This window comes from Bidens hawaiensis, unplaced genomic scaffold (assembly GCF_021521415.1).
Source record: "Bidens hawaiensis isolate Kalapana, Puna unplaced genomic scaffold, B.hawaiensis_p1.1 tig00010467_1, whole genome shotgun sequence".
Taxonomy (NCBI): Eukaryota; Viridiplantae; Streptophyta; class Magnoliopsida; order Asterales; family Asteraceae; genus Bidens; species Bidens hawaiensis.
In genome coordinates, this window is record NW_027491799.1 from 549,827 (window position 1) to 663,979 (window position 114,153).

Sequence of the window (114,153 nt, forward strand, 5' to 3'; positions counted from 1 at the left end):
ACACCGACCATAAAAGCCTTCAGCACATTTTTGATCAAAAGGAACTTAACATGAGACAACGCCGATGGAACGAACTCATCAGCGATTACGATTGTGAGATCCGATATCACCCTGGAAAGGCTAATGTGGTAGCCGATGCGCTCAGCCGCAAACCCAGTCAACTCAACTGTATTTTGCCGCGCACGCAGCTTCGCTTCGCGCCGATCCAAAACGATCTTGAATCGCGCATTCGCGACGTGCAGCGCGCATCGATCAGCAAAGGCAACCTACGCGCCGAGTTAGCGTGTGGTGCAGAAGCGCATCTAGTCCCTAACCTGAATGGAATTCTCTGTTATCTCAATCGCATCTGGATTCCCAATGATGAGAACCTTCGCTCTGTCATACTAAGTGAAGCACACAAAACTCGGTATTCCGTTCATCCTGGTGCTGACAAAATGTACAAAGATTTGCGCCTTTCTTATTGGTGGCCTGGTATGAAAAAGGATATTGCTGTGTTCGTAGCTAAATGCCTAACTTGTTCTAAGGTAAAAGCTGAACATCAACGCCCATCTGGTTTACTCGAACAACCAGAAATTCCTACGTGGAAATGGGAAAGTATAGCAAAGGACTTTATCACCAAGTTACCCTTGACCGCAAGCAAGCATGATAGCATTTGGGTAATAGTGGATCGATTGACCAAGTCTGCCCACTTTCTGCCCATTCGTGAAACCTACTGTGTTGAACAACTTGCGCATCTATATGTCAGGGAAATTGTCTGCCGTCATGGTACTCCCTTGAGCATCATATCCGATCGCGATGGCCGTTTTATATCTCGCTTTTGGAAATCTCTCCAAACTGCGTTAGGAACTCGTTTGGACATGAGTACTGCATATCATCCTCAGACTGACGGACAGTCTGAGCGAACCATCCAAACCCTTGAGGATATGCTTCGATCTTGTGTTCTTGATTTTGGGGGTAATTGGGATTCACACCTACCTCTGATCGAGTTCTCTTATAATAACAGCTATCATTCCAGCATCGGTATGGCCCCATTTGAAGCACTTTACGGTCGAAAGTGCCGCTCGCCGATTTGTTGGAACGAAGTGGGTGAAGTTCAAATCACAGGACCCGAACTAGTTCAAGAGACAACCGATAAAATCGCCAAGATCCGTGATCATCTGCTGACTGCCAGAAGCCGACAGAAGAGTTACGCAGATCGCAGGCGGAAGCCTCTCGAATTTCTAGTTGGTGATCTTGTTCTCCTCAAAGTGTCGCCCTGGAAGGGTGTTGTCCGCTTTGGGAAGAAAGGTAAGCTTGCACCTCGTTATGTTGGTCCGTTCAAGATTCTTGCGAGGGTGGGAAAAGTTGCCTACAAACTGGACCTGCCGCCCGCGCTCAGCAATGTGCATCCAACTTTCCATGTATCCAATCTCAAGAAATGTTTAGCTGACGAGAACCTCCACATACCACTTGATGAAGTTCAAGTTGACGAGTCTATGCATTTCGTTGAGAAGCCTGTTGAGATTATGGATCGCGAGGTAAAGCAAACCAAGCGCAGTCGCATCCCTATTGTCAAGGTTCGTTGGCAGTCCAAGCGCGGAGCCGAGTTCACTTGGGAAAGGGAAGATCAGATGAAGATCAAGTACCCGCACCTTTTCTCTGCGCAACCTACTTCGAGATAAATTTCGGGACGAAATTTCTTAAAGTAGGGGAGACTGTGACATCTGCCCAATCCGACCCGACCCAGGTACCCGTTTTCGAAACCGATTCTTTTTATGATTTAAAATTTGATTATTAATCTTTGTAAATTTAACATTAAATAAATCATATATATATATAATTCTATATTACTTACTAATAATAATATTTCCTTTCCGCCGTCTCGCCCTTTCTCTCTTGTCGCCATCTCGCCCTTTTTCTCTCTTGTCGCCGTCCCGCCCCTCTGCCTAACCCTTACGCCTTGAACCCCTTTTTCTCTTAACTCTTTGCTTGTCCTTTGGTTCTTCCCGCCTAAGGATGTCTGCGTAGCTCCACGCGCCAGACTCCTTACAAGGAAGCCTGCGCGAAGACCAACTGTTCCTGCGATACGCGAGGCGAACTGTTCCCGAAGCGCGCTAAGAATGGTAGTTCTTCCCGCGGCGCGCTAAGGATTATAGTTCTTCCCGCGGCGCGCTAAGAATTGTAGTTCTTCCCGCGACGCGCTAAGGATTGTAGTTCTTCCCGCGGCGCGCTAAGGATTTGTAGTTCTTCCCGCGACGCGCTAAGGATTGTTCTCTGTCTGCCTTCGCCCTTGCGCTGCGCTCGAGTCTTCTCGCGCTAGACCTTAAGTCTTTTCTTCAGTTTGTCAGCCTGTATGCTTTTGAAATATCTTATCTTTGGTATGAGCACTGTAGGTCAGTTCCGACATCTGTCCGAAAAGCCACTTTCGGCGCAGCATGCGCACCAATCCTATTGGTTGACAGAAAAAGTGACTGACATAATCTTTTGAAATCTTCTTTTGCATGTCTTGAACAGTGCTTTATCTGACACCTCCCATGCTTTGATCTGTAACCTGTCAGCTTTTCCCCATCCCCTGCAGCTGCCGGCATATCTTTTGATATCTTTTGCTTTTGGATTCTTGTGCTTTTTAATATCTTTTGCTTGATTTGATAAGATCTTTTCCCCTTTCAAGGGATTGTGTTCCCTTGGGTTTTCCTATAAATTAAGCTAATTTCTTGTTTATTAACACTACACACACTACAACACTCCCCAAATCTCTCTCCCTTTTGCTCTCTGCCGTAGTTCCTCAGCAGCGCCTCCAACTCCTCTGTTCTGCCCAGATCTCGGTAATTATAAATATATATATATTTAGTTTTAATTTGTTTAACTAACAAAAATCGATACTTACTGCACATATTCGAGTCATAAAAACCAATCGTTAAACCAATAACCTCTTATTTATAAGTTAACTTTCGCTTGTTTAAAAGTTGGTTCTTGCATTATCTTTCAACACACCTTTTTCAGGTGAGTAATCTCGTACTTAATCCCCTTTTATTTTTAATGCTTTGGGATGTTCATGTGTTTGTACAACTTGAGTCTTAAACTTGTTTATGAAATTTATGCGCAAAACCCCATGTGTTATGGACGTTTACTTGGCTGTTTATTTGTATGTGTGAATCATTAACCGCTTTGTTCGGCCTATTCCGAAGTTTTCATGGATCCATTAGATGAACACGGGAGACCTATCGTTTACGGTTTTCTTGTTTTGTTTACACATGCACGTATGATTATTCGTTTTTGTGCTCGATTGGGAGCACGGATTGAACTATGAGCTATGATCTATTTAGGCTTGATCACAATCTGATTACACCCTATGTTAAACCCCAGTTAAGCACATGTTGCGCGCAGTGTTTGTTATTATCTATTTATATCTATTAAACTTGATTTCTCACCGACACGCAAGTGTTGACGTTTTATTTTAACACATGTTCAGGTTTGCTGTAGCTGCTTTTGGGAATCTCAAGGACACGTAGGATGTTTTCTTTTTCTTTGGACCTAGATTAAAATGTAACAAGACAAATTATGTTATTTGATTATTTTGAGTTATGATATGATTTATGTTACTTTACGATTTGTGTTCTGCGCTGTGCGCAATGAAAATGTATTTATTAAATATAGACACCCAAATAGTGTCACGAGTAATGAAACAATACGTGGCGCCCCGATGTATAATCCGCCATCGGTCGGGGTGCGACACAGATCTTGTCTATTTTGTCCATACCTTGGCAGGTATAGTACAAAAGATCTTCCAGAAGCGTACAGACTGGCTCATTTAGGCGGGAGTATTCCCGCCTTGCTCATTCCTTCTAGTGACACTGAATTATTGAGAGTTAGTGCCTTGTGCGTGTAGCCTTGCTATTAGTGCGGGTAGCCTTCCCTGATGGCTTGTATCCGCAACTGCGGAACAGGCGGGGTACTTCACCATTGGGAGGCTTTTCCTGCGGGAACAGCTGGCGTACTGCGCGTAAGGTCTTCATCTCTGAGCATGGTTGGTCCTGCGGAACCAGTTGGTCCTTGCGCAGACGTCCCTCTTCAAGGTGAGTCTTGCGGGTCCAACTGGGCTCTGCTGGGACCTACCTCTTCAGAATTGATTTATCGTTTTCTGGTTTCGGTTTTGCCATTTAAGCTTGAAATATTTGGTTCGGAAAAAAAGAGCTCAAAATAACAAATTTGGGTTTTAATTTATTTGTTAATTAATAACCGATTGATTATTATATAAATATTAAGTTCTAATAAATTACCTCAAATAAAAAATTAAAATCTATAAGTTTGGTTCGGTTTTTCCAGTTTTCATTACATTCTAAAAACCAAACAATAAGCTCGGTTTTCACAACAATATAGAACCAAACCGTCGGTTTTATTTTGGTTCGGTTTTTTTCAGTTTTTATTACATGCAGAACCAAAACAGAACCATATATTCGATTTTTACAAATACATAAAACCAAACAAAACCGTGGGTTTTTGTTTTGGTTTGGTTTTTCCGGTTTTGGATAGGTTTTTTCGGTTTCATGTACGCCCCTTAGTAGTTGATTAACTTTTAGGTAATAGATACAAACTGAAAGTAGTAACAAACTACCTAATGATGATCACAAATTAACAACTGCAAGAAGAGATAAAGATCTTGATATACACATCGAAACACAACAATTTGAACTTAATTCTACTAATTATTCTACAATTTATCAGTTCCTTTTAATCTAATTTCCATAGTGAACAAAATGAAACAGGCTGCCCTTTCCACCATAACTCTACAGACCCATAATCTTCAACCTTCATTTCCCAGTGACTATCATACTTCTTCAACAACGCGCGCGCTTGATCCACTACATCGTCTGCAAACGCGTGTTCTACAAACCCGACACTCGTCATTCTCTCCGCCCATATTCCCTTCTTTTCGTTCATTTCGCACGGGTTGATCAACGCCTTTGCAGCTTCGCCTTCTATTAACGTTCTTTCGTCCGTTTCTTTCCCTTTAAACGCCACACTTGTCGAGTCCAAGAAACTCCATAAGTAGTCTAGACTTTGTGAAAAACTTGAATCAAAGTTGTTGCATTTGTTGCAGCTGCAGTCCATGTTGTTATCGGTTAAGATCACGCCTTTTGGGTTCATGTTTCGCATGATTTTCAAGAACTCGGTCCTGTTGTCGGGTGTTGTGTGATTGAGGCTGTGAAGTCTAAACTGACCACATATGATTAGTGTTTCATCTGGGGGTGAATTGATTACATGTGAGTTTAGATTTTGTAAAGGGCAGTTGTCGAGTCGGTTGAGTTGTAAGTTCACATGACGTCTTTAGCGAAACGAAGGATGTTTGAGGTGAAGTCGTAATCGGGTGGACAGTTTGCAAAGGGGATGTGATGGTTATCGTGTGTTGGTGGGACTAAAGTGAGTCGCACCAACGGTGGTGGGACCCCTGGTCTGTGGCCCAGTGATTCCAGAAGCGTGGGCCACTGGAACCCATGTGAGACCCCGATATCTAGAATGTGAAGAGTCCTGCACGAACCGTAATCGTGCTCTGACAACACTTGGAGTATAGCGTTGTTGGCAATATTGTTAGGGACGGTGAACCAAGGATTGATGTCGTTAAAGTTGATTAAAGATCGTTTGAAGAAAGTAGGTGATGACGTGGCGAAAGTGGTGGTGGGGCCCACCGCCTTTGCAGGATGGTTGGTGGTGGTGGAGATATGGCGGTGGAGGGCTTCCATTCCATGAGCCGCTAGGCGGTAGTTGGCGTCCCCAGTTGGGGACGCCAATTCTTGGAGAACAAAGGGAAGGTGTTGGACATGCGTCTCGTTTCCCACAGCAATAGCCGTAGCACATGGGTTTAGCAACTGCTCGGCCCATCGTCCGTCTTTGTTGTAACCGACATTATTGTTATCCTTTGACGATTTTCCACTCCCCTTCTTGTTCGCACTTGGTTTTTTGACCAATGTTTGATCCTCGGGTGCTTTCCGTTTCTTTGACAGATCAGCCAGCTGTTGTGGCTGATCCCGCAAAACAACTGGAACAGTAGTTGTACTGTAGACAGTGTTGCTGTCTACAGAGTCAGAACTTGAAATAATATAATCATCAATGGGGTCCAGGTCCAGACCCACCACGGATCATCAATGAGATCCGTGGAACAATACAAATCATCTAGGATCAATGGTAAATGTGTTTAGAGGACAAGAAGGTAAGAACAAAGAGGCTTGCTTAATCATTGGACTTCAAAGTTGAAAGTAAAAGTGTATTTTTGTGTGTGGGTGTGATTAGTGAATGGTTTAGAATATATAGAAAGAGGTGGTTGATGTCTTCTTTAGGTACTTTTAATCTGGCTTCTTATAATTAGTAATTAACTAATGTTTAATTAATCTAAACGACAAAAGTGGTAGTAGTTAATATGATTTAAATTTGTAACCAGGACGGCAGTTTTGTTTCTTTACTTGTTCTTGTACTATAAATTATCACAACTGGAGGCACTTAAAACAAATGACTGGATGAGATTGCGTCATCATGTTTCTGCTTGGTGGATTTTAATTTTTAAATTAAATAAATAAAAGATTGGTTTAACATCATAGTTGACATTTTGTTCTTATAAATAACCCAATCCCAGCTATCTGGAGGTCATTAATGGAAATGAAAATTTATAATTTATATTTATATTTATAATTATAAAAAGGAAAGATGCCAGAAAATTTATAATTTAATCTAGAATATTCCATTTCATATACTTCATGTTACATATTTAATAGATGAGCATATTATTTTCTTTGTTAAACTTTAATTTGTCTAGTCAACGAACAAATAAGTGACATTGTAATGAAAATTATTGGCATCCAATGTACTCTAGTTATTTAAATAATGATAGTAAATGATTAACACGGTTTTGGTAGTTCCCATCGTTAAAGAATGATCGAGGCGCTCTCATGTAAGGGGGTCTGGTTCTGGTAGCTCGGGAACACCAATGTGGATCTCTTGGGTTGGGTCTTCGGTAGGCAGAATGGGTATGGGAAGCCAAATGGAAATGGAGGATGATGGATGATTGTGTTCTCGGCTTACGCCCCTAATACATCTGGTAGTTTTGAAAGTAAAGGGTGAAGCGTGTTTTTCTCTTTGGGTTCTCGGTTAACTCCCCTAGCACCCTTAGAAATGAACGGGCTACGTAGAAACACTATAGAAGCATAAAAATGTTTTATTTATAATTAAGTATTACTATAGCACTGATTAATATTTAAAATCTCACTATAAAAAGGTTTAAAGTTACATGTAATGAGCGGCACATAAGGTTTCCTTAAATTACTATTTAATTACACATCCCATTTTTTATGTTGTGATGGAGAAACCGTCCATCCTATATATTTTAATTCTTGTGAAAAGGTGATTTTCGTCGATTTTGAGATATGTAATTAATAATAATGTGGCTGTGTTTTGTTAATAGAGGTTTATAACAGGCTAAGAAATGTTCAAACTAGAGTTAACGTGAGTTTAATAATGTTGCTCAAAGTGACGTGTTCGAAATGAAACTAGTATACGGAATTAGGCGGGACGTTATTCCAAATGGATGTGTAACCTTGGAAATCTCAATCGATTAGGAGTAAAGTGTTGCTACGATGTAGCCAACCAGAGCTTCTATACCTGCTAAGAATCAAAGAAAACATGACCGGTTAGTCTCACCGTAGAAAGGGGTCTCTTACTATCAACCTCCAGCGTGAAAATCAGTGATATGATACGATGATAAAGTTGTAGGAGTGTAAGGAGAAAAGAGAGTGAAATCGGAATGAGAATACCTTCGGTAAGATGCCCCTTTTACATGCAGTCGGAATCTTCCCTGGGGAAAGCTAAGCTTCTTAATGTGAAATGTCAGCTCTTCTTTCAGCTTATGCAGGCTGGGTTTATGCCATTTCCGTATAAACCTTGCTCAGCTTTTATTTGTCTTCTTGTTACTTTTACTTTATGGCAGAGACTAGCTTTTCGTCAACCATGACTTTTTATGACGATACTGTAGCAAGAGCTTCCTAGTTAACTTAGGAACCTTGCTGAGCAAGTGTCGAGCTTCCCATCTGGCAGCATATGTTTGCTGCTTTCTTATTCCTAAGCTTTCCTGGCTTGTAAGCTTATATTTGTTGTTCTTAAGCTTCTTTAGCTTGTAAGCGGGTAGGGGTACCCACGTCATCATAAAGATTTTACAAACGTCTAAAATTTGTTACACTATTTTTTTTTCCTTCTGGAAGTGGCTTAGAAAAATCGATTTCAACTTACCTGATCTGGCTACAACGGAGTTGAGGCTCTTCTATAGCCGTAACATCTATCTTCCCGCTCTTCTGTAGTTGGGACTCTTTTATGGCCGGGACATATATTATCTTGATCTTCTGTAGCTAGGGGTTCTTCCATAGCTATGGGCTAGGACATGCCTTTTTTTTACTAGGACATGTCTTTCTTTACTATTCAGTTTTGCATGTTATTCTGTATCGACTCAAAATGAGTCTTGTTTGACGAATGAGCCGATGTGTCAAGATGTTATTGATTAATTTTTGGATATGACTATTTTTTAGGGGGAAAAGTCTTTTGACTATTTTGTAAAACTTTTTCGTCAAAATAACTATTTTAGTTATTTTTAGTTGATGTTAACTATTTTTATGGATGTTTTGTCAAAATTCTTAGCAAACCCCAAGATTAAACGTGAATACTTCGTTTAAAGCTATCCGAATCTTATTCAGTACAAACGACCATGAGTTAATCCTGGATGTGTCATAAAACTTCAAGAACTCATGTACTTATATCAACAATGCCTAAAAATTAAAGAAATCAAATTCCAAAAAAATCATAGGCATAACATCATATACCTTTCAAAATCTCAATATGCTAAGACCAAATACATAACAAAATGTTGAGAAATTTAATGTGAGCTCTTTCTTCCCTTTAAAGACTTTAGCCCCTCAAGTTTTGCCAACAATAAAACCTCTAGTCCAACCACAAATTTATTCACATAACTAATATTCCAAGTTGAATATTTGACATAAACTTACATCTTAAGTAAAACTCTTTAATTAACACATTTCAGTCACTTTTACAAATCACCCCCCCCCCCAAAGAAAATAATAATAATAAAGTCACCATGTCACACTAAACAAAGATTATAGTATTTTAATACCATGTTTATGTTAATCCACAGTAGAAATTTGGCAAAAAAAAATTTAAACTATAATCAAAACAATAACAGTACAACAAACTTGTGAACATGTTAAAGTCCTCAAGTCCAAAACAAACACAGAATGTCGTTAATCATTAAAAAGTTAATGACAACATAAACAAACAAAAAAAAACTGATAGATCAACACAAAGAATGATGTGCAAATAAAATGCAATCAACAAACTTAGCCAGTTCCACCAAGAACAGCCTTGAGCTTCTTCACAGTAGCATCATCAAGGAAAGTGGTCGCCTCCACCAATTTCGACGGTAGATCGTTTGCAAACAATGCAAAATCGAGAATTTGTAGGCCAGGCGTCGGGCTACTAAAGCTAGCAAATGCAACCGCAGTAATTCCACCAGCATTCACTTGAAAATGCAACAACCCTTGTGGGAACACCATAATGTCACCCTTCTTTAAGGTCTTCACATAAACGGTGTTAGCCGAGGAGACAAATCCAGCGGTAATAAACCCTTGTGTCACCAACAAAAGCTCAGAACCACTGGGGTGTGTGTGGAATGGGACCACACCACCTGCGGCTAGGTCCAATCGGGCAATGGAGAGCCCGAGTCCATTAAGACCGGGTAGCTGAGAAGAGAATGCTGGAGTGACGGCTGCTTTGATGATGTTGGAAGTGTTTCCAGCACCCCTCAAGATTGTTGACACAAAGTCATCCACAGTGACTATGGCAACAGGCTTGCAGGTGTAGCCTGATGGGGTGTCAGGACCTTTCAGGTCCGCGACACAGAAGTCTTGGACCGCGGCATGAACCGAGAGGGTGAAGAGAGAGCACACAATCAAGAGAATGTGAAACATTTTCATGATGTTGGGAGTTATGGTTGATGAGTGTTGTGGGAGTTTGAGTTATGGCTAAGGTTGGTTTATGTAAGGTGGGAGCTTGAAAAGGTGATCCATGCAAATTAACTACAACCGTTGGATTAGATTGTCTAAAAGCCAAAAGGCAAGCTGGTTTGGTAGTGACATCCATGTTCCAATAAAGACAATAGAACAAATCATACCTTTTATAAAGCAAATTTTATAGTAATTGCCTCAGATTTTTCAATGATTGGTAACTCATTACTTTTTTTTTTTACCATGGATTGTGATTGTGATTTTTCTAGGAAATTAGTCCCATGCAAACATCTACGTATCTTAAAAGGGCTGTCTGATAGTCTTTTAACAGTAATACTACCAAACTCTTTAAGCTTTACCTTTTATATAAGTTTAATTGGTTTCAAGTCACTAGGTAACATATTATATATGGAGATAGTGAGAATTAACTCATTAAGAACTCAAAATCGCATTAAAAGTTAGAGGTCTACATATATTATAGTTTAAAAATTATGAAAGCAAAATTAGGAAGAAAAGAAAATGCTTAATTGCTTGCGCGCCTTGTCCGTACGAACCAAATTGACGAATCATGCGTGTCTCGCTTTTGGAACCCGACCTGCACCAGCCACAAACCTGGTGTCTACTGATAGAAATTGAATCGTTAAACAATAATATGAACACAAAACAATATGGAAACGATTTCTTTATTAATCTAAATGAGTTTGTGATGATTTTACAAATGACCGGGGAGGGGTACTTATACCCTCCGGTGACGGTTATTTCCGGCGACGATTACTCCGGCAAGGGGCACGGCAGTTCACTAAACGATATGTCGTATCTGTTCTACTTTTTGTATTTACATTCTTTACACAAACTATCACCTAATTACAATTATGGCACTAAACTATACTAACGATATTTCTAATAGAGTTATTGAGTTAACTAAACTCTAATAAACTTAACGGGATCGATGATTAACTAACATCTACTTATCATAGTCTCATTGTTTATTTGCCCATTTCCGGTCTCCAAGCAGGTTTGTTGGTCTAGACCAACAGACCAAGCGCTTCTCCGAGCAATCAAGAGTTTTTTTATTTATTGAATTTGTTTTATACTTTTAAAAATATTTTTACTTTTTGGTTTGATGTTATTACTGATCTCTTTTCTGCAAGATTAGTGATTTTGTGCAATCATTTTTTCCTGTGATAGTTTATTGTTTTATTGCAGTAATGTTTATTATTTATCAAAACAGTGTTTATATTTTTGTTTTGGCAAAAACATTAGAGGCAAAAACATTAGATTATCATCTGTTAGATGTTATCAAATATATATTTTTTAAACACTGTTGGGTGTTACAAAATTTTACTTGTTAGGGAATATGGAAAGAGTTTTAAAAGATACTTATCTTTATTTTTGCATTTTTAATTTTTAAAGGTCAATATTTTAAGAGAAAAAAGAAGGTGCAACTCACAAATATCAAGAAGCTCAGACGGTCCAACGAAAAGAAATGACTACAAAAACGACAAACGTTATTAAACAACCTACAACGGGATGTTCATCTTTAAAATTTTATTAACGCTCTTCATATCTAATAATATTATATACTACCTTAATTTTTGTGACCTGGCCTGGCTGAACCTGATAAAGTTATAAACCGAGTCTATAGACAACCACATACGAATACATGATGACAGCAGTAAAAAACCTTTATGGTTTTGCCACTGATTGACATGCATTTTTTTACGAGGCACAGCTAGCATTAAACCTAAAACCAGAAAACATTTTCCCCTAAAACCAGAGAACATTTTCCCCTAGACTAATCTAACAAGATTAATAACTCAATGTGGAATTTGGTAATGTTGACAATTTGTTTATCAAGTTGTGAGATAACAGGATGCATGACTGAATACTGAATAGTATTTGAGAAGATAATGAATGGATGGATACAGATTTCCTCATCTACTTAAATATCTTCAAAATATCTGTGGCCAGAACTCTCTTCTAGCCAATATGATAATACTTTTTTAAACATTATATATTTTCTTTTGTATTGAGTTAAATCATAAATGCTGATCAACTTAAGAAAATCAAATTATATTCTAATCGGGTAGAAACGAAAATTTTCGTAAGTGTTTTCATAAGTTATAGCTAAACATTTTTTGTTTACAAAATTAGTTGATTTAAAAGTAAACGCACATATAAAAAACTCTTTTTGTTCTAGGGGTTCAACTGAACCCGCTAGACCATATGTAGCTTGACCCGTTTATTCAAGGCATCCCTTTTAACAATTCATAGGGATCGCACATACTGGCAGGGACAGATCCAGTTAGTATCAAGGGGTAGCCTCGCTACCTCTCAATTTTTCGCAGGTAGTGCAATTTTTTTTATTTTTTTGTCGGTTTTATATTTCGCTACCATTAAAAAAATATAGCGTTACCCCTATTTGTTTAAAACCCAACCAAATTAAAAGGTAAAACCAATCAAAGCCCAAAGTTTAAAGCCAAACCAGAATAAGCCATTGTTTGTTGTTCCCTGGTGCTTATGCTTGGACGCTTGGTTCAGGCCGGGTATCAGCATTAACAAAACAAATTTCATCCGGCCACTTTTCACCCCACATTGGTGCAAATTTTTTTATTTTTTTGTCGGTTTTTGTATTTCGCTACCATTGGACTTCCACATTGCGGTTTAGTAGCCAACGGTCGGTGTCCCCTCGGACCCTCTTTCACAGTTCGACTTCTACTTGTTCAATTTAGATATTCATCTACTTTAATCTAAAATTATAATTGTTATTTTATTTATATAAATTGTTGATTTGGAATTGTTTATGGGCAATTGCATATTTGAATGATTGATTATGGTTTGTTGGATATTTAAATAATGTAAATTGGAATTGATTAGGGATTTAGAGTTTATATTCAAATAGGAATTGATTGGGGATTTGTGGTTTAAGTTTTGTTTCTTCTAAAATTAAGGAACTTGGAAGACGAAACGGTAAAGTGTTATTAGCAATCTTTTCAAACGAAAACTCCAAGAAAGTGATGATATCGATCCAATACCAAGTTTAAAAAAAATGATTATAAAAAATACGGTAAAATACAATTAATTTTTTTATATGAAACACGGTTAAAAAAATTTCATTTACATTGTATGAAATACGACAAAAAACTTTTTGAACGTTACCCCTGAGATTTACGTCTAAATCCGCCACTGCATACTGTGGTCCTTGAGTGCACATGGGTTAAATCATAAATATTGGTTATATTAGGAACATCAAATTAAAATGCTTATAGGGGTAGAGCCTCAAAGTTTCTTAAGCATTTTCATAACAAAACTTATTAATGTTTGTTTACAAAACTAGTTGACTTATAACTATAAGCGCGTATATAAAACGTTTATTCGGTCTACGGGTTCATCCGTGCCCGATGGAGCATATGTAGCTCGATCCAGACAGTTGATAGGGCTAGTGCTGTGGTCCTTGAGTGCACATGGCAATGGAGTTAAGAAAGTCCATAGATGATAAGAAGACATAGTGAGACAGCTAATAACTGGTGAGAGACTTTATGAGTTTATTCTAGTGTTGTTTTCTAGCACAATTTTAATTGCAAATAGTTGTTCATTTATGTATGGTCATACATAGTTTCCCTCTGGGTAAGGTGCTTTCTGATAGGCTGAGCAAAGCCAAAAGGGGCCCACTTTACGTTTTTCCAAACTGGTGTTTTTTGATATATCAAATTAGAAATTTTTAATAAAAAATCATATATAATTTTCTCTTTAAAATTCGGTTTTAATCGCTCAACCAAAGATAATTTAAAAGTTCAACTAAAAAACATATAAATTGTGGGCGGTTGGAGTGTCGATGGACACTCCAAACCCTACTGAGTCACGTGTTTATCTTCCTTAAAAGATTATTAACTTAGACTTAAGTTGATAAGCTCTTAAGCGGGTGTAATTGAGCCGGAAACACAAACTAATACAAATAGTGTTGTGATTCGACTAGAGTTATTCTTATTTCATGAAAACAATAGGACAAATGTGACAAAGATGGTTAATATTTTATATATTATAAACATATTAAAGTGATAATAGTTTGTCTAAGCTTGATCTAAATGATGGGTAGGACAAATCCATTACGTGTAAATCAACTTAATATAATCATAATCTTTTTTAATGAAATTGTAGGCATGCGTATGGGTTTTCTACAAATATTAATAAAAATAATAGGTTTAACAAATAGTAGATCTTTAATGTTTTTATACTTGGTGTTTATAACGGCTAATTCACTCCCTCTTTTAAACTACACCGATGTCTATTATGGGATTAAAACTCACTAACTATTTAAGGAGAAATACTTTAACTACAAACTTTAATACTGCTAGGCTGCAAGTGCAAATCATTTGATTACGCTAATTAATTATGCGCCTGCTTTCTGTATACACGCTCCTACTATAAATGATTCTGCAAATCATTTGATACATTTGATTCCACTTTAAAATCATTTATAGTTTGAGTATTAGGGTATTATACCTTAAATCCGAAATCATTGCATTTATTAGAAAAAAAAACTATGAACTCCTGTAGGTTATCCGAATTAATATTTTTCTCTCATGTTCTCTCTTCTTTCATTTTAATGGCCCAATAATTTTATTCTCTCGTTTCTTTCGCATTTATATACAAAACAATGCCACGTTAAATTTTAATCCATTTTAAATAAAATAAATTATGAAAATCAGATAAGTAATCATCACCATTTTCTTTTAACTATAATGCATAATAGTATAAGATCGGTGCAATTTTACACACGCATATAGTGCGTGTTTGGTGTTTTTAAATAATTGGTGTAATTTTACATATATGTTTTCACAGTATAATAATTAATCAAAAATGCATTTGGTTATTATAGGAGCTTCTATTTGATCAGAAAAAGAAAAATATGGTTGTGGTGATAGTGTGAATTGGAATCAAATGTGATAACTTATGAATTATGGTGTGACAGAAAAAATTAAAAATAAAAAAATCAAGTTACTTGCATAAAATTATTGTTTTAGCAAAACCTAAAACGTGATAGCGGTTACTTCAAGAAATTGTAGGTTTATAAAGATTTGAATAAACACATATGTTTTCATGTTACACCTGTATATTATATAAAACTTCCAAAGTTGATAAGAGCTTATGCTGAGCTCTATAGGTTCCGGTAAATTTGTCACATTTCGAGAGCATTTTGTATATTCCCACTCAAGTTCAAACTCGATATATCGCACTAAAACAAGTTTAAGCTTAATAAAAATTTAAATTGTTTGCGACTTTTACTTACTCATTTTAGTACTATTTAAAAAAAAAACAATTGAGGCATTTGACCCTAAAACATCGGTTTGAAACTAAGAAAAAAACATAACGACGTTAAGTATTTTTTAATGGAGGACCAGTGAGACAAAAATAGTTAAAAGGTAGGACCATTGCTAGTGATTTTAAAAGGTGAGATTATTATCGGCCAACACACAAAAGGTAGGATTATTTATTTCCAATTTTCCTAAAAATAAAAACACAAAATAAAGTGCAATATTAGTATTATTGAACTTTGATATGTGTTTTAAATTCTCTTCTAGAGAACTTTCGCACCGAAAGGGCATTCTGGTGATAGGGTGTTTTCTCTTCGTTTAAAAGGTAGAAAGTTAAATGCTGCAAAATGGTATATGCTTATGGTTAATACGAAAATTAGAATTAGAATTAATTCTAAACAAAACAACTTTCTATTAATTGGATTTGAGTGGGCAATTAGAAAAATTTTTGGATTTAAATGGACATTTAGTGGCCACGTTACCAAAGTCCACAAGGCCCAATAGTTACCTCAAAGTGAGCCCGATTAGTCATGGGCCGGTTGACGGTCAACTTTCAACGCTCAACCAACTTTATGAGTGGAAAATATCCTGAAAATTAAAACGCAATGATTAACAAGACAGCCAACCGGTTCATCTATTTAATCAGTCGGACCGTCCAAACAACTTTCGGCTAAAAAATAACGGTGGAATTGAAAAAACTTTTAAATAAAAAAAAAAAATTCCATAGTAAACCGGTTCAACCGGTCTGATTCTCTGGTCAGACCAGTGAACTGCTTCGAACCGTCCGGTTGTTTAAAAAGCGAGCGAACTACATAGAACCGGTTCGGTCATGTGACTAAATCCTGGTTCAACCGGCCGAACCGGTCTGGTCCACTGCTAAAACAGTACATAAATAAAATAAAATAAAATATTATATAAATATAAAAAATTACGTAAACTAAATGGTTGATTTATTCGGACTATAATCGTCGTTTGACTAGTTTGAATCCTCATTGTGTTCATATGGATTAAATATGTTTTGTAATCTGACTCGTAATGCGCTTGACCGCATTCAAGAGCCGTATTGGAGGGTTGCCCAGTTCGACAACCGGATCATTGTCCATTTCGTCAACTAATGTGTTGCCCGCCTTGACAACCGGACGGTATTCGGTTCATCTTGTGGAGTTGGTTTCATAATCGAAAAAATGTTACCACATTAGTTATTAGGGTTGTTTGTGGCCATTTTTTAAAAAGGGAATGAAAGGGTAAAATGATTGGATATCCTTCGGCTAAGCAAGGTAGAAGTAGAAGGGTTGGGAATCGACTTAATGTCACACCCCGACCATGACGGAAACGTCGGGGTGCAACCGATTGTTCATCGCACATGACACTATTAAGTGACAATATTTAATCAACTCATTTAAATTCATAAAAACACAAAGAGTCACATAACTTGTTCATATAATAACTGAATTCAAATCATAGTAAATAATATATTGTTCGTTTTGCTAATATCCTAATAGTTTCGATAACGTTTTTTCTTCAAGTCCTCGAGTCAACCTAAAGTCAAACCTGTAACATTGCATAAATAGATTTTGTCAACACAAAGATTGGTGAGCAATTTCATAGTTTTTGAACAATAGATATATAATATGAAATTCCACAACTTGTATACAAAACAATAAATAATAGCAACAATTTAGATAAATGAAAATCGTTAATAAGAATACATTAACGACACCTTTCTATAAGGGGATACCAAATATACTCGGATTTTGTATGAAATCGTTAATAATAATACATTAACGACACCTTTCTATAAGGGGATGCCAGATATACTCGGATTTATGAATCAACCATCCAAAAGCGGTAAACACATTAGCACTTAAGCATATAAGCATATAACACCAAATCGAGCATTTATTTAAGTAAAGTATACAATAAAGTTTGTGGCTTAAGACTCAAGTATAAATCATTTGGATTTGAATAAGTTTGCAATGTTACCCCCAAAATATAAAAGAGTGAAAACGGGGGATGAAAGTACTCATGTTCAAGTAATAAACTTGAAAGATTTGATGATTTGGAGATCAACTGGAATGATGAGTTTAACGAACGAAGCCTAAAGGAGAAGAAGTCTTGTATTATAAAAGTTGTCTTGGAAGTCTTTAAACGAAAATAAATGATAAGAAATGTAAACAATTTATAAGTTTAAGGTTTAAAATGTAAATATTTAAGAAATTATAATAATAGTCCTTTAAAAATGTAAGTTTGCTCGAAACCGGGTTAAAGTATCTAGCCCTTAATTTTACTCAACCTATGTTAAGTAATAAGGCGGGTAAAAATGCAAGAAAGCAAGTCCCTTTATAATATAGATACTAAAACGGGTTTTAACGAGTGTTCGTGTAGTCGGTTCGGGTCTTGGTGACTTGACCAAACCCAAAGTCAACTTTCCCAAAATAATAAATGTATGAGATAACTAAATAAATCTTAAAGAGACTTAACCAAGTATGTAGTTCTTATTGTTTTAGAACTAACAACGACCGTTAAGCGAGTGTTCGGTTTAGTCGGTCCAAACTTTGTTATAGGATCAAGTTGGATTCAACATTCCGAGTACTTTGTGAAAATAATTAAAATCAGTTATAAAGTATTTTTAAAGAAGTATATAAGCTTTAATGGTTAAAAACACGCTTGTGTGTCTTAAGCGAGTAAACTTGGTTTCGTTCGGTTTGGTTCGGTTTTTATCTTGGAATAAGGCCAAGAATGGTTACCACATGTCCAAACATCATAGAACTTGTAAAATAATTTATAAATAATAATACCAAAGTCTTACATACAAAAAGCCAACAACAAAGTCTTTAAACGAAAGTTCGGATCTTGTTTCGGGATAAGACCGAGGTTAGATTCTACAAACCCATAACCATGGAACTAATTAAAATGGTTTTTAGAAACTCAAATCTTACATAAAACATGTTTATACAACTATTTAAACAAACTAGTAAACAAGAGTTCGGCTTTCGGTTTGGAGCTATTTACGGAATAACCGAGGCTAGTCTCTACAAACCCATAACCATGGAACTCAAAATGTAAAATAGGACTAAGATAAGCAGAAGTTAAACAAGTATAACAAGTTTGATGGTTAGATGCGGAAAATATATATAATCAAGGACTACTACGAGTCCTCCATGTAGCTTTGTCTTATGGGCCGGACACTTAACCGACCGAGACCGGAGAAATGCCCACCGAAGGTACAAAGGGTGCTATTATATATATGTTGTATAACAATCTTCAAGTATAAATAAGTGTTAATAAGTTGATTATAATGTAAGACTATGGTCAGTTTGACTTTGGAAAGTCAAACTGCCAAAAAAATATGAAGAACACCTTTGAATGCTTGAGAATTGGAAGAGAAAGAGATGAATGAGCAAGGATTAATGAAGGGGATAGGGGTGTATATATAGGGTGGGTTGAAAGGGTCAAGCATGGGGTGTGATATCAAGGTTTGCATGCAAGAGGGGTCAAGACAAGTCACAAAACAACAACAACAAAAAAAGACGGGGCTGGTCTGCTGCTGATCTGCTGTTGGTCAGCACGTCAGTTCGCGTCCGGAAGTTCGTTTTTGATGTATCTTGAGCGTTTTAAGTCCGTTTTCGAACCCGTAAAATGGGTTTTTCAAATTAGACAAGCGGGAATGTTTTAGTAACATAAAATCCAATATTTTATATATTTGAAATGTTCGGAATATAAATCGGGTCGGTTTACAACGTAAAAACAAATACAAAATAAATACAATTTGACCCGAAATCGAGAGATCTCACACTTAACATGTATCTTGGCCTTTTGGCAGGCTAAATTAGTTTGTAAGCCGAGGTGGATCTATTAGGTAGTGACGTGGACTTGTAAATTAATTATTCACCGTGAAACTTGACATGTTTCGCATCCCCAACATAAGGAATTTCATGGCTTTCAGTGTCATGGGCGCTGGCTGTCTGGCCAAGTATGTAGCCTGCTTTGCCAACAAGTCTAAAATACGCTGCTCTGACTTGCTAATTTCTAAAACGTCAGAATTTAGTAATATCATATCTAAATCGGTAAAAAAAATAAATCAACTTTGTCTTCCTCGGTGTTCCTCTTTTTTTTTCCTCCCTTATTTTTCACATACGCATCCTGTTTATTTGTATTTATAAGTTATATTTATTTATTTATTTTGTTGTTGTGGATTAAAGTACAAAACTGATCACTCAAATGAGAGGTTGGCAATTTAGTGGGACCAAATTGTAAAAACATGAGTGATTGTTACTTTTGAGAGCTACTTTCACCGACATCATGACCCCATTGGTCAATCCGATGACCTTTGTATTGTTCGGAAAATTAAGGTAGTTAACATGATCATAGGGTCAATATCTAACTATCTTCCTTTAGCCACTGCCGACTAGTAGTTAGGAGCGACAAATTCGTTGTCAAAAACATGAGTCAAGCATACTTATAAATTGAGTATGGCGACGGGTGTCATCGTCAGTGGCTAACAGGTAGATGGTGATGAAAAACATTGGTTGTGGTTGCTCGCCCATTTGACCTATTTTAGGTTAGCAAGTGTTAAAAAAGTGATCTATTTAGGCTCGTTGTTCAGCTTGAGTAAATCCCAACTAACACGTTGTCTACCCAAATGAACCCATATGCAAATGTTATGAGTCAAGCATATTAGTTTTAAATATTATTGCCGTATGTAATACTATTTAAGAGAGAAAAGTGAGCCAACGCACTCGGGCACTAATAAAACTTGTGATTAATCTTATCATCATCACCATCATTTCACCTAATCTATAAATAAAACATAATTTCAACCTAACAATTTGGTGTCATACTCTTGTTTGCACTTTAATGAGAAAACCAAATGTCTTATCACCAAATACTTGCTAGTGGTAACAATAGTAAGATGAGCATTGTTACAAATTGTCCTTCAAATATAGATGCTTCCAAGAGGTGACAGCAACAGCAATAAAAGGGTGTCTGAGGTTGTTTATTAAAAATGAATAAGTTGTTAGTGATTTCTTATAAAAATGATTATTTGTTATTTACCTTTTTCATGCTTTAATACCTATGTATCAGTTTTTAGTTGAGAACGGATAGACACGTCTATCTATTGCTAGTCTCATTAGTCTATACATCTTTTTTTGGTATAACAGTACATAAGACGGTTATTTTCTTGCATAACAACCTTGTTTTCTCTCTCATATTATATTCGCTAGCACCACGTACAAGTGTTCATGCGGTTCCATAGTTCTCTACTTAAAACTGGTTCTATATTTAACTTGCCCATATCACCATATGTGTGTAATCAGCAAGCAGACAAAACATATGCAATCATTCACGTATTGCATATAAATGATACCTATGTCACTTGCTCACCAAGAAACACATACAATCAATGGATTCAAAGACAAACAAATCCAAAAGTAAAGTAAATAGTAGGGGAGCATGGACAGCAGAAGAAGATGAAAAGCTAGCCGAAGCTATCGAGATACACGGTCCTAAAAGGTGGACCGTTGTTGCAGCTAAAGCAGGTACAAATACGAAACTTAAGCACATGAACACCTGTGATTAACAAGTAAACCGCGTATGGTTTGCAGGTTTGCAAAGGTGTGGCAAGAGTTGTAGGCTAAGATGGCTAAACTATTTGAGACCCAATATCAAGAGAGGCAATGTATCTGATCAAGAAGAGGACTTGATTATTAGGCTTCATAAACTTTTAGGAAACAGGTTTGATCATTATTTTTTTAATAACACTTAAATTTTCATTGCTAAACTCAAAAAAAAAAAAAAAAAAGAAAAAGAAAGAAAGAAAAAATACAATAATTGAATAAAGTGGCAGGTAAGCGGGCAACAAACTGCATCGTAACCCCCTTTTGAATAGCAAACCCGATCAAATTAAAATTTTAGACAATTTATGAATCTTAGAATTTTTTACCAAACTGGTGTTGGTGGAAAAAGTATTTACCATTTTGGTGTTTTATAAAATCTATTTACCAAACTAGTGTTTTCCTTTATTTTCTATTCACCTTTTATTATTAAATCATCATATTAGAGTTTCTTTTTTATTATTTTTATATTAGTTAACCTTTTTTTTATATTTTATCAACAAAACTTTTCTTATCTTTTTTTTATCTCGTTGCTATTCTTTTTATTTCTTTTTTCAATTGTTTTCAAATGTATTTATTTTTTGTTTTTATTTAAATATATTCATTTTACGAATTTTATTTTTTAGGTTTAGTTTCGAGACTTTGACGAACCTAACTGATACCGATCAAATCCACGTCGAATAATCACCGCAACGTCTATGTTTTACCAAATTATGTTATTTTTTTGTTTTAAATATGTTCATTTACGAATTTATTTTTGGGTTAAGTTCCAGTACGGTAACGAACCTAACTGGTACCGATGTTCTGGATTCTTTTCGTTTTAAATATGTTCAGTGTAGCATATTCAGTTTATTTTACACATTTTTTTAAAATTTGTTTATTGTTGTAGAGATCGGTAGCGACTCAACTTCATTTAGCATTTTTGCCCTTTTTTTGTGTTCTTTGAATTTCATATTTTTCTTTATATTTGATATTGAGATTCGTGGCTCGTAGCAGGTTAAGTTTTAATATTGGTTACCTTTTTATGTTTCTTATTTCATTTTGAATTTATTTAGATGATTTATTATTTTTTATTCTACAATAGTAGATAAAAAATAAAATAAGAGGAAAAGAATTATAACAATTAGTGAAAATACAAAAAAAAAGAAAGAAAAGAAAAAAAAAAGAAGATACTGGATTGATGGATAAAAATATACATAAGCATTATGTTATAAAAAATAAATAATCGATTAACTAAATAAAAAAAAATTAAAAGGCTCCAATAAAATAATTTAAAAATAAAGATGAATATAAAATAAATGCAAAACACTAGTTTGATAAATAGTTTTCATGAAACACTAAAACAGTAAATATTTTTTTCACCAACACTACTTTGGTAAAAAATTCATGAATCTTGTACTTGGTTAGCTATTGTCTACTTATCACTAGATGTTAGAGTAGTTCACAACTATCATTATTAGTACTTTTTTTATGATTATTTGCTTTGATTCTCTTAGCTTCATTTTATCTCATCAATTACTAAACTATATAAAAAAATTGTTTTTGAAGTTGGGGCCTTAGCAAGAGCAGCCTCTTAATTTTCGGGGATAGATGTAATGTCCCCATCGCATCCTCCCAAGACCTTCGATGGCTATGCTATGAGTGAGATTGTAGTATGTTTGTTTGTTTGTTATTTTTGGTTAATTGTTCTTGTCTACTAAAAATGATGATTAGGTGGTCACTAATTGCTGGAAGACTACCGGGTCGAACGGATAATGAGATCAAGAACTATTGGAATTCTCATTTAAGCAAAAAAAAAGGAAATGATGGAAAAACAAACCTGTAGCTATTCAACAAGAGATTGCGCAAAATCAAGTGGGAGGAGCGCGGTAGAGATAGGTGACGCGGAGATGAAAAAAGAGGTTGTTACCGCCATAAACGAACATGGAGTTGAATGTTCAATGGTCAAGTTCAATGTCGATGAGTTTTTTGATTTCTCAAATGAAGATCCTTTTAACTTTGGATTGGGTTAACAGGTACCTTGAAGGTACTGGTTGTGTGTTCCTTTAGGAAACTTTTACTTTTAACTTTGTATATTTCTAGAAATTATATATGGTGTAATAAAGTTAAATAATGGTATGCATATCATGTTATTAAAAATATTAAACCAGTTTCAAACAAACATTACATGAGTAGGCCAAAATTAAAGTTGGATTCTGGAAATTAGCATACACTGGGACACATAATAGCACAAACATCTCTGAATGATTTAAAATAATAATAATAATAATAAAGAATCAATTGAATCTTGGGTCATTGGCTTCAATAGAACCAAAATCATATATTAGGTGAGGTATTAAAATCAAAGGAAATAACATGGAGTTGATTCAAGAGTATGTGAATTTGTATTTAAAGCGGTGAGCTAGAAAATGACCCGACTTAGAATGAGCATAACTTTTGATCTGCTTTGAGTTATGGGACCACCAGAAAAGGTCTTAACGATCCGGATGTAGTCACAAACAGCCATAGGCAGTTAGTCCTAACCTTAAGAGCCTAATTCCATCGTATGGAGCGTCGATTTTGGTATTGACGGTTTTTCTTCAAGTTTAGCAATTTTATTTTATTCCGTTTTTGTTGCGAACCTCTAAATTTATTAATTCACATGTTTATTTGTGCAGTTATTTTCAATCAAAGTTTATCAATATTGAATTCTGAATAATATTTGGTTTACCAAATTCCCTATAAAAAGGATGTTGTAAGAGTTTAAGAAATTGAAATATTAGATTTCCTCTGTGTACTTCCCCTTGCAGGCCTATTTTATTACAAGCCCAATAACTTTATTACCCTTAAGTCCTTAACTCAAATATGGCCTTCTGGGATACATATATGACCCCCCCCCCTCCCCCCCCTCCTTTTTTTTGGGTTAAAAAGATAGGTAATAGAAGTTAAAAGGGCTATTTTGGAGATACTTTACCACTTAAATGTCAAGTTGGTTAGTCTCAACTGTAACAAAATAGTTTCATAAAGTGTGAAATAACCACTTAAATATTTTGTCTGAAGGAACATAACTTACAATCTGTTGATTGAATCCAATATCTTCAGACATAAAGATTTGATATTAAATGGATCATATTTTGCAGCAGCCTCCACGTGAAAATAACTCACTTTAATCTAAACCCGACCCAAACATAATGCGTTAAACAAAGCCCTCTATGCGTCAGGTAAGAACTCAACCCAAACCATACTTCTAACTCCCTCCCAAGTAGTTAACGTGAATTTATAAAGACGTAAAGACACGAATGCTTAAGTCAACAAACATAAAGTAATGGTTGGGTTAAATTTAATTTCAACATAAAAATAGTTCACTTTAAGTCATTAACACGCACCAAATGGGAAGTCCAAAATTAAGAAATCAAAAAGTCATTAAGGGTCCATCTTTCCCAAATGATGGAAGAACTATTGTTACAACCAAGAATGAATTGTTATAAATAGAATTTCTTACAATCTTGAATCCTAAGACAAACCAAAATACAATGTAAGGACAGGAAATGGTATGGTGAATGCTTCATGCTTGTGAATAGTGTGAGAATTTGGATGTTAAAGATGGACCGAAATGGAAGCACAAATTATAGGTTGATCCAGAGATGAGGCACGACCCCGTGCCGTTGACTTTTTTGCATTTGTCTTATACTGAACAATTTTAGAGTTGAAATCGTACAAGCGGCATGGGGAAGTCTCGAGGGTGACACTGTCCAAGTCAACTAAGTGCGGGGTCGATTCAACTTTGTCTTCAATTGGAGCTTGAGACACGAGAGCGTGTCTGATCATGAAGCTGATTTCTTGCAAAAACCTAGTTATAGCACGAAAACACTTGTTTTTGTCTTTTGTGCCCCGTTTTCGTCCGGAAACCATAAGTAAGTAAATAAATGACTTACCTATCTATTAAATTCATACAAGAAAATGACTAAAACAATAAAGCTAAGCTCCGATTAATAAAAAGCATACGTTCAATTATACACGCATCAATATTTTTCATAAACTTACAAAAATTAAAATCCTCAATCATGTTCTCTATACCATAGACATCCATCATGCTCTCTAAAATTTTAGCATGTACTTGAAACATCTTTAATAGGTGAGACAACGAGAGGACAATTACGTCAATTCACACCCAGTTCAGTATTACACTATACTAGCTATACATACATACGGACACCATCCCACATTATATGACAACCCAATTTATAAACCACTTTCACGTCCGAAACTGAAATCAATATCAAATCAATTTCTTTTTCTAATAATCAAATTCCACAAATACCCTTCAATCCCAAATCACAATTGTGCTTGAATCACCTCACGAATCAATCAAAATTGGTACCAATTGGAACAGGTAATTGAATTGAATTGAATTGAATTGATTAGGTTTTGGGTACTGAAATTGGATGCAATGTGAAGCGTAATTTGATGGGTTTTGATTGCTTTAGGTTTGAATTTGAGGTGGAATGTTATTACATGGAAACAGTGGTAGCAGGTGAACGTAATCGGATTGCTGATCCAGTTGTGTATAAGCTTGCCCGGGTAATTTGTGTTTCAGTTTGTTAATTGCAGCGTGAATTGAATATTTAATTCTGTAAAATGTAATATTTAATTGAAGATTGTGTAAAACAGTTGACCTTTTTACATTAATATTGAATTGAGCTGAAAAGAATAAGGTTTTGATTAGGGGTGAACAAACGGGTCTTACCCGGGTACCCGACCCTGACCCGGTTAGTGGTAAATGAATGGGTCTGATTGGTTCAGGTTTTGCGGGTCTTACTGACCTGGGAACCGAATCTATTGTAATATAATGGGTCTGGTCGGTTCAGGTCTTACCGATTTATGCTCATTGCTAGGAGTGAACAAAGGGGTCTTACCTGCAATACCCCGGTACCCGACCCTGACCTGGTTAGTGGTAAATGAATGGGTCTGGTCTTGTGGGTCTTACACGGTTTATGCTCACCCCTATTGGAGCAAACGGGTCTTACCCGAGTACCCGAACCTGACCTGGTTAGTGGTCAATGAATGGGTCTGATCGGTTCGAGTTGTGTAGGTCTTACCGGGTTTATGCTCACCCGTATAGGTGCAAACGGGTCTTACTGACCCAGGAACAGAATCTATTGTAATATAGTGGGTCTGGTCGGTTCGGGTCTTGCGGGTCTCACCTGGTTTATGCTCATTGCTAGGGTGCTAGTTTTGATAATCTAGTAATGCTACGAGCCAGCGAGTTTGAGGTTTAGACTTGTGTTTAGAAGTTTCTTTAACAAGTCACTTAAAGAAGTTTTGAGTAAAATTTAATCATTTTACAGTTTGAGCTGAAATGATTATGGACTTATGGTTTTATATAAGACATAAGAAGATTAAGCAAATAATAATGCACTGGATCTTTGTAGTATGGTTCTACTCATCTGTCTAATAAGTGGCATATCATGCATGAATCATGATGAGTGTTATAATCTTTGATTGTATCTCAAAGTTTTAATAAAGAATTGGGGCCTTTAAATATACAAAGAGCTTTCTGCCTGTCGTCATGACACTAAGAGAAGATAAAATAAAATCACTTAAGCATAGCACTTACTAGAGCTATAGTGCTACTATCGAAATTGCTGGCTTTAAACCAGATATGTTGTTATTTTCCTGTAAAAGGTTGACTCTATCCCTGAGGATAGAGAAGTTGCTTCTAGAGAGACCCTCGGCTCCAAAACACACAACAGACGAATAAACAGATCTAAAAGATATAAAAGTAAAAGGCTACCAATAACGAAAGAAGTGATGAAAGAGTAACATGGTAAAAATATAAATACAAGAAGGCAATTACTTGTAAAGTCTACATAAAGATACCCTAGATATCTGATGCAAGGATGTATTTTATTATTTTCATTTTTTAAACCAGAAGGCAAGATAGTTGAGATTTTTGGGCACGCGTATCTCTATATAAGTTATGCATTTTTTCAGTACTTTTAACTTCCATTTCATATTTCACTTTTCTTTCAAGTTTCATCTCACACAAAAAGATATCATAGACCTCCTATACAAACTCTTTTAAGCATTATTGGGAGTTCTAAATGACATTTCGGTTTTTACCCATTGGATTTGTTAACTTTAGAATACGTTATTTGCCATTTCCGTCCCTCATAATGTTACATGATAGTATAATATTAACATAATCATCAATAATTCATTATTACCAAACACCAATCACTCTCATATGCCTTTGCTGATTTCTTCTCCAGGATGTTGCCAATTGTATATTGTATGTCTTCTTATCACAGTGAACGCCAGTGGTGGTTTATTTGATGTGTTGTTTACTCAACAGGTTGTCGGTGATGGGATATACATACCTGCAACTGATGATGAAGTGATGAAAGCTGAAGACTTGATTGATCACAAGAATTCACTTCAGTATGTTCTGGACAACAGTCATACTGCAGTCTGCACTTCAAATGATGACACTTTTGATCAGGATTTTCTTGAAGGTCAATCTACTGGTTTCTTTACCTAATGTGTTTTCATTTTCTGTTTACCTTTGGTTCTACCTTCATGCTTATACTTCTTCTATATGATAAAAAAAATTAAAAAAAAATCATCACAGACATCTTGAAATTCGAGGACCCTTCAAGTCAAGGAGAAAAATCAGATGCAGTAGTAGTTGACACAACAGTTGACCTAGGGAAACTGAATCCCCAATTTGAGGTATCGTGTTGTTTTGAACATCACGTAAGCTTATTTTCACTTATTTACCGATAGTTGAGGTGCTTATTCTGCATTCATATTGAACTGCAGGAGGCTACTCAATCAGAGTCAACCCCTGTTGACCAATACGGAGAACCAGACAATGTGCCAGGATCAGCCGAGAGTGAACCGTCATCTTCAACCGTATCTGACAGTTGGAAACCTGATTTCTCTAAGCTGAAAGGGGAGATAAGTTTAGACAATCTTTCAGTTAAAGAACTTCAGACAACTTTTAAGGCTACATTTGGTAGGGAAACTTCTGTTAAGGACAAACAGTGGCTCAAAAGAAGGATATCCATGGGTTTGTCTAGTTCTTGTGACGCTTCTGTTACCACTTTTGATATCAAAAATCACAAAGTGAAAAAGAAAGAAAAAATAGAGCATGATAATAATAAAGATGAGAACCGTCACAAGGGTTCTTTCACTGGACTTAAAGGACGAAATACTAGTCGTGATAATAAAACTCCGGTTGTTCAAACTCAAACTATGGAGTATCATTTCAGTGGCAGCAGAAAGAGTGTGAAAAGTGATGCACGCAAGCGTCATATTGCTTTTGAAGTTGATAATCAGGGAAATAAAAGAGTTAGGAAGCCCACAAGGCGGTATATTGAAGAAGTTTCAGAATCCGATACACGGGAATTTAGTGGAAGACCGGTTTCTTCTGTTAGAAGTTCTGGAAATGGGCCACGAACTCGGGTCAGGTCCATTCATAATATCCAGCCCGTTAGGAGACCACTTGTTACTCGTCAGGATTCTCTTGGAGGTTCTGGGGTTGAAATCCCGTATGTTTCTAGGATCCGAAGAGGCCGCCCAAGAGAAAACTTCATGGCTCTTATGGTAATGTTGAATTACTAAATAATTGTGCATGATGATTTAATGCTTGTTTGTAGTCAGACTTAGATTTGACTTTTTTTTTTGCTTGCTTAATTTGTTCATTTAATTGTAGAAATTTCAACCCTATGGAATGGGAAGGGCAGCAAGACTGGTAAAGAAGGCTCGTGATCCTCAGTCAGATAATGATATAGAGAACCAAGAACTCAAAGCTACACCGACTACTGGATGGCCTCAGAAGCTTGTAAGCATTTATATTTATTTTATTATTTATTATCGTTTTTTTATCATATACTGATATCATATATGTGATAAGATATATAGAATCTCCATCCAGTGTTATTTATGATTTTTAGTACCCTTATCACGTTGTGACTGTTATCTTCAATCTGTGCAGCTTATTAAGGAACATGGAGAAAATGAACAGTACTCGGAGCAATCAGCAGACCTGAACAATAATTCAGATGAAGGACATGTGGATTTGTATGCAGACATTGATTCAAATGAAAATATATTGACTGTGCCAACTGCAAAAGGGGGGATGAGGAGGAAACATCATAGACCATGGACTCTTAGTGAAGTTGTCAAGTTAGTTGAAGGTGTTTCTAGGCATGGTGCTGGCAGGTGGTCTAAGATAAAGAGGATTGCTTTTGCAAATTGTTCACATCGGACATCTGTTGATCTCAAGGTATGTTGTAGTTATGCTCATCGTTTATGTTTGTTTAGAGGTGGTAAGGTAAATAAAAATATTGGCACAAAAGAAAACAAGTCGAAAGTTGTCTGATGTGTATCCTTTAATGCATAAAGTCTCATTATATTCAAAATATTGATATTTTTAAAAATAATTTAACCAACACAATGTTTTGATAGAAGATTCAAATTTTTAGACAAATTGTATCTAAGGCAACCTAATCCGGCCAGTTTTGACTTGAATCTTTTTGGCTCATTTTGCCACTTCTAATGCTGCATCATAAATTTATACATATTCTTTGAGATGAACAAGATGACCATTTTCTTTGCACTGGCCAACTATTAAATTTTGCAGGACAAGTGGAGGAATCTTCTGAGAGCTAGTTTTGCACAGCTACCTGCTGAAAAAGGGGTAAGTAACCGTCTTTCATATGCTTTCATGTCTTGGGTATTTTGACCCATTTACTTATGAGTGGGCCAATTTAGGGTGTATGATTTTTGTCAAAGGAATCAAAAAAAGAATTAATTAAGGAATGGGTCGAACATGTCAAATGGGTCGAAAGTCGCACAAAGTCTTTTTTACTGCATAAAACTCTCAAGTCTATATCAATTTTATTCAAATGTTTAAACTATTGTAATAATATTGTTTTGTATTTATGATTATAGTAATCATTTATAACAATTAAAATTTGGCAGAAAAAGTGTTAACAGATCAATCGAACCCCATGCCACCCGTTTCTACCCGCACTTAAAATAAACCATTTCAAACCCATTAGCAAACCTATCGAACCTACATCTTACTGCCTTCAGTTGGCTTTAATTGGCCTGCTTTTGTTTTTGTTTCATTCATACATACTAAAGCTATACGGTAGGAGTAATAATTGCGCTTCCTTTTACAAATCTGAATATGGTACCTTACTGGAGTACCATCGGTATTCGGTGCTGTATTAATTGCTTTGCAGGCGTGAAATACCAAAAAAAAAACATTCATATAGATTTATTTGAAATAAACTACATGGTTGTGTTTCGAGTCCAAAGTATACAAAAGGAATGGACTAAGATCCTTTTTCAAAGGTGATCTCTTGACTAAATTTAACTTATTGCCTTTTCACTTTTTGGGTACTCTATATAATGCACAAGCCGTAACTGATTAGTCTTTAATTAACTGGTGCCATATGAGACGAGTCTTTATGTTTGCAGTGCCCAATGTTGGTTTGTCATATAATTATATTCTTGAAGCAGGTTCAAAATTCGAAGAAGCACTCGTCAATCCCGTTACCTGCACCAATTCTGTTAAGAGTGAGAGAGCTTGCAGAGATGCAATCCCAGGTGAGCCCGGTTTTAAAAGCAGTGAAATATGATGGACATAGCGGTCGTAGGCATGTAAATGATATAAAGTCTGGGTTTTTGTAATCGTGTAAATTGCTTGTTAAAGTTGGGATGGCTGAATTTAGAAATATGAATGTCTGGTTGGTTGTAATGATTGATGATGCCAGTCGATTTATTTCGGTTTAGATAGTTCAATCAATTGTAACGGGTTATAAACACCCATGTATCATAAAGTGATTAGCATCTATAAGCTCATTGGTTAGGAGTTATTTATATACCATCAAAGTTACATTACAAACAATAAGGTAAGAAATGGACATCGCCGGCACAACACAACTTTGTGGTTGAAAATGTAATATTTATGGGCGATTCTTCTCGTCCATGACACGCTATTAACGTTGAAATGCAAGTAACCTGGAGACATGGAATGCCTGTTTGCTACAACGAAAGAACTTAGAGACACTCATTTAGGCTATGTGTAGTGCTATGTGTAGTGGGGCGATTTTGAGAGAACTTAAAGACGCTCATTTAGGCTTCCGTAGATTTGAAAACAAATGAAAGAAATGTACCTCTTTGGTGATGAAACAATGGTGGTCATTTGCAATCATAGAAACCTTGGATGGTAGACTCAATATCTTCAACCGAGTACTTCACATATGCCTCCAACCGATGCATCTTCTTTACATGAACAAGAAAAGAACTATAAGCAGTCGACACCATTTCGACAATCAATTTACGAAGCTCCAACACGAGTCCAAAATCCGGGATAGCCACTTTCCCAAGATCCTTTTCCAGCCTCTCAAACTCACTGTTGAACCTCTTCAATCTATCTGCCAATTTTGCAACCCGAAAAGATATTATCTTAATCTTATTCAATCCCTCGTCTCTCAAACTCTTCAAAGCCACATCGAAAGTTAACTTCAGGTAGTCGGATCTCGCACATTCAAATTTGTCAAGCAACGTGTTAAAACTGTCATCCGCTACGATTTCTATCAACTCTGGGCGCGCTTGGATCTTCTGAATAATGTAATGGAAGTTGTTCATTTCAAAGAACCGACTAGCAGCTTGCTCGTTACATAGCTTTGATTTAACCTCTAAATTCGACACCAAGCTCGTTATAATCCAAACCACATGAAGTAATAAACCTCCAGCAGCATCCCCGGACGAAACATCAGGTAGAGACAATCTCAATCTCATCGACGTCTGCTTATGATCGCATAACTCATAAACATAACGCATCACATACTTCGACAGCCGATGAACCGGTTCACCACAAACCACCGGAGATTGCTCATTAACCAAAGAACTTTGAAACATTAGCAAAATTTCATTCGCCTTATCAGCAAGTTTCGGTAAAATCTGATCTACAACTTTCGTTTTAACAAAATCCGACGACTCTGAAGCATACAGATTATCAACTACCGGTATAAGATCAGATAACGTATCGTGCACGTCTAATATCCCAAACAACCTTTCAGATGCAGGACGAATGCAAGTTAACGCTTCCGCAGTGTCCAAAAGCTGGACATTACAATCCGTTACCGCATCCATTAAACACGAACCAACCGTTTCGTCTCCAAGGCCGTGAAATATCTCCTCACACAACCGCTTCTCGGTTACAAAATAATATCTGTAACAAATCTTTATTCCTTTAATCCACATTTTTATTTTCGGATCCAATACTCCCCACTCGAGTCTCCTGCAGCTGGTTTTGCTCATCTTCTCTATATTCAAACTACACAAAGCGGCACGAATAACGGACTTACGTTCGCTAACGTACGTCTTCAAACACTCGTGAATAAATCCAGCTGAATTTATCCTCATGGCGATGGCTTGGAGATCGTTAACCGCGTCCGCGGTTAGTGTATTACGGTTTACGTAATCATCTTCGTATATTAAGTAATTATTATTATTACCGGAAGCACTGTCCGTCATTGTTGTTGTATCCGTGTAAGTGTTAGGGTTTTGAGATGAGTTTGGAGTTGACTTTTAAAATATTGCGAAACTCGTCGGTTAGCCGAGACACGGCGATCCGCATGGTAGCTTCGGAGTCGGTAGAGGATATTGATAGTTGGATTTCGTCTACGGCGAGTAAATACGAGTCGATTTCTTCGCGGCGGTCGTCGAATATGAAGAGGTTCTGGTGGAGAGTAGAACTCCACCGGTGGATGATTTGTGTAGCGGAATCAGTCGTCATTGTATTAAATTATGTTTGTTTGTGTGCAAGTGATAATTAATGGATACAAATATTTTGAGTGAGTTGGTTTACATAAAAGAACGATCGATGGGTAGAGTGGACGTTAAGAAATTTGACCTCTTCTTCAAACTTAATCACACGTTCCTTTGTGACACGGCACAACTTAGACGTAGAATATTCTATATCATAATCTTATCTTAAATATATATAAAAGAAATTTGCCTAAATTCTCACCAAATTTTTTTATTTGTAAATAAAGTATTCTCATACATTTAATTTGAATTCACATGTATGGGTCTTACTAAATCCAGATATTTCTTTAACATAACATCTCATTATATTAAAAATTAATCTCATCAAATATTTAATATGAAATCCTATAAAATAGGAATATACTAAAAATTAATATCTGATTTTTTTTGAAAAAAAATATTATTTATAATTAAGAAACAACTATATAGAAAAAAAAGCGGGTCATAGGTCTCACCAAACCCATATATTATTAACTTACAATAAATAAAATTAAAATCCTAAAACATATATAAATATTATAAACGTAACGTAAAACAACCCCCAAAATATGAGGGATAAAAACTAGTTTATATATATATTTTTTGGATTTTAATTTTATTTATTGTAAGGAAATCAATAATTTACTTAGGATTTGATGATAAAAGGGTTTCACAAATAAATGAGATGTTATAACCCGATTTAAAACTATTTGGGTTTGGTGAGACTATAATATCTTTTTTTCTAAACATCGGATATTAATTTGTAGTATATCCGTATTTTATATGATTTGCATTTCAAATATTTAGTTATATTAGCTTTTAATTGAATGAGATCTTATAATCCGTTTAAGGCTATCTGGTTGGTGAGACCCATGCATGTGAATTCGGGTCAAAACAAGAAAAGCTTTCATTTACAAATAAAATAGTCTGGTGGTTTGAGAAAATGTAGAGAAATTTCGTTTATATATTTAAGATTATTATGATTAAATTACATAAAATATAAGTCTAGGTGGAACATGTCTTGATCTCATGTTTCCACGGTTAGAGATCTTCTTTAAGGAACATTCAAATAAAGGCTCTAGGGCCGGTTCAACGAATGTGGAGGCCTCAATCGAAACAAGATTTTGGGGCCATTTAATGACAATTGTTAAGAAAAAAAATTTGATTATAAAAAGTTTTGAACTCATAACCTCTACTTTAGTAACAACCAAACAATATCAATACATTACTTTGAGTTTACTTTACCCATTATGATATATTTATATATAATGTTTTTTTTTATGGATTTGGAGGCCATAATTAAGTGTGGCCTAAAACCCTAACTTGTTTTCGCTGTCCCACGAGCCATCCATGAAGGGCTCGAGACGGAAAGAAGAAAGCAATCCGATCAATTATTCCCAAGGCATGTTGGCGTTTATTGAGATGATACCTTATACTATAAACCAAGAGTATCAATAAGTAAGCTAAAAGAAGACATCAAATGATTCTTGTATTTATGGGCAAATAACGGAGGGAAAATGGGGAGGCTTGAATGGGAGATTGGTGTAGTTTATCATTTTGATTAATATTGTCCCTAGGTGTGATTGGTGTAGTTTATCATTTTGATTAATATTGTCCCTAAGTGTGATCCAAACTGGTGAAATTGTTAAATTGGTGTATTAACTTTGTGGAGGTTAGTTACTTGCTAACTCCCCTTTGAATTGAATAAAAGTTTGGCCACTCAAAAGAAAAAACATAAAATATAAAATATAAGTATTATATCAAATAGAAAGTTTGAAACTACAAAAATATCATTATGTTACAAGAAATTGTAAAAAAGTAATAAAAAATGAATTTAAACAATAAAGAAACCCTAAGAAAAAAGAAAAAGACGAGCAGAATGAGTAAACTTTTATGTGTGTAACATATGAAGAAATAATGAACTCTTTATCCCTCTGGCCTTATAAACATACGCTCCGGGTTTAGCCCCATCCCTCCTAAGTCCAAACTGGAACAACCCCAAACAGCTGAATCCTACACAAAACATATGAATAAGACAAAATCAGACAAAATGAAACAAAGAGAGACTGAATAATAGAATATGTAAATCAAATTGTAAGAGATTGAGTTTTAATATGGGTTTTGATACATTTGTAACAGCGTGCCATAAATTGCAAACCTATAATAATAATAATAATAATAATAATAATAATAATAACATTAACATGTTTGAATTAATATTAGAGCATCCATAACGCCAAACAAAACACTGTCTAGTTTTTCTATGAAGTCAATAACATTTACTTCAATAGTTCCTTCTCCTTATGCATGACCATACCAAACATATTCAATTATTTTGAGCCCAATACTAAACCAAAATCGTTTCGTAATAAATGTTATGTTCTCGTATATCAAACCCGTAAACCACATATCGATGATAATAATTAAATTTTGTCTAGCATATGTAAATGACTCGTAACCATTAATACAATTAAGCACGATTAAAAAGGGGCTTGATATTAGGATATTTCAATTTACCGGCAAACTTGTCCTTCCAATTAACGGTCGGATTTAAACATCATATGACTTCATTCATGCTAATTTAAGAATCAGGCCGGTGTCCAAATGCACGGTACCGAATCTCATGTCTTTTATTACGTACTTATGGAAAGCTTAGCAAGTAACCACATGTCATGAAATTTTGAACAATTAAATATTGCATATTATAAGTATTAAATGTTTTATGTGAAGTTTTAAAATAGATATATATTTTTATTTATAGACTAAAATAAATAACTTGTCATGTAATTTAATGGTGAGTCGGTACGAAAACTACAAATAATCGGAATATAATATTTAGGTACGAGAACTACAATAAATATCCGGCTACATAATCATGATGCAATGTACACATATGAGATCTCTAATACATCACTATGCAACAATATTGTTCATTCTTATTAACTACAGTAGAAACTCGATAAATTAATACTCGATTATTTAATAAACTCTCTAAGATAATATTTTTTGTCGGTCCTGACTCAGGGATAGGATGCTAAATTAATAATTCGCTAAAATTATAAGATAATACATTTTTGATAATTTCTTTAGACCCCATATAAAATATAAATTAATAATTCCTTATATATAGCATATTACATGAATGATTTATGAATGTTTCTTGAAAAATGACTCAATTGTCTTTTGTTTTTTGTTGAAATCAATTTCCCTTTGAATCTCGTCTCTAATTTTCCTAGGTCAGGAAATTTTGCCGGTTTGTCTCGCTTAACATCGCCTCTTTCGAGAGCAAGTGAGAGATGCTCTAAAGACCGCTTAACTGTATTCGATATTGTCGCTTAACTCACCTGCAAACCATAGTTACTATGAACCCATTCTTGCAATTGCTTTTGAGTGAGACTTGGATTATCCTTGTTGTGCTTGCATAATGCTCTTCGAATCTCGTTTGTCGTTGTTGTTTCTTTTCACACCTTTAAGATGGGAAGCCATGTTGTGTGTATGATTTGTTTGTGTTAACATATTTTGATCTTGTATTTATATTATAAATATTTTTAATGTCTATAAAGTGATACATTGAACAAAAAAAGCATAATAAGGTGGGAGATTGAAGGTTTCTTTCAAATTGGGCCGTTCATTTGATATACATGCATTGTATACAATAATTAAATGGAAGCTTGAAAGGTTTTTGTAAACTAAGTATTCTACTATAAATTAATAAAATATTAATTAATATATAAATTAATAATTATTAATTTATCGATTAATTAATAAATTTTGGTGGTCCCAAGTGTATTATTTTATAAAGTTTCTACTGTATATATGGTACAAATTCTTTAAATCATAAGTTATGTATTTACAGTATTTTTGACTTTTATTGGCTTTTCGACATCATGAACATTTTACCTAGCTGAAGGAACACCGATTTAACCTTTGGTCTACTTACTTGGTCCTTAGGTTGAGGTCAGGTACTTCCCACGGTAATCCGGTTAATCTGAGTGTAAGCACCTACAAAACAGAACGCTGTGAGCTCGTTACGAGAAGGAGGGGGGGGGGGGTTCTTCTCGTAACCACCCTTCGGCGTGAAAATCAGTATAAAAGATTGAATGAATAATGAATATCTGTTATTGCAGAGCAATAGTGAGTGCTCTCACCTTAAAGTTCGGATCCCTTTATCCTTGAGATTTGAGTGATATTTATAGCCGGATTAGAGGAGAGAAGCTATGGATCGTTTGCCATGACAGAAATCCCACCAATCAGAGAGTTCCCACATGCGTCTTATAGGGTGGTGGGTAAAATAGTTGACTGATGGTGATGCCTGTACTATATAGTACTGTTAGCTATGTGTTTTCATTCCTTTATTGGCTGGCCGTCCCTTTCATTAAAATACTTCTTTTTTGCACCATACCTATGAAGATCTTTGGCGCTACATTTCCTGAGTTGTCATAGAATGTTTGGCGCTTGACAGAATATAATCCAACGCCTAAAGGTGCGCTTTTGGCGCTTGGGTGGTTTTGGTATCCTACCTCTTCACTAACAAAGTCCAAGCATAGATAATGTATGTAAATCATTTTAATTATATGTTTGGTCTTTGTTCTCTTAACTTGTTTGCTATCTTCGTTCATTGTAGTGGTAGTATTTTGAGATCGAGCTCTTTAAACCTCGAAAACTCAATATGGCAAGAAAACTCAAACAGATGCATGCCCATCATTTTCTGCCAAGTGCCATTAAAACATATAGCTTTGAAGCACCATTAGTCATGTAACCTTGTGATAAGTTAATAATGTTGTAAATGAACTCATCTAATTGGCTTTACGAGCCAACTAGAAACGAGGACTGACTTAGTGTAAATAACTTTTGACAGACTTATTGAACCATCATTAATAAAATGATATTGATTCATGGTGGCTTATCTGTTCCACATTTAGATGAATTATAAATTTGTGTATAGATGCCTCTAGCGCTAAATAGGAATACTTTTTATCTTATAGACCAAATATTATTACATGACACATGATTATTTGATTTGAAGTTTTGAACACTTAATTATCAACATACCTATTATTGATGATCACCACAAAAGGTACAATGAAAAATTAATTGAATATTTTATGTAACAAAGTGTTATATATACACAAATTAAAGGTTATCCACAAAACACAAAACACAAAACATTAGTAGCGTAACATGTAACATGAAACAGAGGTATAAATACATAAAATAAAATAAAATAGAGGCATAAAAGCTAGGCATATATGAAAATATGAATAGTTTGGTTCAGGTTCGGTTAATTTGGTTAACTGAAGGTACACAAAAAATCGTAACCGATTTTATATTAATTCGGTTTTCAGTTAGTTTCAGTTCATTTTTCAATTTGGTTTCGATTAACTGAGTGTACACACAAAAAAAATGGAACCGCTTTTCAGTTAATTCGGTTTTTGGTAAATTTAAGTTCGCCTTTGGTTGATTCGGTTAACTAAGGGTACACAAAAAAATCCGTAAACTCTTTTCGGTTAATTAGGTTTACAGTTAATATCCGTTCGCTTTCTTCTGTTTCGGTTAATTTGGTCAACTAAGTGTACACAAAAAACCGTAACCGATTTTTGGCTAATTTGGTTTTCCGTTAATTTCAGTTCGTTTTCATTAGTTTTCAATTCGCTTTCGATTAACGGTTTGATTATTGCTCACCCGAACTTATACCAACCCAACTTCAAAAAGTATATAAATTCATTTGGCTGTCCTATTTCAACAAGCCAATAAACACAAGTGACACTCATAACAACACAAATGACCACCAACGAGTTCTCAAAGTCAGTTAACATAGGACTTAAACTATCCCAACGTATATACTACGGCAAACACGGTCCTCCAATGCGACCACCAAAGCCACCATCAATGACCAAATGTCCAACGTTACAATCACAACTATCATCCACCTCATCATTCCGGATGCCAGATAAGCATCATCATCCAACAGCACCAATGGTATATGCAATGATAAGTGATCCGGATATTGTGGATAATCCAGATATTCGAAGCTACCAGCCGCACATGTACGGGCGTTGTAATCCGCCTGCGTTGATTCCTCTTCATATGCATGAGGTTTCCATGAATGTGGACTGCTGTTTGGATACTGCGTTTGTTATTCTTACGGGTGTGTGGCGCATGCATTGCGTGACTGCGAGTGCGTGTTGTGATTGTCGAATCGCGATTCCCATGAGCGAGCAGGTAATTTTCTTTTTTCTTTAAACAATAAATTTCTTACTTCCTAAGACTTGAACCTGGACTTTTACGTGTTATAAAAGACGTTAATTTCCTTCATCACTGCGCCACCAACCGCAGAACAAGGCGTGCCACTATTTTTCTTCCCTTTTATTACTTTAATTTTTATTAACATAAATAATTTTTCTAAAGTTTTTAAAAATTTACCATTTGATTTTTTAAATAAATGTAAAAATACTTTTTTTATATTAATGTCGCTAGTCAATTCTGCACCACTATATGTCTACATGAAACATGTTCAACGAATAGTTATTAACATTAAGTAGATAAGTATGTGTTGCATATGCAGTTACGTAGTGCATGAAAGATAATTACATGTAACTGAGGGAAAGAAAGACGGTGAAAAAACCATCTTACATGTCACATTTAAAATAACAGGTATAAGTTCATACCCAATTCTTACAATTGGTATGTACTAAATATCTATATGGATTATGCGTTTACAACTAGTTATATATGGAATAAGCGTGTATACTATTTGAAGTGATTTCTTGTGTCCTAAAGTATAAAAGTTTCGTAATTAAGCACTGATCAAAAGATTAATTATGGTTTCGCTAACAGGGTTTACTACTAGACGTTGATGTTGAGACCGCCAAGAGATCATATTTCACCAAATTAGTTATGCCGCCTAACGATGAAAAAGATTCGGATCGAGTAGCCAAGGCAAAAGACGGGTTTATGATGAAACGCAACACATACACCCTAAAAATTCCCCAGGTTGACTTTGTTACCACTTATAAACGTGTAAAAAATGTTTTACGCATTTATAAGTGAGAACATAACAAGATTTATAAGTTAAAGCTCTTTATTTTACTTGCTCCATTAGGTTTATGGTGGATCCATTATCCATGTTAAAATTAGATGGTGAAGAAACACTAACCGGACCCCGGGCAGGTTACTGGTAACCTGGGGGTTGGAGAGATGTTTCCCACGAGGGGTTAGACCCTTGGAAGATGGTTCTTCTGATAACCTGCAAAACAGACACCGTGAGCTCGTCACTGAGAAGGGGGGGGTTCCTCCTTGTGACCACCCTCCGGCGTGAGAATCAGACTAGATTGCTCTTTAAATATAAAAGTATATTAAGAGATTGCTAGAGCAGATATCAGGTATATTATGATGATAATGTAATAAGATATGATAAGATGAGATGATCATACCATTTGTGGTATTTATAGCCGAAGGTAGGTTTCCAAGGGGTTTAGCCGGCCCAACACGCTACCAACTGTAACCTATGCACGTGCCCTGCCTGTGAGTGGTGGATAGGTAGCGGCTGACACAGAGCAGGCGTGTCGTGCACTCTTCCTCTTCTGCCAACTACAGGCTAGGCACGTGGTATGGCAGGAGTTGGTGGGTAGGCGGCGGCTATTGGTCACAGTGCTGTGGCGTGCTGTCTGCCATGCTGCTGTCAGTGAGCTGTCGCATTCTTGGTCAGATCTTTTGTCTGTACCTCGTCAGGTATCACACAAAAGATCCTCCATCATACGGACTGGCTCATTTAGGCGGGAGTTTTCCCCCTCCCGCCTTTGCTCATTCCTTCAGGTGACACTGGGGAGAGTTAAGTGCCTAGTGCGTGTAGCCATGCTGCGCGGGTGGCCTTCCCTCATGGCTTGTATCCGAGGCTGCGGGAACAGGCGGAGTCCTTCACCATGGGAGGCATTTCCTGCGGGACCAGCTTGCATACTGCGCGTAAGGACGTCACTTCTCTGAGCATGGTTGGTCCTGCGGATCCAGTTGGTCTCTGCGCAGACGTCCCTGTTTAAGGTGAGTCTTGCGGGTCCAACTGGGCTCTGCTGGGACCTACCTCTTCAAGTCCCCCCAGTCCAATGTTCTTCTCATGCGTGTTTAATAAAGTGAGGTGAACTTTTGGACTTAAAAGGGTTTTGAAAAGGGTTTTGTAAGGTTTTCCATGGGAAGTCCTTGTCACTTGCAGAAATGCCCGAGTTTCCTGCTTGGTCTTTGGGTATGATGCGGGTAGGTCTGTAATCTCCTCGCAAGTCAGGAGCATTGAGTCCCAGTTGTGTGGATTCTCCATGAGGTTTTGGTAGTTTTGAACATAGTGATCAATTATGTTAAAACCACCAATTCCATCCTGGAGCTTCAAACAACGTAGTTCTCGACGTTCCCGCTATGCGGGGATGCTATTTCCGTTTCCGCAAGCATTGCCCAGAAGATCCTTCTTGGTTTCAATTCCCAGCGGAGCGCTAGGTATGTGAAGGGTTTTGCCTTAACACTGTACCTGCGCTCGTCTTACGGTTACTTTACTCTCAAGGTATTCCTGGCGTCAATTCCCTGCGGGTGCTAGGTATGTGAAGGGTTTTGCCTTAACACTGTACCCGCATCCGTCTTACGGTTACTTGTTCACCAAGGTTCTTGGCTTCAATTCCCTGCAGGTGCTAGGTATGTGAAGGGTTTTGCCTTTACACTGTACCCGCAGCCGGCTTACGGTTACTTGTTTGCCAAGGTTTATTTGGCTTCAATTCCCTGCGGGTGCTAGGTATGTGAAGGGTTTTGCCTTTACACTGTACCCGCATCCGTCTTACGGTTACTTGCTTGCCAAGGGGTAAGGGGTATTTTCCCGCTTACTTTTTTAATACTTTCGAATTTTGAATTTTGAAATTCGAAGAGTTGGTGAAAAGATAAACCTCTGAAACGTCGTGCGACGGTTTCTTCTGACTGTGTCAGGACGTGCAGGAAGTTATGGTGACGTGACAGAACATGGTCATTCCAGTCGCTTTTTCAGGCGCGTGGGAGCGATTTTTCGGGCGCGTGGCCGCGAAATTACTGGCACACGTCCTTTCAACAGCTGTTGCCAGCTTGCTTTTTGCCACGTGTCATAGTTTCATTGCACATTTGATTTCTCTCTCCTCCGCATTAAATTCACCGCATTAATTGCGATTACTATATAAAGGGGGAGAGGGTTATTTGCAATTCACACTTTCCACTTTCATCTCTTCTCAAGTAATTTCCGGCGAATTTTTCTGTTCAGTAAAGCATTACCTTGAAATCTCTTTTCGTCTTTCTTCCACCATGTCTTCTCATGATGCTGATGACCAGAAAACTGCTGGCGAATGCCAGTGCTCTCTTCCTGTCGATCTGTACCAGTATATCATCAGGAAGTTCATGCTCGAGTTTCTCGAGCCTGAGTTTCCTGAACCCCACCATACTGTGTACGATGCCCCTAGTGGCAAGATCGGGGTTTATGCTGCATTCTTTGTCTACGGGAACCTTAGGTTTCCGTTGACAAAGTTTGTGTACCGTGTCCTAGAGAGGCACGGTGTGCACCTGACAGAGGTGCACCCCATGGCCATTGCCAAGGTCCGGCACTTTGAGTGGGTGTGCCGGATACTGGGCCTTGAGCCCCTCGTTGATCGCCTGATGACCTTCTATACATGGAGGTGCATCCAAGGGTGGTACACTCTTACAACCCGTATCAAGGATTTAAAGATTTGTACCACCGAGCGGAGTCTTCGCTCATGGAGAAGAGAGTTCTTCTTCATATCCGCTCGCGCCATCCCCATCGCCATGAAGTTCAAGAATGGCCAGGCGCTTCCGAACCTTCCCGCCCTTAACTACGAGGAGGCGGAATGGTTCTCGAAGATTTCCCGGGTCCAGTCCCCAGTTTTCCGTTTTCCGGAGTCGGCGATGGTGATGTTGGGGATGAGCCGGGTGTGGAAGGCGGCGAATGCGGATAAGGTTCCGATCGTCCTTGAATATGGTTCGAACTCTGTCCCTTATGGTACGTCTTGTTTCATTTTGCTGACTTCGATTTTTACTAACTTTCTTGTTGATTTCAGAGGGGAACGATCTTCAGTCGCTCCTGAACCCGCGGGAGGAAGATGGTCCCGCGCGGATGGGTACTCGTGCTCTGGACGAGAACGAGTTGCCCATCTTAGAGCAGACCGCGGGTCGGTTCGTGGAGGTTTACCCGCCAGGCCAAGAGATCCTGAGCCTCCGACGGCCAGGTAAGCCTATCTTCTACCCTGAACCTCTCAATGCTGTGCCTGCTGCTGGAGTTCATGACATTTCTTCTTCTGAGGAATCCGCAGAAGGTCCTCCACTGGTGCGGAAGAAAAAGGCTGCCGTCGGGAAGGGCAAGGAGAAGGTGGCCTCTACGGCCGACCCGGTAATCCTATCTGACTCGGAGTCAGATAATGCAGAGGTGGCGGGGAAGCCCGGTGGTGAGGAGACCACCGCTCCGGAGGCTGCAGGTGTTACCTCCGGGGAGGCAGCGACGACGACGGTTACCGGTGTCAAGAGGCCGGCTCCATCGGGTTCGCCCCCGCTCGTCCGTGCGTTCAAGCTCAAGAAACCCCGTGAGTACCCCCATAATTCTTGTCTAGATTTGTTGTTTCAAATAAATTTTTCTAACACTTTTGCTTGTGCAGGTGTGGATGTTGACGCATTCCAGGGTGGAGTTGGAGCAAGTATTCCCCCGCCAATGACGGTAGGCTCGGTCAGCCTTCCCGAGGCGTCGACCCAGGCGTCTACGCCTGCTTCCGCTGGTTCCAGCCTTCCTGAGGCTGTTCCAGCTGAGAAGGTGTCTCCGCCGGCCGTGAGTGCAATTTTTACAGCATCTTTCACGGAGCCGGCGGTTACTGTTGCTGAGGAGGTGGCGCCAAACATGGCTACCACAGCGGCTGCCACTATACCTGCGCCACCGGCACCGACGGCCGGACCATCAGGTATGCGCCAGGCTTCCCGCCGATCTATGCCACCTTCCCGTCTGCCTGACCTGTTGGATGGATTTCCTTTAGGTTCAGGTGATGGGTTTGGCGGCTATCGGCCTGTTATTGACCCTACAGGTACGTAGGGTTCTTTTTCCCTTATATATTTTTATCATCTTTTCCTAACTGCCTTTGTTTCTTTTGCAGTGTCGGATTCCAATGAAGTGTATGTTCCAAGATGGAACATACGCCGAGGAACAACCCTTCGCACCCCTGTGGAGTGCGTGGACTGGGCTCGCCACGCTGCTCCTCATGGTGCGTTGGGGGAAGCCATGGCTAGCTACCAAGAGGGTAGGCTAACCAATGAGCTTCGGGTTCTCCAGGCCCGAACGCAGCCCCGCGTCGAGCTGCTTTGTCGTGAAAACGACAAGTTAAAAGCAGCTCGCGCCAAAGATATATCTGAAGCGCGGGCTCTTCGGGAGGAGAACCGGCAGTTGGCCGCTGCCGCAGCCGAGAAGGAGAAGGCATTCAAGGCCCTCGAGGTTGAAGTCCAGGCGCGACTCGAGGCCCGCTCCAAGGCTGCCCAAGCTGTGAATGAACAGCTTCGGCTGGCCAAGGAGACTGCGCGAAACTCAACTGAGAGGGCTGCCAAGGCTGAAGCTGTTGCTGAGCCACTTCGCGAAGAGAATGAGCAGCTTAAATGCAAATTAAAGGCTCTTCAGCATGCTCATGACGCCTTGGCAATGGAAGATGCCAAGAAGCTGCAGGAGATCCTTGACCAGAGGGGGGTGCTTGACCGCACTGAAAGGAAACTCAAAAGCGTCGAAGAGGCTGCCGCCAAGGAAGTTCAACTTGCCAACCTTGATAAAAACGGAGCCGAACGTGCTTACAAAGAAAGTCAAGCTACCCTCCAATGGCTGCTTCGAGAAGCGTTGCCTCAGGTATCTTTATCTTTTTCTTTACGCTTTCCGCTCGTAATTAGAAAATGTTCTAAACTTGTATTCTTTTGTAGGTTGCGCGTCGGGTCCTTTCAGAGACCTCTTATGACGATGCGATGAGCGCAGCCCTCAACGCTTCTCATGAGGATGGGGAGAAGACTGGCTTCCTGCTTGGTCTAGGGTTTGCTGAGAGAGGCTTTCCGCCCTCCAACTTCCCTTTATTCAATGTTAATACTGAAGCTGCTTATGACCAAGCTGTGAACCAGTACGCTGCCTTCCCGCATCCAGTGGTGGAGAAGGTGAATGAGGCTGCTGCTGCTGATGATGGGCTAAACATCCTTAAGGCTTTCCTTGGGCAGCCACGCTCAGACGGTGCTGGTCCAAGCGGAGGTGGCCCTGAAGCCTGATCCTGAAGATCTCTTCCCACCGCTAGGATAGACTTAGCTTTGTATAGATTTCTTTTAGGCGGGTAGTTACCCGGCCACTGTTGTAATACATCATTGAAATATTAATCTTTTTGCGTATAAGACTGTTATTTCCTTCTTTGGGTTCCTTGCTTTATAAACTTATGACTTGCATGTTTAAATTAGCAATTTTCCAAGTGTTCAGAATAAGAACCTTTGAACGTGGTTGATAGTGGGTTAAAGTTTCGCTTCCTCCTTCGTGATTGTGCGGGTAGAACCGTCACTTGCACTTGGTAGGATGGCTAAACTTTAACTTTTATCTAACCTGCGTGCTGGTTTTTCTTACTTTTTTAGGATAAGTTAACCTTTGAACGTGGTTGATAATAGGTGTGAAGTTTTGCTTCCTCTTTCGTGATTGTGCGGGTAGAACCGTCACTTGCACTTAGTAGGATGGCAGAACTTTACCCTTATCTGACCTGCGTGTAGGTTTCTCATGTTTTGAGGATAAGTTAACCTTTGAACGTGGTTGATAATAGGTGAAGTTTTGCTTCCTCTTTCGTGATTGTGCGGGTAGAACCGTCACTTGCACTTAGTAGGATGGCAGAACTTTACCCTTATCTGACCTGCGTGTAGGTTTTTCTCATCTTTTGAGGATAAGTTAACCTTTGAACGTGGTTGATAATAGGTGAAGTTTTGCTTCCTCTTTCGTGATTGTGCGGGTAGAACCGTCACTTGCACTTAGTAGGATGGCAGAACTTTACCCTTATCTGACCTGCGTGTAGGTTTTTCTCCTCTTTTTAAGAATTTTGTTTTGAACCGTTCGACGCGCGGTTGTCGATAGGTTAGTGTTCATTTTCCTTTCATGATTCATGCGGATAGACCGGCACTTTCATTTAATGGGATGAACTCTTTCAACTGACCTGCGTGAAGGTTTGCCACGTTATTGGGTTCGTGCGGGTAAGACCGCCTTCCCACGCAACGACTTCACGTAATGTGAATGTCGTCACCAGTGTTGGATAGTTTTAACCGTTCGACGCGCGGTTGTTGACAGGTTATTATTCAGTTTCCTTAATGATTCATGCGGATAGACCGGCACTTTCATTTTTGGGTGCTGAACTTTTTCCCCTTCAACTGACCTGCGTGAAGGTTTGTTACGTTATTGGGTTCGTGCGGGTAGGACCGCCTTCCCATGCAATGATTTCACGTAATTATGCGGTGAAAACCGGCATATTAGTGTCCAGAAAAGTATAAATGTAAAATCATCAGCTTCGATGTTCTAGAGAGAATCATTTCCATTAGAAGTGGCTCTTGGCCTTTTCTTTACAAATTGGAATTGATTTACATGCAAACTGTGTAAATGAGCTCCCTTCCATGTTGTTGGGATGGGAGCGCCATCGAGCCGACACGCACCTGTTTCGGGACCTCGTTCTTTACGCAGCATGTAGTCTCTATTGAAGCTGATTTTTTATTCGTGTTTACCCCAGCCGTGGTTCCACACGCACCTGCCTGCCTGCTTAGCTTTTATTTCGCCACGAGGTGCGCGAGCGTCCCATCTCTGACGAATGTTTCGACCATGTCTTTTACGTCTATGCATTCTTCAGTGTTGTGGCCTTTTGTTCTGTGATAGTCACAGTACTTGCTCCGATCAGCATCGTGACGATGTCGGATTTCTGGAGGCTTTGGCCATGGGAGCTCTTCAGTAGCAAATATGTCAGTGACGCTTTTGGTAAGTGGCGTCCATCTGGGGTTCCGGTGCGGCTTTACATTATCCCTTTCACCCAATCGGTGCTGTAAGCCGGATGAGGTGTCAAAGTTTACCCTTGACTGCCAAATGCCTTGCTTCCGTTTTTTGTTCAATCGGGCGGTGAGGACGTTGTCCTCTCTCGTCCTCTGGGTGTAAAGGTTTGTGTTCTGCGGAAGGTCTCTACCCAGTTGCTTCTCCGTTTCCGCATAGCGTTTTGCTGCTGTCATGATGCCATCCCATGTGGATGGCATTCCATCTTTACCCGTTAGGGTCCGGATAAGCTCTGGGTCCTGCGCGCCCTGGATGAAGGCTGCGCGAACAAGATCCTCGCTGATATTGCCCAAACTTAACTTCTTCGAGTTGAAGCGAGTGATGAAGTTTGGCAGAGATTCATCTTCTTCCCGTATGCATTTGAGGATTGTCCATTGCTCCTCGGTATACTTTCGCTGCTGGCTGAAGTGTTGGCTAAACTTCTGCTGGAAGTCTGCCCAGTCGTAAATGTGGTTAACCGGTAAACGATCAAACCAAGCCCTAGCAGCCCCCACTAGCGTCATTTGGAACATGTAACACCACGTGGGTTCCGTCCAATTGCTAACGGTTGCCCCCGCTATGAACCTGTTCAAATGATCGTCTGGATCAGATAGGCCATCATATGTGCCTATGTTAGGCATTTGTTTAGCACTTTTCGGGGCAATTGCTTCAGCAATGTCCCTTGCAAATTTGGACGTTCCTGCATTTGTAACGTTTGGTCTGAACGTTTTAGAGAAGTCTCGTGGACTTCCATCTATGCTTTTTGGTTTGAAGGCTTGTCCAAAATGCCTTTTCGGTTGGGTTTCCGTTTCTTTACGCTTCCCTTTTGCCTTATGACGAGGGTTCGCGTCGGAGTCGGATTCCTCCGAGTCATCCTCCCAGTATTCGAATTCGTCGGCCTTTTGCACGGAACGCAAGCGTTCGTTCAACTCAGCCTGGAATTCCTTTTGTCGTGCCTCCGCCCATGCCTTGACTTCGTCGAGAGTCTGGCGGGGGAGTCTTCGTTTTTCAAACTGGGTATCGGTGGATCCCAGTAGGCGGTCATTTACTGCACTTGCCCCTGCTTTAGTAAGTGGGGTAGTGTTCGTAAAATTTACTTCACTTGCTCCGGCTTCGGTAGCCGGAGTAGTGTTTGTAAAAACTGTGTTGCCGGTATTCCCCCCAATAGCTGGGGTTGTGGTTACCGGAATTTCTCTAACCATCTTTTGTATAAAGTTTTGAAAAAACTGGTGAAAATTGTAGTTCTAGCTTTATGCACGGATGGCGCCAATGAAGAAACACTAACCGGACCCCGGGCAGGTTACTGGTAACCTGGGGGTTGGAGAGATGTTTCCCACGAGGGGTTAGACCCTTGGAAGATGGTTCTTCTGATAACCTGCAAAACAGACACCGTGAGCTCGTCACTGAGAAGGGGGGGGTTCCTCCTTGTGACCACCCTCCGGCGTGAGAATCAGACTAGATTGCTCTTTAAATATAAAAGTATATTAAGAGATTGCTAGAGCAGATATCAGGTATATTATGATGATAATGTAATAAGATATGATAAGATGAGATGATCATACCATTTGTGGTATTTATAGCCGAAGGTAGGTTTCCAAGGGGTTTAGCCGGCCCAACACGCTACCAACTGTAACCTATGCACGTGCCCTGCCTGTGAGTGGTGGATAGGTAGCGGCTGACACAGAGCAGGCGTGTCGTGCACTCTTCCTCTTCTGCCAACTACAGGCTAGGCACGTGGTATGGCAGGAGTTGGTGGGTAGGCGGCGGCTATTGGTCACAGTGCTGTGGCGTGCTGTCTGCCATGCTGCTGTCAGTGAGCTGTCGCATTCTTGGTCAGATCTTTTGTCTGTACCTCGTCAGGTATCACACAAAAGATCCTCCATCATACGGACTGGCTCATTTAGGCGGGAGTTTTCCCCCTCCCGCCTTTGCTCATTCCTTCAGGTGACACTGGGGAGAGTTAAGTGCCTAGTGCGTGTAGCCATGCTGCGCGGGTGGCCTTCCCTCATGGCTTGTATCCGAGGCTGCGGGAACAGGCGGAGTCCACCATGGGAGGCATTTCCTGCGGGACCAGCTTGCATACTGCGCGTAAGGACGTCACTTCTCTGAGCATGGTTGGTCCTGCGGATCCAGTTGGTCTCTGCGCAGACGTCCCTGTTTAAGGTGAGTCTTGCGGGTCCAACTGGGCTCTGCTGGGACCTACCTCTTCAGATGGTCACAAAAACTGTTGTATCAAGATGATGAGTCCTGCCTCAATGTGCCATTCACTTTCCCCTCATATGTTTTACCTTTGGACAAAACAACTCCTAAAATAGAAAAAGTGTCACTAAATGTAAACTCTGGTACTGAAACTATGATTACATGTAGATTTGCAAGCCACCCCTTTAAGTTATGCCATTATTAAAGTTTAATACATGTATTTAACTTTGTTCTTATATCTATTTAGGGTAACACACAAAAACTGGATAAAGTTATAAATAATTTTGAAAAATAAAAAATAAATATTTATTCTCATAATCTTAAACATCTTTATTTATTATCAGAGTAAACTATGGTTTTCGTGGTTTTCGTTCATGTGGTTTGTCTAAATGTGCGGTTTTAGTTCAATAGTTTCAAATCTGCGATTTTCGTCCATGTGGTTTCATTTCACTTGCAATTAAACCCGACCCACTAACCCCGTTAATTTTGATTGTTAAACCCATCGGCGTGCCCCTCACGTGAGGGGCAAATTTGTCCTTTTTTTCCCAAATACACCTCAGCTCCTCACGCGAAGGGGTTTGCGAATTAGGGTTGGGGTTTATTTAGGGAGAAAACGGATAAAACTGCCCCTCGCATGAGGGGCACGCTGATGAATTTAACGACCAGACTTAACGGAGTTAGTGGGTTGCAAGTGAAATGAAACCATTGGGACGAAAATCGCAGAATTAAAACTATTGGACTAAAACCGCAGATTCGGAGAGGGATGAAAACCGCAATTTACTCTTATTATTATTATTATTATTGTTATTATTATTATTATTATTATTATTATTTGAAAGGAGGTGCAACAACAAGCTGGGGAAGCAAGCTTCTTATATGAGGCTGAAGTTCTGAAATGGTCCACTCAAGACTTCTATTTTGCTTATTCTGTAAGACCTCGGATCTTATGTCTTTTACTTGTTCGTCGCGCTAACATTACTTAATAAAACATAACCCAAATCGACACGTTTTACCCGTTCATTTTCAGCTAAATTATTATTTGTCCCATTTAAACCATTCTAGATTAAAAACACAACCAAAATCGACCTATACATACGTAAAGAGGTTAAAAATTCTACATGTAATAAATCTAACGGGTTCGATTAGTTGTGTGGAGGTATGCTCGAATGAGATCATAGGCGGTCTGCTCTTGCAACATCCATCTGTATATGATTTGGATCAGAGAGACATGTTTTGCTTTTATCTTTTTCCCGGGACTAACAAAGATAACAAGGTCAGTTATGAACAATATTAATTGATGATGATTCTGGTAACTTTGATTTGCGATCGATATTATTGTTTTTTATCAACTTAGGTTTTCAGAAAGGAAATGATATTTTTACTGGACATAAGTGGGAGCATGCGCGACACCCCTCTTGAGCAATCAAAATACGCAATAGCAGCCTCCCTCTCAAAGCTTAACCATGAAGATTCGTTTAATATCATCGCGTTTAACGAAGATACTCAGTCGTTTTCATCTTCATTAGAGTTGGCAACCGAAGAAACGATCACAAATGCAACTGAATGGATGTGGGAAAACTTGGTTGCAGACGGAGGTACAAACCTTATGTCGCCGTTGAAACAGGTACTACGGTTACAAATCAAACTTATACAATTTTTATTTTTTTTAATGTTGGTATAAATTATAATATTGCAAGATTTATGTTCTGATGATGTTGATTAATATTCAGGCACTTGACATGGTTGGTAAGACTGATGAGTCAATTCCTCTTATCTTTCTTGTTACTGATGGCTCGGTTGAAGACGAAAAAGATATTTGTAATATGATCAAATTTAGCCTCGTGGACGGAGGCATGAATTCTCCCCAAATTTACACATTTGGCATAGGTCCGGTTTTTTAAATCTTTTTAGTTAGTATTCTTTTCAAATATTTGCATATATGCACTTTGTTTTGAAAGTGAGTTTTTCATTTGCAGGTTCATACTGTAATCAATATTTCCTGCAAACGCTTGCACATCTTGGAAGGGGATACTATGACGCTGCACGTGATGTAGGTCAGTTTTTAGCAACATAACGAGGTTTTAGTACTGTGTTTTTCCCATCAATCTTAAATCTGATTTTAACAAATAATGTTCGTGGCAGATTCAGTTGGTGATCGTATGGAACGGCTGTTAGATAAGGCTATGTCTCCTATGCTTGCAAATGTAATCCTTGATGCATTACAAAATCTTGAATCATATGAGGTGCATTTGTAATTATTTACTTGAATTCGGGCTTTTACGTCTTTTTATAATTTAGCTCCTTTTTGTAAGTTCTTTCTGTTTTGAGTGAACTGCGGTTTTCGTCTCTGTGGTTTGTCCAAATCTCCAGTTTTAGTCTAATAGTTTCAAATTTGCGATTCTCGTCCAAGTGGTTTCATTTCACTTGCAATTAAACCCGACCCCCTAACCCCATTAAGTCTGGTCATTAAACCCATTAGCGTGCCCTCACGTAAAGGGCAGTTTTGTCCTTTTTTCCCCAAATACAACCCAGCCCCTCATGTGAGGGGGGCTTTCGACTTACAGCTGGGGTTTATTTGGGGAGAAAAAGGACAAAATTGCCCTTCACATGAGGGGCACGTTGATGGGTTTAACGACTAGACTTACGGGGTTAGTGGGGTCGGGTCTAATTGCAAGTGAAATGAAACCACAGGGAGAAAAATCGGAAATTTGAAACTATTGGACTAAAACCGCATATTTGAACAAACCACAGGGACGAAAACCGCATTTTACTCTTCTGTTTATTTCTTGCAGTTGTACCCGTCTGGTATTCCAGATTTGTTATCTGAAAGCCCGTTAATTGTAACGGGTCGATACCAAGGAAAATTCCCTGAGTTTGTGAAAGCTAGCGGTTTACGGGCCGATCTAAATACTTGTGTGATTGATGTTAAAGTGAGAAACATAACAGACATACACTTGGAAAAGGTAAAAAGTTTAACTGTATTTTAATCTCCAATTTATGCTTTTTAATCCATCTTTTGAAATATTTTGCATTTTTATCTTAATTGGCATAAAGTTCAATAACGTGTTTAATTATTTTTTTATGTCACATTTTGTTTCCATTTGCAGGTATGTGCTAGGATAGAGGTGGATATACTCACTGCACATGCATGGTTGGAACAAAACACACATATGGAAGACAAGGTTTCATTATTATTTCTTGATCTCTATTCACACCATACTGAGATTTGACCATTTCAACCTGTTTTAATTAATAACGGGTCAAATGAGTCAAACGGGTTAAATTGGTTCAAATTCGCTTAAAAAAATAATCTTATTATTTTAATACGAATAATATAGTTTTTATAATCATTAATCATACTAAATACAGTAAATGTTAATAAAATTATAAAATATGAAAATTGAAGGAAAAAAAAAGTGATGACAGATTGGCTCAATATGACATTATGACCTGGCCTGGTTGACCTATAAATAAGTTATATGTTTTGATATGTTACCTGACTCGCGCAACCCACATGTTTTCCACATCATACATCAATGCTAGGTTGCAAAAATGAGCTTACAAAGAGGAATTCCTTCTGAGTACACGCGTATGATTCTAGTTCAGAACAACAGAGTAAATCCGAACGTGAATTCACTTCTACTAGATGAGGTATATATTCATCTAAGGATACATCATTTTACTAATTAGTTATCATTATAAGTCAAAGATATGATGTTTTAAACTTCAAGTACACACTTTCGCAGAAACATTCAAAACCGACAAACCAGAAGATATACTTAAGGAATATATGCATTGGATTTGGTAACTTAAAGGCCACAGCCGAAAACCTACCTCCAGGAATTGACGATGTAAAGTTAAACGAAGCTGTAAAAATGGTGATTAAGGCTGCATCATCATGCTACGGTTTCATGGAAAGTTGGGTCTGTTGGAGGTGCTTGATGCAGACTTGGTCTCGAGTCAAGAACGACTAATGTGCCCTTGCTATCACAAAACTTTGCACTGCGCTCGCTTGTCTCGAGTTTCTAGATTGTTGTTGCGACTTTTGTGATTCGTGCATCAATTTAGTAGAAACTATATGTTAAAAAATAAAAAACATACCTATTGTATTATCATAAATGATCATATATGTTATATGTATAATAATTATGCAAGAAGCAATTAACATTACGAAGTTGAGGAAAACCGGTTAATGTTACGTGTAAATGAAGTTATAACGAGTATGCATTTCGATTAACAAGATAATCTGAATAAATAGATGAACAAACAACAGGAAAAATAATCAAAGAATTGTATCCTACAGTAAAACCTGATGAACCTCTCACTGTGATCTTCTTCTAGAGTGCTGAGAAACAGCGTAACCTTCAAACAAATCCAACACACCATTCTCAAGATCTTCAACCGAGTATTTAATATAATTCTCCGAAATATGATTCCTGTATCTCCCGAGAAACGATCTGTAAGCCGGTATTAGTTTCTCCAGTATCGAAATCCTTAACTCTTCACGAAGCTGTTCGTCAGGTACTAGCCACAACGCTTGCGTCCGATGCACTTCATCAAATATAGCATTAAACGACTTAAACCTTTCTCTTAACGCACTCTTCGAAACACCAGACGAGAAGCTCCCAGTCGAGTGCAACCCTTGGTCTCTCAGACAATGTAGCACGCCAATCCACGTGGCGCGTTGGTGGTTCGTTGCGGCTTGCCGGAATATTCTCGTGAGAGTTCTTAAAAACTGATCACCGATCATTTCTCGTAACTCTAGTGATCCTTTGATTTTCTGAACAATGTAATGCACATTGTTCATAATAAACAACTGCGCGAGCGAATTCTCTTTGTAGTGTTTTGACTTGTTTTCTAAATTGAACTGTAGTATTGTTATGATCCAGATCAGATGGAGGGTTAATGGCGGCTGCTCTTCGTGCTCCGTGAAGTCCATTTCCGGAGCGGTTATATCACAGTGTCGAGACCCGGTTGTAGGTTTCGATATTATTATCTCCCCTAGCGTTTGCTTATAGTCCGAAATCAAGCTTATATAATTCATAACATATCTAGTTAACGGATGAATAGTACCTCCCGCAACAGGAACCTTAGACGGTTCTCGAAGGACTGCATTTTCGAACTCCGACAACATTCCTCTCACAGCCTCGGCTAGTCTAGAGAGTATCTCGGGCGCTTGAATTCGGATAGATTCCGCAGGTTTTGAATCAAACACATCATCAATATCGGGTAACAACTCGAGTAACGAATCGTGTAGATCTAATATTTTAAACAGTTTCTCGGGCGATCTTCGGCTAATGCTAATCGCTTCGACGAAGTTGAAGAGCTGATTCGCGGGAGATTTAACTGTTTCGATGAAACACGCATCGTCAGCTGCTAATGTTCCGAGATCTTCGAAGATCTGTTTGCATAGCTTCTTCTCACTAGCGAACAACACTCTGATACACACTTTCGCAGCTCGTGTCCACCTGCCGATTTTCGCGTTCATCGCCTCCCATTCGAGTCTCTGGATATCTCCGATGCTTAGTTTCTCGACACCGAGCTTTTTGAAGCTTCCATCCACAACGGACTTCCGTACACTTCCGTACACCTGAAAGAACGTAGGGCCGTCACTTTTAACCGAAACCCAAAATGAAAAACCGAACCGAGGAAAACACTAGCCCGAACCAAGTAATTCTTGGGTTTGAATTTTGTTTTTCAAGTCAACCTACCCGAATAAACTTTTAGTTTTAATACCAGATATATTTTTAAGTATAATAGGCTAAGCCTTAATGCTTAGCCGCCGAGGTTATAGGAATTTGGCCAAGATCGACAGTTTTCATTCCACCTATCATGGATCAACTTTTTATTGTTTGTTTATTAATTATTTCGATTTACAACTAAAAGCAACCATAATCAAATACCTTAATCACGGCAGATTAAACACAATTTTGTTGGGTTTTTATTTTTATTATGGCCAGACTTTGTTAATTTGTTGAATCTTACTTTTAGTATATAGTTTTTAGTATATAGTTTTATTAGATTATATTGGTTTATTATTCGTTTATTTACCTTACAAGTGAAAAAAACATATTTTGTTTCAATTTTAGCATCATTGGCTTTTTTTCTCTTTTTGTTATCTAAATACTTGAAACCCGAATCCAAAAAAACCATGAGAGAGATTTGGGTTGGGTTTCGAATTTCAGATTTTATTATTCGTTTATTTACCTTACAAGTGAAAAAACATATGCTATTTTAATTTTAGCATCGTAGACTTGTTTTATTTTTCTGTTATCTTAATACTCGAAACCCAAACCCAAAAATGCCATGAGACGGATTTAGGTTGGGTTTCGACTTTCAGGTTTTATTAGTCGTTTATTTATCTTACAAGTGAAAAAACATATGTTGTTTTATTTAACATCGTAGGCTTTTTTTTGTCTTTTTTTTATCTAGAATACTCGAAACCCGAACCCAAAAAAACCATGAAAGAGATTTGGGTTGGGTTTCAACTTCCGGGTTTTATTAATCATTTATTTACCTTATAAGTGAAAATACATATATTGTTTTAATTTTAATATATATTTGTTTTGAACCAAAAACACAATGAGAGAGATTTAAGTTGGGTTTCGACTTTTGACTTTTGGGTCTAGATTTAAAATTTTGAAACCCGAAGACCACCCCTACCTGAACGCACTCACGGAAATACCCAGCCGCGATCATGCGTTGCGCAATCGAACGCAGATCCAATATCCTTTCGGGCGGTAACAGATCCTGTTCCCGAATACTATTCATAGATCTACAGCTCGCAAACGTCACACTCCGCTCATTCCGATCCGTAAACGAAGCCGAACTAATCCTCGAAATCGACTCTTCACTCTCCGGTGACTCACTTTTATTAAAACTGCTCGATCTCGGAGTCGTTCTCGGCGTCAAAACCGGTTCAAACCCCGTTTCAGTTTCAATCGGAGTCGAATTGGCGATCAGAATATTACGAAACTCGTCTTCGAGCCGAGCCATGGCGATCTGGATAACGTTGTTGACCTTCGTTGACTTGTCACCTGAATTTAATAAAGTTTGTATTTGATCAACGGCTTGTAGGTAATTGTTGATCTCTTGGCGATTGCCTTCGAATATCATGCGTGTTCTCGCGTCTTCTGAGGCGGTGGAGTCCCACCGGAAGATGGTGTGTTCGGCGGTGGTGGTGACGTCATTTGCCGGTGATCCCATGAGGGTATTTTTGTAATTTTGGGTTGGTGGTGAAGAAGGTGGTGACAGAGGATTTCGATGCGAGGGAGGAATTGGTGTTATTAAAATAAGTAAAATACAAATGGTTCTGAAATTAATAAGTTAGAGATATGCATTTTAAATAATATCAACTTAGAGATATGTAATATTTAATTGGATGGATATTGGGAATTGAGGATTTGAGCTAGGGTGTTCACAAATCGAATGGAGGCTTTGCTTATACTTGGTTTGGTTTGAAATCAAGTCGAACCGAGCGGATTGAATTTGAATAAACGAGCGATATTTTCATGCTTGTACTTGGTTTGTTTGGAGCCGAGCAGCTTGGTTTTGTTTGATTTCATACAAAGTTTTCGATTTTAAAAAATATCATTAATTCAGGACTTTCAACTCTATTTTTAAACTTCCAACTATAAAATGTCTAAAACTCAAAGTTAACAAGAAAGTAGGTATAAAATGAGATGCTAGGGTTTAAATTTGAACTTTGAAGTTAACACAAAAGAGAAAAAATTTATACACTTTATACAATAGTATATATTTTTATATCTACATGTATAAAAACAATATTTAAAATTAATAAATAAAACATAATTCGAGCAAAACGAGCCGAAATGAGCGAGCCTTTGCTCGTGCTTGGCTTGCATTCAAACCGAACCGAACGGCTAATTACCAAACCGAGCTGAAATCAAACGACCATTTTTCGAGCAGTTTCCAAGCGAGCGGCGAGCGGTTTGAACAACCCTAATTTGAGTTATGCCTTGCGAGGTTGTCGGTTGGGATCCCGAGTCCATCAAGGTTTTCCTCCAACTGTGTGTTACACCAGAGAGTTCTGCTCATGTGGTGACACAACGACTGTCAAGTGGCAACCGGCGGTATGGGTTCTCGGGGCAACGCCCAAGCCAAACTCTGAAGTCAGCGTGAGCCCGGTTAAGACAACATAGTCTAGCCAGAGTGGGGCAACGAGACTCTCTAATTTTGAGAGTGCAGTAGTCTAACACAAAAAGAAAGTAAAAAGTTGCAAGTAAAAAGGTGCGAGTAAAAAGTTGCAAGTGTCGTAAAGATGGGATTTTTCATAAAGTTCACGGCTCAAAGTTAGTTAGACAAAGATCGAAAGAATCGAAAGAAGCTCGTTTGAAATCAGCTCGTAATTTATAATCGAGCTGAGCCAAGATGAGCTAACTCGGTTTGTCAACGAGCCACGTTCTCAAACAAGCTCGCTGTTAGGTTCATTTAAATTGCATCAAAACTTTAGAATATGAAATTTTTTATTTTTTTGAACGGTGGTGTTTAAAAGTTATAACTCAATTCTTTAGGTTGTTAGGTTCCTTTAAAAAGTTTATAGGCCTGCTTAATTTGAAATTTGCTTTAGTTTAAATGTTAAATGTTAATTTTAATTTAAACAGCGTGGCACGAATGTTCATACTAGTCGAGCTAGAGCTATTTTTTAACTCGTTAAGAATAAGAGCATTCTCAGTCTATTTCTTAAAATATGTGAGAGAAATTTGTAAATTATATGGTATGTTATAAGTGGTTATGAGTAGAACAAGAAGAAAATATTATACAGGAAAGCTAAATTTGGTGTTTCAATGTTCACATTGTATAATATTCTAATATTTTCTGAAAGTCGTTGTGAGTGTGGGAGAGAGAGATGATAACGACAAAAGTATAAAAGTGTATTATTTAATTAAAAAGAAGAGAAAAACTATAGTGATTTTTAGTATAATTATATGATATATACGAATGGTAGGACTAAGTCTAATGGGGAAAAGCTAACACAAGTTAGTTTGTCTTGTAATAAATATTTGATGTTATTTTGTGATAAAGTTAAAGTAAGACAAAAAGTGGATGAATAGGGTGAAAAGGAAAGGATAGGATTAGGGGGACCCAGAATATATTCCGCCTTAAAACCCGATTGCCATGTGGAGAGGGAGTAAACTACAGCTAATCAGTTTTTATAATAACTAAAGGTTACATTTCCCCTTTTTATAAATAAGAAATGTGTATTTATGTGTTTTTATAGTTAGTTTATCATAACACAAAAAAAATATATATGTATATTTATATATATAGGGTTAAACCCACTTGATTGTAAAAAATTTAGAAACTCATTCTCAATCACATGTTTTTAATTAAAGTTTAAATCTTATGGTTTACAATTAAAGCTAATAAAAAATATAAATATAAATATAATTTTTTTTTCTCTTCTTAAAACATATATAAAAGTTAGTAAAAAAATAGCAAAACAATTTTTTTTTTAATTTTTCGTTGTTCTATATTAAATGTATCATCATATATTACGTGTATAAAAAAACCCAAAAAAAAACAATGTTATATAGGGTTTTCACAATTCAAGTGGGTTTTCATTATATATATATATATATCGCATATTTTACAATAAAAATTTGCTTTCTCTTTCTCTTTTTAGTGTTTAACTAGTTACTTTAAATTTGTACTTGTCGCGTTTGGACGCGACGAGAACTCGGTCGGTATCGGTTTAGCTTATTACGGTATTGGTTATTACATGTCAAAACTTGTGGGATTGCTTGTGTAACTTAATGAAACATGAGGGTTACCATATCAAAAAGTTGTAGAGTTATTTATGTAATTAATGGAGGTTGATGTTTACCGAAATTACAAGTTAAGGGTGAGTAATTTGTAATATTAATCTTACTGTTTTATAAAAATGCATAGATATATAGAGAATTATTTTAAGTAATGTCAAATTTTGCAAAAGAGAATGTGAAGATTAATATAAGATCAACATTTCCTTGTACAATTTCATGATCTGTACACATCACTAATAAGTATGCACAATACAGTTACTAACATAACATGACTAATGATATACAAATCATTTTATCATAAAATATGATATGATTTGTACTCTTTTAATTTAATTTTTTTTTTATCACGTGGAGATCACTATGACCTATTCAACTCCATATTGAGGTGGTCCTTATAGGATGAGGGAACTCATGCTAACATACTATAAATACATCTTAATAGTTATACAATTTATTTCAATAAAGAACTTTGTTTGGAATATAACTATATAATAAGAAATTAAGAATTATATAAATATGTTGTTTAAATTTAGATTTAGGTGTGTTAGAATTATATTATAAACTGAGGTTAGTCATGTCAGAAATTTAAAGAAATTGAAATTTATCAAAGTAACTGTTATCTTTGATGCGTTTAAGTGACAAAACAATCATGAGAATTGTTAAAATAGACGGATATCAACATTTCATATTGACTTTGACGCTTCAGGAATGATTCACCCATAAACACTATCAAGGAGGAAACTCACTCTAACCACTGTGGAAAACCTCTTGAGTCAGGTTTTAAACCGAATACCATAAGATTTCAACCCTTAACCATCACCTCATGCAAATATAAAATCAGTTTCAATAAGTCAACCCCAACATTAACTTTTAAAGAAATATATCATAAGTGTGTAACTGAGATTAAAATCATCATTAACTGCTTATAAGTTATAACAAAAGAATACATTAACTTTTTATATAGCAATAACAACAATTGTGGTCCCAAATGAATGTAAACATAGGTTGTATTAACTTCTTATAAACAAAAGAATACATTAACTTTTTTGATAATAACAATTAGTTGTGGTCCCAAATGAAAATAAACATAGGTTATGGGGAGTAACAATGGATTAGTTGTCAAAATAATTAGGGTGCAGTTTAGATTCTGCTACTTCTCCTCCACGAGCCATTGACATGTCTCTCACAATCCGCTGTGCACGTGTGATGTACAGCTGCAAATTTCAATCTTATATCACGAAAACTAAAAAAATAAAATTTGTAATAAAATGGCCATGGGCTTAAGAATGTTGGCAATCGTAATCTTATAAATAATTGATTACAAAAATCTCTTATATCCGACCTGATATAACCGTCGGATACCGGTTATTACATTTATTATTTTCTAGTTACGACTTCTTTGTAAAGATCAGTGACGGATTAAGGATTTTTGGACGGTGTGGTAAAAAATGTGTTATTAGAACGACTTGATAAACATTAACATGTGTCTTTTTTGTAACACACCAATTTCTATATAGTTATATACTCATGTTATAAAAGTGTGAGGAAATTGGGTGCGCCAACTCAAGATATTCTTGGTGGACCTTTATGTTTTAACGAGTAGAAATCGTCGGGGTATTTGTGTAAACAGGTATAATTCACGTAATAGTAATTAAGAATACAAAGAAAAAAAACTTTTTTTTTGTAATGCCTATGATGCAATTGGAATCGTTATTGTGGGCTGAGTCATAGGGCCGGATTACGGGCTCAGCTTCATGGATTGAGCCCAAGTCAGGGTGTTCAAGACTCAACAACTCAAGTGTCCATGATCCTTCGTAGGGGTGAGAAAAACCAAACTGTAACCGAAAATCAAACGTGAAATGTTAACCGAAAATTAACCAAAACTAACCATAACCAAACAAAACCGATAATTCGGTTATGGTTAATGTGATTCCGTTACCCGACTTTAACTAAAACCGAACAAAACCTTGTATGTTTATGCTTTTTCAAAATTTATATCTTTATTTTCATCTTTTGTACCTCTATTTTCAAATTTTATAACTTTAATTTCATCTTTTGTAACAAAGAAAAACCGATCCATAATTTATGATTATGGTAACCGAACTTCGGGTATGGTCGTGGTCATGGTTAATCCCCCCGGGACCAAACCGAACCGAATTTTCAAACTCCTAATCCCTTGACCAAAAATTAAACCGCAACCTAAAGTGAAGGTCTGAAGTAAGTGGTGTTGTTGATGATTGATGGTAGTGGGTTAACAATGGTGGGATGACAGTGATTTTTCAGTTATAGGTGGTTGACAACGATGGATCATGGTTGACCTGTTGCTCAAAACCATTATGAATGTATGTTGGATGTCTTTAAAGATAAATAACAAATTTAATAAAAACAAATAGATTAAACGGTATTAACTAAGTATACTTTACTATGTTTCTTTAATTTAACAGGTACATTAAGTTATTACAAAAGTTGATTAATAAGCGTTTGATTTTTAAATAAAGTAATTAATATGATTTTAAATAAAGATGATATAAAAATAAGGAATCACATAAAATAGAGACATGGCATAATAATTTTTTTTAAATGACATAAAAATAAAGGATTAAATAATATTTTTATATATTTTAAAATATTTTTAAAATATATCGGATTACCGCTAAAACAAGTAGCCACAAGTAGATTGTAAGGTTAAACTAGTCGCAACAAATTTACTACTAATAAACTACTCGTTTTGGAAATCTAAACCGGAAAAACTAGCTACTCGTAGCGACTAATTAAGCTTTCAAACTAACCGTTCCAGTTAGGCTTTTGTAAAACTAATCGGTTCGATGTATTTGGTAAACAAACACCTCGTCATGGTTAGCTTGGACGTTGATTACGAGGCATACAACTTCTTTATTGTGGCGAGTAAACGATTAGTGATCATGTTTGTTATGGTTAGTTTATGGCTACGTGGCATGTTTTAATTGGCTTTACAAGCTACTCGTGTGTTATCATAATATACTCGTAACGACTAGTTTATAACATCTATTTCTGAAATTTCTTGCAAATGGCACCTAAAACTTAAAATTTGTTTTCATAAATATTTATTTTTGGAATTAAAAAAAAGGGTACTATTAACTCACGCATAAACAAAGAACCTCAATTCATACCATTATTAATGAACTAAACAGACCTAAATGCCTAATTCTGGCATGTCAGCCCATTATAAGTAGGCCTAATATGAATAGAATGAGTCCAAATTGAGGTTAGTTCATCAGGGTTTAAAGCACACAGATTTCTATAGATCTAGTCTCTCAAAACAGCTAAGCAGCTAAGCAATTTGTTTTCTACCCCTTTAGGCTAACACTACATGCTACCACATACATGTACATCACAAATATTGTTCATAATGTGGACCCAACTGACTTGAGCGTCGTAGTGTCATAGAGTTCATATCTCGTAAACCCTATAACGAGTTCTTGTGATTGCATCAAGTATCATGACCAAACAATTAGAAACGACACACAACAGCATGAATAAGATCTGAACTAGAAGAGTCTTCTCCTTGTAACACGACCCAAGACCTCATTCTTTAGTAACAATTATATCAACAAAAATCATTCGAAGTCTATGAATGAAAAATCCTTAATATAGTTGACATATCAAATAAAAAGTTCATTACTCAATAGCATTGTATATAGCATGCTAATCTCCATTATCAAATTGCAAGAAAGTAATGAAGTAGCATATTAAAATTACAGTACTAAAATTACCCATTGATCTATTTCCTGAAAACAAAACTAAATAATCATATTTGCACATTTCACATGGTATAAAAAATTAAAATGTATATAATTAAATCATATTTAGTTGTCACATTTGCAAATGTAAATGGGAAAGAAAATTAAAAAAACGTTTTAGAACTTTTCATTTACACGTTTTAATTAAAATCCATGTTTTTTTTAGTTTTGTTATTAGGAAATAGTAAATAGGTAATTTTCTTTCCCATTTACATTTGCAAATGTGATGGTAATTTTTAATTTGGCATTTGTTTAATGTGATGGCCCCACCACTAAACGTTTTTTTAATTTTCTTTCCCGTTTTAATTTGGGATGGCATATATCTATTTACTATTTCCTAATAACAAAACTAAAAAAAACGTTTTAGAACTTTTCATTGTGCCCATGGGTCCGCTAGTGTTCATTACTAACTAAAGTTGAGCAAGACTAAATTGGATCGAGATATTTTGATCTTATGATGAAGGAGGAACGTAAGCAGCGACAAAGCTTTGACGAAAACGCGAGGAAAGACTGGACTCGATAAGTATAAAAATTTTCATAAACCAGGAGGGGGGGGGGGGGGCGATAATTAACCTTCGCCCTTGACAAAAAGATCAAACGATTCAGTCTCAAATTAATCCAAATCTTCTATTCATTCGAAAATTTATAATGATTGTTCGTATATATATTAAACCTCCCAAGTATCTCCTTGAGTAAATATCGAAACAAAAGGCATTTGCTTGAAGTACAAAAAAGAAAAACAAAAAAGGAGCTTCAAATTTTAATTGTTTAAAACTTATGTGTCGTGGGGATTTAGCTAAACTACGTTGTGTTCTCGAGCAGGGCGTCTTTAGAGCCAAGCAAGTCGTGGCTACTGTCCAGGGCTTGATATCGACAGGACTGAAATTTTAAAATTTATAATGCTTATAATTCAAAACATTAATAAAAAAATGTTTTATATTTGGAAGTCATATATAATAGTTTGAAAGGCGGTGATTACATAGAAACAGAAGGTAAACGGACAACAAGTTGTGTCGCTACCCCCTTTTGAATTGCCAGACTACATTGGATGATCTTGGATTCATAACATTGCTATGTATGAACCGTTGAACTCGGTTAAGTAACTCCACAGCTTCAGGCGCAAGGAAACCAAAAGTGTCAAAAGCAAAAGGTATAGATACATGTTGGTTGTCAATACACGCATTATCATGTGTAGTCATCTTACATGAAACAACTTTTAATGTAGCTTAACCAACGATAAAACCACTATTCTTAATCAGCTTATAAATCCACTTTTTCTAAAAAGAAAAAAAAAGATAGCAACATAATAGGGTACAATAATAATGATAGTTTAATTTGCTAAATAACAACCTAATAGGCACTGACTAATAACAAAATAAAGGGCCAAAAAATAACATGTTTATTTTCTAATGTAAGGTCCCATATTTTTGACTTTACCTTGGGGATCCAAAATTTTGAAGATGGTCATGTTTTCAAGTATAATAAATAAATAAAAAAAGGAATTAACAAGTGAAAAGAAAGTTAAAAGAAAAGATCTAACTAACTACCGTGTTCCCATATTCAAAGGAAACAAGAAAAAAGTTAAGGCAATCAAAAGACTTTCACTTTAAGTAAAAGATCTAATTAACTACCGTGTTCCCATATTCAAAGGAAACAAGAAAAAAGTTAAGGCAATCAAAAGACTTTCACTTTAAGTTTTTTCAATTTGAAAGGATGAAAATAAAACAAAAATTTCCTTCCTTTTTCTCTCATTCTCTCTCTATTTATTTTTTAAAAAAACTACGGAACCCGATTTTTCCTCTTTTCTCAAAATTCTTTTAGTCCCTTGTTAAATTAGACTTGTTAGTTATTATTATTATTATTATTATTATTATTCAAAAAGTCTAAAACCTAACTCGACAGCACCCTGTATAATAATTGTGATCCAAAGAACTTTTATATTCCGAGCACTTACCTAGCATATAATATCTTTTGAATTTAAGAATATAAGATTGCTAGTAATGTTGCTTGTTTTCTTAACATGACCCACATGTTGGTACTTGGTACACGTATGATCCATATATTATAGCATGTTTTTTATTTCTTGTCATCACAATAGGATAAACATGTTTTTATAAATGATGTATCCAAATCTACGTTCGTTGGCGGGGAAAGAAATAATTTCCTAAAGTGTCTGTTTACTTGGATGCTCAAATTTATAACACCTTATTGCTAAAATTGTTGGGTCGGATCGGGTCACATAATAAAAGGGTAATATTATGGAAAAACACATAATAAGAATACCAAGTAATCTGAAATAAGAAAGTAGCTAACCTTGACTTGTATAAACACATCTAATTTCAACTTTAATTAAGTCTACAATCACATATACAAGTCTAATTTCAAGCTTCGAGTTTAAAGAACAATTAGAAATAAGAAACTAACATTCATGTTTCAAGCTTTAATCGGTGTTTAGTTTGATTCCTTCTATGTTTCCTTTGCTAGCTCGGACCAAAACGTACTAGGACCAAATGCCACTCGTTGCCTCATTCAATTCATCATTGTGAGTCAGGTTGTCGGTTTTTATTAAGATAATTTGGTTAACAACTGAGCCATTAAGGGAGCTGGGCAATATATTATGGATGATTGGGGTAAGGAAAAAAATAGCTTTTTAAGTTGGTAACGATGGCCTTTATTCGGAGGGGGGGGGGGGGGGCTTGGGATTCCTTATTTTACCTCCTTATAACTTTTGGGATAAGTTAATAAGTTATAATGTTGTAACTTTAACGATGGCCTTTATTCGGGGGGGGGGGGGGGGGGGCTTGGGATTCCTTATTTTACCTCCTTATAACTTTTGGGATAAGTTAATAAGTTATAATGTTGTAACTTATTAACGTATTCTCTCATAATAACCTACATACCCAAACACCTTTTAACCTTTTTAAAAGTTAATAAGTCATAAGTTGTATAATAAACCAATCCCAAACACCCCCCTTGAATTGGTAGAAAATTGGCCTTTAATGATAAACTATATTTTTCTTTTTCTTTTTTTTTTGGTAAGACTTTTATATATTTTTTTCATTTAGTTAACGGGCAATAATTTTTCATAAAACTAATGGAGTTAATCATGGAAAAATATTAGGGTCGTTGAAATTTTGATGGTAAATACTCTACATGAAACGTGAAAAAAGACTAGTATATGTTGATCTTGACATCAATAGCGTACCTCTGCCATTGATTACAGTTGGCCCATTGACAAACAATTGGATCCATTGCCACAACATTTATGTGAATCAAAGATGGTATTGGTTGAATAAAGAAAAATTATGCAAGATAAAATCACGCTTACACACTTTTCTGTAGGTAAAAAAATCACTATAGTATATATATGATAATAAAAAATAAGAAAGGTTATCGAGAGACAAGTACAAAATTCATATCTTTTAATTTGAAAGAACAAAAGTTTAATAACGTAACTCTTGAGAGTAGTGAAAACTAAGTCGATAAATGCAAAACCAAATATGTCTATTAGATTAAAAACAACTAAAAGAGCCTTTAAATAGTTTAGTTTTTTGAAAACTAATTGAACACAAATAGACATTTTATAAATCAAGATCGATTTGTAAAAAAGAGATTTTATAAAAATAGATGAGAGACAAATCTTGGCTAAAAGAATCTTTTATTAAAGGAATAACCCTCAAATTATTTTATTGTGTTGAAAATGAGAACAAATATTTTCCTCATGCCCAAAATTGTTTAAGCATCTTCCCACAGGATTAGACCTCTTTAATATTTATGCTTTCTAGAATATTACTTTTTGACAACTATGTAGGATAAAAGTAAAAAATTTAATTAAAATACAAAAGATTTTTTTTTTGTCTTTCTAATTAAACACGTAGAGACTACTATTTTCATACTATCAAATTATGAGATGCTCAAAGCCTTTATTAGTGATTCGTGCATCGTTAGGCTAGTTAACTCACACCTAAACCAGAATAAGTTTCTTAACACACAAATTTCTACAGTGATATTCTGTAAAGCATAAATAAAGCAAAGATTTTTATAAGCAAGTCCAAAACTCAAAAGAACTTATTCACATTCTCTATAGGTATCTACACTACCTTTGTAAAAGCTTTCGTTGTTAAAATCGTGTTTATTAAACGAGTAGCATAAAAACGAGTAGCATATATATATATATATATATATATATATATATATATATATATATATATATATATATATATATATTGTTTTGGTCAAAAATTGACAATGGTAATTTCGTAACCAAATTAGTAATCGGGACTAGGTGCTTGTATGAAATAAACGTAAAAGTACTTGAACACAAGGATTTGTTGCGAGGAAAAAACCCATTATCCTTAGGATAACAAGCAAAAAACCCCGGGCGGTGAAAACTATCACCACTGGTTTATTAATAATAAAGGTGATTACAATTGTGGAACTCAAACTTGATCGTGATTACAAAGAATGCGAGTACTAGTAAGTTCTCGAGTGCTAGAGTGTGTGTTTTATGATCCGTTTTGAGCTCTATTTATATAAAAATAAAACTAACTAGAAGTTTTATATTTAAGGAAACTAAGGAATCAGTCCAATTAGCCGTTAATTCCTCTAATCAGCACGTTTCTTTATTGGCCACGCTCTAATAACAGCAAGTGCGAGTTCTCGGGAGATCATGGCAACTACCTTTAACCTGGTAAACAAGGAAAGTAGCAGACTATGCGTTAGTTATATAACATAATTTGGATACCTGTTACCTTAGAGGATACCGCATCCTAAATTCGTTCTGAATAATGTTTGCTGAGGATACCGAAAATCCGTGCCCTAATAATTGTCCCTAAATTTGACAGTTGTAGATATGGTTTACAGCTGTAAAATTTTTGAAATTTGAATTTTAAATTTTGTGTGGTGGATCTTTAATGCACGCGTCCGCCGCTTTCATGACTTGCCAAACCCTAGGCCGTCCATATAATTACCCAGATAAATAATGTTTATCTCATCTTCTTCCATTGTTCAGGTAACTTTTCTCTATTCTCTCTTCTTAAATCATGAGTCCGAAACTTCGCCCTTCTGGTATTGAGGACTTTGTATCACAGTATCTCCTTGCTAGTCCAGCGAGTGAGATATGCTTTTTTGGTGATGCCGACATCACTAATCTGCGGTCTCGAGGATGCTTCCCTCCTCGAACAGTTTTTAGACCCTTCGACACCGCTCTTTCTTATGACCATGTCTCGAAAACTTGGATCTGTTTTCCTTTTCTACCGTTTAAAATCGGCTTTTCGTATCCATTCCCTACCTTTATAACAAAGTTCTTCTCTAGAACGGGTCTTAGTTATGCCCAAACCATGCCCATGGTTTGGAGGACTTTGCTCGTCTTGGAGAGACTAATCGCCAACCATGCTCTCGATTTTACCCTCTCAGAGCTTGCTGCTGTATACGATCTTCGCAGCCATGGGTCTTCGAGATATCTTATCAAAATCAAATCTGGTCAATCCCTATTGGTTTTGAGAAATACCCAGAATAATGATCAGTGGAAGAGACAATTTTTCTTTGTTAGGAAGAGAGAACGTTTCATTTCCAGTTAAGCTTCCAAGATTCGTCTCCGTCCGTGAGCTCCGTTATGTCTGGTAAGAAATATTCGAGATTTTATTAGAAATTTTAAGGATCAGATATACTAACCTGTGTATTTGTAGGCAATTCTGCTTCTGTTTTTGCTCTTAAAGATATTGACAGCATGGTATCCACCCGTAGTACCGTCAAGAAGAAACATGCCCCCAGCTCCATTCCCCGACCTGAAGGCAGCCGCGCCAAGGGCTCTAAAGAGGAAGGGTCAAGAGATCAGTGAGTCCATTCCTGTGCACGATGTTGACTTCCATGATGCCGTGAATAAGGCTCAGCAAGTATTTCTTTTGTTATGATCTCCTGATTTTTGAGGATAAATTATCTTGAGGATTCTCTATCCTTGCAGGGCCTCGAGTATCTTTCCTCTCGGTTCGCCACTATGAGCCTCGAACTCCATGAAGCCAACACTCGCATCTCCGAACTGATGAAGATAGGAGTCACAAAGACCAATCTTCCTGATAAGAAGACCAAAGAGCTGGAAGACGCGAAACTGGAGCTGTTATTGGCCAAGAAGGAGTTGGTCCATCAAGAGGCTGAGTGCTTGGTGAAGGTTTATGAAGCTATGGAGAGGGCTAAAAAGTCTGCTGTTGTTTCCGTATTTCAATCCCGGATCAATATGGCTAAAGAGGCGAAGGATGTTGGTCTGGATACTCCCTTCTGGGATGTAGTTGGTTGGGAGAAGATACTGGCTGAGCTGAATGGGGAAGCGGTAGAGGAGGCTGGTCCGAGCGGAGCGGAGAAGGTTGCTGAAGAGGCAGTGGACGTGGCGATCAAGGGAGCGGTGAGGCCTGTTGGTGATGAGGTGCAATCGAGCAGTGATGGCGGTAAAGAAAAAGCTTGAGCCCAATTTTTATGTGTTTATGGTTTGTGATGTTGGGTTGTAATGGTCTATTGAACAATTTACTTTTTTCTGTCTTGAACAATAGTATGATTAGGATATTAGGATACATGGGTGGAGGGATCTTGACTTTCCAAGACGAAGCCCATGTTATCTTGACTTTTGAACATATGGCGATATTCGGGCGGAGGGATCTTGGCTTTTCAAGACGAAACCCGGGTGTTACCTTTTACTTTCCTGCACTTATGGTTAGTAATAATATAATCTTTTGGCTTTAAGTATTGTGTTTAGTAACTTGTAAATTTTAGTTGGAATGTCGTTTTAGTTTTCTGAAATAAGTTACTTCGAGGATAACGTATCCTAAAAACATGCTTCTCGAACATCTTGAGAATTATAATTTCAGAAAAGGTATTTGTTATGATCTTGTATTGAAATGTCCTGGGGACCATATATCCTGAAGATAAAATACCCTTATGTTTTTAGAAAACATAAATTAAAAGACTTATTAGGAATTGGTATGAAATAACTTCAGGATAGCATATCCTTCTGTTTGCGTGAATTATCACAATTAAATCAAAAGATTATACCTTGAAGTATAAATCGAGTGTTAAAACCAAGTGTAAAGAGTACCTTCATGGAAATCATTCATAAATCTAAAGGGCTTACATGTGATGTCCCCAGCCGTTGATTTTTCTAAGTATCAAGCTCCTGGGATTTTTCTAAGTTAAAAACAACTTAGTAACCTTTTTAGAATTAGCGATCTGTCGAAACAAAGTTAAATAATTCTAGCGATAACCCATTAACTGGCGATAAAGCCTTTTTACTGGCGACTAGGCCTTTACTTTAGAGACATGAAAATGTCTAAACTTGAGATAAAACTAGGGAAGGTGCCAAACGTATGGGCATGATTATGCCAAGACTTTAGATAACACGAATGTGTTATAAACCTTAGATAACATGGAAATGTTTTAAACCATTTGTGTGACACGTCTGCCACTTATCTTTAGGATTCGGTATATAGCCAACAACAGACGGATTGTCAGCTGGTCTGGTCAGCCTGTCTCGAACTATACCCGAATCATCGTGCGCTCCAGGCGTCGTTAGAAAGGTGAAGCCCTTTAAACCTTTTGAGATATCCGGGATATCATATTCGTGCGCCGCTGGCGTTCGTTGGAAAGGTCAAGACCTTTAAACCTTAGGGGATATCAGGGATATCATATTCGTGTGGGAGGTGATCAGCCTCTGACTGTTGTCGAGATAACGTATCCTTAGGATACCTGCAAAACACTAAGCTCTTGATGAGGGGTGGGCTAACACCCCTCTGATGCTTAAGTCAGTAAACTTGATTTAGGGATAATAAAGTTAAAAAATGTAAGAATATATAAGGAAACTACCTTCATCTAGAGGATACAAACATACCAGTTAAGTATATTAACAAAAATACGCCTTGAGGTGGATAGCATTCCAAGCTCTTGGTATAGGAACACCTCCATAGTGATTAACCTGTAGGCCCCTTTTCCTGCCTCCGAATCTATCAAGTAAGGACCTTCCTACTTCGGAGGTAGTTTTCCATCTGCTGGGTTAGTGGTATTCTGAAATGCTTTTCTTAGCACCAAGTCACCTATTTGGAATCTTCGAACCTTGATATTTTTGTTGTAGGACTTGGCTATTCTTTGTTGGTATGCTGCCATTCTGATCCTGGCGAGATCCCTGAGTTCATCGGTGGTATCCAGGTCTCCGGTGAGATTTTGTTTGTTGGACTCAGTATCCTGGATGCTGGTTCTTGCTGTGGGGATCACCATCTCCATAGGGATAACAGCTTCGGCCCCAAACACCAAGAAGAAAGATGTTTGTCCCGTTGCATTTTTTCGAAGTGGTTCTATCAGCCCAAAGAACAAATGATAGTTCATCTGCCCATTTTCCTTTCTTGGATCCCAATTTCTTCTTCAGATTGTTGATGATGATCTTGTTACTGGATTCTGCTTGACCGTTAGCTTGAGGATGTACTGGAGTTGAAGTCACCATCTTGATTCCCCAACTTTCACAAAGTTGGTTATTCTACTACCAATGAACTGTGAGCCATTATCACAAACAATCTCCGCCGGGATACCAAATCTTGTCAGGATATTGCGTTTGATGAATGAGATCACATCCTTTTCTTTAATTTGAACGAATGCCTCTGCTTCGATTCACTTAGAGAAGTAATCTGTCATGGCCAGCATAAAGACTTTTCCATCAGGAGCCTTGGGCAGCTTTCCCACAATATCCATTCCCCATTTCATAAATGGCCATGGGAGATGATAGGATATAATGGTTCAGCTGGTTGATGTAATATGTTGCTGTGTCTTTGGCATGCATCACACTTCTTGGAGAAACCCATTGCGTCTCTCTTCATTGTTGGCCAGAAGTAGCATGTCCTTAGTATCTTGGATGCTAAGGCGCTGCCCCCAGTGTGGTTTCCACAATCGCCTTCATGTATGTCTTTGAGAACTTCTTGTGCTTCTTATATTCCAAGCATCTCAAGTATGGACCTGCAAGTGATTTTCTATATAATACATTATTTAGGATAATATACTGGGTTACCTTCATTCGGATTGCTCTGGGATTTTCTCCTTCTGGGATCTCGTTATCTTGAAGATACCGTATTATGGGATTGGTCCAAGATGCTGGATTATCCTTAGAATTTGAAGTTTCTAAGATTTCGAGGTTCTCCTTTGTTGCTAGAGTCAAGATATGCACGATAGGTATCTTGACATTTCCTGGTATCTTGAGAGCTGATGCCAAGTTTGCTAAGGCATCTGCTTCAGTGTTCTCTTCCTTTAGTACCTACACTATTTCAAATGTTTCGAAACATATAGCTAATTGCTTAACTATTTCTAAATATTTCGCTAAGTTTTCTGCATTCGCTGCATAAGAGCCATTGAAATGGTTGGCTAATAACAAAGAATCAACGTAAACTTGAAGATACCTGACCTTCATATCCTTAGCTAATTGCAAACCAGCTATTAAGGCCTCATATTCAGCCTCATTATTAGTAGCCTGAAATTTACAAGATATAGATAGAGGTATTATGTCCCCCTGTGGTGATTTTAGCAGGATACCTAGACCTGTTCCTCTTATGTTGGAGGCACCATCGGTATGCAAAGTCCAACTTTCCTTGACGTTCAATTGTTGAACTTCCTTTTCAACTTCTTCAAGTATATCCTGGCTAAAATCAGCCACAGGCAAGTGCCTGAGATTTGATGGCTGTTCTTGACTCAACAAGATATCGTATGCACTAAGTTTCACAGCCCATTTTTCCATCCTACCTGACATTTCTGGTTTTCTCAAAACAGCTTTAATAGGATAGTTAGTCTTTACATGTATAGCATGAGTTTCAAAGTAATGCCTTAGTTTAGTGGAAGCCATTATAATTGCTAAAATTAACTTTTCAAGATAAGAATACCTGGATTCAGCATCTAGTAGACTTTTACTTACATAATATATTGGATGTTATTGACCTTCATGATCCTTGACCAAGACGGCACTGATTGGACTCCCAGAAACGGCTAAGTTTAGGGATAGAGGCTCACCATCAACTGGCTTCATTAGAAGTGGTGCTGAGGATAAGTATTCCTTCAGAGATACCAATGCCCTTTCTTGCTTTTCTCCCCATTCAAACTTTTGATTCTTCCTCAGGATATCATAGAAGTCTTTACACTTCTCTGAAGATCTTGAGATGAATCTGTTGAGAGCAGCTATTCTTCCAGTCAACCTTTGGACATCTTTGACATTTCTTGGTGATTTGATATCCAGGATAGCCTTGATCTGTTCTGGGCTTGCTTCTATTCCTCTCTTGGTGACCATGTATCCTAGGAATTTTCCTGCTTTGACTCCAAAGTGACACTTGGTTGGATTCAACTTCATGTTGTATTCGTCCAGGATATCAAATGCTGTTGCCACGTCTTTGAGATAATCCTCAGCCTTTTTTGATTTCACCACCATGTCATCTATGTAGACTTCCATCGTGTCCCCCAGTTGGTCTTTGAACATCATGTTGACGAGCCTTTGGTATGTTGCACCTGCATTTTTAAGTCCAAAAGGCATTGTAGTATAACAATATATACCTGTAGGAGTCATGAAGGCTGTGTCTTCTTGATCCGAAGGTTCAATTTGAATTTGCTGAAATCCTGAGGATGCGTCCATGAAGGTTAGAAGTTCATGGCCAGCGGTTGCATCCACCATTGAGTCGATGTGTGGGAGTGGAAATGGATCTTTTGGGCAGGCCTTATTCAGGTCGGTGAAATCCACACACACTCTCCATTTCCCATTTTTTCTTCTGGACAACACTAGATTGGCCAACCATCTAGGATATTGGACTTCTCTTATCATCTTGGTTTTGAGCAGCTTTTGCACCTCTTCTTGTATGATAGCGTTTCTCTCAAGAGCAAACTTCCATCGCTTTTGATGTACTGGCCTTAAAGATTTGTCTATACCAAGTTTATGAGTGATTATAGATTTAGATATACCTGTCATATCTTCATGTTTCCAGGCGAATGTAGAAGCTCTTTTCTTTAGAAAGGATATCAATTCCATCTCAATATCCTCAGGAATACTTGATCCTAACAATACTTTGACTTCAGTATCTTGAGGATCCAAAGATATTTTCTTTACATCCTGCTCTCTTGCTTACAGGACCTTCCCTGGTTGTTGCTGTAATTGCTATGCTTGAGTAGGATTTGTAGTCCATTTCATTGATGAAGCATAACATTCCTTGGCATCTTGTTGATCACTCTTAATTTTGATGACTCCCCAAGGACTTGGGAGTTTCACACACTGATGGTAGGTTGAGGGTACTGCCTTCATGCTGTGGATCCAGGGCCTGCCTAAATCACATTACAACAAGATAAAGAGTCAATAACGCAAAACTTTTGTAGGGAGTTAGTTCCCTCAATATATATTGGAAGTTTGATTTCTCCCAAGGTGTTCTTGGTTTTGCCACTGAATCTGACAACAATTGAGGATTTCGGGATAATCTCTGTTTCTGGGATATCCATTTTCTTCAATGCATCCATCTGGATAATGTTTACAAAACTTCCTCCATCAACGAGTATCATGCGCACAAAACAGTTAGCTATACATAAAGTGATTACCAAACCGTCGTGGTTGGGATCCACAAGGTCACATCTATCCTCCTCATCGAAGGATATGATTCTTTGAGTTGTCAATGTGGAAGTACGGAGAGGTCTTTCTCCGTTGTCCATCTTCGTTTCTCTGGAATGTTTCTTGGCTGCTGAATACGAGGTCCCGTAGATGTCAGATCCTCCAAAGATAAAGGATACCACCTTAGCTCCGGGTGGTGGAGAAGATGCCCTTTCAGGTATCTTGACAGGATCCTGACTCTTATTTTTTCCAAATAGTTCCTTTAGGTGTCCCTTACTGAGAAGGTATCCTATCTCCTTCCGGAGTGCTATACACTCGTCTGTCCGATAGCCAAAGTCTTCATAGAATGCACACCATTTTGATTTGTCTTTGTTTGATCCGGGCTTCTCATTCTTCTTAGGCCATCTGGGCTTGTCACCTAAATCTTGCATGGCACAAATTACACCACCAATATCAAGGTTAAAGCAATATTCGAATATTTTAGGATATTCTTCGTCTTTTTCCACAGCATTGATCTTGGGATTATCCTGCTTGGAATAAGGCTTTGGCCTAAAGAACTTTTGGGGAGAGTCTGATTTCCTGTTGGTAGACTCGTACTTTGGGATAACCAAACCTCCATGAGCCTTCTTATCATCTTCCAGCCGAATGTATCTCAACGCCCTGTTTTTGACTTCATCTAGATTACTGCATGGAGTCATGACGAGGTCATCGTAGAAAGGAGAATCCTTCCTAAGTCCCATTTTGAAGGCTTTAACAGCAGCTGCCATATCAAGGTTGGGGATTTCCAAAGCTTCCCTGCTAAATCTGATTATGTAATCCCTTAGGGATTCATTGTTATGCTGAACAATTCTATATAAATCACCTGTCGTTTTCTCAAAATATCTACTACAAGAGAATTGATTATTAAACAAGTTAATTAAATGAGCAAAGGAAGTGATAGTATTGGAAGGAATACTTAATAACCACTTGAGGGCCGGCCCTGTTAGTGTTGAACCAAACCCTTTACATAGACAGGCTTCTTTGATTTCTGCGGGGATAGGGTTGACCTCCATCCTTTCTCTGTATTAAGCTACATGTTCTTCAGGATCCGTAGTGCCGTCATAAAGTTTCATGTTGGGCATCTGGAATTTCCTGGGGATCTCCGTGTCGCATATGAGCCAAGTGAACCTGGAAAGTTTGTGGCTGCCCGCTGGAACTTCAGCTATGGGACGAATTATCCTGGGGATACTGGAAATCATATCTTTCATCTTCCGTAATTCCCTGGCTATATCGGGGGATATCCCCTTGTCCTGCACAGATCCACGGTTAGTGTATAAATTAGAATTAAGTAAACTGTTACCAGGATCTTGGTTAGGTCTTTGGTATCCTGAGCTTGGGTGGTTAATTCCTTTATTGATGGTATCCCCAGGATAAGGCGGTGCCTGCATAGGGATGTCATCTCCAACATGCACTTCCGAGGACACCATAGGGGATCCTGATGAGAAAATGCCAGCTGGCACGGTTGAGCGAGGCTGCATGTTGATGGACCCTAGCCTCGTTGATCCGGGTAACTCCGAGAATACTGAAGGAAAAGTTCCCCAGTATCTTGATTGCTGCTGCGATGGAATCCTTGCTGATTGTGTCCCCAAGGATCCGGGATTCTGAAGGATAAATGATCCTGGAGAATCAAAATCAAGGACCCTGGGCATGATTGGAGTGGCCTCCTGCCTGGTTTCTTTTTGATTCCTTCAATCTCCTTGAATAGCCTTGAGTTGGTCTTCTCTTGCTGCTCCATGTGCGTTTTGACCTGTTTCATCAAAGCAAAAATATCATTGTTAGAAATAACCGGGTCTACCCGTGTAGAGGATCCCGCGAATGTTAGAAGTTCTCCTCTAGGCTGAGTATTTTTCTTCGACCGTGGTGGAGGTCCTGGATTGACATTTGAAGCAGTAGTGATCACCGGAGCAAAGGCTGAACTGGTTTTTGGTTGTGAGGCCATTGTAAAGAGAATGAAGGTGAATGAAATAAACGGATTTAATGGATTAAAGCACCGTTAGCCCCACGGTGGGCGCCAAATTGTTTTGGTCAAAAATTGACAATGGTAATTTCGTACCAAATTAGTAATCAGGACTAGGTGCTTGTATGAAATTAACGTAAAAGTACTTGAACTCAAGGATTTGTTGCGAGGAAAAAACCCATTATCCTTAGAATAACAAGCAAAAAACCCCAGACGGTGAAAACTATCACCACCGGTTTATTAATAATAAATGTGATTACAATTGTGGAGCTCAAACTTGATCGTGATTACAAAGAATGCGAGTACTAGTAAGTTCTCGAGTGCTAGAGTGTGTGTTTTATGATCCGTTTTGAGCTCTATTTATATAAAAATAAAACTAACTAGAAGTCCTATATTTAAGGAAACTAAGGAATCAGTCCAATTAGCCGTTAATTCCTCTAATCAGCACGTTTCTTTATTGGCCACGCTCTAATACCAGCAAGTGCGAGTTCTCAGGAGATCATGGCAACTACCTTTGACCTGGTAAACAAGGAAAGTAGCAGACTATACGTTTATTATATAACATAATTAGGATACCTGTTACCTTAGAGGATACCGCATCCTAAATTCGTTCTGAATAATGTTTGCTGAGGATACCGAAAATCCGTGCCGTAACATATATATATATATATATATCAAATTCATTTTTGTTTTCTTTTATTTATCAAATTCATTATTGTTTGATTTACCAATATTATTTTTTCATTCTCGTAATTTGAATTTCATACCTTTATCCAGATAATAGTTCTTAATGAACATACACATGAATAAAATTACAAATACATAATTCGAAATATCACCTACATAGTACACATACGAACCTACACTGTACTAAATGAACCAACACACAATAAAAATTACACATACACCATTGGTAAATATACCAGCTACACAGTACATACATGAACCTACACAATAATACGTGAACCTACACAGTACATAAATGAACCTACAGACGATAAAAATTACACATACACAATTCGAAATACCATATACACAGTGCATATACGAACCTACACAGTACATAAATAAACTTACACGATAAAAATTACATATACACAAATACCATATACACAGTACATATACGAACCTACACAATACATAAATTAACCTACACAGTACAAAATAAACTTTTTTATTACATTAAACTATATATAATAAATAACGGATAAGGATAATAACTTATACTTGTAAAATTTTCACATACACATTCGTGATACCACTTAAATGGTACATTGGTACATATATAAACCCTACATAGTACAAAATAAATTATTTTTTTTATTTTTCACATTAACCTACATATATAAATAACAAATCATGTTAATAGCCTACAATTGTAAAATTTTCACATACGCATTCGTGATTCTACCTACGCAATACATGACTATGCATGTGTAAATAATACATAAATTTGTGTAGGCAATATATAATATTTAACGCATTTAAAGAAATATGATTGAAGATATTACAGTATTTGATTAAAATTATATTTGTTTAACATTAGTTTGATTAATAACATCAATTCAAAAATAACAATTAAACAATTACTTAGTGATGATAACAATAAATGCTATTAATGACTTAAGTTTCAATTTGAAAAGTCTAAAAACAAATACCAAACTACCCTTCTTTATTAAAATTTTGGTAGATTAATATATTCATAATTACAAGTTTGCCACAACTTTTCTAATCCATTGATTACACATAATCAATGATTCAGATTGATTTCTCGCACTTCTCGCTGTAACTTGACTTCTCGCAAGATCCATCCCCTATATATATATATATATATATATATACATGATCAAATACATTTTATTCTTAACAAGAAAACAGTGAGAACCAATTTGCTGTTATTATTAGGTTTATTTTTATAAGTGTTTTCTGTTGTTTTTTGTTCGTATTTGCTTATTTATATTTTGTTGTTATTATTAGATTTTTTCTTTGGCTGATATTGGTATTTGCTGTTATTATTTTGTTATTGATTTTGATTCTTTTGTTGTAATTTTTAGGTTTTTTTCTTTGTTATTACAATAATTGTTTATGTAGATTGGTATTATAGTTGGTATTGTTTCTTACGTTCTCATTTTTTTATAAATTGGTATTATTTCCTATGTTCTCATGTTAAGACTAAAATGCAGATGAACCTTCCCCATATATATGTAACATAAATAATGTATACGCACTGATTTATATCATAATAACAATACAAACAAGAATCTATATGCGAAATGACGTACTAGTTAAAGTTATTATCATACGAAAAACTTACAAAACCAACAATGAAGAACATGACTCTCTAACACCAAATCAAGACAAACTTCAAATACTAGATATGACCTCAAAATACCAAGAAAGTCCATCTCTTACCTAAGTAATTGTTTTTTTTTCTAGCATAACCACGAAGATATGTTTATCACAGAAAACCATTATTGTGAGGGAAAAAACCTAAATAATTTAATTTTCTAGTAGTTATTATTATTATTATTATTATTATTATTATTATTATTTTAACTTTTAACTTTTACATACAAATGTCTATGTTATATTCATAGAAACCACATAAAGATAATTTGTTTATATGCTTTTCTTTTCACTTTTAAATGTTTTTTATACATGTGTGGGCTATATGCTTTGCAAATATATATACACGATACACATAACCTATGAATAAACTAATTTTCTTAATGCTTTTTAGTAATTTTAAGTGATAAATAAACATTGAATTTTAACCGATTATTGTATTTTAAAAATTGAATAATGAACAACTTTTCCAATTATCGTAAAAAAATAACTTCTGCATGTAACCCTCCGTTCAAACAATACAAACAATAAGGCGGAAGGTGTCGTTCTACACTTCCCTCATTTCACTCACCCTTATCTTCCAAATTAACGTCACGTCACTTTCAATAATTGATCCTCCCTTAAACCAATGGTGTTGTCTTTAACCATGTTAACCTCATAACATTCTTGTACATAATAATAAAAAAAATAACATACAAGTATTGATGAAGAAAATAATGGTAGTGGTGATCACTGATCAGCTTGTTTGGCAACAGATACTCGCGCCCCCTCTCACCTCCCCGTCCCAAAGCCGCGAATGTGAGCCGTTGTTCCCCGCTTGACTTCTTTTGCATTCCCGTAGATATTTTTAAAAGAAAAAAAAAGAAAAAGTTTTTACTCTTAAAATTCATGTTTTATTCCCTCCTTATTTCCCCACCATAAACCGTTACGAGCATTTTATTATATTCTTTTGAACACGATTTAACACGTGAGTTTTTCTGTACAAAAAGATGCTGTCCACGTCACACAAATTTTTAATCACATAGCAGCATCTTATATATAATAAATCTTCAAAACCCAAAATTTCATCTCATATCATTCTTTCATCTCCATTCTCCACTATCACCGGCTAACTTTAAAATTGCTTGTCTATGGCTAAAAAGTGTTTTCATGCCACCGCCACCGGCAACGAAAAGTCTAGTTTCGCGATGGCTTGCAACCGCCTGAGTTCGTTTATGAAAGAGAAACGCAGTCCAAGAGATCTTCGAATCAACGAAAAGTTCAATGTCAAAGGTATAGATCATGATTTTTCACTCACAGTTTAATTAGGTTTTTGCATGATTTCGACTGGCTTTGATGTATATATAATTTTTTTTTGAAAGACAAAAGGATGGTATTTAGTATGTACATTGAAATAATATTTTGAAGGCAAGTCAGCTACAAGCTGTACCGCTAATATTTGTTTTATAATAAAACTAAGTCATTTAAAAATTACATGTATTGACTATAAAGTCTAATATGATTTTGTTTCAGGAAAACCTGAAATATCTTCTCCGGTGACAGAGAAGAACACGACGACTGTTGATTTGTTAAGCAGCATGGAAAGTATGGTCCAGACATCATCAGCTAATAATCTTCCTCAATATGTTAGCTTAGATTCCTTCTGTAACTCAGTGGGCTCCAGTGAACCAGTTGCAACAACGGATTCCACATCCGGGCAAATGACAATTTTCTATGGCTCCCAAGTATTGGTGTTTGATTGTGTATCGGCTGATAAAGTGAGAGGTATGGTGTTAGCGGCTTCCCGTAATAAAATTCAGAATCGAATTCAATCGGCTTCACCTTCAGCTTCTCCTCGTGACGCATTCGAATCAAAAGAGAATGAATCGGATTTACCAATTGCGAGACGGGCATCACTTCACGGGTTTTTGGCAAAGAGAAAGGATAGAGCAGCTGAAAGAGCACCGTATCAGTTACATAATCCATTAGTGGCTGCTGCACCTTTGAGTCATAAGTTTGATCTCAACTTATAGTCAAATTTAAGTTATATTTAGCCAAGGAAAATCAGTTAATCTTTAGTTTCATGTAATATAGTTATTATTATTATTATTATTATTATTATTATTATTATTATTTTTAATAATACACATGTATAAATTTAAGTTATATTTAGCCAAGGAAAATCAGTTAATCTTCAGTTTCATGTAATATAGTTATTATTATTATTATTATTTTTTTAATAATCAGTTAATCTTTATTTTGCTTCATACACATGTACTTAGAGCCGAGGGTCTCTCTGGAAGCCACCTCTTTATTCCTTTGGATAGAGGTACGGTGTGCCTACATCCCACCCTCCCCAGACCCTACTTATAGCTTTGCTGTCGGTGGGATTTTACTGGGCATGATTGATTGATTTTTTTTAATCTGGAATGCTCATCATTTTTTTAGATCTAAATATTAAGATCGGAATGTGATTGATGAGTATTTCAGGTTGTTCTTGTTAATTGATATAATTGATAGTGATTTTCTTTTTCTTTTATTGTCTTAATATTTTTATTGATGATTAAATATTTTATTAAATTGGATGCTACAGAAATAACAATGATTGACAAAGAAGGCTTTTGATATCTGAAGAAACACTAACCGGACCCCGGTCAGATTACTGATAACCTGGGGGTTGGAGAGATGTTTCCCGCGAGGGGTTAGACCCTTGGAAGATGGTTCTTCTGATAACCTGCAAAACAGACACCGTGAGCTCGTCACTGAGAAGGGGGGGGGGTTCCTCCTTGTGACCACCCTCCGGCGTGAGAATCAGACTAGATTGCTCTTTAAATATAAAAGTATATTAAGAGATTGCTAGAGCAGATATCAGGTATATTATGATGATAATGTGATAAGATATGTTGAGATGATCATACCATTTGGGGTATTTATAGCCGAAGGTAGGTTTCCAAGGAGGTATGGCCGGCTGCAACAGTGTTCCTGTTCATCAACAGTAGCCTACGCACGTGCCCTGCTGGTAGTTGGTGGGTAGGCAGCGGCTGATAGTGACCAGGCCTGCTGTATACTATTCCCTTTCCACCAACTGCCGGCTACGCTCGTGGTATGACAGTAGTTGGTGAGTAGGCAGCGGCTAATAGTGATACAGTACAGGAGCATGTTGCTCGCCATACTGTATCAGTGAGCTGTCGTATCTCTGATCAGATCTTTCGCCCATACCTCGTCAGGTACAGTAAAAGGTCCTTCAGTATACAGACTGGCTTATTTGGGCGGGAGTATTCCCCCTCCCGCCTCTGTGCGGGATTGCTCCCGGCTTTGCTCATTCCTTCAGGTGACACTGAATGATCGAGAGCTAAGTACCTAGTGCGTGTAGCCATGCTGCGCGGGTGGCCTTCCCTCATGGCTTGTATCCGAGGCTGCGGGAACAGGCGGAGTCCTTCACCATGGGAGGCATTTCCTGCGGGAACAGCTTGCGTACTGCGCGTAAGGACGTCACGTCTCTGAGCATGGTTGGTCCTGCGGATCCAGTTGGTTTCTGCGCAGACGTCCCTGTTTAAGGTGAGTCTTGCGGGACCAACTGGGCTCTGCTGGGACCTACCTCTTCAAGTCCCCCCAGTCCAATGTTCTTCTCATGCGTGTTTAATAAAGTGAGGTGAACTTTTGGACTTGAGCAAAGGGTTTTGAAAAGGGTTTTGTAAGGTTTTCCATGGGGATTCTTTCCGCGGAAGTCCTTGTCACTTGCAGAAATGCCCGAGTTTCCTGCTTGGTCTTTGGGTATGATGCGGGTAGGTCTGTAACCTCCTTGCAAGTCAGGAGCATTGAGTCCCAGTTGTATGGATTTTCCATGAGGTTTTGGTAGTTTTGAACATAGTGATCAATTATGTTAAGACCACCAATTCCATCCTGGAGCTTCAAACAACGTAGTTCTCGATGTTCCCGCTATGCGGGGATGTTATTTCCGTTTCCGCAAGCATTGCCCAGAAGATCCTTCTTGGTTTCAATTCCCAGCGGAGCGCTAGGTATGTGAAGGGTTTTGCCTTGACACTGTACCTGCGCTCGTCTTACGGTTACTTTACTTCCAAGGTATTCCTGGCGTCAATTCCCTGCGGGTGCTAGGTATGTGGAGGGTTTTGCCTTTACACTGTACCCGCACCCGTCTTGTAGTTACTTGGTTGCCGAGGAATACTTGGCTTCAATTCCCTGCGGGTGCTAGGTATGTGAAGGGTTTTGCCTTAACACTGTACCCGCGGCCGTCTTACGGTTACTTGTTCGCCAAGATTTTCTTGGCTTCAGTTCCCTGCGGGTGCTAGGTATGTGAAGGGTTTTGCCTTTACACTGTACCCGCATCCGTCTTACGGTTACTTGTTCACCAAGGTTTACTTGGCTTCAGTTCCCTGCGGGTGCTAGGCATGTGAAGGGTTTTGCCTTTACACTGTACCCGCATCCGTCTTACGGTTACTTGTTCACCAAGATTTTCTTGGCTTCAGTTCCCTGCGGGTGCTAGGCATGTGAAGGGTTTTGCCTTTACACTGTACCCGCATCCGTCTTACGGTTACTTGTTCACCAAGATTTTCTTGGCTTCAGTTCCCTGCGGGTGCTAGGTATGTGAAGGGTTTTGCCTTTACACTGTACCCGCATCCGTCTTATGGTTACTTGTTTGCCAAGGTACTTGGCTTCAATTCCCTGCGGGTGCTAGGTATGTGAAGGGTTTTGCCTTAACACTGTACCCGCACCCGGCTTATGGTTACTTGTTTGCCAAGGTAAGGGGTATTTTCCCGCTTTTTAATATTTTCGAATTTTGAATTTTGAAATTCGAAGAGTTGGTGAAAAGATAAGAACAGTCCAAACCTCTGAAACGTCGTGCGACGGTTTCTTCTGACTGTGTCAGGACGTGCAGGAAGTTATGGTGACGTGACAGAACATGGTCACTCCAGACGCTTTTTCAGGCGCGTGGGCATGATTTTTCGGGCGCGTGGCCGCGAAATTACTGGCACACGTCCTTTCAACAGCTGTTGCCAGCTTGCTTTTTGCCACGTGTCATAGTTTCATTGCACCTTTGATTTCTCTCTCCTCCGCATTAAATTCACCGCATTAATTGCGATTACTATATAAAGGGGGAGAGGGTTATTTGCAATTCACACTTTTCACTCTTCTTCTTCTTCTTAGTGATTTCCGGCAAATACTCCCCTTTTTCAGGCAAGCATTTTCCCGAAATCACTCTTCTTTCTGCAAAAATGTCCTCTCGTGATGCTGAAGCTATAGCTGACGACAGGGGTACTGCTGGTGAGTGCCAGTGTGCTCTGCCCGGCGATCAGTACCGGTATGTTGTCAGGAAGTTCATGCTCGATCATCTCGAGCCTGAGTTTCCTGAATCCCACCAGACCGTGTACGATGCCCCCAGTGGCAAGATCGGGGTTTATGCTGCATTTTTTGTCTATGGGAATCTTAGATTCCCATTGACAAAATTTGTTTACCGTGTCCTTGAGAGGCACGGTGTCCATTTGACCGAGCTGCACCCCATGGCGATCGCCAAGATTCGCCATTTTGAGTGGGTGTGCCGGATTTTGGGCATCGAGCCCCATGTGGACCGCCTGATGACCTTCTATACCTGGAGGTGCATCCAAGGGTGGTACACCCTGACGACCCGTATTAAGGGTCTGAAGATTTGCGACACCGAGCGCAGTCTTCGCGCGTGGAAGCAGGAATTCTTCTACATTTCTGCCCGCGCCATCCCCCTAGCCATGAAGTTTAAAAATGGCCAAGCGATACCGAGCCTTCACGCCCCCAATTACCAGGAGGCGGAATGGTTTTCGAAGATATCCCGGATCCAATCTCCGGTTTACCGGTTTGCGGAGTCCGGGATGGTCATGTTAGGGATGAGCCGGGTGTGGAAGGATGCGTCTCAGGTAGAGGTGTTCAAAAAAACCGGTTACGGAACCGGTTTGGGCGGTTAACCGGAAAACCGGTTTTTTAAAAACCGGTTTTTTTAAAAACCGGTTTGACCGGTTTACGTAACCGGTTTACGTATCGGTTATACTTTTTGGAGCCAAAACCGGTTTTATAACCGGTTATAAAAAAAACCGGTTTTTTTTAATAACCGGTTATTAAAAAACCGGTTAACCGGTTTTTAAAATAACCGGTTTATAGCCGTTATAAAAAAACCGGTTAACCGGTTTTTTAATAACCGGTTAACCGGTTAAACCGGTTTTCGAACGTTACCAAACGGCTTTATAGCCGTTTTTTTTTTTTTTGCCCGTTTTTTTTAGCCGTTTTTTTTGGTTTTTTTACCCCCACAAACATCTATATATAGTTTAGGTTGGGTATTGGTTAGATCACACTTGATTATACAACTCCAAAAGCTCTAAACGTTTATTTCATACGCGATTATAACTCCAAACGCTCTTCTTTCGTAGTCGTTTATTTCATACTCGAGTATACCACTCTTAATTCGTAGTCGATTATCATGGCCTCCCAAAGTGCTGCTTCATCGGTCAACATGGGTGCCTCGAACACGGGAGAAACCGTCGTTCGGGTCATCCCCACGAAACGAAACCAAGATATTTGGCAACATTTCGACCTATGCGAAATGTCTAACGGAACCCAAAAAGCTAGATGCAAACATTGTTTGAAGTTTTATAACAAAGAAGCAAACTCCAGTTTAAGAGCTCATGTAGAAAGGCCCTCTTGCAAGGTCTTGAAGGACGAATCCGGAAGTAGTTCGCAGCCGGAGATGACGAATCAAGGAACGGTGTTTACGTACGACCTTGAAGCGGTACGTCAACAGTTTGGCAACTTTGTGATTCAACAATCACTTCCTTTCAACCACTTCGACAACCCTCAATTCACGGAGATGATGCAAAAGTATGTTCAACCACGCTACCAACACGTAAGTCACCCTTAGAAGAGATATGCTTAAAGCATGGAAAAACGCTAAATCCGAACTAATTTCATACTTTTCAAACTTACAAACTGGTGTGAACTTAACAACGGATGTGTGGTCGGTACCTAATGGTTCGCCCGACTCATACATTTGTGTGACGGCTCATTGGGTTGACCCCCGGTCGTGGCAAATGATGAAACGAACCGTTGCGTTTCAATTGTTTGATTACCCGCACACGGGTAGAAATATTTTTAAACTCTTGGATAAAGTCATTCGACAATACAAGATTGAAGATAAAATCTTTTCAATATCGTTTGATAACGCGTCCAACAATACGGCCGCGGTTGGCCATTTAAAATTAAAGTATAAACCTATTTGTGATGGAGCGTTTTTTCATAGCCGATGCATTGCACATATTATCAACTTGGCCGTGCAAGATGGGTTAAACGTGATCGAAACGCAAAGAAACAATTTTAAAAGAATGTTACGAGATGTTTTTAGCAACAATAAAACATTTTCAAGATACAAAAAATTTTGTGATGAAGCTAATTGTCAATGGTTGGGGCCCAATTGGGATTGTCCAACAAGATGGAACTCGACTTGTGATATGTTTGAGAAAGCCATCCAACAAAAAGAATCACTAGTTGCGTTTCATCAAATAATGTCAAGTAGGGGTAAATGTGCACCGTACGATCCTAGAAACTGGTTATTGATTGAGATCGTTACGGAGGTTCTTCAAATTTTTAAATCTTGCACAACTAGTTTATCCGGGGTTTACTATCCAACAAGCCCCATTGCTTTACCAAAAATTGCTGTCATGTGCACAAAGTTGACTGAAATTCATTGTAGGGGTGCACCTTATTTTGATATGGGTGCAAAAATGAAAGAAAAATTTATAAAATATTTTCAACAACTACCCGCTGTTTTGACCTGTGCGGCTGCGTTAAACCCTTGCATCAATGTTGGTGGTGTTGAAGCTTTAATAGAAAAAATTTGTGATGAGCTAGGGTTAAACGACGATCAAAACCCCTATTATAGCCAAACTTTAAAGAATGATTTCAACACCACATTGGCAAACATGTATGATGTTTACCTTACAAAACACGGGTCGTCTTCCCAAATTCATGACTCGTTAAGAGCTGTTGCCCAATCCCAATCCCAAACCGACCTTGAAATGGGGATGTACTACATGATTTGGGAAGACGCCGGTAAACGTCAAAGGGTAAACACCCCAAGCAGTGAACTTGGAAGGTATGGTGGTACCAACTTTGTGAAACACATGACTCCGGATGAATTTAGAAGTCTTGATTTGCTGGCTTGGTGGAGAGGTAAGGAGGATGAGTTTCCGATCCTCGCCGCCATGGCCAAAGATTTACTAACGGTCCAAGCTTCCACGGTAGCTTCGGAGTCTGCTTTTTCTGTTTCTGGCAGGGTTATATCGATTAGGAGGACTCGACTCACTCCAGCAGCTGTAGAGATGTCGATTTGCTACAAGGATTACTTGGACTCTTTAGACAGGGCACAACATCAACGCTCACTCGAGGGGGAAATGGACTATGAGGCGGCCTTGTATGAAGACGAGGTCAATCAAGGACACATTCAACCAATGACCGATGAAGAAGCCGCGTACGACGATTACCTAAGGAATAGCTCGGGATCGGGTAGCGAAGAAAATGAGTAACAAACATCAACTTGTTAATGTAATCGTGTCTAAGCATTCTTTAATGTTTGTATTTTTGAGTTACGAATATGCGATAACGATTTAATGTTTGTATTTTTAATGTAAAAGCTATAAATGAAAGTTATGTGTTTTTAATCTTCCAAGCAAAGAATGCTAACAACGAAACCCTAAACCCTAAACCCTAAAGAAAAAAAAAAAAAAAAAAAAAAAACCGGTTAACCGGTTAGACCGGTTATTAAAAACCGGTTATAAAAAACCGGTTTAATAACCGGTTCTAACCGGTTTTTAAACCGGTCCAAACCGGTTTGGCCGGTTTGAGTTTTCAGCAATAAAAACCGGTTAATAACCGGTCCGGTTATTAACCGAACCGGTTTTTTTCTGGATAAAAAAAACCGGTCCGGTTAATAACCGAACCGGTTTTTTCAAAAAAACCGATTTGTGCACCTCTAGTCTCAGGTTCCCATCCTTCTCGAATACGGTTTGAACTCTATTCCCTATGGTATGTCTTGTCTTTCTTTTTGATACGAGTTTGTCTTCTAACTGTTTCTTTTCTTTCAGAGGGAAATGATTTGGAGTCGCTTCTGTTTCCGCGGGAAGCCGACGGTCCCGCGCGGATGGGTACTCGTGCTTTGGACGAGGGCGAGTTGCCCATCCTGGAGCAAACAGCGGATCGGTTTGTGGAGGTCTATCCGCTGGGCCACGAGATCCTGAGCCACCGGCGGCCAGGTAAGGCGATATTCTTTCCTCAACCCCTTAACGTTGTACCCGCTGTTGGAATTCTTGACCTGTCTTCTTCTGAGGAATCCTCAGATGCTCCTCCATTGGTGCGGAAGAAGAAAGCTGCTGCCGGCGGGAAAGGGAAGGAGAAGGCCTCCACGGCTGGTCCGGTGGTTCTATCTGACTCGGAGTCAGATAGTGAAGAGGTGGCGGGGAAGCCCGGTGGTGAGAAGAACACTGTTCCGGAGGCTACGACCGTTACCTCCGGAGAACCAACGAAGACGACGGTGACCGGTACCAAGAGGCCGGCTCCATCGGGTTCCTCCCCGCCCGTCCGTACGTTCAGGGTCAAGAGAACCCGTAAGTACAATCATAATGTCTTTGCAGATTTATTACTTCTTTAATTTCACTTTCTTCTTTGTGCAGGCGTGGATGTTGACGCATTCCGGGGTGAACCGCAGGGGAGTACCTCCCCGCCCATGACGGTAGGCTCGGTCAGCCTTCCTGAGGCGTCGACCCAGGCGCCTGCGCCTGCATCCGCTAGTCCAGTTGCTCGTTCCTTCGAGCCAACTGTTCCGGCCGAGATGACGTCACCGCCGGCCGTGAGTGCGATTTTTACAGCATCCTTCACGGAGCCGGCGGTTACTGCTGCTGCTGAGGAGGCGGCGACCGCGGCGGCGACCACAACGGCGACCACGGCGGCTGCCACCATGCCCGCGCCCCCGGCACCGACGGCCGGACCATCAGGTACGCGCAGGGCTTCCCGCCGATCTTTGCCAGCTTCCCGTCTGCCTGACCTATTGGATGGATTTCCTTTAGGTTCAGGTGATGGGTTTGGCGGCTATCGGCCTGTCATTGACCCTACAGGTGCGTAGGGTTCCTTTCTTTTTCCCTTATGTTTTTTATCATCTTTTCCTTACTGCCTTTGCTTCTTTTGCAGTGTCGGATTCCAATGAAGTGTATGTTCCACGATGGAACATCCGCCGAGGAACAACCCTTCGCACACCTGTGGAGTGCGTGGACTGGGCTCGCCACGCTGCTCCCCCGGGTGCGTTGGGGGAAGCCATGGTTAGCTACCAGGAGGGTAGGCTAACCAATGAGCTTCGGGTTCTCCAGGCCCGGATGCAGCCGCGCGTCGAGCTGCTTTGTCGTGAAAACGACAAGTTGAAAGCAGCTCGTGCCAAGGACGTATCTGAGGCGCGTGCTCTTCGGGAGGAGAACCAACAGCTGGCGGCAGCTGCCGCCGACAAGGAAAAGGCCTTCAAGGCCCTCGAGGTTGAAGTTCAGGCGCGACTCGAGGCCCGCTCCAAGGCTGCCCAAGCTGTGAATGAACAGCTTCGGCTGGCCAGGGAGACTGCGCGAAACGCAACCGAGAGGGCTGCCAAGGCTGAAGCCGTTGCTGAGCCTTTGCGTGTGGAGAATGAGGAGCTCAAGGCCAAATTAGAGGCTCTCCAACGCGCTCATGATGCCTTGGCAATGGAAGATGCCAAGAAACTCCAGGAAATCCTGGACCAGAGGGGGGTGCTTGACCACGCCGAGCGGAAGCTTAAGGGCGTCGAAGAGGCTGCCGCAAAGGAAGTTTTACTTGCCAACCTTAACAAGAGCGAAGCCGAACGCGCCCGTAACGAAGCTCAAGCTGCCCTCCAATGGCTTCTTCGAGAAGCGTTGCCTCAGGTATGTTTAGCTTTATCTTCACGCTTTTCTTTTGTAAGAAAAGGTTCTAATACTTGTATATATATATATATTTTTTTTTTTGTAGGTTGTGCGTCGGGTCTTTTCAGAGACCTCTTACGATGATGCTATGACCGCAGCCCTCAACGCTTCTCATGAGGATGGGGAAAAGGCCGGCTTCCTGCTTGGTCTAGGGTTTGTTGAGAAAGGCGTCCCGCCTTCCAACTTCCCTTTGTTCGATGTGGATACCGAAGCCATTTATGACCAAGCATTGAACCAATACGCCGCCTTACCGCATCCAGTGGTGGAAAAGGTGGACGAAGTAGCTGCGGCTGATGATGGGTTAGCTGTCCTCAAAGCGTTCCTCGAAGCACCCCGTTCTTCTGACGGAGCGGGTCCAAGTGGAAGCGGCCCTGAAGCTTGATCCTGAAGATCCCTTCCCATTGCTAAGATAGACTTGTATAGTTTTATTCTTTTAGGCGGGTAGTTACCCGGCCATTCTTGTAATATATTCTTGAAATATTAATCTTGTTGCTAAGATTGTTATTTCCTTCCTTGGGTTCCTTGCTTTATAAACTTATGACTTGCATACTTAGTTTAAATTAGCAATTTTCCAAGTGTTTAGAATAAGAACCTTTGAACGTGGTTGATAATGGGTTAAAGTTTCGCTTCCTCCTTCGTGATTGTGCGGGTAGAACCGTCACTTGCACTTGGTAGGATGGCTAAACTTTAACTTTTATCTGACCTGCGTGTAGGTTTTCCTTTTCGAAATTTCTAAGGCATTAAGATAAGTTAACCTTTGAACGTGGTTGATAACAGGAAGTCTTGCTTCCTCTTTCGTGATTGTGCGGGTAGAACCGTCACTTGCACTTAGTAGGATGGCAAAACTTTACCCTTATCTGACCTGCGTGTAGGTTTTCCTCACCTTTTGAGGATAAGTTAACCTTTGAACGTGGTTGATAACAGGAAGTCTTGCTTCCTCTTTCGTGATTGTGCGGGTAGAACCGTCACTTGCACTTAGTAGGATGGCAAAACTTTACCCATATCTGACCTGCGTGTAGGTTTTCCTTATCCTTTTTAAGAATTTTGTTTTGAACCGTTCGACGCGCGGTTGTCGATAGGTTAGTGTTCATTTTCCTTTCATGATTCATGCGGATAGACCGGCACTTTCATTTAATGGGATAATTGAACTCTTCTCCTTCAACTGACCTGCGTGAAGGTTTGCCACGTTATTGGGTTCGTGCGGGTAAGACCGCCTTCCCACGCAACGACTTCACGTAATGTGAATGCCGTCACCAGTGTTGGATAGTTTAACCGTTCGACGCGCGGTTGTTGATAGGTTATTATTCAGTTTCCCTAATGATTCATGCGGATAGACCGGCACTTTCATTTTTGGGTGCTGAACTTTTTCCCCTTCAACTGACCTGCGTGAAGGTTTGTCACGTTGCTGGGTTCGTGCGGGTAGGACCGCCTTCCCATGCAATGACGACGTAATTATGCGGTGAAAACCGGCATATTAGTTCAGAAAAGTATAAATGTAAAATCATCAGCTTCGGTGTTCTTAAAGAGAATCATTTCCATTAGAAGTGGCTCTTGGCCTTTTCTTTACAAATTGGAATTGATTTACATGCAGACTGTGTAAATGAGCTCCCTTCCATGTTGGGATGGGAGTGCCATCGAGCCGATACGCACCTGGTTCGGGATCTCGTTCTTTACGCAGCATGTAGTCTCGATTTTGAAGCTGGAATTGATTCGTGTTTTCCCCAGCTGGGGTTCTATACGCACTCGCCTGCTCAGCCTTTATTACGCCACGAGGTGCGCGAGCGTCCCATCTCTGACAAATGCTTCGACCATATCTTTTACATCTATGCATTCTTCAGTGTTGTGGCCCTTTGTCTTGTGATAGTCACAGTATTTGCTCCGATCAGCATCGTGACGATGTCGGATTATTGGAGGCTTTGGCCATGGGAGCTCTTCAGTGGCGAATATCTCAGTGACGCTTTTGGTGAGTGGCATCCATCTGGAGTTCCGGTGCGACTGTACATTATCCCTTCCGCCCAACCGATGTTGCAAGCCGGATGAGGTGTCAAAGTTTACCCTTGACTGCCAAATGCCTAGCTTTCGTTTTTTATTTAGTCGGGCGGTGAGGACGTTGTCTTCTCTCGTCCTCTGGGTGTAGAGGTTTGTGCTCTGTGGGAGATCTCTACCCAGTTGCTTCTCTGTTTCCGCATAGCGTTTTGCTGCTGTCATGATGCCATCCCACGTGGATGGCATGCCATCTTTACCCGTTAGGGTGCGGATGAGCTCTGGGTCATGTGCGCCCTGGATGAAGGCAGCGCGAACAAGATCTTCGCTGATATTGCCCAAACTTAGCTTCTTTGAGTTGAAGCGAGTGATGAAGTTTGGCAGAGATTCATCTTCCTCTCGTATGCATTTGAGGATTGTCCATTGCTCCTCGGTATACTTTCGTTGCTGGCTGAAGTGTTGGCTAAACTTCTGTTGGAAGTCTGCCCAGTCGTAGATGTGGTTGACCGGTAGACGATCGAACCATGCTCTAGCAGCCCCAACCAGCGTCATTTGGAACATGTAACACCACGTGGGTTCCGTCCAATTGCTGACGGTTGCCCCCGCTATGAACCTGTTCAAATGATCGTCTGGATCAGATATACCGTCATATGTGCCTATGTTGGGCATTTGTTTGGCACTCTTTGGGGCGATTGCTTCAGCAATGTCCCTTGCAAATTTGGACGTTCCTGCATTTGCAACGTTTGGTCTGAACGTTTTGGAGAAGTCTCGTGGACTTCCACCTGTGCTTTTTGGTTTGAAGGCTTGTCCAAAATGCCTTTTCGGTTGGGATTCTGTTTCTTTACGCTTCCCTTTTGCCCTATGGCGAGGGTTCGCGTCGGAGTCGGATTCCTCCGAGTCATCCTCCCAGTATTCGAATTCGTCGGCCTGTTGCACGGAACGCAAGCGTTCGTCCAACTCAGCCTGGAATTCCTTTTGTCGTGCCTCCGCCCATGCCTTAACTTCATCGAGAGTCTGGCGGGGGATTCTTCGTTTCTCAAACTGGGTATCGGTGGATCCCAGTAAGCGATCATTTACTGCACTTGCCCCAACTTTGGTAAGTGGGGTAGTGTTCGTAAGATTTACTTCACTTGCCCCGGTTTCGGTAGCCGGGGTAGTGTTTGTAAAAACTGTGTTGCCGGTGTTCATCCCAGTAGCTGGGGTTGTGGTTACCGGAATTTGTCTAACCATCTTTGTAAAAGTTTGAAAAAACTGGAGAAAATTGTAGTTCTAGCTTTATGCACGGATGGCGCCAATGAAGAAACACTAACCGGACCCCGGTCAGATTACTGGTAACCTGGGGGTTGGAGAGATGTTTCCCGCGAGGGGTTAGACCCTTGGAAGATGGTTCTTCTGATAACCTGCAAAACAGACACCGTGAGCTCGTCACTGAGAAGGGGGGGTTTCCTCCTTGTGACCACCCTCCGGCGTGAGAATCAGACTAGATTGCTCTTTAAATATAAAAGTATATTAAGAGATTGCTAGAGCAGATATCAGGTATATTATGATGATAATGTGATAAGATATGTTGAGATGATCATACCATTTGGGGTATTTATAGCCGAAGGTAGGTTTCCAAGGAGGTATGGCCGGCTGCAACAGTGTTCCTGTTCATCAACAGTAGCCTACGCACGTGCCCTGCTGGTAGTTGGTGGGTAGGCAGCGGCTGATAGTGACCAGGCCTGCTGTATACTATTCCCTTTCCACCAACTGCCGGCTACGCTCGTGGTATGACAGTAGTTGGTGAGTAGGCAGCGGCTAATAGTGATACAGTACAGGAGCATGTTGCTCGCCATACTGTATCAGTGAGCTGTCGTATCTCTGATCAGATATTTCGCCCATACCTCGTCAGGTACAGTAAAAGGTCCTTCAGTATACAGACTGGCTTATTTGGGCGGGAGTATTCCCCCTCCCGCCTCTGTGCGGGATTGCTCCCGGCTTTGCTCATTCCTTCAGGTGACACTGAATGATCGAGAGCTAAGTACCTAGTGCGTGTAGCCATGCTGCGCGAGTGGCCTTCCCTCATGGCTTGTATCTGAGGCTGCGGGAACAGGCGGAGTCCTTCACCATGGGAGGCATTTCCTGCGGGAACAGCTTGCGTACTGCGCGTAAGGACGTCACGTCTCTGAGCATGGTTGGTCCTGCGGATCCAGTTGGTTTCTGCGCAGACGTCCCTGTTTAAGGTGAGTCTTGCGGGACCAACTGGGCTCTGCTGGGACCTACCTCTTCAATATCTTGTTGCCAAACAATTAATTTGTAAATGAATAATTTAAAAGTTGTTTTTCTGGTATGCTAGGGAGGAACAAGGGGAGTCAAGGGTGTTTGTATAAAATTGTCAAAATTGGTCAATACATATGGGCACATAAGTTGGTTAGACTCCGTTAGCCTAGATTTGAGCCAACACGATAAAACATGAAAGACTGACGTGGCAACGTCACTTTGCGCTTCGGTTAAAGTGAAATCATTCTTTCCGTGTTTAGGCTACAATTGTTCTCTAAAAGTGTCTTTAATAAATGTATAGGGAATTGAGTTTGATATATGTGTAGTCGTTCCTTCAGCTTCTAAGCTACTTTGGTCCCTAACCCTATGTTGGCAAACGCTAGTTTTGGAAAAGAAAATTTTTATGGCTATTTTGAAGATTTATTTTGTCAAAATGACAATTCTAGCTAACCTTAAAAATAAGATCTCATGTATCATATTTTCCCAGGGTTTTTAGTTGATGTCAGGAGAGTGCGCTTATCCATCAATGATTCATCGAAATTACGGATAATCCATTAATGATCCATCTAAATTATGAAAATGATCTTTCAGACGAGCATTCCGCTGGGCTTTTTGGTTATTGTCAATGAACGTCCTCTGACCTGTCATGGTTGTGACAAGGATGTTTAGCAAACAACATTTAGCACAATTACTATGAATTAATGAGAGATCATGTAAACAAAATTTGTGATACGACAAATACTTATCATGAGACATTAAAGGCAACTCCCAAGTAGGTTGTGGACAAACGATATTATGTATTCAGAAGTAATGTTTGACCTCAAATATCAATAATCCATTTGGATATATAGGTTAAGAGAAGAAACACTCGGTTAAACTTGCTTGGTGGGGGGCCAATTCAAGGATGCCGACCTTAAGTCTCCATCTGAGTAATTAAAACATATATTTAAATTTCTTGTGGGTAAAATAGGCAATATTGGTTGTAATGCATAACGAGATTACTCTTTTACAAGTGGTTTCACATCAAGAAGACTTCTATAATCCAATAAATCCAATACAATGGATTGACATCTCATAGGGTATCCACACACGCTCCATTGCCAACCTAAAGTGTTTGACATGAACTCGTGAAGCCATTTGATAGGACTAATACTTATTCCACGTATCTAAAATAAAGTTAGTTTATGTAAAATAAGGATGGAAAGATAAGAAAAGGAGGACATTGAAAAAAAAGCATCCGTTTGATTTTGTTTTATTTTTTGACGGACACAGATTCTCTACTCTACATTCTACACCATTACACGTGTACTTTGTAGGAATTGGATGCACAAACACTTAGTTGTCTCGTGGTAATTGTGCAACTAACCAACTTCAAGATTAGCAAAATGACTATTAACCATATTTATTTATCAACTGGCCAAACAATATTTCCATTCACCGAAATTGACAATACCTCTTAACAAGAACAATTCACTATTAAACAAACATACTTGAGCGTCTACAAGAAAAAAAAAATCAACATGTGTTTCATTAAAACATTTAAAATTTGTTCATATAAATAATAAATTTGTTTAATGGTTAAAGTTTTTCTATTTTAAATGTTAAATAAGAACATTGTAAATCTTGTACGGACGTATTATTATTATTGATTTGTTTATACCTAAACGTTACAATATATGTTAACTAACTACATATTTTTTAATTGATAACCTAGAACAAACAATTTTAAATATCCGGCTAGGTGTACTTAATTGCTTTAGTTTGGTGTCATGATGCGATTCTAGACCAAACAAATACAAAATAATATTTGTAATAGAGTGTAATTCAAAAAGAAAACGAATATGGAAATGATTATTTTATAGTGTGATACAATAAGTTTTATTTTGTTAAATGGTCATAAGACATGTAAATATGAATCGCTTATACACTTTACGTGTGTATTTATTTCTAATCTAAAGCATGAATATTTTTATCATATGCGGTAATTTATACCATAATAACAATGCAAATACCAAGACTATGGTTTTTATGTACCTTTTACGTTTTCACCATTCAAGATCATTTGTTGCTTCAGTGACACCTCAACATTTCCTTTATCATTCAAGCTCCGTTTTATATACCATATAAAATTAATATCAACAATTGAATTATTACTAATAATTAAAGTTAACACTAAAAGTACTTTAAAAATTATAACTAAGTAATATTTCATACTATTAATAATTATATTTTTGAGATGGTGGACTTGATTCGTTACGCGAAATGAACCTAGCGATGTTATCAAAGTGGTGGCAGAGATTTAAAAGTAAGAAAAGCAGGTTGTGGAGAAATATTGTATGGGCTATTCACCATTCGGAAAGGTTGTGGTCGTTTCTACCGGTGAAGTTGTCGCTTTCGGAGCCATGGAAACATATAGTCGACATTGAAAGAACGGTTGCTGAGATCAGGGTCGATCTTTGTAACGTCATCCTATGGTGTGGTAATATGACTTTTCATTCCCTTACTATTCGGCTTAAAGGTAAACAAGTGGTGTAGAGTTTCAGATAGACTGGTTATGCATGCAGGGGGAGATTTGCGGGTTATGGGGATGGTTGAGACTGTCACAGTTGTCGGCAAAAATAAATGAGTTAAGGGAGCTGCTGATACACTGTCAAGGGGTGCGACTAATTGATGAACAAGACCAGCACGTGTGGGGTTTGGATGAAGGGTCGGGATTATCAGTAAAAAGTATAAAAGAAAAGCTTGTTGTAGCCTTGAAGGTGGAACGTAGGTTTGTATTTGAGTGGAACAATTTTGTTCAGAAGAAGGTGGGTATTTAGCATGACGAGCGGAAATGGAGCGCATCCCCTCTTTATTTTCTCTAGCTAAGAGAAATATTCAGGTAACTTCTATGTGCCCGATATGTGAGGACGAGCTGGAAACAATGAAACATTTACTTCTGTCTTGTCAATTTGCCTAATCAGTGTGGAGCATCATTGCTTGCTGGTGCAACTCGTGATCTATTGGAGCTTTATAAATACCTGCGATTACCTCCTTTAGTAGCTAAGGCTTTTCATGCAGTATGCCTCACGATAATTTGGTGCCTTTGGAAGATTAGAAATTCTTTGGTGTTTGAAAGGAAGCCGGCACACTTGAATCACATTATAAGCGAAATTAAAGTGTTAAGCTTCTTATGGGTGAAAAGTAGGTCTAAAAACACGAGCTTGACGTGGGAGAAATGGTATAATTTTAATCTTAATTCTTTATTGTAAATTTGTAATTGGGTGGTGGAGAGTCTTATTTGCTAGGTGAAAAGGGGGATGCATTTGGTGGATGGTTCTGTTGTTCGCTTGCATCTTGCGAGCTTGTTTGTTTTATGTTACACATTTGTTTTGTTTGCCGTTCAAAAAAAATAATTATATTAATAGTTTTTCAAAAAAATAATTATATTAATGACATTATCATTAATTAAATTAGACATTAATTAAAATAAAGTAAATAAAGAATCTAAATTTTTTATATAAAATAAAACTATATAAGAAACCTAATGAAACCCCCATCTTTTCTTCTTCACCTTCTTCAACCTAAACTAGTCGAGAGAGGTAGGAAGAGAGAGAAGCATGAGATGTGGCCCTTCGGACCAGGCAAACCGTGTCACGGTAAAAGATATGAATGAAATGAGTCTCTTCCCTAATTTGTTATTGTTTGTTTCACGTTATTGCACATGATTGCCTCTCCATTTTACATTAATCACAAGAATTCCTAACTAGTGAAGGTCGGATGCACAATTTGCAAAGATCCAAAGAAGAAAGAATATAGCCTGGTTTCCAAGTGTTTCAGTTTAAACTTGATTCATGGATTAGGCAACCAGACACCACAAGCCCGCGCAACTTCTATACGAGCTTCATTCAAATTGCTCCTCCCGTCCCTCTTTAAGTGTCATAGTTTGAAAAACATAAAGTTCAAGGTATATTGAATGATTACTGTTTTTGCTTACTAAAGGACAATAATGCCATTAGAAATTGGGTCCATCAATATTGTTTATTAATGCTAGTTTTGTACGTTTATGGATAAATTTGAAAATTGGCTAATAAATTTTGAAAGTTGACATTTGTAATGAGACAAATAAAAAAAAAATATAGACACTTTTAATGAAACAGATAAAGTATGTTTTTTCTTCTCACTATTAAACGTTTACCTACATGTGTATAAGTTAAGTGTGACAAATACATACACATAACACATGTGCATACACGTGTACAGGTGGTTCAAATAGTAGGGTTACTAAGGTAGACCCGCGCCCTCTCTCAAATACCCAAAGCCATGAGCGTAGGACCGCGTTTCCCGCTCCTGCTCCCTTCCCTTAATGTATACCACTCCCTCCTCTACATGTCCTAAAAAATAATTCTCTCCTAAAATTGTTTTGTTAGAAAAAAATATCTATATATTCTCCATCACAAATTAGGGGAATATTTGTATAATTCTTATAACCCAATTTAACATGTGCTTTTTTTTTGTACAAAAAGTTGCGTGTATTTGTTAACCCATTTTTAGTCACATAGCAGCTTATATAATTAATCTTCAAAACCCAAAATTTCATCTCATATCATTCTTTCATCTCCATTTTCCACTATCACCGGCTAACTTTAAAATTGCTTCTGTCTATGGCTAAAAAGTGTTTTCCTGCCACAGCCACCGGCAACGAAAAGTCTAGTTTCGCAAAGACTTGCAACGTTTGAGTTCGTTTCTTACAGAGAAACGCGGTCTAAGAGATCTTTGAATAGACGAAATCATTGATGTCAAAGGTATAGATCTTGAATTGTTTTTTCTCTTAAGGTTTTTTTATGATTTCGACTGAATTTGACGTATAGTAGTTTTTATTAAGACATAAAACGAGTAGTGTTAACACATAAATAGTATTTCCAAAGCTAGTCAGGCAACAAGTGGCGCCGCTAGTTTTTATTTCTTTTTATAACAAAAGTAATTTTAAATTTATATTTATCTTTTCCAGAAAAACCTGAAATATCTTCTCCGGCGACTATTGATTTGTTAAGCAGCATGGAAAGTACGGTCCAGACGTCGTCAGTTAATAATCTTCCTCAATATGTTACCTTAGATTCCTTCTGTAACTCGGTTCCAGTGAACTAGTTGCAGCGACAGATTCCAAAACCGGACAAATGACAATTATCTATGGATCACAAATATTGGTGTTTGATTATGTATCGGCTGATAAAGCGAGAGATCTGGTACTGTTAGTAGCTTCCGGTAACAAAATTCCGAATCAAATTCAATTGGCTTCACCTTCAGCTTCTCCTCGTGACACTTTCGAATCAGAAGCGAATGAATTGGATTTACCAATTGAGAGACGGGCATCACTTCACAGGTTTTGGCAAAGAGAAAGGATAGAGCAGCTGAAAGAGCACCGTATCAGTTACATAATCCATTAGTGGCTGCTGCACCTTTGAGTCATAAGTTTGATCTCAACTTATAGTCAAATTTAAGTTATGTTTAGCCAAGGATAATCAGCTAATCTTTAGTTTCATGTAATATAAGTTATTATTTTTTTTAACCTGGAATGCTCATCATTTTTTAGGTCTATATATTTAGACCGGAATTTGTGGTTGATGAGTATTTTAGGTTGTTCTTTGTTTATTATTACTTCATAATGGTAGTGATTTTCTTTTTCTTTTATTGTCTTAATATTTTTATTGATGATTAAATATTTTATTAAATTGGATGCTACAGAAATAACAATAACTGACAAAGAAGGAATTTGATATCTTGTTGCCAAACAATTAATTTGTAAATGAATAATAATTTAAAAGTTGTTTTTCTAGTGTGCTAGGGAGGAACAAGGGGAGTCAAGGGTGTTTGTATAAAATTGTCAAAATAGATCAACCATATGTGGGCACATAAGTTGGTTAGACTCAGTTAGCCTAGATTTGAGCCGACACGAAAAAACATGAAAGACTGACATGGTAACACCATCTTGTGCTTTTGTTAAAGTGAAATCCTTATTTCTGCATTTAGACTGCAACCGTTTGCCCAATGTGTCTTTAATAAATGTATGGGGTTGGCATAAGTGTAGTCGTTCCTTCAGCTTCTAAGCTAGTTTGGTCCCTAACACTATGTTGGCAATCATTAGTTTTGGAAAAGAAAATTTCATGGCTATTTTGGAGATTTATTTTGTCAAAATGACTGTTTTAGATAATTTTAAGGATTGTCCCATGCTTTTCAATTGATGTAGGGAGTGCGCTTCGCGACGGCCAAACAATATTTATTTATCAACCTACCAAACAATATTTAACCGGTCAAACAATATTTTCGTTCACCAAATTAGACAAAACCTCTTAGGAAGAACAATTCACTACCTCCTTTTCTTATCTTTTCCAATAAAGAGTAGAGAATGTGTATCCGTCAAAAATAAAATCAAGCAGATGCTTTTTTTTTTCACCATCCTCCTTTTCTTATCTTTCCATCTTTATTTTACATAAACTATTATAAGTTCCTTTATTTTAGATACGTGGAGTAAGTATTAGTCCTATCGAATGGCATCATGAGTTCATGACTACACTTTAACTCGGCAGTGGATCGTGTGTGGATACCCTATGAGAAGTCAATCCATGCCCTTTGTATTGGATTTCATAAGTCTTCTTGATGTGAAACCATTCGTAAAAGAGTAATCTCGTTATGCATTAAAACCAATATTGTCCATTTTACCCACAAGAAATTTAAATATATGTTTTAGTTACTTGGATGGAGACTTAAGGTCGGCATCCTTGAATTGGCCCCCCACCAAGCAAGTTTAGCAGTGTGTTTCTTATCTTAACTGATATATCAAAATGGATTGGTGATATTTTTGGTCAAACATTACTTATGAATACATGATACCGCTTGTCCACAACCTACGTGGGAGTTGCCTTAATGTTGCACGATAAGTATTTGTCGTATCACTAAATGTATTGGGTGTTGTTTGCTAAATATCGTTCTTGTCACAACCACGACAAATCAGAGAACGTTCATTGACGATAACTAATGAGCCTACTAGAATGCTCATCTAGAATGTTATTTTCATAACTTTGACAGATCATCCGTAATTCGATGGGTCATCCATCGTAAAGCGCATTAGCCTAAGCCAATATAATACATGAGATCTTATCCTTGAAATTAGCTAAAATGGTCATTTTGATGTAATAAATCTCCAAAATAGCCATGAAGATTTTCTTTTCCAAAACTAGGGATTGCCAAAATAGTGTTAAGAGGCCAATGCATCTTAGAAGCTGAAGGAGCGACTGAACTTAAGTCGAAACACAATTCCCCGATACATTCATTAAAGAAAAATTGGGCACAATTGTAGCTAAACAACGAAGGAACGATTTCACTTTAGCCTAAGCGCAAAATGGCGGTGCCATTGTCAGCCTTTCATGTTTTTTTTTTCCTGTCGACTCAAATCTTGACTAATGGAGTCTAAACAACTTATGCCCCATATATGATTGACCTATTTTGACAATTTTATACAAACACCCTTGACTCCCCTTGTTCCTCCCTAGCATACCAGGAAAAACTAACTTTTAAATTATTATTCATTTACAAATTAATTGTTTGGCAACAAGATATCAAAATCCATTTTTTTTTTGGAACGACCAACTAAGTAACGCCGGATACTCCTTACGTGGCCCCCCATTGGCTAAAGGTAGCCCAAGCCGGCCACGAGTCCGGACGGACGAAGCCTCTAGCATCCAATCTAATAAAATATTTAATCATCAATAAAAATATTAAGACAATAAAAGAAAAAGAAAATCACTAACCATTAAATTTAAAAGTAATTGAAAAGAACAACCTGAGATACTCTTCAATCACAAATTCCGGTCTTAATATTTAGACCTAAAAAATTGATGAGCATTCCAGATTAAAAAAAAAACCACACTATATATTACATGAAACTAAAGATTAACTGATTATCCTTTGATAAACATAAAATTTGACTATAAGTTGAGATTCAAAGGTGCCGCAGCCACTGATGGATTATTATGCAACTGATAAGGTGCTCTTTCAGTTGCTCTATCCTTTCTCTTTGCCAAAAACCTGTGAACTGATGCCCGTCTCACAATTGGTAAATCCTATTCATTCGCTTCTTATTCAAAAGCGTCACGAGGAGATACTGAAGGTGAACCCAATTGTATTCGATTCTGAATTTTATTACCGGAAGCTGCTAGCACCAGATCTCTCGCTTTATCAGCCGATACGCAATCAAACACCAATACTTGTGATCCGTAGAAAATTGTCATTTGTCCGGTTTTGGAATTCGTCGCTGCAAGTTGTTCACTGGAACCCACTGAGTTATAGAAGGAATCTAAGGTAACATATTGAGGAAGATGATTAACTGACGACGTCTTGACTGTACTTTCCATACTGCTTAACAAATCAATAGTCGCCGGAGAAGATATTTCAGGTTTTCCTGGAACAAACAATATAATTTTTAAACGGCTTAGTTTTGTTATATATATATACTAGCGGCGCTGCTTGTTGCTGACACGCAAAAACCTAACTGAATTGAGAAAAAAACAATTCAAAATCTATACCTTTGACATCAATGCTTTCGTCTATTCGAAGATCTCTTTGACTGCATTTCGCTTTCAGAAACGAACACAAACGGTTGCAAGTCATCGCGAAACTAGAGTTTTCATTGCCCGTGGCGATGGCCAGAAAACACTTTTTAGCCATAGACAGAAGCAACTGAAAGGTATATTAGGAGAGTATTATTTTTTGTGATATGTCGTGGGGGGGGGGGGGGGGGAGTGTTATACATTAAGGGAAGGGAAATTCATGTGGCAAAGAAGTGGAGCGGGAAACACGGTCCTTCGCTCGTCACTTCGGGGAGGTGAGAGGGAGGGCAGGTCTATCTTACCAAGCAACCCTACCACTTGAACCTCTTGCACCCTTACATATACATGTGTATGCATTTGCCACGCATAACATATACACATAATATGAATGAAGCTCATATAGAAGTTGCATCGGCTTGTGGTGTCTGGTTACATGATCCACGAATCAAGCTTGGACTGAAACACTTGGAAACCAGGCAACATTCTTTCTCCTTTAGATCTTTGCAAATTGTGCATCCTTCAATAGTAAAGAGTTCTTGTGATTAATGTAAAATGGAGAGGCAATCGTGTGCGATAACGTGAAATAAACAATAAAGAACTAGGGGAGAGACTCATTTCATTCATATCTTCCACCGTGACCGGGTTTGCTTGATCTAGCACATGGAGGCCCCACGTCTCTTTGCTCCCCCCCCCCCCCCCCCTATTGGTTGGCTTAGGTAGAAGAAGGTGAAGGAAAACAGAGAGGGTTTTAGTTAGGTTTCTCATATAGTTTTTTTTAAAATTAATCATCATCATCGTACTCAGTATATCCCACCAATAGCAATGCTATGGTAGGGTCTGAGGAGGGTAAGATGTAGACAGCCTTACCTCTATCCCATAGGGATAGAAAAGCTGCTTCCGGTGAGACCCCCGGCTCGATAGTAGTTTTGCATCAAGCCTTGGACATAAGGCACATAGCACTCAATCATCGGGACACCGGCTGATCGGTGCATGTGCCCTTGTCTTTCGGCTATCAACGCCACCACATGATGCCTGATTAACCTTCCGCTACTTTTAACGTTATTTTCACGAGATTAGTAAAATAACGTCAAAATTAGTGCAATTTTACTTTTGCCCACCCGAGGGCTCACACATATATACATTATATGCGCGCACCGCAAGTAGGGCATAAATTATTTTTTATAATTTAATATTTATATTAATTAATGATATTATTATTTTTTGAAAAACTATTTTTTATACTTTTGCATTCAAATCCCCCCCCCCCCCCCCATTGATAATTATATTAATAGTCTTTCAAAAAAATAATTATATAATGCCATTATCATTAATTAAAATAAGACACTATTAATTAAAATAAAGTAAATAAAGAAACTAAATTTTTTTATATATAAAAAAACTGTATAGGAAACCTAACGAAAACCCATCTTTTTTTCCTCACCTTCTTCAACCTAAGCTAGTCGAGAGAGAGGTAGGAAGAGAGGGAACCAACAAGACATGGGGCCTTCGTGGACTGCACCAGGCAAACCGTGTCATGGTGGAAGATATGAATGAAATGAGTCTCTTCCCTAATTCTTTATTGTTTATTTCACGCTATTGCACAAGATTGCCTCTCCATTTTACATTAAGCACAAAAATTCTTAACTACTGAAGACCGGATGCATAATTTGCAAAGATCCAAAGGAGAAAGAATATTTTCTGGTTTCCAAGTGGTTCAGTCTAAACTTGATTCGTGGATTAGGCAACCAGACACCACAAGCCGGTGCAACTTCTATCTGAGCTTCATTCATATTGCTCCTCTTGTCCCTCTTTAATTGTTATGGTTTGAAAAACACAAAGTTCAAGATATATTGAACGATTATTTTTTTTTCCTTACCAAATGATAATAATGCCCTTGAAAATTAGGTCTATCAGTATTGTTTATTAATGCTACTTGTATGTGTTTAAGGGTAAACTTGGAAATTGACTAATAAATTTTGAAAGTCGACATTTGTAATGGAACAAATAAAAAATGAAATATGGACACTTTTAACGGTACAGAGGGAGTATGATTTTTTTTTCTGATTGTTAAACGTTTCGCTACATGTGTATAAGTTATGTGTAACAAATACATACACGTGTGCATGAGGTTCAAATGATAGGGTTGCTAAGATAGACCCGCACTCAGTGGCGGACCCAGGATTTTTCGCCAATGGGGTCCCATATTTTCGGTGTTCAAATTTTTCGGGTCGGTCGTTGTTCGGGTCAGGTCGAGGCGAAGAACATAATAAAAAACAATATCATAATAAAACTTTCTTTTCAATCATCACCACCTGAAAGGGTCATTGTAGGCCGGGTTGACACATAAACACTTTTTTTCCCTTTCTTTAACGCTTTTGAGATAGAACCTAGATCAACACTTTCATAAGCATGTGTTGAAAACCGTTAACTTAAACTAGTGAAAAATAAAACTAGTATTTTAAAAGTGTTTGGATGTTTCCAAAGAAAATTATGCATAAAGTTGAAAACAATGATATGTATTTTAGAGGTGTTTGAATGTTTTCAAAGTTATTATTGCAACATTAACAATCAAATGATTGATTAACACTAAAAATTAACACAAAAAAACAAAAACTAAGCCTTGAACCCATGACCTTTCAAAGGTAAAACAAGAGACTTTTTAGCAGACCACATCAACATTAATAGTATGGGTTCCAAGTATTAAATCTTATGAGGTCCACAAAAATTCTTAATATACCGCTTCTAATAAATTTTTAAAAAACATTGATGTCCCGGGTCCTCGGTCCACACTATGTGGGTCCGCCCCTGCGCACACTCCCTGTCAACTACCCAAAGCCACGAGCGAAGGACCGTGTTTCCCGCTCCGCTTATTTGCCACATGAGTTTCCCTTCCCTTAATGTATACCACTCCTTCCAACGGTTAACCGGTTTATAAAAACCGGTTATTAAAAAAAAACCGGTTTTTTCATTAACCGGTTTGAAAACCGGTTTTGGATCTAAAAGTAGTAACCGAAGTACAAACCGCCGGTTTGTAAACCGGTCAAACCGGTTTTTAAAAAACCGGTTTTTGTAAAAACCGGTTTCCGGTTTAAACCGGCAAACCGGTTCCCGAACCGGTTTTTTTGACCACCTCTACTCCTGACATGTCCCAAAAAATAATTCACATAAAATTGTTTTGTTAGAAAAAAATATCTATATATTCTCCACGAGTTAATAGCCATTTTCGTCCCTGTGATTTGCTACTTTCGCCACTTCAGTCCAAAGTTTGAAATTTTGTCAATTTAGTCCTTATAGTTTTAAACATTAGCCAATTACGTCCCCCCGTCTAACGGCATCCAACTATGCCGTTAGATTTAGGGGTATTATTGTCTTTCTCCTATTTATATTTAGTTAATGGTCAGTTTCGTCCCTGTAGTTTGATACTTTTGCTACTTCAGTCCAAAGTTTGAAATTTGTCAATTTTATGTTTAATTTATTCAGTTTTTTTTGTTTTTTTTTTGTTTTTGCTACTTCAGTCCATGATGGAATTCATTGGTAATTTGGTAAAGTGGTCAGGGTAATTCCCTAAAACCGAACTATATCGAAAAAACCAAAATCGTTTCTCTGATTAATGCATAATAGTTAGTGTTTAGAGATTAACATATCGTAGCAAACATTTGGGTCGAAATCAACATCAGGAGGTCGAATATCCCGTATTTCCATGTTTGCTCAAGAAATTAATGCACTAAATCGCATGTGTGTTCTTCAAATCGTGGTATTGTTCTTGAATTCGTCGGATTCAACCCTAGAATTGTAGTCGATATGAAGAATTCAAGAACACCACCACGATTTGAAGAACACACATGCGATCTAGTGTATCGATTTCTTGAGCAAACATGGAAATGCGGGATATTTGACCTCCTGATGTGATTTCGACCAAGATGTTTGCTACAATATGTTAATCTCTAAACCGTAACTATTATGCATTAACCAAAGAAACGATTTTAGTTTTATCGGTATAGTACGGTTTTAGGGAATTACCTTGACCACTTTACCAATGAATTCCACCATGAGGGAGAGTTTAGAAAATGTCTAGAAACTAAATACGAGGGGGGTATGATTATTGTTATCGACAGAGTAAACGTAAACCTGTTTTGGTCGATGCTTGATGGTTTTGGGCTTGGCTTATGCTCTTAAAGGCTATAGACAAAAAAAAAGAAAAAAAAGCTGAATAAATTAAACATAAAATTGAAAAATTTTCAAATTTTGGACTGAAGTAGCAAAAGTATCAAACCACAGGGACGAAACTAGCCATTAACTAAACATAAATAGAAGAAAGACAAAAATACCCCTTAAACTAACGGCATAGTTGGATGCCGTTAGACTAGAGGACGTAATTGGCTAATGTTTAAAACTATAAGGACTAAATTGACAAAATTTCAAACTTTGAACTGAAGTGGCGAAAGTAGCAAACCACAGGGACGAAAATGGACATTAACTCTATTCTCCACCATAAATTAGGGGCATAATTTTATAATTCTTTTAGCCCAATTTAGCACGTGCCTTTTTTGGTACAAAAAGTTGCGTGCATTTGTTAACCCATTTTTAATCACATAGCAGCATCTTATATATAATAAATCTTCAAATAGATGAAAACATCTTATATATAATAAATCTTCTAAGAGATCTTCGAATAGATGAAAACATTGATGTCAAAGGTATAGATTTTGAATTGTTTTTTTCTCAATTCAGTTAGGTTTTTGCGTCATTTCGACTGAATTTGATGTATAGTAGTTTTTTTTGTAAGACATAAAACAAACAGTGTTTACACATAAATAGTATTTCCAAGGCCGGTCAGCAACAAGTAGCTTTGCTAGTTTTTTTTTATATATATATAGCAACACTAAGTCGTTTAAAAATTATATTTCTTTGTTCTAGGAAAACGTGAAAGATCTTCTCCGGCGACTATTGATTTGTTAAGCAGCATGGAAAGTACGATCCAGACAGTCGAGACGTCAGTTAATCATCTTCCTCAATATGTTACCTTAGATTCCTTCTATAACTCAGTGGGCTCCAGTGAACAAGTTGCAGCAACGAATTCCAAAACCGGACAAATGACAATTTTCTATGGCTCACAATTATTGGTGTTTGATTGTGTATCGGCTGATAAAGCGAGAGATCTGGTGTTAGCAGCTTCCAGTAATAAAATTCAGAATCGAATTCAATCGGCTGCACCATCAGCTTCTCCTTGTGACGCTTTCAAATCAGAAGCGAATGAATCAGATTTACCAATTGCGAGACGGGCATCAGTTCACAGGTTTTGGCAAAGAGAAAGGATAGAGCAACTGAAAGAGCACCTTATCAGTTACATAATAATCCATTACTGGCTGCTGCACCTTTGAATCATAAGTTTGATCTCAACTTATAATAAGTGAATCTTTAGTTTCATGTAATACAGTTTTTTTTTTTTTTTTTTTTTTAATTCTGGAATGCTCATCATTTTTTTAGGTCTTAATATTAAGACCAGAATTTGTGGTTGATGAGTATTTAAGGTTGTTCTTGTTTATTACTTTTTACTGATACTTATTAGTTATTAGTGGGTTACTGATTTTTTTTTTTCTTTTCTTTTATTTTTTCCTCTTGATGTTTTAGTTAATAATAAAATACATTAAACTGCATGTTAATAAAAACAACAATAATTGACAAAGAAAGAATATGATAGCTTGTTGCCAAACAATTAAATTTGTAAATGAATAATTTAGAAGTTGTTTGCCTGGTATGCAAGTGAGGAACATGGAGAGTCAAGAGTTAATCATCAAAATTTATGATTATATATATATATATATATATACAGTGAAAGGATATAATACACTAATGGTTTATCGTACATTACGTACGCGAGTATATTGAACGTAGATCGTAACTATTTACAATATGATATAGTAACTTAACATAAGGGTAGAATTGTCTTTTAACATCCTTTAAAAATTTAACGCCAACGCCGCTACTAAATTTAGAAACGGTTTCTATTATATCCTGTTTCCATAAACCGTTTTTGTTGAGTAATTGAGATCCATAAACCGAAAGCCGCCCTTTAATCGCCGACACCGGCGCCATTCCGCTCGCCGGCGCCATCAACACATTAAAATTTGAGCCAATTGATCGGTTAATCTTTGAAATCGATTCAATTAATCATCAATTTGAAGCTTCAATCGATCAATTTGGAGTTCTGGATGATGGGTTTTTGACATTGAACGTTTAAGATTTGAACGTATTAGCAGAAAGCAGTAGCAGCAGAAAGTATTAGCAGTAATACGTATTAGTAAAATGTAATAGCAGAACAGTGGATGCTAGAGAACCATTTGATTCCGGATATGAAGTTCGATCAATCTTCTCATTCTGAATATTCTTTATATTGTGAATATTCTCCTTGTTGATTGATCTTGGGTTTGGAGATGGTGGCGGGATGTTGAATGTGGATTTAAGGGGTTGGAGAGGGCCGCGGGTGGGTTTCGGCCGAGGGAGGTGGGTTTCGGTGATCGGAGATTGAATGGACAACATTATTGATGGGGTTTTGTGATTCAGATGAATGGGAGTGTGAGTTTGTGTGTAAGGGTGAGATTTGAATTTGAAAGCATGGAAGCGGGACTAACGGCTATGTTGTGTCTTGTTTTTTTCTTTTTAATTATGTGATGAGCCCACTGGATCGACCTGATAATTTAAGATTCATTTTTAAGGGTGGTTAGAAGAACGTATAAGTAGAACGTATTAGGAAATATGAATACGTATTAGAAGAACGTATAAGCAGAACGTATTAGGGTTTGAGGTTTTATTTGCAGGTAACGAACATTTTTAAGGTTATATAACTCAATTAGTTTGATATCGACTTGCAAATTAGTTTAATACCGATCGACGGTTGAATTATATTGATATGGATGGACGCTCGATGAATCAATTGATGAATTTGGAAGAACAGGGATTTGGGGGAATTGAAGAATAGATTTGGAGAGTATAGTTGGACGTTCTGGACGGAAATACCCTTTTGATAACTGGTATATCGTGGCGTATAATTGTATTTAAAAATTTAATCGCGTATAATTGTACGTTCTGGATACTCGCGTACGTAATGTACGATAGTGTATTAGCGTACGTTAACCGCCCTATATATATATATATATATAGGAGAAGTATAGTTTGAAAACCCTCTTGAGTTGAGAAAACCCATGAAAACCCTATGTAACATCCTTTTTTTTGTTACATTTAATACAAAACATCGAAAACATAAAATAAAATGTTTTTTATATTTTTTTATATTTTTTTAGTAATTTTTATATATGTTTTTAGGAGAGAGAAAACATAAATAAACTTTTACATTTTTTATTAACTTTAATTATGGACCATAAGATTTAATCTTTAATTAAAAACATGTGGTTGAGAATGGATTTTTAGAGTTTTCACAACTCAAATGAGTTTTTATTCTAGCCTAACCATATATATATATGAATTTGTGTTTTATCTCAATGACATGAGTTAGACCCTTAAGTTGTAATTGTTAGATAAAGAAACTTACGATGATATGTTCGATTAAAAAGTATGGTTATATACTTATATCACCACTGAGTTTGATTTTATTCTCATGAATCCATTTACTCATATATATCGGTTTTCTTCTTTTTCTAAAATGAACTAAGTATGTAGATCTAAAACTCTGACATTTATAATGATATATGGATATAAAGTTGACGCGTTAAAGTTTCTCACGTGTGTTATCGCAAAGATGTAAAATCTTATCATATATGAACACCCCATATAAATGTATAACAAAGTCAAAAAATTAGTGTTTCATAACTCTCTATTATTATCTATAAGGCCTAGATAATCTATATGAATTAATCGATATACCCATTAACAAATACATCCTTGTCAGAAGCACCCTTATATGACCTTGTCGCGAAGCTGTGAGCTCCAATGCAACTACAGCTTCTACTTACCGCTACTGCTTTTGCTTCAGCTACTATTTTTGATAACACGTGGCTAGGGGTGTTCAAAATACCCGAACTCGATTAACCCGACTCGACCCGAACCCTAATAAGCTTATTAGGGTCGGGTTAAACATTATCAAAAAGTATTAATCGGGTTATTCGGTAATAGGGTCAGGTTTCGGGTTCGTTTTTGGAAAAAAATCGGGTTTCGGGTTAACCCGAATAACCCGATTAGTGGTGTTTGTTTGTGTTCATTTAAGTATCTTCATTTGTGTTCGTTTATATTTGTTTGTGTTCATTTACGCATGTACATATATGTTCATTTACGTTCGTTTATGTTCGCGAACTGTTCATTTAAATTTTAAATGAATGAATATAAACGAACATGAACATGTTCGTTTATTAAACGAACGAACATGAACACAAATATTTGTTCGATTAAGTGTTCGAGTGTGTTTAAAGTTAAATGAACGAAGATAAACATGCCCTTGTACGTGATCGTTTGTAAGGGTGTTCACGGTCCGGTTTTAACGGTTTTTAGGACAAACCGTGAGCCAAACGTTAATAAAAAACAAAAACTGAACCGTTAAGATAGGAAACTGAACCAAACTGAACCGTTACTAACCGTTTGGTTTCACGGTTTGGGTATATGTATAAAAAAAGTACGGAACAAATTATATTAGTTACAAAAATTCCTTTATTGCATACCATCATGCTACAAAGGATCTGCTCAAGTTTTGAGGTGTTGTCTAAAGTGAACATATGGGTTCTTAAAAATTAACAATAATCAACTAGATCTACTGATAATAGATATGCAATAAATCAGCTTCAATCTTAATCTGATAACAAATAGAATTGGAAATTTTAATACCATAAGCACATCTCATTATAGTAGTATAGTTTAAGCAAGTTAATAGTCATAGCCAAGTTTTACTTTTATTAAGCCTAACACAAAACATAAATAATTAACTATATGTGTAGTATAATATATATATATTTAAAAAAATAAGGTATATTCATCTTACGGTCTGACCTGGTTATACGGTTTGAAAATTTTAAAACTGTAAACCAAACCGTTCTTTGCGGTTTGAAATTTTTGAAACCAACCGACCGAAAGTTAATAAGAAAGCCCGACCATGATACTAAACAAATGATCGGTTTAAACAGTTTCAAACTGAAGCATCGAACCATGAACATCCCTAATCATTTGGTTTATCTACAGTCCTATATGCAATAATAAGATAAATATTGTAGTCCACTAGTTACCAACACAAAAATCAACTTAAAAATATATAGCAACCCGATTAACCCGACCCGAATAACCCGAACCCGACAAACCCGAACCTTAATAGGGTCCGGTCGCGGGTTAGATTATTTTTTTTCACAACCCGACTAACCTGACCCGATTAAACCGAAACCCGATCGGATTGACCCGATTAACACCCCAACACGTGGCTATATTATTATAGATTATAATATTTCTTTAATATAATTGTTGCTTTCTTTTTTACCATTTACTTAAATCTAATCTTAACAAAAACAAAACAAAAAAAACATAAAAAAAAGTTCTTTAAATACTAAATTTTATATTTTAGATCATAATATTTCATATTTATTTTTGGTAGGTATGTGTAATTAAACATTTGGCCAATGACACAGAAAGAACATCTGGCCATGCCAATATTGTCACGCATTTGGAATGAAAACGCTAAAAAGAAATAGTGGTTCCTATAGGGGTGCAAACGAGCTCGGCTTGTTTAATTTACACAGAGCTCGAGCTCGGTTCAATTACAATTAATTAGTTAATTTTTGTATATATATAATTTCTTTCATATATATTTTTTTCAATTTTATTTATATATAAATGTTATTTAGTTATTTTTTCATAAAATTGTGTGTGTGTATATATATATATATTAATTACTAATTATAATATATATGTTTTAAAAGTTATATAAATGACATGATCGTTTAGGTTTGTGAGCCGGCTCGGCTCGAGTTTGTTTATTAAACAAGCTTACTTTTAAGCTCGAGCTCAGGCTCGGGCTCGTTTGAGCTTGGCTTGATTATGCTTTTTCACGAGACGATCTCGAGTAGTTTGCGAGCGACTTGGCTCGTTTGCACCCCTAGGTCATCTAACATGGCACGTTGTAACTTAAGTTCTTTAAAAGCGTAGCGACAACTGTATTTTTTAGAACACTTGATGTTAACAACGTAGTGCATTTGTAAGTATTGTCCATCCATTTAGAATATGAAAGTTTATCTGTACATCAACGTACTTTATGTTTATGTATAATCAAATTTTTTAGTACTTTTTACTAATATGTGAATTTTTATACCTAATGTTCTTGCTTGTCAGTTAATTATGTTATATTGTTATTTTAACGGTAAACACACACTCGCTAAACCTTGCTCCTAAAGTATATCTGATGCTTGCTCCGTGGGACTCGAATCTACGTCCTTTTGATAAAGATAAACACCTGATGGCGCTGATGCCACTATACATAGAAGCCATCAACGCCTGTTATTTATGTAGTTAATTACCTTTTACATATTCATTATTTTCTTAAACTTCACAAGAAAGACCATTATTTTGCTAATATTCTTCATCGTGAATAGTATTCAAGTGTTGTCAAATAATGCGTGGCTCATTATGTTAATCTAGAACCTCGTACACAAGCAAATGACCCACGTGTTTTTTCCCCTAAAAAGAACGGGCCTGATCGACTTAATATTTGTCAACTTAAATGCACAACTTTTCCAATGACGTACAAATATGAAAATGAGATGGCTTGATATTTACCGGTCTTGATCCAACATATTAACATGCAAATATATTCTAAGGTTTTTCTTAATCTTGACTAGGGGTGTAAACAAACGAGTCGAGTTGAGCCCACCTAAAGTCAAGAATGGCTCATTTACTTACACGTATATGATCGTTCTTTTGTCGTGTAACTATATTTTTCGCATATATTTATTTTCTTTTTTAAACCGATCTATACATTTATAGACTTATTTTTGTGCTTAGAAAATTATATTTTGATGTGAAGTGTAAAAAGAATCATTTAATAAAATTCTCCCTTTAACAATATTTCTCCAGTGACAAATAATATGGTGTATGTTTGATATTTTATGTCTTTACCTCTGGACTGTGGACCTCTGGACTGTGGTTCACTGGTTCGTGGTGGAACACAAATAATAATGCAAAAATATGAATCCGCAAACCCGTACACTAATAAATAGTCCATGCCTGTTTCCTAAAGAGTTGTAACCTGTACGGCTTGATATTTGGCTATTTGCCAATTTAATTGCATAACCTTTTTAAACAAATAAAAGATGGTATAAAAAATAAGCTCGACTTAGACATGTGCCAATCTTGACCAGGTATCTTGACATGTTGGGTCTTAACAGCATCTACAATAACAAACCTTTACAAAAACCACGTCAGCTCATTTGGCCGTAAGAGGGTCTTAACAACATCCATAATAACTGACATTTCCAAACTTTACTTAAACCTCTTATTTTCTTTCATAGCAACATTCCCTCATAAATCCTAATAAAAATTATTAAACTTATATGCGTGTGTGTGTGAGGGAGAGAGAGAGAGGGGAGGGGGCGCACTCTCTCACCCCCTAAGGTTTGTAGCTCTCGTCCATGTACATGGGCGCCACAATGGTCCATCCATCCCTTGTCCACATCCTAACCACATCAGCCGGACCTCGGCCAGCTTGATGTTTAATGATCATGAACTGATATATTACATGTCAAGATACCGAGTACATATATATACGGAGATAAGTTTTTCTTTTAGCTTTATTTTTTGTTATTTCTTAACATGATTCATAAAGTCATCTAAATACTTTGTG

At 37.8% G+C, this 114,153-nt stretch overlaps 6 protein-coding genes and 5 pseudogenes across 9 annotated transcripts; 6 read left to right on the forward strand and 5 right to left on the reverse strand.

Annotated features, from left to right (window-relative positions):
• Positions 1–4,705: 4,705 nt before the first annotated feature.
• On the reverse strand, positions 4,706–6,166 carry LOC143535381 (protein NODULATION SIGNALING PATHWAY 1-like; annotated as a pseudogene).
• Positions 6,167–9,249: 3,083 nt separating this feature from the next.
• LOC143535337 (auxin-binding protein ABP19a-like) lies at positions 9,250–10,052 on the reverse strand. Its single transcript, XM_077029619.1, has one exon. It carries the CDS (start codon positions 10,002–10,004, stop codon positions 9,369–9,371), a length of 636 nt encoding a protein of 211 aa, XP_076885734.1. The 5' UTR covers positions 10,005–10,052; the 3' UTR covers positions 9,250–9,368.
• Positions 10,053–20,666: 10,614 nt separating this feature from the next.
• Positions 20,667–23,013, forward strand: LOC143535382 (transcription factor MYB114 pseudogene; annotated as a pseudogene). Its single transcript, XR_013135707.1, has 3 exons — positions 20,667–20,889; positions 20,956–21,085; positions 22,678–23,013. The product of XR_013135707.1 is annotated as a transcription factor MYB114 pseudogene (transcript).
• A 2,425-nt stretch (positions 23,014–25,438) lies between these two features.
• LOC143535359 (uncharacterized) lies at positions 25,439–30,720 on the forward strand. Its single transcript, XM_077029639.1, has 8 exons — positions 25,439–25,524; positions 27,299–27,458; positions 27,575–27,675; positions 27,766–28,551; positions 28,661–28,789; positions 28,952–29,233; positions 29,591–29,647; positions 30,478–30,720. Exons 1-8 carry the CDS (start codon positions 25,459–25,461, stop codon positions 30,646–30,648), a joined length of 1,752 nt encoding a protein of 583 aa, XP_076885754.1. The 5' UTR covers positions 25,439–25,458; the 3' UTR covers positions 30,649–30,720.
• Positions 30,435–32,761, reverse strand: LOC143535360 (exocyst complex component EXO70B1-like; annotated as a pseudogene). The gene is made up of 2 exons (XR_013135700.1): positions 31,134–32,761; positions 30,435–30,514 (listed from the first exon to the last, which is right to left on the reverse strand). The product of XR_013135700.1 is annotated as an exocyst complex component EXO70B1-like (transcript).
• Positions 32,762–38,553: 5,792 nt separating this feature from the next.
• LOC143535383 (uncharacterized) lies at positions 38,554–52,490 on the forward strand. The gene is made up of 10 exons (XM_077029653.1): positions 38,554–38,994; positions 39,610–39,765; positions 50,250–50,300; positions 50,382–50,651; positions 50,758–50,845; positions 51,004–51,081; positions 51,170–51,270; positions 51,820–51,990; positions 52,135–52,209; positions 52,434–52,490. The coding sequence occupies exons 1-10, from the start codon at positions 38,554–38,556 to the stop codon at positions 52,488–52,490; spliced, it is 1,488 nt and encodes a 495-aa protein (XP_076885768.1).
• Positions 52,491–53,170: 680 nt separating this feature from the next.
• On the reverse strand, positions 53,171–56,233 carry LOC143535338 (exocyst complex component EXO70A1-like). Its single transcript, XM_077029620.1, has 2 exons — positions 55,691–56,233; positions 53,171–54,617 (listed from the first exon to the last, which is right to left on the reverse strand). The coding sequence occupies exons 1-2, from the start codon at positions 56,231–56,233 to the stop codon at positions 53,349–53,351; spliced, it is 1,812 nt and encodes a 603-aa protein (XP_076885735.1). The 3' UTR covers positions 53,171–53,348.
• Positions 56,234–79,660: 23,427 nt separating this feature from the next.
• Positions 79,661–80,541, forward strand: LOC143535339 (protein TIFY 10A-like). The gene is made up of 2 exons (XM_077029621.1): positions 79,661–79,801; positions 80,042–80,541. Exons 1-2 carry the CDS (start codon positions 79,717–79,719, stop codon positions 80,539–80,541), a joined length of 585 nt encoding a protein of 194 aa, XP_076885736.1. The 5' UTR covers positions 79,661–79,716.
• Positions 80,542–98,384: 17,843 nt separating this feature from the next.
• LOC143535384 (protein TIFY 10c-like) lies at positions 98,385–99,211 on the forward strand (annotated as a pseudogene).
• A 2,494-nt stretch (positions 99,212–101,705) lies between these two features.
• On the reverse strand, positions 101,706–102,444 carry LOC143535385 (protein TIFY 10B-like). The gene is made up of 3 exons (XM_077029654.1): positions 102,303–102,444; positions 101,883–102,178; positions 101,706–101,840 (listed from the first exon to the last, which is right to left on the reverse strand). The coding sequence occupies exons 1-3, from the start codon at positions 102,442–102,444 to the stop codon at positions 101,706–101,708; spliced, it is 573 nt and encodes a 190-aa protein (XP_076885769.1).
• Positions 102,445–102,710: 266 nt separating this feature from the next.
• Positions 102,711–107,733, forward strand: LOC143535386 (protein TIFY 10c-like; annotated as a pseudogene). The gene is made up of 3 exons (XR_013135708.1): positions 102,711–102,802; positions 106,989–107,023; positions 107,244–107,733. The product of XR_013135708.1 is annotated as a protein TIFY 10c-like (transcript).
• The last annotated feature ends 6,420 nt before the right edge of the window (positions 107,734–114,153 follow it).

Excerpts from the sequence above, each read along its gene's own strand:
- LOC143535339 (XM_077029621.1), top strand. The coding sequence starts at position 79,717 with ATGGCTTGCAACCGCCTGAGTTCGTTTATGAAAGAGAAACGCAGTCCA. Across the intron at positions 79,802-80,041 it reads CGAAAAGTTCAATGTCAAAG|GAAAACCTGAAATATCTTCT; the intron begins GTATAGATCATG and ends ATTTTGTTTCAG.
- LOC143535383 (XM_077029653.1), top strand. The coding sequence starts at position 38,554 with ATGACCACCAACGAGTTCTCAAAGTCAGTTAACATAGGACTTAAACTA. Across the intron at positions 50,652-50,757 it reads TTATGTCGCCGTTGAAACAG|GCACTTGACATGGTTGGTAA; the intron begins GTACTACGGTTA and ends ATTAATATTCAG. Across the intron at positions 50,846-51,003 it reads TGAAGACGAAAAAGATATTT|GTTCATACTGTAATCAATAT; the intron begins GTAATATGATCA and ends TTTCATTTGCAG.
- LOC143535338 (XM_077029620.1), bottom strand. The coding sequence starts at position 56,233 with ATGGGATCACCGGCAAATGACGTCACCACCACCGCCGAACACACCATC. Across the intron at positions 54,618-55,690 it reads ATTTCCGTGAGTGCGTTCAG|GTGTACGGAAGTGTACGGAA; the intron begins GTAGGGGTGGTC and ends ACGTTCTTTCAG.
- LOC143535337 (XM_077029619.1), bottom strand. The coding sequence starts at position 10,004 with ATGAAAATGTTTCACATTCTCTTGATTGTGTGCTCTCTCTTCACCCTC.
- LOC143535385 (XM_077029654.1), bottom strand. The coding sequence starts at position 102,444 with ATGGCTAAAAAGTGTTTTCTGGCCATCGCCACGGGCAATGAAAACTCT. Across the intron at positions 102,179-102,302 it reads CGAAAGCATTGATGTCAAAG|GAAAACCTGAAATATCTTCT; the intron begins GTATAGATTTTG and ends TGTTTGTTCCAG. Across the intron at positions 101,841-101,882 it reads TACAATTGGGTTCACCTTCA|GATTTACCAATTGTGAGACG; the intron begins GTATCTCCTCGT and ends GCGAATGAATAG.
- LOC143535359 (XM_077029639.1), top strand. The coding sequence starts at position 25,459 with ATGGAAACAGTGGTAGCAGGTGAACGTAATCGGATTGCTGATCCAGTT. Across the intron at positions 27,676-27,765 it reads AACTGAATCCCCAATTTGAG|GAGGCTACTCAATCAGAGTC; the intron begins GTATCGTGTTGT and ends ATTGAACTGCAG. Across the intron at positions 29,648-30,477 it reads AGCTACCTGCTGAAAAAGGG|GTTCAAAATTCGAAGAAGCA; the intron begins GTAAGTAACCGT and ends TTCTTGAAGCAG.